At 38.3% G+C, this 142,469-nt stretch overlaps 9 protein-coding genes, 1 long non-coding RNA gene and 4 other non-coding genes across 25 annotated transcripts in view; 10 read left to right on the top strand and 4 right to left on the bottom strand.

Annotated features, from left to right (window-relative positions):
* Positions 1–8,037: 8,037 nt before the first annotated feature.
* ftr83 (finTRIM family, member 83) lies at positions 8,038–14,180 on the top strand. 2 transcript variants are annotated; one of them, XM_017460692.3, is made up of 8 exons: positions 8,038–8,692; positions 9,331–9,426; positions 9,917–10,150; positions 10,302–10,461; positions 11,204–11,260; positions 11,793–11,882; positions 12,889–12,961; positions 13,337–13,475. In XM_017460692.3, the coding sequence occupies exons 1-7, from the start codon at positions 8,117–8,119 to the stop codon at positions 12,948–12,950; spliced, it is 1,275 nt and encodes a 424-aa protein (XP_017316181.1). In that variant the 5' UTR covers positions 8,038–8,116; the 3' UTR covers positions 12,951–12,961; positions 13,337–13,475. The 2 variants fall into 2 exon arrangements, with proteins under 2 accessions (XP_017316181.1, XP_017316180.1); XM_017460691.3 differs by lacking the exon at positions 12,889–12,961 and having other exon boundaries at positions 13,337–14,180.
* Positions 14,181–18,521: 4,341 nt separating this feature from the next.
* On the top strand, positions 18,522–21,576 carry LOC108259729 (uncharacterized). Its single transcript, XR_001810996.3, has 3 exons — positions 18,522–19,162; positions 19,842–19,919; positions 20,764–21,576. It is a non-coding gene; the product is annotated as an uncharacterized LOC108259729 (long non-coding RNA).
* Positions 21,577–38,807: 17,231 nt separating this feature from the next.
* On the bottom strand, positions 38,808–50,851 carry ptges (prostaglandin E synthase). Its single transcript, XM_017459721.3, has 3 exons — positions 50,650–50,851; positions 47,994–48,076; positions 38,808–41,336 (listed from the first exon to the last, which is right to left on the bottom strand). The coding sequence occupies exons 1-3, from the start codon at positions 50,764–50,766 to the stop codon at positions 41,087–41,089; spliced, it is 450 nt and encodes a 149-aa protein (XP_017315210.1). The 5' UTR covers positions 50,767–50,851; the 3' UTR covers positions 38,808–41,086.
* Positions 50,852–62,185: 11,334 nt separating this feature from the next.
* Positions 62,186–88,395, bottom strand: usp20 (ubiquitin specific peptidase 20). 6 transcript variants are annotated; one of them, XM_017459710.3, is made up of 26 exons: positions 88,241–88,385; positions 87,944–88,011; positions 85,191–85,313; positions 83,557–83,610; positions 81,902–81,964; positions 81,655–81,789; positions 80,994–81,096; positions 79,513–79,582; positions 79,229–79,342; positions 78,972–79,050; positions 76,440–76,875; positions 75,724–75,870; positions 75,189–75,301; positions 74,807–74,979; positions 74,173–74,267; positions 73,998–74,031; positions 73,803–73,848; positions 73,516–73,696; positions 72,650–72,776; positions 72,226–72,395; positions 70,386–70,467; positions 68,641–68,749; positions 68,458–68,560; positions 65,906–65,974; positions 65,646–65,804; positions 62,186–64,139 (listed from the first exon to the last, which is right to left on the bottom strand). In XM_017459710.3, the coding sequence occupies exons 3-25, from the start codon at positions 85,269–85,271 to the stop codon at positions 65,650–65,652; spliced, it is 2,739 nt and encodes a 912-aa protein (XP_017315199.1). In that variant the 5' UTR covers positions 85,272–85,313; positions 87,944–88,011; positions 88,241–88,385; the 3' UTR covers positions 62,186–64,139; positions 65,646–65,649. The 6 variants fall into 6 exon arrangements, with proteins under 6 accessions (XP_017315199.1, XP_017315198.1, XP_017315203.1 ...); XM_017459709.2 differs by lacking the exon at positions 87,944–88,011 and having other exon boundaries at positions 88,241–88,395; XM_017459714.2 differs by lacking the exon at positions 87,944–88,011 and having other exon boundaries at positions 65,728–65,804; positions 88,241–88,395.
* Positions 88,396–90,659: 2,264 nt separating this feature from the next.
* c28h9orf78 (chromosome 28 C9orf78 homolog) lies at positions 90,660–102,381 on the top strand. The gene is made up of 9 exons (XM_017459717.3): positions 90,660–90,851; positions 91,060–91,119; positions 94,729–94,780; positions 95,636–95,706; positions 95,833–95,904; positions 98,430–98,627; positions 99,472–99,608; positions 99,815–99,913; positions 101,384–102,381. Exons 1-9 carry the CDS (start codon positions 90,769–90,771, stop codon positions 101,476–101,478), a joined length of 867 nt encoding a protein of 288 aa, XP_017315206.1. The 5' UTR covers positions 90,660–90,768; the 3' UTR covers positions 101,479–102,381.
* On the bottom strand, positions 101,372–110,845 carry med22 (mediator complex subunit 22). 5 transcript variants are annotated; one of them, XM_053677245.1, is made up of 5 exons: positions 110,762–110,844; positions 110,359–110,514; positions 108,235–108,315; positions 107,899–108,107; positions 101,372–102,117 (listed from the first exon to the last, which is right to left on the bottom strand). In XM_053677245.1, exons 2-5 carry the CDS (start codon positions 110,479–110,481, stop codon positions 102,075–102,077), a joined length of 456 nt encoding a protein of 151 aa, XP_053533220.1. In that variant the 5' UTR covers positions 110,482–110,514; positions 110,762–110,844; the 3' UTR covers positions 101,372–102,074. The 5 variants fall into 5 exon arrangements, with proteins under 5 accessions (XP_053533220.1, XP_017315207.2, XP_017315208.2 ...); XM_017459718.3 differs by lacking the exon at positions 101,372–102,117 and adding an exon at positions 102,382–102,957 and having other exon boundaries at positions 110,762–110,845; XM_017459719.2 differs by lacking the exon at positions 101,372–102,117 and adding an exon at positions 102,382–102,957 and having other exon boundaries at positions 110,758–110,837.
* Positions 110,846–110,886: 41 nt separating this feature from the next.
* rpl7a (ribosomal protein L7a) lies at positions 110,887–115,248 on the top strand. The gene is given in 8 exon segments (NM_001200107.1): positions 110,887–110,894; positions 111,788–111,908; positions 112,111–112,260; positions 112,793–112,933; positions 114,076–114,155; positions 114,429–114,559; positions 114,839–114,908; positions 115,089–115,248. Coding segments are annotated over 8 exon segments (801 nt in total). The 5' UTR covers positions 110,887–110,891; the 3' UTR covers positions 115,194–115,248.
* LOC124626504 (small nucleolar RNA SNORD24) lies at positions 111,964–112,033 on the top strand. Its single transcript, XR_006981371.1, has one exon. It is a non-coding gene; the product is annotated as a small nucleolar RNA SNORD24 (small nucleolar RNA).
* LOC124626505 (small nucleolar RNA SNORD24) lies at positions 112,378–112,446 on the top strand. The gene has a single exon (XR_006981372.1). It is a non-coding gene; the product is annotated as a small nucleolar RNA SNORD24 (small nucleolar RNA).
* Positions 114,220–114,296, top strand: LOC124626502 (small nucleolar RNA SNORD36). Its single transcript, XR_006981369.1, has one exon. It is a non-coding gene; the product is annotated as a small nucleolar RNA SNORD36 (small nucleolar RNA).
* Positions 114,609–114,680, top strand: LOC124626503 (small nucleolar RNA SNORD36). Its single transcript, XR_006981370.1, has one exon. It is a non-coding gene; the product is annotated as a small nucleolar RNA SNORD36 (small nucleolar RNA).
* A 1,418-nt stretch (positions 115,249–116,666) lies between the features above and the next one.
* On the bottom strand, positions 116,667–127,392 carry surf1 (surfeit 1). The gene is given in 9 exon segments (NM_001200345.1): positions 116,667–116,825; positions 118,430–118,511; positions 120,184–120,346; positions 120,609–120,681; positions 120,832–121,023; positions 121,121–121,203; positions 121,533–121,660; positions 124,090–124,159; positions 127,231–127,392. Coding segments are annotated over 9 exon segments (921 nt in total). The 5' UTR covers positions 127,294–127,392; the 3' UTR covers positions 116,667–116,758.
* Positions 127,393–127,483: 91 nt separating this feature from the next.
* On the top strand, positions 127,484–133,523 carry surf6 (surfeit 6). The gene is made up of 5 exons (XM_017459716.3): positions 127,484–127,706; positions 127,855–127,962; positions 129,047–129,247; positions 129,338–129,417; positions 132,434–133,523. The coding sequence occupies exons 2-5, from the start codon at positions 127,869–127,871 to the stop codon at positions 133,142–133,144; spliced, it is 1,086 nt and encodes a 361-aa protein (XP_017315205.1). The 5' UTR covers positions 127,484–127,706; positions 127,855–127,868; the 3' UTR covers positions 133,145–133,523.
* A 3,921-nt stretch (positions 133,524–137,444) lies between these two features.
* The window catches only part of LOC108260322 (kynurenine--oxoglutarate transaminase 1), an 11,507-nt gene continuing 6,482 nt past the window's right edge, over positions 137,445–142,469 (top strand). The window contains exons 1-5 of one of the 2 annotated variants that reach the window (XM_017460517.2): positions 137,445–137,644; positions 137,926–138,019; positions 139,075–139,133; positions 141,932–142,079; positions 142,342–142,469. The exon at positions 142,342–142,469 is cut by the window's right edge and continues 22 nt beyond it. In XM_017460517.2, coding sequence (XP_017316006.1) covers positions 137,945–138,019; positions 139,075–139,133; positions 141,932–142,079; positions 142,342–142,469 — 410 coding nt within the window. In that variant the 5' untranslated portion in view covers positions 137,445–137,644; positions 137,926–137,944. Of the gene's footprint in view, positions 137,645–137,925; positions 138,020–139,074; positions 139,134–141,931; positions 142,080–142,341 lie in introns of those variants that run through there. The other variant, XM_047151837.1, reaches the window with a different exon arrangement.

The following is a 142,469-nucleotide window of genomic DNA, read 5'->3' as shown; positions in this document are numbered from 1 at the left end:
ATCCCTATTCGCACTGCATACCCAAATACTGCACGTGAACACCGCCATATTGTAGTTGTGAAATTATTTGTCTGTGTAAATGTTCATGCAATTTTGAGTGACTAGAACTTTTGAGGTTAGTTTCGGCCTTGAAAGCTGCCAACTCAAAAGATGTCGCCCTCGCCCTGCAGTACAAGCCTACTTACTCCACCTGACACTTCCTTTTTAGAGGACAAATGAAACCACTCTGTTTGCTTTTTCAGGGTTTGTGTAAGCCTTCTCTTCTGTGTAACACCTCAGTGCCCATTATTTTCAACGTTTCACCTCTCATTTGCATAACCACAGCAAGTGTGTTGTCATTGAAGAGGGGCAGGGCTTGGGTGCACCTTTCTGTGTGTTTTAACCTGTACTTAAATATACAAACCATGTCTTTCAAATATTGTAAACACATCAAATTTAATCTCTAACTTCTCTTAGAGATTCTGACCTTCTTGAACTGGATTCAGAAAGTGTGTCAAAATCTACAATCCGAGGTGCATTTTTCAAACTGGTTTGGTCCAAATTCCAGGTGCGCACATAGTGACACAGACAGTTACACTTGTTAAACTTTGACTGGCTGTACAAGACCAGGTTCATCAGCCCCACCTCCCATGCCTATCTGACATCACTTCGTAGATGGTTTCGCCTCACTCCTTATTTGGTATGCTTTCTGATAAGCCAGTTTCTCTTTCCTTCCTCTTTTTATTTCCAGAGTTGATCAGATTCCAGGAAAGGCTGTTGCACAGAGCTGTACAGAGCTTTTCCTGTGATTGTCTCTGTGTGACCACTAAATAACTAACACAGTGCTATAGGTGAAACTGTCTCTGGGTGGACGCCCTTCTCTTCTTTCTCTGAGACGTGCACAGTAATATCTTCAGTAATGGAAGCAAAATTTGGCTAGGTGGTTCTCTCTCTCTCTATATATATATATAAAGTTTGGATACAATCCATATAATAAATCAGTACTATGGCAATTAAGATTGCATTAGATTGCATGCTTATAACCCCTATATAACCTCAGACAGTTTGCAGGAGCTTCGGCTCCGCTCCTCTGAGCCACGTTTCAGCCAGGAAGCTTTGTATTTCCTCCTGTACATTACAACTCAGCGATCATGTTTCTGTTGGTTAGTGACTATGAGAAGTGTATAGGAGTGCAGGGGTTCGTACTGAGGTTGCAGGAATGTGTGTGTGTGTGTGTGTGTGTGTGTGTGTGTGTGTGTGTGTGCATCCGTGTGTGTCTCTAACACAGACTGACCAAGTGTAAAAAGAGCGTGGGTTTGCATAACATACATGTTGATAATGTAGAAGTCAAGGGCTTGCCTCTGTCCATTTGTTTCGTCAGTGCATGGAGACGAGGTATTTACAAGTGCTTCCCTTTGAACAATGGTTACCTTTGTCAGTATTAGCCAAGATGCAGGGTGTGTGTTGCTAGCTGTTTGGTAAAAAGCCAAGTTGGAGTGAACAGGTTGCAGAGACTGAAACTGCCATGAGAAACAACCAAACAAATTGGAGAGAAAGAACCTAAAAGACACAGATGTCTATGCTTATTTTATGGAGCACTTCTTCATGTGCTTTGAGGTAATGGAAAGACACGTGCATCCTGAAGCATATCATGGGATAAAAAGCATATAAAAACCGTCACCTGTTAACTACAGATGGTTAACTTTTTTTTTTTTAATTTAATTTGTTGCATGACATAGACAGCACTATGATGACAGTTTCGTGGTGTGCTCAATTTGTAATGACCTAATAAACCATTTTATTTTTAACATTTTGGATCTGTTCAGATTTTTAGACTTTTGTACACATTTACCTAAAAAAATCTACTCACCATGTAGCTATGAGAGAGAGGGACACAGGAATATTTCCTGATCAAAAATGTAGACGTGTGATTAAAAACCTCAGTATCAGCCAGTGGACTCGGTAGTGACAAGAAAATGTCATAAAGTTTCATGATTTACAAAGAAAATATCAAAGAAATATTTTTTTGAACTTCACTTTTAAAAAAAATAAATCAAAAAGATGTTTTTAAAATCAACAATGGAATAAAATGCAAAAATTATTTCAATATCATTTTCATCACTTGAAATTTAGGGGTTAGGGTTCCTGAAAGCCAGCTCCCAATAGAAAGTACCCAATAAATTGTGATTTTTTTTATAGATATTAAGCTTATTGATATTTTAAATATTATTGTGGGTTTCAATAGATTATAGAAGGATCTATTATATATATATATATATATATATATATATATATATATATATATATATATATATATATATATATATATATATATATATATTTCAATATTCTTGAATGGCAAACATACTTGCTAGTATAAAGCATATTAATGAAGTATTCATTTATTTCCTCCTGTTTTGAAAACCCTTTTAATACCTTTCTAGTAATCTATAAAACATATGTCACTACTACGTGACACACAGTCCAGTGGTTCTCACAGCCTCAGTACAGCTGTGTGATAAAACATAAATGGTAGGGTCCATTAGTCTGTTCTCTTGGTGCAGTCATCTCTGCTTTAGTTTGAAGGTGTCACAGTTGAACGAGAAGCAGCTCCAGTTACACTATCAGTAGAGACAAAGGGGGCATTTTAGGAACTCACCCACTTCACTTAGTATACATGCTGAAAATAGACCAATGATATTACACCTACTGTGAAGTGTAAAGTGATTTTTGGCAATGTTTTATTTGCAATGTCTACATTTCATCAAATGAATTACTGTATCTGGAGAAACTCTCTTGTTGCAGATACTAGTGGTGTCTTTATGTCCATGTGATTGTGTTTTATCACAGTAGGACTGCTTTTTATAAATTGCTGCTTCAGATGAAGGTGTAAGCAGCAATAAATCAGACAGCCTATGCAAGCAAGGATAAATATTTGACCAGGGCTATTAAAATCTCTGCTGTCCACATTATTACATTTTATGAGAGAGATATGCGAATGTGAGATATGTGAGAGATATAAACATGGATTGTAAAAGTAATTCTATATTTCTTTTACATTGTCAGTGCTATGGATTATGGAGTTCTACAGTGCAAAAATGACTCAACAGGAATCCCTGCCTCTAAGCCTTGCTAGTATAATTTCCACTGCAGGAATGGAAGTGGAGGGAATGTCGTGCCATGCAGATGTCCAGAAGGTTTGGGTGCTGCTTCACACCTCCCTAAGCTATAAATATTTATTTATTTATTTAAAAGCCATCTCACTTTCAAAGTGGAACCTTTTACCTCTTCAGATCTCTCTTCCCTGGCCCTTTGCTATCTGAGTTATCAGGCTGGGACACATTCTTGCTGACACTTTTTGTGCCCTGCATTGAAACTCAAGAGCAGAAGGCCATCTTTTCTTCTGGGTGAGAGATAACTTTGAGGTACTTTCTGAGAAGAGATACATAACAGCTCCAAAGATTTGCTGTCAACACTAAATTGACATTTGAGACAGGGAAAAAAAAAGAAGGTAATTTCCACTAGTCCAATTTGGAAAGGTTATCTACACTGTTAAACTTCACTCTGGATAGTTAACAATTAACAATGAATGTTAACATTTCAAGCCATTATTGTCATGTTGTTCATGTCATTTAGCCTCTACTAGAACATAATGCTCTTAATATATATATATATATATATATATATATATATATATATATATATATATATATATATATATATATATATATATATTAGTTTTACTCCATGTGATCTTCTTCTTCTTCCTTGTAGATTACTATCTGGGTTTGATATCTTGATGTGTTAAAAGGTCAGACGGTTTCTGGATACTAAGTGCACATCCATCACAGAAACCTCTGAAGTACACTGTAATGCCATGGATTAAGACATCACGCTCATACTGGGGCCCCTTGAGAATGCAGTTCCCAAGAATAGTATGGAGATGAGATCATACCTTTCCCAAAATCTCACCGCACTGTGGTTTTGGGAAAAGGTGGTAATTCATCAACAATGCTAATTAGTCATACTGTTAAAGGTACCATTTTACTCAAACCCTGTGTATTAAGACTGACATAACCATGACATTAAAGTCTCAAAGCAGATATAAGTCCAGGTGTATTTCAGTGTCATGCTATCATTACTGCAAAAAAAAAAAAAAAAAACAAACATGGTGATGAAAATGAAAAATACTTGAATATGGACATCTATAAGTATATCTGATATTTCTTATGATGACATTATTATAAGATTATACATAAATGTTTTAGATACTTTGACATATTTCAAGCTTTACGTTGTTTTATTTAATTGGCAGATCATTTTGCTTCTTTCTCAAAATAAATGCTTAAAATTAGAACATTTTCTGCCAATAGAGCAATACTATTTCAGAAAATCTCAAAAAATGTACTTTAGTGTTTCATGACTCTTTAAACTATTAAAGGGGTTGAAACAGTAACTAAAACAGTAACATACTTTGATGATGGACAGGAAAACAAGGTGTGTAAATGTCTATATCAGTTCCAGTTTATGTGAACATGATATGTTCACAAGATAATGTACTTTGCATGGAACTGTAGCACCTAAACCCATACATTGATAGATTAGCTGTGCCTCCCCTTGGCTAGAGACACCAAACTAGCCTAGTTAGAAAAGTTGTATATTTTATCAGTCTGGTCATCCTACAAAAAGTGACAGCACCCGAGGTAAGTGTTATGATAAATCCAACTTTTTCTGATCATGTCATACATTGACATGCACTAAAATTAGTGCAAGATCTATGAGTTTCACTTTGTATTTTTGTAGGTTTGATAGGTTTTGAAAGTAAAGTAATTAGTACTTTTTAAATGCAATAATCAATAGTAATGTAATCAAATCACAATTTTAAAGTAGTAATTAGTAATCTGTAGGGTTTTTTTTTTAGTAACTTACCCAACACAGTTTAATAGTCATGTAGTTGGTTTATTATAATTTTAGGATTGTTTCCAATCTTATTGTAATAATATAAAAATACTATTTTCTAATACATTTCAATATATTCAAGATATTTTTTACTTACAAAGATGCCTTTTTTTGCAGTGTGATAGCTCCCATAATGCTAGATATGATGATGATTTTACATCACATGTTAGTCACATGGTAAGTGTACCTTCATTATAATGTTTTAGTACAGTGCCCTCCACTAATACTGGCACCCTTGAAAAATAAATAAATAAACAAACATATATATATATATATATATATATATATATATATATATATATATATATATATATATATATTCGACTGGCCAAAAGATCTCCAAGGATCACAGTTGGAGAATTGCAGAAGTTAGTTTCATCTTGGGGTCAGAAAGTCTCCAAAACTACAATCTGAATTTACCTACATCCACACAAGTTGTTTATAAGGGTTTCAAGAAAAAAGCCTGTACTCTCATCCAAAAACAAACTCAAGGTCTTCAGTTTGCCGTACACTACTGGAACTTCAAGTGGGATCGGGTTCCATGGTCAGGTGAAACCAAAATAGAGCTTTTGGCAATAAAAACTAGAAGTGGTTTTGGCACACAGAGAGGTAACCATATGTAAAACTTAATAAACCTGATTGCTTCTACCAAGAGTTTAAGATTTGGCTATAGATGGGTCGATCATCATGACAGTGACCCCACACTTATTCCAAAAGAATGCAGATATAGCTCCAGGACACAAAATCAGTGTTTCTTTGATGACCATCTCAGTCTCTGGATTGTAACCCTTTTAAAATCCTGTGTTATGAATTGAAGAGAGAGGGCCACATGTGCATACACAAACTAATGAACAATAAGGTGCTTTAAATGTTTTGCATGGAGCTAACAAAAGGTGTCTTCAAGGTGTCTTCAACCTTGTTCCACATTACAGGAAAAGGCTCAGTGCTGTTTTCTTGGAGTTAACTGTGGGAGTGCTAATAATTTTGAAAACAGTGTTTTATAGAAAAAATTGCACCACTTAAAAAAGCGGTTTAAAGTAAAACTATACTTTTACTGCTCCCATATATGTAATATTGGATCATTTTCCTCAATAAATAAATGACCAAGTATTATATTTCGTCTCATTTGTTTAATTGGGTTCTCTTTGTCTACTTTTAGGACTTCTAAATGATGTGTGAAAATCTAATGATGTTTTAGGTCATATTTATTAGGGCTGCAGGATTACAGCCAAAATGATAATCCCGATTATTTTGATCAATATTGAGATCTCGATTATTTATCACGATTATTAATTGATTTTAGTGACAACATATTTTTATTGCACTTTCACATTTATTAAGTTTTCTCATGCCACAATATAACACAAGCAGGCATGAGAAAACTTGAACTGGTCAATTGTGACAGAGTTCAGGAAGATAAAACAGGATGCTCACTCACATCTGATTGTCATCCCATTGATTGAAATCACCTGACTCTAATTTCACCTTCAAATTAACTGCTAATCCTAGAGGTTTACATACTTTTGTCACTCATAGATATGTAGTTTTGGATAATTTTCCTTAATAAATAAATGACCAAGTATAATATTTTTGTCTCGTTTGTTTAATTGGGTTCTCTTTGTCTATGTTTAAGACTAGTTTGAAAATCTGATGAAGGTCATATTTTAGGTCATATTTATGCAGATATATAAAAATTTTTTTTAAAAGGTTCACAAACTTTCAAGCACCACTGTATACATATTTTATAATTTTTGATCATTCTCATGAAGGTGTTAGTAATTATACAATGAACAGTTAATAAAAGATCAATTCATTGCCATTTTATTTATATTCTTGCCCCTAACCCCACATAAGTATACACTGCATTACATACTTAGTGTTATGGTTGCATCTTGGAGTTATTTCACCCTTTTCTTGTGAGTCTTAATTTAACCTTCTCCATTAATGTAAGCCTATCCCAGGACCACTGGGTGCAAGCTGGGATTGCACCCCAGAAATGGAAGCCAGTGGAATGGAACCATACACATTCACACACTCATTCACATCCAATTGAGAGACGCCGATCCACCTACTGGGATGTTTTTAGGAGGTGAGCGGAAACTGGGAGGAACATGCAAAACTCCACAGACAGTAAATCAAGCTCAGAATCTATCCAGGAACCATGGAGCTGCACTGCCCTAATTTGTCATTAACTTAGGTTTTTTTTAATGGTGCCTAATACTTCAGCCAATGATAAGTATGTTATGACAGTTGTGAAATAAATTTAATTATGGCTACTATTATGACAATTATAGTACTGGTAAAATGACATGTTAATATTGCAGGGTGTCAACTCATGATGGAACATGGCATCTTGCACTATATATCTGTCATAAATATAAATATGTTTATGGAAGTCTTATGACGCAGGTTCATGACACACTTCAGTTTGTCATTTAGACTGTACAAAACTGGAGGACTGCAAAAACTAGATAGTGCTGCATAACTTAACCCCTCAAACTTCTAGAACCATTGACAGACCCAAACTTACATTTCTCACTCTGCCTTTCCTGTTAATTTTCCTGTAGTTGCTGAGTAACTAATAGTAGTTACTGAACAACTTGTTTTAAGATGAATAACTGAATACTAATCTGGGACTTTAAAGGGTTAAATAAATTATAGTATATTTCATGTTCCTCTTTATTACCTTCAGATGAACAAACATCACGCAGTGTACGTTTAGGTGAAGTATTTTTAATTGCACCAGTGTCACATGATGTGTGTGCTTGTGTGTATGTGTGTGTGTACGCTAATGTTCATTGCTGTTAGCGTAGCTTGATTATAAAGCTGTCACATGCATGATGCAACCCCAGAGCCTAGTACCTATTTGAAAAATACACTGTAATTAGAAACACATACATCACCAAAACTGTGTTTTGAGATCATACATTTTATTCATACTTCCCTTCATAGTATTCTTCTGATTGATTACTGGTCTCTCTCCCTCTCATTCCTAACCTGTGTCTCAGCCACTCCCCTACACATTTAACTAGTTTCTGCTCAACCAGTTTGTCCTCCCTCGCTGCCTGAATGTTGACTGTATATAACACTGTTGTGGTGCCACATACTCACTTTGCCTTTGCCTTCAGACAGACACACACCTATACTAAGGTCACAATCTGCTCCTGTTACTGAGTCCATGTCGCATGATCAGGACATCTGCTACCTCTGCAAAGAGGACCTGAGGGACCCTGTGTCCATTCCTTGTGGTCATCTTTTTTGTGCCATCTGTCTCAGGACCTACTGGGACCATGCTGACCACACGGGCCAGTACTTGTGCCCGCAGTGCCGAGTCAGCTACAGCAAGAGGCCTGCCCCACGCCGCCTGATGTCCTCTCGCAGTGATTCAGGCCAGAAGCTTTCGGAGTCCACCCCTCCAGCTCCTCCAGCTCCAGACTACAACTACGCTGGCCCCAGGGATGTGGCGTGTGACATCTGCATTGGGAAGAAGCTCAAAGCTGTTAAGTCATGCCTGATGTGCCTGGCATCATACTGTGAGAAGCACCTGAAACCTCACTATGAGTCGGGGACCTTCAAGAGGCACAAGTTGGTGGATGAAATTGGGCATCTGGACAGGCAGATCTGCCCACAGCACCAGAAAGGCCTGGAGCTGTACTGCCGCACAGACCAGATGTGTATTTGTGTGCTGTGCACTGTGAAGGAGCACAAGGGCCATGACATGGTATCGGCCGAACAGGAGCGAGGCGAGATGCAGGTGAGAGCAACTGTTCAGGAGGGAGTGAAGGTGTTTGTCTTTCAGTTTCACCACTGATATTAATTAGAATGACATGAATCATAATAAAGTCATCTTGGTGGTTCAATAAAACAGGTCCTATGGATCATATTTGTCAGTCTAGTTTCCTTTACATGAAACTTCTCTTTCCTTCTCACTACTGCACATTCAGTAAGGGAGTAATTTGTTGAATTTAAGACAAATTAGCCTGACATTCAACCTTTTATCATAGAGGATGTGAATGGACAGCGTCTATTGCTTCTTGCCAAACTCCTAAAACAAACATATCGATGTGGGAGTGATCTCCAGCTAGATTAGAATAAAGAAGTTGTCTGTGCAGTATTACTGGTGTGGGAAGGACTGTACTGCTGTTTGTGATGGCAAAAGTCCTCCATTGTTCCTTAACCAAAATAAGGAACTACTCACTTTAGTTACCAACATAACATACCAACATGTCCTTGCTTTTATGTTTAAAGGAATGCATAAAAATGTTTCTGTTAAAAAAGTTGTCATTAAAAAGTGTCCATTTTTATGCATTGTTCAGTGAAAGCAAGAACAACATAATGCAAGACGACATCGTATATGAATCATATTCATAATGTTTGTGTGTGTTACTATAGCAACGTCTGGGTGCCACACAAGCTGAGATCCAGGAGAAGATCCATGACAGAGTGAAGCAGATGGAGGAGTTGAAACAAGCTGTGGATGCACTAAAGGTGACTAAATAATGCTTTTTACATGTATAAATGAGGCATTGATGAAGGTTTTTCAGTCCTAAATAACTGCATTCTGAGGAAACCCTTAAAGAATGCTACAAAAGAGTGTTTCCCCCTGCCAGAATGGTTTTTAAGTAGAAGCCCTTTAGGAACCAAGAGACCTTGGAAAATTATTTTTGTCATTTTAGCCAACAGTATTCATGGCGCATTTAAGTCATTTAGGTCAGTTGCTAGAGTTTCAGGAAACTAAACCACAATGCATATCATTGTATTAACTGATATTTTACTTTGTTGTACGAACTATAGATCTAATAGCTAGAAAAAGTAGATTTACCTTTCAGTCAACACAGTCAATACTAAGTCTAATACTACACTAATAAGTCTTCTTTTAAATACAGAACTTGTGTGCTTATAAATAAGTACAATAGATTAGATAATTATGTTCAATCAAAGGAAACAAAATAAAACGAAACACAATTTTTCTTTCCAGAGCTCGGCTCAGCGGGCATTGCAGGAGAGTGAGAAGCTATTCGGAGACATGCTTCGCACCATCGAAAGGATGCAACAGGAAATGGCCAAGCTGATTTCATCCAATAAGAGAGCGGCGCTAAACACAGCAGAGGGCCACATGGAACGTTTGGGGCAGGAGATCGCTGACCTGAAGAGGAGAGACAATGAGCTGACGCAGCTGTCGCGTACAGAAGACCACATCCACTTCATCCAGGTAGAAGAAAATCCCTGAACAAAGTTAGTGTGATTAGATGTTTCGGCTTTATGTGTTCAAAAAAATCAGTGAGGTTGGTACAGGACCTCAGGTTAATTACTGCAGACAAATCATCTCCTGATTCTTTATCATTTAAACTTTTCTTTTGAAGAGTTTCCACATGCTGATAGCCCAGACAGATGCTGAAGAGCTGCCAACAGTTAGCGTCAACCCTTACTTCTCCTTCGGCTCCGTTACCAAGACTGTCTCGGAGTTGAAACAGCACTTAAATGAGTATGGCAATGAGGAGCTGGTCAAGGTGGCCACTACGGGTGAGTCAAAGCATACATTACATTATGTTGTGAAACTGAAATCATAACAAAATATAGCCTTTCAGAGATTCATATTACATGAGATTTCTTCAATTTATCAAAGTGGGAATGTCACCATTTTCTTTGTATATAATCTACAGACAGGTGACAAATTAAAGGAAAAAACAAAAAGTGGCTTTATTATGCAGTAGTGGTATTTATTTTTCCTGGCATGCACTGGGTTCACTTGGCCCCTTAGAGGAAAACATCACTGCAAGTCAATACAAAGTTCTTCTAATGGATCACCTTTATCTTATGATGAAACATTTCTATCCTGATGGGAGTGGTCTCTCGAAATAAAGAAGCCTCCGCCCTCATCCACAGGCTTACAGGAATGATTTTATGAGTATGAAAGGCTATAGTATGGTACATAAAGCTCTTCAACATTATCGTCAAAATACCAATTAAGGGGAATATCTTTTAAAAGAATGGTCTTCATCCCTCCAGTACAGATCTAGAAACTTGTAAAATCTATACCAAGGTGCAATGAAGCTGTACTTGAGGCTTGTAATGGACTAAACATCCACCTTACTACAGCACTGATGGTTTTTTTGCCTTTAATTTGTCACCTGTCTGTATATTAGGTGTCTTTTGCGCTCCCTTTTCCAACTGTCTTGCCATACAGTTCTGTTCAGTATGTTCTTTTATTTTATGACATATTACTATTTGAATTAATAATTATGACCCAAAAATTCTCTTCCAGTGAACAAAATGCCTTTCTGTCAACTAGAGGACAAAAAGGGGAGGAAGTCTATAAAGGGTGAGTTATGTCAAATGAGACATTTTCGTTGTTCTCTTTATTAACATTGGCTGCAATGTTGAAATAAAGCATTGTCAAAAAAGTAAATAAAAATAAAAATAAAACTTTTTGTCTGCTCAGTAACAAACAGGTTGACATGTGAACTAAATACCATGTGATCAGCTATGTAAATGATGAGTAGATATGCACTGTTAGCAGTTTCACAAATTTCTGGGTGTGGTTTGCATAATCCTAGAGTTCTCTCTGTCAGCCAATTAGGCGTTACATTTATAGGTCAAAGATGGGGTGGGGGGTGGGGGTGGTGGGGGAGGGATAAAGGTCAGTTTAAAAAGTACGTAAATAAGTGATATGAATTAATGTAATATACTTTTATAAATATGCCCCATAAATTAATTTAGAAACTTCATTCTTCATACACATTCATTTTATTAAACATTTGATTTTAGAATTGTTGTCATTATTCTACATAATATGTATTTTGTTCCTGTAAATCTTGTATATGCATAGTGGTCATTTTCTGCTGTGTCTCTAGCTGATGAAGTTGATGTGTATAAGACTCAGAGGACTCTGAGCCAAGCACCTCGCAGCCAGGCTCCACGCTCCAGGGATGAATTTCTCCAATGTAAGTTTGATTTTACTTTTGTGTCTTTTTAATCTACAGCACAGAAACAAGAATATTACTTTTACAGGTCATCTTAGAGGGCTATCTGGTTTCCATTAGGTGTTGGCTCATAGTGTTTTAAGAACTAGACATGTTTACTAAAAACAGTATAGGAAGAAGTTAAGTGTATCATATTTATACAATGCTTCACACATTTCCGTAATGGTATGTGACATAATTTGCTTAATTATACCTTAAACAAAGTTCTGAGAAACAAGACTGGCCGTTGGCCCAGTGCTAGGCGGGTTGTTGAGGGAGTTGTCCTGCAGCATTCCTTAGATATGGGATTTGTGCATGAAAAGACTGAAAGAACTTGCTCGGCCTGTTAGGCGAGTGGGCGTATGGTTTGTTAAAGGAGAGAAGACATTCCAAGAACTAGAGCGCAAAAATTTATGAGCAAGCCTTATTTTGCAAACCTGGCCTGGAACGCTTCTTTACTTTCTGGCTCATGCATACTGGTGCATGCACTTGTTCTAACCCCTTCTAGGTGTTTATTGTGACCTGAAGCAGGAGGGAGGGGAGCATCAAACATTTCACTTGAACGCCTGCATCTGCGTAGATGTTTAGGTGAACTGTTTGTTGTTTTTCTCCAGCTGGAACTGCTTAGCTGAAAGGCTTGTTCCTGTCTAATTGAAAAAACACAATATGGTCAGGGCTACAAAAGGCAAGTCTTTCATCTATTGTGCACAAACTGGGTGACGCCCTGAGTAGCAATGAAGACAGTGAAACCACTTTACTCTCTTCATAGCTTATAATCAAATATTCTGCAAAGTACTGTTAGTTATGGCAACACAAATCCCAAAGATTTGTGGTAAAGGCAAACTTTATTAAGTCAACTTTTTAGTTAGGAGCTTAAACAATGTACTTCAGGTAAGCATAGATATGTAGCAAAACTCATTGAATTCCAATATACAGCAACTGCATGGGTGTGTAGTCAGTCTGAAGTGTGCCACTTTCGGCCCTTTAGATCAGAGACGATCACATGGTTCCTCAGGCAGCCACAACCGCCTAATGTACAACCAGCTCTGAGAGGCGACGAGGTGGGAAGACTCTAGACTTTATTTGCATGTTGGGCCTATACTCCTTGACAGCCAAGCAGTATAGCAGTGCTGACCAAAGATCAACTTTCTCACCATTTCAATCCTCACTGATCTGAAGTCACTGATTATAAAAACTGATACGAGGTCAGCACTCCTATTTTAAAGATAAATGTGCCTGGGCTTCACCTGTAGGATCTGTCACTTTTGGAATACCTTGAAAACTTTTGTTTAATCAGTATTAAATTTCAGTTTAACACTTTGGCCTTGGTGGTTGATTTCATCTGTTTTAACTTTATACTTTACGTAGGCATCTCTAATCTAAAACCTCTAAGAATAATTAACCCTATCTCCGACCTCTTCTGCTCTGTTGAACAGATGCCTGCCAGCTAACTCTAGACCCAAACACAGCATACAGACAGCTCTACCTTTCCCGAGGCAACAGGAAGGCAGCACTGAAAAGAGAACCCCAGTCCTACAGCGACAGCACCCAGAGGTTCGACTGCCTGCCCCAGGTGCTGTGCAAAGAGGCTTTGTCTGGTGGCACCTACTATTGGGAGGTGGAGTGGAGTGGTGAGGGGGCCTCCATCGGCATCACCTACAAGGGAATCAAGAGGACAGGCTACGGTGATTCATCCCGTATTGGCTACAACCGCAAATCCTGGGGCCTTTTCTGCTCTGATTCCAGCTTCTCGGCTCGCCACATGAAAGATCAAGTCGATATCAATGTGCCCTACTCTTCTCGCATTGGGGTTTTCCTGGACTATAATGCAGGCACGCTGTCCTTCTACAGTGTAGCAGAGACTATGACACTTATCCACCAGTTTAAAGCCTCCTTCTCTGAGCCTGTGTATCCTGGTTTCTGGGTGTGGTATGAGTCGGCCATCTCTATTTGTCAACTGTAGTTCTGTGTACTTTGTTTAGGGAGAAAACAAAAATATTTTTTATAATTTTATATACTATATACATATATATATATATATATGCATGAATGTCGTTGTTTTTTCTTTTTTTTTTCTTTTTATTTGCTTTGTGATATTAGTACGAAAAATAATGTGAATAAGCAATATAGTTCAATAAGCAATATTGTTAGTGAACATGGTGTCTCATATATGTGTGTGTGTGTGTGTGTGTGTGTGTGTGTGTGTGTGTGTGTGTGTGTGTTCAAATTCCAATGCTGGTTTGTATATGCAAATAAAAAAACAATAAATGCAATCTAAAATATCTGTCTATATAGAAGGTTTTATAATGTTATGCTCCACATAAATTAAGTACATAGTTGGCTCTTTCAATGAACTCACTGATAGGCTATATAAATAGCTAAATGAATATGAACTACCCAATACAATTTATAAGGCATCCTGAAATTTCATAGCTCTAAAAGTGAACAAACAGCGCCATCTACTGGCTCGATGTATGAAGCTGATTGATGGACTAAGAACTGGTAGCATGTCCAGATTAGATATGTGCTGGTACACAGGGGCAAAAGGGGGAAGGTGCACACTAAGGGTTGGCACCCATTTTTGTACAGGAAAAGATTTTCCACATAGTCACACTACTGTATTTGATTCATAGTTCCTCAATAGTTTTGTCAAAATGCCTACAACACGACAATTAGGCAGATTTAAATCAACAGAGTGACCATTTGGGTACTTAGCATGGTGAAATGTGTAAACACAGGAATAATTTCTTCATTGGTCTTGATCATCTGAGTTGCTATTATATCTGAGTTTTTGATGTTTCAACCACCTGAGCAGTCAACAAGCTGGTATTAACAAGCTAGCAACTTAATGTGTTAGCCTAACACTTCTTACTCTAGATAGTAGTTAGCCACTATCTTTAAAATATCTTTTTCCCCGTGCCAGATAGATACGAATGCTTCATGATTGCTTTGTCTTGGTGATGATCTGATGTTGTTTACACAATTTAGTTACAGTAATTGCAGCTTCTATTCTTTTCAAGAGATGTGTTTGCACAAGTGCTAGAGTGGTCTAGTCGCTAAATAAACAGGACAAAATCAAAACCTAAATAAGTACAAAAACAATAAAAGCTAGTGTAGAGAATTAGCAAATAGCTTTGTAAGAGATTTGGGAGGAGGAGGAGGAATCTCAGATCAGACGATCATAGATCTCTTAGATCACATGCTGTTGAAGTTGTAGCAGGGTCGTTTCTTCCTAGAAGTGCTATAAATGGGCAATGATCACAGGGGGCCTTACGATGCTTAAAAAAGATACACAATAAAAGTTTACTATCAGTATGTTTACATGGACAGCAATAATCTAATTATTGACCTTATTCTGAATAAGACAATACTCTGATTAAGGTGTTTACATGAGTTGCTTTTAGAATATTCCTTTCATGTTCCCGTTTTACATGTTATAGAACATAGACTGCTTAATGGCACACATCATTAGGTCCCCACGCCACATCATCTGACATTCCCTTCATTATGGTACAATATGCAGTTTTGGGTGTTTCATTTTTAATTTTACAAAAGCTTCAAATGCAGTTCATTATTTGTCATGCTATACATGCAAATAGACGAAGGCGGATACAAATTGTCCAGCAACAGGCCTCCTCTGTACTTTCATTCGGCAACATTTCATTCAAGCTACTGCGACAAACATCTGGGTTACGCATGTAACCCTGTTCCCTGAGAAGGGAACGATACATTGCTTTAGCTGAACGCTGTGAGAAGTGGCCTCGTGCATGACTGAAGCTGAAGCTTGTGTAACATCATGCCTATTTATAGGCCAGCTGTGATCAGGTGACGTGGCAATTAAGCTCATAGGAAAACTCTGGAGCCAGACCCACAGTTTCCATAGTTCTGGCCGAGGGTGATAAATCAGCCCTCTGGCTTGAGACAGTAGATCCCTACGGATGGGAATCTACAAAAGGAGTGCCATCTAGCAGGGATATTGTCTGTGATAACCATATTCGAGCTGGCCAATAAGGTGCTATTAGCAGCAGAGACAGTCTTGGCAAACTCTCACTAGAAATTGTGGGAGCAGAGCAAACGGGGGAAAAGCATATAGATGTGACCTCATGTGCACCATGGTGTCCAGCCCTAATGGTTGGGAGAAGAGGTGAACCACAGCAGACAGTGTGTTGTCTCCTCAGAGGTGAACACATCCACTTCTGCTTGGCTAAACCTCCGCCATATAGACTCCACCACTTGTGGATGGAGCCACCAATCCCTGGGCCTCAGTCCCTGCCTCAACAGGATGTCTGCCCCCACATTCCAGTTACCCAGAATGTACATTGCACTCACTGACAAAAACTTTCCCTCTGCTCAGAGAAGAATTATTTGTGCCTGCCTGAACAGGGGTCGCGAACATAATTCTCCCTGGTGGTCGATATATGAGACCACCGCTGTGTTGTCTGTCAACAAATGGTGACCTCTCAATTGAGGAAGAAAGAATTTCAGTACTATAAATATGGCCCGTATTTCTAGGCAATTCATATACCACTCTAGATAAGTTCCACTCCAGAGACCGTGAGCTGGACAGCTGTCTAAGACCACGCAACAGCCCATGAGGGAGATATCTGTCATTACTGTGTTGCGATAAGGAGACACCCCTAGAGTGTGACCAAAGGCTAGAAACCGGGGACACTTCCAAATTCTTAGAGCACATAGGCATCGCCGTGCGACACTGATTACTGTCAGAGGTTTCATCCTCGGACGAAACCCTCAACTTTTCAGCCACCACTGACACAGTCTCCTGTGCAATAGGCCCAATGGTATTACATTGGCTGCTGCTGCCATAAGCTCCAACAGTCTCTCATAAAGACTGAAGGGGAAAGGGGATGCCAAGATCCAGCTTTATCTTGCTCAGTGTTGATAGGATTGACCCTACGAATGTTGGGTATAGAAACGCCCTCATCATAGTGGAATCCTTATACCACTAGAAAAGTTGTCCACTGCACTGGAGAAAGCATATTTTTCTGAGGTTCCACCTGAGCCCCAACCTCATGTGGGTGCGAACATCTCAATGTTGAACCGCCAGTTCACTGGATTGTGTTAGAATTAAACAGTCCTCCAGGTAGTTAAGTACACAGATGCCCTGGAGTCACAATGGAGCCAGGATGACATCCATGCACTTTGTGAAGGTGAGAAGGGACAAAGCTAACAATATTTCTATGCGGAAATATGCACCTTTTAGATCTATCGTCACAAACCAGTCCTCAAACTGAATCTGTGGAATAATAAGTTTGGGCGTCAGCAGCTTGAACCTGTATTTTTGAAGAGTACAGATCAGATGATGCAGATCTAAAATTGTCCGCATACTCCTCTTTTTTTTGCAGACAAGGAAATAACGGCTGTAAAAACCTCCCTCCCTCAGGGAACAGGGTACATGTTCTATGGCCCCTTTGTCCAAGAGGGATCTTACTTCCTGCTCTACCGTCGGGCTCTGGTCTGTGCTGACTACTGTGGTGACCATACCTCTGAACCCAGGGGTCAAGCTCTGAACCCTTTTCTACGGTAGATAGAACCCATGGAGACACATGTGGCAATAGTTTCCACACTGCCAGATGGTCTTTTAGTGACGTTAACTTTTCCACATTCTATTGGAGGGAAAGCATCAGATTTTTGTTGCCCTGTGACAGTTCGCTGAGCAGAGAACACTGAAAACTTGCTACAGCCTTGGCTAGGGGAGGCCCTACAGTAGTACTGGGGGCTAACTGCCCTAACAACCTCATGTCCCATGATATGTCCCTCCACGGCCCCTCAGGTCCTTTGTGTGTTCGGCCCTTTATGACCATTCTCAGATCAGGCCTAGTAGCAGGCCGCGACTGTGGCCGCCCGGTTCCCCTGGCTGTCTGCGGGGGTTGGCCGGCTGCCATATTCACCTTCTGTGCCTCCCTCACCCTAGCACTGGCCCAAGCTCCACTCATAGATGCCGGGTGAACAAGCAAGACCCACTACTGCATAAGCCTTGCCAACCAACGCCACGGTGGCCTTACATGGCTTGGATGGCAAAGCCGGCCTCTCCTAAATTACGTGCTGTCGATGGAGAGAGGTAGCTCGCAAGCGCTTCCTCCACCTTCAGCATAGCTAAAAAGCCATGCCGTTCATTCCCCACAATGGCCGTATAATCTGACATCGCGGGGTTATAAATACGGCTTATGCATGGTTTTCCAAAGAAGCCTGATATTTTGTCATGCACTTCTGGGGAAAAAAGGGAATTTTCTGCAGTGTGAGGGATTTACTTTCACTGGGGAGAAGAAAGCTCATCCAGCCTTAGTAATCACTTCAAGCAGCTCTTTATATGCTGCTCTCAGTTTTTAGCACACCCTTCTGGCTCCTTGGAGTCAGAGAGGAATTGTTATTATTATAATAATTATTATTATTAATTATTATTAGTGTGTGTGGTGGTTTTTTGGCTTTCCATAGCGGAAGGAGGAGTTGCAACGCGAGCTCCAAAAGGAAAATGCTCCAGTTGGGGAAAATGAAAGGTTTGTCCCAGGTGTTGGACATTTACAGTGCATTTCAGGCACTTGATTGACACATAATAGTCAATCAGTAGTAATTGAAATATTTTTCACATTATACTCTCAATGATATTCCGAGAACACATTTCAAGTGAATAACACTCCTATTTGAGTTCATTACGGTCGGGCTTTGTGTACTGATGGGCATGGATATAAAGTGGGGTCAAGGAATAGACGTATCATTTCCATGCTTTTGTAGCCCCCTCCTTTATAGCTCAAAGGAGAACCAGCCTAGTTTACTCAAATCTGTGGTGTATTTTACATACATCCTGGACTGGGAGAGGCACAGTTCGCCCAAGACGAAGCTCATCATGTCTGGACCTCTCCCCACATACAGACATGGAGTTGAAAGGTTCAGTAGACTCTTCGCCTTAAACGAGTGGTTAATATCACGGTGCAACGAAGAGAATCTGCTCTTTGTTAATAACTGGAATCTACGGAGCCCCCCTAGTGTCAGGTAAGAGAAAAAAACACAGCCGTGTGTAATCCGTGCCCTCAGTTTTGCAATCCGTACCTTCGGTTTTGCAATCCGTGCCCTCGGTTTTGCAAACCGTGCCCTCGGTTTTGTAAACCGTACCCTCAGTTTTGCAATCCGTGCCCTCGGTTTTGTAAACCGTGCTCTCGGTTTGTACTCTGTGTGCGCTTCCTTCTTCACTTCTTTCTGCAGCAAACAAGAGACCATAGGACTTTTCGACGGCGTACATCTGCCTGGTAAGTCCAATTTATCGAGGTTTAAGGGTAGATTTAATGCTGTGTTGTGTTTTGAATTGGACGTTTCACAGCTTTCATTGTGTAACGTTGTCTTTATTGTGCTTTGCACTCCAAACCCAACCGTTAGCTTCCCAGGCTTTCTTGTTAGCCAAACTTTGTGTTTGAGACCTCCATTAACCGTGCGAGTGCTTGTCCAGTTATGAAGTTTTGAATTTCCATTTACTCTGTCTGGTAGGTTACCAGATTTTCAAAACCCAAACTGGAACACTATGGCACCATATGTGTTTTCCATGCACACGCGTAGTGTTGTGTCCTGCAACTGTTGGTAATGTAACATGGTGATGACTAATAACGTTAGTGAAGCCTTGGATTAAGTTTGTTTTACTGCTGGTGCAGCATACCTTCACTCTATTCTGGTGCTTATTGCACCTGCAGTGAGTGGACAAGGGAAAGAGTGGAAAGATTAAGGAAAGAGAATAGGAAACTCAAAATAATAGAACTAACACTCAAGGAAAACCAATCCAATTGAATTTAACATAATTGGACCTCATAAAGGGAGAGTTTTGATTAACTAGCCAGTAGGCTAGTTAACACTGGTGACTTGATACATACTGACCCAAAAGTTCGAAGTAATTTAATAATTTTTGCCTGTCAATAATTCATCATATCTCTTTAATAGAATGGACCAGATTTTAGACATGTTCCTTCGAGAACAACCGAGGTTAAGGAGGTTATTGCCACCTTCATCAATGAAAAGGTATATGACACTCCATTCCAACATACCACACAGTTTTAATGTTGAACACATTGGGGTTAAATTGGGCTAGTCTGGAATAGCCCCCATTTCATCCATATACTATCATCCACATAGAACACGCACTCGCCTGTGCACATACAGGCACAGAATTGCACATAGGCTATAGCCAATCTAGAAGTAGTTGAGTTTGGTGTCTGTTTTTGTCATGACCTCCTATTGTGTAAAAATATCTGTCACTTTACAATAGAAATGCATGCATGCAAGCCTGAATTAGTGAGGTTGAAAAATAATGTGTTGAAATATTACCTGATGAATAATGAAGATGGTATTTTAACAACTGAATATTTTGGAACCGTATTTTAGGAAGGTGAATATCTGTGCATTGTATTTTGAATGCTGGAATTTTTGTTTCAGTCAAAATATACAAACCCCAATGAATTGCAGAGGAAACTAATTCAAGCATTGATACTTCTGTGGGGTTTTTTTTTCCGATTTGTGTCAAATTGCTGGGCAGAAAAATTCAAGTACTGTCATAGCGATATGGTTTTTTTTTAATTCAGTTTATTTAATTCAACATGCCATTTTGCCTTGAGGACATTTGGCATTATTATACTTCTATATCTAAACCTCACTCTGTAATCACAGCAGCTTTTGATAGGATCCTCACTTGTTAGAAAACAATCCGTTATAACAACCTATGCGATCTCAGTGAATGGACACTTCTGCATTTGTATCCGCATCAGTACCCCTCGTTGCATCAAAGTCGACTAACATGCAGCAGAGTGAATGAGGCGAATAGATGTTTCATGTGTGTTGTAATTTAATGTTGTTGTTTTTTTTCCAGATTGACTGCCATGCTGTCCATGGTATGACAGATGACCAGCTAATTAAATATGTGCCCAAAATTGGAGATCGGACAGCTATTCGGCAGTACTGCAGAAGAGAAGTGGCTGCATTGGAAGGAACCACCGCAACTATCTCTAAGGCTACAGAAAGCCTGATGGCAAAAAAAAAAAACAAAGACGGGCCTCCAAGAGAAGTCGTGGGGATGATCGTTCAGAAAAATTGTCGGGTAACACTAATGCTCTGAAAACGGAGCATGCTTTTCAAATGGAATTGTTTGAAGAAGTAGGGGACTCTTGTATTCAGGTAAAAGAAAAAAGGGGAGGAGGGATCAGACATTTGAAAGCATTGAAGACTACTACAATGGCACAACTGTTGGAGACTGGCAAAGAACTCTTTTTTCCAAATGTAAAATGTAAAATAGGCAATGCCAATGAATTTGAATTCACCATGTGAGATGTTACTGAAGATCAGCTGGATCCATTGACCACACTAGCTCAGCAATATGAGAAGAGAAAAGTTAAATTGTTGAGACTGTATCTATCTTGCAAAAAGATTGACATTGAAGGAGATGAAACACTGAATGCTGCTACCTCACCTGGTGAATCACAAAATGCATCAGCCCTCACAAGTGAATCATGCTGTGCAGCTGCTGCTTCACATGGAGCTGTTTCCATAATTGGATCTCCCAGTGGAACTGCTTTCACAACTGGAACTCCAAGTACAAGTGAATTTGCCAGTCCAATGTCGAGTGAAACTTTAAATGTCGTAGATTACAGTATCTCTTTGTAAATATTTGATTATATCTTTTCATGTGACAACACTGAAGAAATGACACTTTGCTATAATGTAATGTAGTGAGTGTACAGCTTGTGAAACAGTGTAGATTTGCTGTCCCCTCAAAATAATTCAATACACAGCCATTAATGTCTAAACCGCTGGCAACAAAAGTGAGTACATGTCCAAATTGGGCCCAAAGCTTCAATATTTTGTGTGGCCACCATTATTTTCCAGCACTGCCTTAACCCTCTTGGGCATGGAGTTCACCAGAGCTTCACAGATTGCCACTGGAGTCCTCTTCCACTCCTCCATGATGACATCACGGAGCTGGTGGATGTTAGAGACCTTGTGCTCCTCCACCTTCCATTTGAGGATGCCCCACAGATGCTCAATAGGGTTTAGTCCATCACCTTCACCCTCAGCTTCTTTAGCAAGGCAGTGGTCGTCTTGGAGGTGTGTTTGGGGTCGTTATCATGTTGGAATACTGCCCTGCGTCCCAGTCTCCGAAGGGATGGGATCATGCTCTACTTCAGTATGTCAGACCATGACACTCCCACCACCATGCTTGACTGTAGGCAAGACACACTTGTCTTTGTACTCCTCACCTGGTTGCCGCCACACACGCTTGACACCATCTGAAGCAAATAAGTTTATCTTGGTCTCATCAGACCACAGGACATGGTTCCAGTAATCCATGTCCTTAGTCTGCTTGTCTTCAACAAACTGTTTGCAGGCTTTCTTGTGCATCATCTTTAGAAAAGGCTTCCTTCTGGGACGACAGCCATGCAGACCAATTTGATGCAGTGTGTGGTGTATGATCTGAGCACTGACAGGCTGACCCCCACCCCTTCAACCTGTGCAGCAATGCTGGCAGCACTCATACGTCTATTTCCCAAAGACAACCTCTGGATATGATGCTGAGCATGTGCACTCAACTTGTTTGGTCGACCATGGCGAGGCCTGTTCTGAGTGGAACCTGTCCTGTTAAACCGCTGTATGGTCTTGGCCACCGTGCTGCAGTTCAGTGTCAGGGTCTTGGCAATCTTCTTATAGCCTAGACCTTCTTTATGTAGAGCAACAATTCTTTTTTTCAGACCCTCAGAGAGTTGCCATGCCATGAGGTGCCATGTTGAACTTCCAGTGACCAGTATGAGGGAGTGTGAGAGCGATGACACCAAATTTAACACACCTGCTCCCCATTCACACCTGAGACCTTGTAATACTAACAAGTCACATGACACTCGGAGAGAATATGGCTAATTCGGCCCAATTTGGACATTTTCACTTAGGGATGTACTCACTTTTGTTGCCAACGGTTTAGACATTAATGGCTGTGTGTTGAGTTATTTTGAGGGGACAGCAAATTTACACTGTTACACAAGCTGTACACTCACTACTTTACATTGTAGCAAAGTGTCATTTCTTCAGTGTTGTCACATGAAAAGATATAGCCAAATATTTACAAAAATGTGAGGGGTGTACTCACTTTTGTGAGATACTGTAGGTCTCAACAGAGCATGACATGCTGGATAAGGAGGATTTAATTGTTGTACCAGAGGCATCATTTTTAATTGATGAGGAAATTGTGCTCGGATATGCTTTTCTTGATGATTGCCAGGATGACCTTGATGATACCCTTCCAATGGACCCAGTGCAGGAGGAAAGTTCGTTTACAGGACAGGAACCTTGTCAACCACCAAAGATCACCAGGCTAAGGCTTCACAGGGGAAATGTTTTCAGTGAACTAAATGCTGCTTTTAAAAATGGTTGTGTGTTTGTAGATGAGTCTCTCTTGGAGATTGAGATGGTCTTACCCAATGGTAACACAAAGGAAAGGAGAAGACAATGGTGAAGTTTTGTGTGATGCGCTAAGTGAGTACTGGGAGACCTTTATTATGAAATGCACTGCTGGAAACTTACTTAAAATACCAATGACGAGACATGACATGAAAGATGAGTGGGAACACATAGCTAAAGTCATGGTCCTTGGCTACAACCTGGTCAAGTACTTTCCCATTGTGCTGGCCAAGCCCTTCCTCTCCTACTGTCTTGGACTTGAAATCATGGATCACCTTTTTTCAACATTCTTAGAGATAGTTTCCATTGAAGAAAAAGAAGTTGCTGAGCAAGCGATGAAAGACTTCCAAACCTTCTCTGGAAGAGAGGAATGGTTGGATTTCCTAGAGGCACATGATGTCAAACTTCTCGTCACAGAAGCAAATGTCAGAAAAACTTACTTGAAGTGGCACATAGAGAAATAGTTCAGGAGCCTGCATATATAGCAGAGTGTTGGAGCAGTGTGCTCAAAGGGCTGAAACTGCCCCCAGGAGGATTGGATGAAGTCCTGGCCAGCCTCATTCTTTCACCCAGGAAGGTTGTTGCCATGATACAACATGAGATCCTCAACAAGAGAGAAAATCAGATTCTTGATTTTCTCAAGAAGTTTATAAGGAATTGTGGTGAACTTCGGCTGAGGAAATTTCTCAGGTTTTGCACTGGTAATTGTTTTAATTGATTACAAATATTTGATCATATGGCTTCACATAACAAACATATTTAAGAGCTAAAGAAATACTCTTCACCAATAAAGAATTTTGTTCATTAATCATTCACTGCATTTACATGGACAACAATAATCCACTCTTAACCCGATTAAGACCATACTCTAATTAAGAAACTACCATGTAAACAGCAATTTTTAATTACCTTAATCTAATTAAGGTCATACTCAAAGTAAGCAATAATTGAATTAAGACCGGTGGAGTACTCCTGTTTTAGTCACATTATGGACATGTATTACAGACATGTAAACACCTTAATCACATTATGAACACCATGTGAGAGTTTTCACCGCATTTTGCAACAGGACACGATCACACACGGCAGTTTTACGGCGAACAAGAGAGTTCAGCTGCGTCCCAAACCGCATACTTGCCTACTATAGACCTGTAGTGGGGAAAAATACATGTATCTCGGCTACTATATAGACGGTAAGTACGCGGTTTGGGACGCAGCCCACGGCTTCAAGCAGTTGTCTATTTGCATGTACAGCATGACAAATAATTAATCGCACTTAAAGCGTTCATAAAAAAATTTCATAAAAACACCCAAAACTGTATACGGTACCATAACGACGACGAACTGTATATTGATAAGTGAAATTCTGGAGGGACATCGGATGGCGTGGCGCGGTGACGTAATGATGCGGGCTGTTAATCTAATTATGTTAGATTAACTTAATTAGATTTAAACATGTAAAACAGGAACATGACAGGAGAATTCTAAAAGCGACTCGTAAACCCCTTAATCACATTATTATCTTAATCAGAGTAAGGTCAATAATTAGATTACTGTTGTCCATGTAAACGTAGTCAATGATGTTATCGATCAAACAAATCCAAATTTGTCAGATTATTGTCCTTTTAAAGGGATAGTTTGGATTTTTGTACATTTAAGTGGTAAGAAATACTCACCAGTAATACAGTTGATGTTGTAGTAATGCCAGTAATGTAGTTGATGCATAAGAGTTACTTTGCATAACAAGTCCCCTGGTCGGAGTTCTGTTCGGGTTCTAAGTGAACTGAGGTTGGCACTGGTATCACTAATAACTTTAAACTAAAAAATCTTAGCTGACTGAGACCTTCAGTAAAAAAATAAATAAATAAATAAATCCCTACCATTTAAATAGCCACATTATTTTTGTCATGTCTTCAACAGGTGCAGATCTCCTAGTTGCCCAGAATATCCAGGTCTGATTCATGGAGCCGGAGATTATGTTTACTAGAACACCCCAGGCCCACACATGTGGCTGTGTGTTGGAAGTCCCAAACAACTATGTGTCATACCCAGTTTTGGTTGAAGAGTTCGTTAATGTTCTTGATGCAAACATGCGGGTCATGGACATTATTTAGTGGTAAGTGACTAGTGTCAGTTTAAGTCAAAATTACATTTTGTGAATTTGATTGTGAAACCCATCTGCTTGTGGCCAGCTTGGTAGAGAAATAGAGGGGATATCAGGATAAAACATATTGTCATACATACGGCATATACAGATGACAAGCATGATTCCATGAAACATAAAAGATGGTATGATACATACAAAAGGGAGGTTGGATATAGGGCAGTAATTTGCCAGGTTATAAGGATCAAGGTTGGGTTTTTTGAGAGATGGTTTGATCACTGATATTTGACAATTGTGGTACATATCTGGGATTTTTAAATACTTTAAAGGGCTCATTGTTTGCTTTTCCATCTTTTTCCCTTACCTTTAGTGTGTTATAGATCTTGTTGCATGTAAACGGTCTGCACAGTTATAAAGCCCAAAGTACACTCCAGAGGGCGTAGCTCTCTCCCGCAGAAACTATTTTTCTGTTGCCTGAAAATTCTTTCCTTCCACTTCTTCCATGACATGATGATGCAATCTCATAACACTATTAGGGTGAGCTGACGAATCAGAGCACACTGGGCTCATCAGAGGTGGGGTTTTAAAGACACAGGAGCAAAAGGAGCACTAACAGTGTTTCAGACATAGGGCAGATATGCAGTATGAGGAAACATACTGTGTTTTGGGAACACTGAAGCTTGTAAATCTATTCTAGTAGATGCCCTAAATAAAATTATAAACATTGAAAATGAGCATACAATGGGTTCTTTGTTTCATTTTATAAGGGCAGTGCGTGCATAAGTAGTTTAGTAGGAATGTGGTCTAGTAGGCACATTGATGATCTAGACGAGGATGTCAGGGAAGTAAGTAGTATAACAACTGAGGTTAAGTGAAGTCAGTATAAGTATTGGATTTGTAAGATAAAAGTGTAAAGCAATCAGCAGTGACAGTAGACGCTGTGCGATGTATGGAGAGCCTCTTCAAAACTCCAAATCAGGATGTGCTTACCTATTACTCAGGACACCAGCATAAAGGCCACCTGCCGGAGACACAGGTAGCACGCAGAGAAGAGGAGGGGCTAGGCAGGGCTGTGACAGTCCGTACATCTGTATTTGCATGTGTGTGTCCATATCCAATCTCTGAGGGACAGCATATTTATATTTGTGTTTTTCTATGTTTGTAAATATTAAAAGGGATAAATTAGTTATATTTAGGAGTGATGGTTCTCACTTTGTTCTAGTTCCATGTTTTTTTGCAAAAAATAAATAAAATTTTGCTGTGTTTGCAGATGCTTTTCTTTTTCAAGCTGTCCAGGGATAAAAGACCAGAGGAGTTATTTATTAAAAAAGTTTTAGCAATTGTAATTTTGCGTTTGAATCTTCCTGATTTCAGAGTTAACATTCATGTCTTCATCTGCCACTACATGGCCAGTTAAAAAAAAAAGAAAAAAAAAAAGTCACTTCACACCCGTTTGAAAGCACAAATGGTTTCAGGCAACTATATTACCAGGCAACATTTAATATGCCTTCATTTAAAAAAAACAAAAAACAAAAACAAAAACCACTCCCATCATTTTTGAACATTGTTTATCAGGTTCTTTACACCTTATCCCACAAGTTACTGTAATAAAGACAGACTCTGACATGAACAATGACATTTAAAAATGTCCTGACTGAGAAGGACAGATGGTTGTACAATTTCACAAGCAAGTAATGGTGTGTATTGGAGACACATTTCACAGCAGGAATCACGTTTACTTTCTTCTTGCTAAACAATCATGCAAATTCAGACCCTGTATGTAAAGGCAGTCAATAACATTGCTGCTTTGTATAGGTTTATAAGATAAATTAAATTAAATATGCACACATGACCTACGTACAAGCAAGCAAATGCAGGGAGTATTACCACCTTGTAAAAGCAACTACAGGCATAAGAACTATTGAAACAAACAAGCAATGCAGTGAGTACCAATGTCAGTGTATAGCTTTGAAAAAGCAACTCTAGACATTTAACTGTGTACAAATAGGGAGTGGGTAGGGGCCCTGCTGTTAAGTGTACTCACGAAAGCAAACAGGCAAAGCTATGCGTACTACAGATATTAAACTATGTCTATATTCTGTATTGTGTGTCCATCCTCTGGGAGGATAGGAGGGGGGTGTTTAATAGTGTAGTCAGTTCCTTTCGCAGGGAAAGGTAGATGTCAATGGCAGTGTATGCATCCAAAGGAACACAGAGATTGTTTTGAGCCATTATGTAGGTACAGAGGGTGAATACATCATCATCACAAGCAATGTCATGGCGGTGGATGCAGTCACCTTCACACCTGGTACATATATATATATATATATATATATATATATATATATATATATATATATATATAAATAAACAATAAAAGTAAATAAACAATAAAATATCAAATAAAGAAACCAACAGCCCTAGGTAAGTCATTTCACCACGAGGTACCACAGATGAAAAGTGACCATGACTGTGATCTCTTGTTGCTGAGCGAAACACAACAGACGCTCATCGGAGGAGCAAAGTAGTTGAGAGGTAGTAGTTTGAATAAACTGGTGCTGATCAAGTGGCTGCCCTATATGCAAGAGTGAGGGACTTAAATTTAATTCTAGCAGCCTCAGGGGGCCAGTGGAGGGTTTTTTGGAACAATTTGCACCCCCCCTTCCAATCTCTCCGCACCCCTCTGGTTCAAAACCACTGCTCTAGGGGGTTCGAGATTCAGGCTCAGGGCACTGTAAAGCGCCTTGAGACAATTTAAATTGTTTATGGTACTATATAAATAAAATAGAATTAAATTACATTTGTAGCAAGCACAAAAGTTTTTCTGTCAAATTGTAATGTCTCATCATGTAGCATGTCCTGGAAAACATTTCTGATGTTGGGATGAACTGCTGATTGCAGCAAAAACACAGGCCTATAGGGTAGGCTAGACATGTACATCCAAGAAGTCCCCAACAAAATCAACTTCATCTTTAAGTCGGTGAAAGTGGTTGAGCCAGAAGTCCACAAACTCTTTACGGAGAAAGCCCCACCAGCTCTCCATTCTCTGATTGCTTGTGCTTCTTCCATAAATGAAACTTTTATCACCCCCATAAACATCATCATCATTGCGATGAAGGTACCATTGCATATCTCGCATAGAGCTGTTTTCCGTTCCCATATCTGTCCTGACGATACAGGCACATCCCCCTAGTTCCCCTACTGTCTCTAAGAAATAACCTCCTATAACTTTGGAGTCACTACTGGTACAGTAAGCATTCAACCACAGTATTCTTCTTGAGAACCCTTCAATGGCTCCATTGATGCATATACCGAATGGCTTTAATTTTCATAAGAATCAACATGCCATACAAAATTTGGCCCCTTGGAAAAATTAGGCGGACATCCTCTTTCCATACAGACAGTCCCCTTTCTTTGCACTTAGTGTACATCCACCTGTAGCCATGCAAAGCCCCTGAGCCTTGGAGTTCCTCCCTTATGAAGTGAACAGTTTCTGCTAAATTGTCAAATATTTTCTGGCGAAATAGTCCATTCTTCTTCAGGATTGGGTGTAGGGTTGTCAGACGGAGAACAATTCTGTGCTTAACACTCATATGGAGGATGTCTGTATATGTGAGGCCCAAGTTAAAATAAAGTTCTATTAACTCCAGTCTATCCATGGGAATATGCATGGATTGTGGATCCATCAAGGATGACTACTGCTCACTAACACATTGCCTAGAGAGAGAAACCGACACGGAGAAGGATTATTAATGGCGTCAATAAACTCAGCACCTAATTGTACACATTGTTTTTGTTACAATCTCACCAGGAATACTCTCAGTTCATCCAAAAGCGCTTTCAGCACTTTTAAAGATAGGCAGCAGCAGATTTTACTTGCTTGATTTTAGTTAAAACTGAACTGAACTTTCCCACTGATCAATTCAATTGGATTGATTTTCCTTGAGTGTTAGTTCTATTATTTTGAGTTTCCTATTTTCTTTCCTTACTCTTTCCCTTGTCCACTCACTGCAGGTGCAATAAGCACCAGAATGGACTGAAGGTATGCTGCACCAGCAGTAAAACAAACTTAATCCAAGGCTTCACTAACGTTATTAGTCATCACCATGTTACATTACCAACAGTTGCAGGACACAACACTACGCGTGTGCATGGAAAACACATATGGTCCCATAGTGTTCCAGTTTGGGTTTTGAAAATCTGGTAACCTAACAGACAGAGTAAATGGAAATTCAAAACTTCATAACTGGACAAGCAGTCGCACCGTTAATGGAGGTCTCAAACACAAAGTTTGGCTAACAAGAAAGCCTGGGAAGCTAACGGTTGGGTTTGGAGTGCAAAGCACAATAAAAACAACGTTACACAACGAAAGCTGTGAAACATCCAATTCAAAACACAACACAGCATTAAATCTACCCTTAAACCTCGATAAATTGGACTTACCAGGCAGATGTACGCCGTCGAAAAGTCCTATGGTCTCTTGTTTGCTGCAGAAAGATGTGAAGAAGGAAGGGCGCACAGAGTACAAAACCAAGGGCACGGACTGGAAAAACAGTGCGCACGGTTTACAAATCCGAGGGTACGGATCGCAAAACTGAGGGTACGTTTTACAAAACCAAGGGTACGGATTGCAAAACCGAGGGCACGGTTTACAAAACCAAGGGCACGGATTGCAAAACCGAGGATACGGTTTACAAAACCGGGGGCACGGCCTGCAAAACCGAGGGTACGGATTGCAAAACCGAGAATAAGGTTTACAAAACCGAGGGCACAGAATGCAAAACCGAGGGTACGGTTTACAAAACCGACGGCACGGATTGCAAAACCGAGGGCACGGTTTACAAAACCGACGGCACGGATCGCAAAACCGAGGGCACGGATTACACACGGCTGTTTTTTTTTTCTTCTTGCCTGACATTAGAGGGGCTCCGTAGGAATCTGTTCTGGGAGAGTCCTAGGTTGTTCCATGCTGATGGCCTGCACCCCAGCAGCCTCGGAGCAGAACTCCTGTCAGACAACATCTCCAAGACGCTATACACCATGTGACTACCTACTATAACTACAACTTAGAACATCAACATTTATCAAAATCAATTTTCCAAATAATAAGTCAGCACTTGTAATACATTCTATAGAAACTATGTCTGTTCCCCCGACCAAACAAATACATAGAAAATTCTGCTGATTATTATTTACAGACCCCCCAGGGCCATATACTGAATTCCTTAGTGAATTTGCAGATTTTATCTCAAATCTGGTTGTTTCTCTAGATAAAGCATTAATCGTTGGTGATTTTTAATATTCATTTTGATAACCCAAAAGACTTTCTGAGAACAGTGGTCCATTTTAGATTCAATATGGGTCAATCAGAATGTAGTAGGACCCACTCATAATGGTGGTCACACTCTTGACCTGATATTAACATACGGATTATATATAGAAAATATAGTAACACCTCCACAGTCTGAAGTTGTCTCAGACCATTATCTCATCCCATTTAAATTGTGTATTGTTAATATTTGCACCTCGCCTTGCTATCATGTAAAACGTACATTCACGTCAGCTACTGCACAGTGTTTCATCAATAACCTCCCAGAGACATCAATTATATTTGGATCACCATCTGATCCCATAGAACTTGATAAGGCGACTGAATGCTTAGAGTCAACGCTCCAATACACACTAGATAAGGTAGCTCCACTCAAAAGAAAAATAATTAGAGAGAAAAAGATAGCACCCTGGTATAACGATCAAAGGTGTACCTTAAAACAGACCACTCGACAATTAGAAGGTAGATGGCGTCAAACTGAATTGGTAATATTTCAAACAGCATGGAAGGAGAGCCTCCTGAACTATAGAAAATCTTAGTGCTACTAGATAAGTCTACCTCACACTTGCAGGACAGTACTGGCGACATTTGGGAAGTCGCTAAGGTTTGTTCAAAAAGCCGCTATGCGGGGTCTGAAAAGTCACTAAGTTGGCAACACTGATCTGCACTGACAGTTACATAAAAGGCAAGCTAAGCTCCTCCTCTCCCAAGCAAAAAGAAAATACAGAGGGAGAGGGAACACTAGTTTTTCAATTTATGCACATCCTATTTGAAAACTAATAGAATACGACAAGGACCCAAATGATGCTGTGAAGTTTTTAAAAAAAATTTCGCGCCCTCCTTCCGATCTCTCCATGTCCGATCTCTCCACATCCAAAACTAAAGTCAACAAAACAGACACTAGCACAACGAACAATACTAAACAAAGCAAGACAAAAAATAAAACCATGAAGCAAAACAAGAAACCGATCAAGCAAAACAGATCGGGTAAAACAAAACAGTAAGTAAAGCAAAAACAGCAGCGGCGTCACATGTAGCGTCTTCAGCTAGGGATTTGTCTTAGAGTGGATTTAGATGTTCAACTCCCCACTCTCACCATTGGGTTGAACAAACACCAGACGTGAAGTTGTATGATTACTCACAGGTACCGCGGCTCGACATACATATACATATCATTCAGCCACCGGCTAAATGTTGTGATCACCAGCGCCAACTCTCTACAATGTATGCGCCACCAGCGCTGCTCTAAGACTGAATGGAAATGGGAACCGGAAATGGGAACCGGAAATGGGAACCGGACACGGGAACCGGAAATGGGAACCGGAAATACCAGGACTCTGAATCACCAAGACACCCATGTGCCTACCAAAATAAGTGTCCTTAAATAGTCGGGTAGCTCCCACCCCATTGGGCTGCCGAAGCCATACCCCTAGTAGAGCCAACAGGATAGCCAAATCACTTACACTGCCACACTAAGGTTGCTGGTTCAAAGTGGCATAATCAGTGAGCTATGAGCCATCACCATTCTGGTGTTGAGCTAGATAAATAACCTATAGTTGCTACAATGGGAATGCTCCTCCAGTAAATGTACAATAACTGGTGCTAGATAAAAGCATCTGCTTTTGATTACTTAACGTAAATGATAATGAGCTCTTGGCATCACTGTTGTTAAGGAACAAAAAATTGTTGTGCTACTGTTTGGATCATTTTTAAAGTACAATTGTAGTTTTGGAATTCTTAGACTTTTAGTTTAGCTGTGTGCTACATTCTCCCTTTGCATGCATTAACTATTATCCCTTGTTTTTCTAGGTGTTTTTCTTGTTTCAGATTCAGTGTGAAAGCTGTGAACACTGGTTTCATGACTGTTGCCTGAAATCATCTAGTGTCCCAGACAAACGATCTACATGGTATTCTGTCCTGTGTATTACAATAGTAAATAAAACAGAGAACAGGACAAGAGAAACCATTTTTAAAGGTGCTAATTATTTTTAAATTATTAAAGGACATTAATTTAATAAATGTTCTCCTAAAGTATATTTATTGGAGATTTGGTTTATTATTATGGCTTTTTTTCTATTTAACAAAATATTTATTATATATATATTTTTTAAAAATCTTATATTGTACTTTCAGATTTCAGATTATTTTGCACAACTACTGAAAAAAAGTCCATTTGGATTTGAACAATAATGGTGATGTCTCTTTTTTTGCCAGCCCTCTTCACTATCTTGAACCTTCTTGCAATAATAATGCTCTGCAGTTGGTTTTGAGTGCTCTAGTTCAAACGGTCATTGAGTTGAATAGATTTATAGGGATACAAATATCTGTATAAAAAGTACTGAACATTTACTCCCAAACACAAGTCTTGTGCCATATAAAGAATAATATTCTGAGTGTTGGTTTCAAAGCCAGTCCTTCTCAAGGCACTCCACTCATTGGTGACCATGGAGGCTATAGCACATGATTTACATCATTTTCATATTTAAACCGTTCATTGAGTCCTCTTGAAGATTTGCAGTGACTCTTCCCTTTAAGGGGACAATAGCAAGTGGGTGAGTGCATGTGTGACATACGCCTAGAGAATGGTATAGACTTGAATGATTGACCCTAATTACACTTTTTGTGTGTATATACAATATATAGCTGTTTTCAAAAGGAAAGTACCTCTGTTGAATACAGGTGATTACCCCACTCAACTCAAGCCAGACTCAACTTTTTTCACTTTTTTCTTTTTTTTCTTTTTTTTCTTTTTATTTTGTTTGTTTTTTGTTTGTTTTTTTTTTTGCTTTTTTTTGTTTTTACACTAATTTGGTTATAAGCCAACTCTTTCCTGTCATATAACAGCTACCAACTGGGAGATTTTTTCAAACTGCTATGTCACAGGACAGCTGAACTCTCAAAAGAAAGCACTGACTGCACTCTTCTTAATACAAGAGCTCACAGATGCCTATTACTGGATTATGTCTCTCTGATTGACAGGGAAGTCTTTTGGGTCCATGTCTGTGGTATCATAGGGATTCGAACTCACAAACTCCTGATTATAGAACAAATGCTTTTCTGTTTGCACCTGGGAGCTTGAATGCCATACTTTAAATTCAAAAATACATACGTCTGTATAATGCAAATATAAAACTGCAACTATCAACTCTCTAACAAAGAAAGGATGTGCATGATACATATATCAGGGAATGTCTTATTCCTGTAAGATAAGCGGTTTTGAGCCAAGGGAAAATGCCAGGGTGGAAGTCATGGGATCTACTTCCTGATTCCCAGTCTCATGCCTTACAGATTATGCCAATCTGGACAGGCCTGCAGGCTGGTGCCACTTTTGTAGCCGCATGGTCTTAGAGATACAATAAGTGCACAATTCAAAAACAGAAGCTCCAACATTTTCAGAGTGCTATTTTAAGTGACCCTTTGCCAATTGTTTCTTCACATGTGGCCTGACTCCACTTCTAATATTGGACTTGGTTGGGGAGCATTTCGATGGCATTAATAGTTTTGTTTTTTTATTATCTTATACAATAAATCCTTTATCTTGATATCACATGGTAAAAAACAGTCACCTTTTCAGGATTATTTTTTCAAGGATCTTAGGTGAATGAGTTATGGAAGTCAAGTCCACAATGCCAAAAGATCACCTCTGCCCTAAACATTGGCTGCTATAACAAGAGGTTGGACATTCATAGCATCTACAGTTTTACTTAAATTGTTTGTATAGACGTTTTTTGTTTTGTTTTTGTTAATGAAAATGAAGGGTTGTTAAATTACTTGTGATGGCGTACTGATATATTTTTTATAAACCTCTTATCTTTTTATTTTAACCTCCTAACTTAAAAATGTTGTCAGTTTAAACGCTAGATGGCAGTGTTGCTTGAGCATCGATGATTGCTTGTTTATTTAGATAGAGAGTACTTTATTCATCCCCAAGGGGAAATTTGGTGTCACATCAGCCACAACACAAGAGCAACAGGGAGGACTAAGACTTAACAGTTAACACAACTTTTTTATTTTTATTTATTTATTTATTTTTTTAATGCACAATAAACACAATATACAGCACAAATTATAGGGGATAAAATATACATATAAATAGGTCTCCAATATATTTCTTATAGACTAAGATTCATGTACAGATTAACTGTATGAAATATATTGCAGGTTAGCAGGTTTGAAACTGTACATTAGACATATGTGATGAGCAGTTTTGTTAATGTCTGTATAAAAATGTACAGTAGTCATAAGTAAAGTCATAAGTAAAGTACCAGAGTGCATGTAAGAATTTGCAGTAACCCTATGTAAAAATTGTTGTGCAATATGCAGTGTAGTGGCTGGGTATGCAAACTCAGTAGACATGTCTATACCTGTAAAATGTCTATATGTAAAATGCATTAAATCTGTAGAAAACAGCTGGGAAAAGTCGCCTCTCAGGCGGATGTCTGGTTTATTGTGAGTAAAGACACAGATGTCTGACATATCAATTTCAGACAAAAAGCAGACAAAAAGCTGCCTGCATGGTCTGACCTAATTCAGCTGTTTTGTGTTACATATTTTAGGCTACTCAATTACACAGACTCTCATGATGAACTGGAAATGAACAGGGAATGTTCTTTTAATAATACACAAATACAGACAATCATCCTGTAGACTATTTTTTGACTCAGTTAATGAACATGCATTATTCATTATACATAATATAATGTGTTATATATTTTTTAAACGGGTTTGCGTGGCCAATATTTCTAACTCTTGTGAAAGGAAAACCCTCTGTTGTAGGGTTCACCTTTCACAGGAGTTGTGTAGTAGTGTTCTACATAGAAGATTTAATGGCTCCAGGAGGACAAATCCAAAGAGGGCTAACTTTTACCATTTCCATTTTGAGGGAGGCAAGGCCCTCTAACACCCACACCACTCCCCAAATCTATCCTACCACACAAATACCATTTACACTTTCTCAGGGGTGGACTGGCAACAAAAAGCAGCCCGGGGATTTGCTGTCAAGCGGCCCCAATTTGATACACCAAATTCGAACTGACACATCATGTTCTCGATCAATGAATCATTCATTTAAAACAAAAAAAACACAATCTGTTCATTTGTATTGTTTGTGTTAAGCTAATATGTAAAACGATGAAACCGTCTCACTGCAGCTAAGATGACCTATTGAATATCTGTATATAAGTTATATAATGCCAGGGTTAGGGGGAAAAAAAAAGACTGGTCCTCACAAGACTGGCCCACCGGGAAAATTCCCGAACTTCCCAATGGCCAGTCCACACCTGCACTCTCTTAATAACATGGGTCCTGGAACATTTCACACTTTTTGTCAAATGACACTTTGGCAGTGCATAGCTTGTTAAAACAGTCCAGTCACATTAGACATGTGGTTCTTTTGATAAAGTACAGCTTTCTCAAGTTTTCCGCAAGAAATGATCACATTAAACCATTCAGACCCCACAGCTTTGATCACCTTCACATCAGCATTCACTTGTGCAGAAATCACATAGATCTTAATCAGCAGTAACGCTCATCTCAGTTCCAGGAACATAAATAAACGTGACAAAATGCTTGCATAATTATAAATCTTGATAAGATCAAGCTCAAGATAACATAAGAGCTACAGTGCCAGTCTGAAAGGTTCACCATTGCTTGCATACACACACACACACACACACACACACACACACACACACAGTAGGCTGTGAAAGCAAGTGCTGAGTGCTTCTCAATCTATAATGAAACCACTGTGGTTTCAGTCTTGCCTATGTTATCTCTTTATGTGCAGAATTGCTTTAATTCAGCTGCATTAGAGTTTTTTTCCACATGAACTGCCTGTTTAAGGTGAGGTTCAGGTCACCACTTTAACCCACTCTAAAACCTTCATTTTGTTGAGCCATTCATTGGTGGATTTGCTCTGGTGTGTCAGATCATTGTCTTGCTGCCTAATGCAATTACACTTCAGCTTCAGATCATGGACTGATGACCTGAGAAGGTGAGAACCCTCTCCCAGGGTTCTTTTGGGACTTCTGGATGAGTTGAGGATGTGCTCCATAAGGAATTTTGGTAGGCCAATCATTTCTGGGAAGATTCATCACTGTTTCAGGTTTTCTCCATCTGGAGATTAGCGGCTCTCATTATGGCTTGCAGGAGTCCCAGAGCCTTAGAAATGGCTGTGTAACCCTTTTTAAGATTGGTATATTTCAATCACTTATTTTTCCCCCCTAAAATGTTTGTATTTTTTTTCACTTGAATTTTGTTGATACCATATTATTACTATTACTATATCACACTAAAGGTGGAAAAATACATGACATATTTTATGTTGGTTTTATATCACAAAAAACTTCAAACCACTAAGAGCACGGTGATTTGGTGGTTAGCATGTTTGCCTCACACCTCCAGGGTTGGGGGTTTGATTCCCACTGTGGCCCTGTGGGTGTGGAGTTTGCATGTTAACCACATGCTGTGGGGGTTTCCTCTGCCAGTCCAAAGACGTGCATGGTAGGCTGATTGATCAAGTTGTAGAAACATCTCAAGGATGATCAGTGGAAACAGGATGCACCTGAGCTCAATTTTGAGTGTCATGACAAAGGCTGTAAATACTTATGTACATGTGCTTTTTTATTTTTAATAAATTTGCAAAGATTTCAAACAAACTTCTTTCACGTCTTCATTATGGGGTATTGTTTGTAGAATTTTGAGGAAAATAATGAATTGAATCCATTTTGGAATAAGGCTGTAACATAACAAAGTGTGGAAGTGAAGCACTGTGAATACTTTCCGGATGCACTGTAGAAGATCCTGTCAGGTTTTAATATGTAAATGTAGTGGAAGGAGGTGGAGTGTGTAGGATTTTTTTTTTTTCTAATGAGATAAACTGTGCCATTTTCTGTTGTTTCTAATAACTTTTTCTGTTGACCTTCCACAAAATGTTTGTGTTCTTTAAAACTTTTGGGACTGTGTCTGCAGTCAGAGCGGTATGAGACATAGCCCTGTTCTACCCTTTCTGCTCCATAAAGGTCTATGACCTTTAACCGTCCCAGAGTTGCCTGCAAGGTGCTTCCTTTTGGGTGTGAAGCACCATACTGGACTCTATTCTATTCCAGATTAACTTTTCACAGTATACCGGTATACTAACACACCTCTACCTGAGAACCAGGCCAAAGTGTTTTTCAGTGTCATTCTGAGCATGAAGGAAGGCATTTGTCTGTCTCAGCCTAGCAGGAGCTCTAACAGACTTTGTTTGTGCCTTGTTCCCCTTCATTCTTTGAGAAATCCCTTTCTTTTAAAGTATAAAATGACAATGCTTAAACACTAATGCATATAATTAGAAGTTTAACAAATAGCCTTCAGTTATTTGTGAAATGCCACAAACATGTGCTGACACATTCACGCAGCAGCAGCTCTGAGCTGAGAGGCAGGCTAGTGCATGCTCCATGCCAACGAGTCCTTAATTTTACATGCAACTCTAAATCCACTAAATCTAAATACTTGCTTTAATCCTCATCATTCTATCACTGGTGTGTTGCCTTGGGGTTTTTTTTTTTGTTGTTTTTGTTTTTTTGTTTTGTTTTTGCTTAGTCGTCTATGATGGTGTGATATAAAAGGCAAATTAGGTCAGTCAGTATGAGCTTATAAGGTGAATGAGAGTAGTCATATGAGTGTTGCAATTAGGCTTGCAGAATTTCCTGTTGTGAAATTAGTTCTTGAAGAAATCACACAATTTTCATGGGTGAACAATTATTACAAAAATATTGTACTTTGTAAGCAGTGTATATGAAAATATCAGAAATGCACCAATGTGATTAGTCACCTAGTAATTGAAATTAAAGCAAGTTTAGTGAGTGACACTGTTCATTGAAAGAATGTCATCTCTTTCGCGTCCTCTCTCTCTTCCACTTCTTTTCAGCTCTTGCATAACTGGAATGTTGGCATTCAGGACTTCTCAGCTTGGCTGTTATACACCAAAAAACTATTTTATAACCCCAAGAGGCTGTCACTCCTTCTCTCTTTCCAACACACATACTCACACACAAAGTCTTCTGGATAATAACTTTATTAGATTTCTTTTCATATTTGGCAGCTACATCTTACAGAGATCAAACTATTTGAAAATATTTTAAACATATAAAATATACGCTAGAACATATAGATAATAATTTATTATACAAATACACTGTGAAAAATACAGTACTAAAACCTTACAAGCTTTTAATGTCCATACTAATGTCACACTGCTATTAAATATCAAACATCCTTGACCTAATGCACAAGACACTGTTTAACCAGCACAAGTTAAAGCTGTATTGTGTGATTTAAAATAAAACCCCTATGATTAAACTATTCTGAAAGATCGATGATGCTAAGAGAAATAATCTGGTTCCTGTGGCTGTCCTAGGTTCTATAGTCAAGACAATCATCATTATTATTAGGCCTAATGTGTTAAATAATAGCAGCACATGCACAAAGAAAGTGCAAACATGCTAAAATAATAAAACAGGAGCTAATGTGAAAACAGGCAGCATATAAAAAAGACTGCAAAAATCAGATTAAAACATCAAAAAATCAAAAGATAAAAAAATCAAAAACATAACAGCAAACCAGGAGATGCATTAATTCTAAATGGAAAGGTTAGGTTCCTATTAAACATCACATGCTTGTTACTGATTATCTACAGAGGTTTTACAGCGAATGTTTACAGTTAGAGGAAATACATGCCTACATTAATGTACTCATGCTTTTATCTGTGCTTGTTTTTTATCAAAGGCATTCATATTATGTGATTTTAGATATGCTGCCAACTTTGAATGGCAGAGATGAGTAGGTGAACACTGAAAAGGACGAGTGGTTACTCAGAAGAAAGAAATACTCTTCACTGTAATAACATACAAAACTGAAAGGTGCAGTTTTTCCTTGTGATAGTCATACACCATGTTCAATTAGCAACGAGCATGTGATGTTCATTAAGGAGTCACCCTTTCCATTTTGAGTAAATGTTTCTGAATTTACTGTGTTTTCGTTTTTGCTGTTGTGTTTTCTGATTTGTTGCTGATTTTTTTTTTTAAAAATGTATTTGCGTTTTGCACTTATAGGCCACGGTAGATTATCATCTAAACAAAACCTCAAAAAAGCAGGATATACTGATTAATCACAGGAAGAAAATTGCAAGACGGAAACCTATGTTTTATCTGCTTTTTGCAAAAATCCCCAGGAAAAAATGATGTCTTGTAGCATTGACAGGTTTAGATCTAATTTTATACTCAAGGATGTCTGGACGCAGCAGATGATATAATAGCAAATTAACTGAGACATAATTTAAACATGTCATGATGACATTTGTGCGCTATTGTATCTAGGAAGAGTCACGGAACAACACAATAAACATTGATATGGCTTTCTGATGCTGGAGAGAGCTGAGCGAGCGATGTGGACCTAGTTTTACTTCTGGGGAAGGTTATTATTTTACCTTTCATAGTCTTATTCCTAGCAGAATTAATCATCCAAAGCATTAATTCCCAATAGTTACTGCCCAAGTGTAAGATAGGAAAGTTACCTGTATTAGCTAACATTATTTTGTTGACGTCGATGACATTGCATCCGATTTTGGCTAAATGAGTGAGTCTTTTTGCATGTAGCTAGCTCACCTTAACAACAGCTAAACAAATAGCTGTTCATATATTTTAAAAGGTTAAATCAGATATGTAACCATTATCATAGGCAGTGCACATGCATGTGTTTGATTGAGATCTGAAGGGAGAGGTGGAATTGGTACTGTATCTGTTTGTTTTTAGCAATCACCTAGCACTTGCTCATTTCTATCAGAATCGCACATGGCTGCTTTAAACTCACTGGTTCACTGTTTTCATTCTTTCATTTAATGCTACACTAGCTCTGAAAGGCCCACACTGTGTAAGCCTCTTTGAAAATGATAACCATTTATTTAGTTAAAAAAAACTTGAATAATGGATTTGTTGTTGATGAAATGGCCTTTACTGAGCCTGGACATTTTGTTGAGTGGACACTGCTTTGTAAACTGTCTGGAGAAACTTTCAGGTCCACTAGTTTAAGGACAATAAGCCTTACTCAAACTTTCATTTGATTCCTGACATTGCAGCCTTACCATGAATACAACGAAATGAAATGAAAACAGACCTTTACCATCTTAACAGTTTATCATAAAAGCGTGAACTGTTAATATAATTGTCCCACAAACAATGTACTGTGTGGAAGCATTATATTTAGTCCTCAAGCATTCAATAATTAAACTAGTAACAACTTACTGAAGCGTCCTGCCTAGTAGAGAACTGGGGAACCTCATATGTAAAAGCACACAGTGAGAAGTATCTGTATGACCATGGAGACACAGGGAACTTGAGCAATGGTGTAGGCTAGTGAGCGTGTTGGTGGTTTTAGAGCAAGCAGGTAGGCCACAGTGTGCACAACCCGACCCAGGAAGAAGACCAGGAAGTGACCTTGAGCTATTATCAATGATGGTCCCGTCATGGAGTAGATGGCACCCAGAAACAAGAAGGGAAAGATATTTTCCATGTCGTTCCTATGAGCCCTGAAAAACACACACATACACACAATGTTAGAATATGTTAATGCTTCTGAAATGATCTGGCCCCTGATGAGGCACAGACGGAAAATCCTTGGATTTGTGGTTCCACTGTTACTTGCGTTGATGCATGCGTATACAAGAAAGCCATGACATCTGTTTTAGATCATCTGGCTGAGTTCTATGTGATTCAGTGTCTTGGAAGTATGCCCAGATATTTAGGTGTACCCAAACATCATCCAAAAACTAACAAAACATTTACTCTAAAACTTTTACTCTAAAGTCCAGTCAGATTTCCTTATGTAAAAATTCCTCAAATATAGTAAGTGCTTATTATCAGTGTTTGAATTGGTAATAATATTCCTGCTTGCCCACAAAATGCCCATTATTCAGTTCCAAAGAATAAAATAGATCAGACTCAGACTGATAATATCAGCATAATTTCTTATGTTACCCTTATTTTATAACTAGTGTAATGCCTTGAACACGCTGCAAGATTTATAGAATGTTGAAAATATGAAAGACCTAGATAATGACAACTTTAACTGTCCTGGATTGTCCTTCAGTCTTCATGTGATTTAGAGATAACACTGCTGTAAATCCCTAATTTGTTTCAATCTATTTTAGATGTTCTGGGTGTAAAAGTGATGGGTTGCACTACCTGTGAAGTAATTGTGTATTAATTGGGATTGTGCATAAATTAGGTAACTACAGTACCCTTGGCAATTCTGAGCAAAGAAGGCTGTCTTTATTATTTAACCTTTTGATATTTTGTTTTAAAAATAATCACAAAAATACTCTGCTCTCATGGACATGATATTAAACAATGGCAAACACAATACAGGCTTGAGAAAAATATATTTGAAGTTCCCACTGATATTTAAAATTATTTTAGTACACCTGGGTGACTAGGAACAGTTAATTGTTCATCCGTGACTTCCTGTGTCACAGGGGTATAAATATGAGGTAACATATTGGTCAAATTCCCTTAGTCATTCATAACAATGGGTAAGACCAAGGAATATAGCTGTGATGTGTGGCAAAAGGTTGTTGAGCTTCACAAAATTGGAAGTAGCTATAGGAAAATAGCACAAGCATTGAAAATGCCCATTTCCACCATCAGGGCGATAATTAAGAAGTTCCTGTGAACTTGAAATGTTATGAATCAACCTGGAATTGGACGTATGTCTATATTGTCATAACGCACTGTGAAGAGGATGGTTCGAGTGGCCAAAAAATCTCCAAGGATCACAGCTGGAGAACTGCAGAAGTTAGTTGCATATTGGGGTCAGAAAGTCTCCAAAAGTGCAATCCAAAGTCACCTACATCACCACAAGTTGTTTGGAAGGGTTTCAAGAAAAAAGCCTCTACCCTCATCCAAAAACAAACTTGAGCGTCTTCAGTTTGCCAGACACTACTGGAACTAAATGAAACCAAAATAGAACTTTTTGGCAATAAACACCAGAGGAGGTTTTGGCACACACAGAGAGGTAGCCATATGGAAAAGTACCTCAGGTCCATGGTTAAATATGTTGGTGGCTCTTTAATGTTTTGGGGCTGTTTTTCTGCCAGACGACCTGGACATTTTATTAGGATACATGGCACCAAATATCAAATATCAACAGATATTAAATGAAAACCTGACTGCCTCTGCCAGAAAGCTTAAAATGGGCCGTGGTTGGATCATCTAACAGGACAATGATCCAAAACATTCAACACAAGTAATGGTTTACTGACGACAAAATCAAGGTCCTGCCATGGCCATCCCAGTCCCCTAGAAAACCAGTGGGGTGAACTGAAGAGGAAACTCCACCAGCATGGACCTTGGAAATTGAAGGATCTGGAGAGATTTTGTATGGAGGAATGTTCTCAGATCTCTTGCCATGTATTCCCCAACCTCATCAGGCATTATAGGATTAGACTCAGAGCTGTTATCTTGGCAAAGTATTGACTAAAAGGGTGCCAATAATTGTGGCACACATATATTTACTTCTTTTTTTTTTTTTTTTTTTTTGATAAACCTGTGTTTTGTTTGCAATTTTTTTTATATCCATGATAGCAGAGTATTTTTGTGAATTTTTTTTTTTTAAACAAAAGATCGAAAGGTTAAACAATAAAGGTTAAAACAAAACAAAACAAAAAATTCACAGCCTCCTTTTGCTCATATTTACCAAGAGTGCCAATATCAGTAGAGGGCACGGGATATATAATCATCATTGTCATTAAGTAACTATCACACATTTGCTATGTGGGACACAGAATTTAATATATTGACATCATATTGCATCTAAAAACAATAATGTGGCCTGTGGGACATCTATTACACAGTAAATATCTTTTTGGTGAATGTCATATTTGCTGTTCATGTATGGTCATATTATTCTTTTTGTATGTCTGAAAATGTATTTAAATCATATCAGATATCAGGAAAAGTTTGTTTTGGTAGGCACTTATTTTGTCCCTTGCTTTCATTTTCCATAGAAATTCAGACAAATGTACAAGATGTTCATTGGGGTAATGAAAGAAGACCGTTGAAATATACCTCTACTCCTCCATACGGATATGATTTAAGTCATTTATTAAAGGGTCAGAGGTCATAGTTCATGGGCACCCAAGACTCATTGATGTGCATGGGGAGTGAAGGCTAGCCTGTCTATTCCGATCTCACAGAAGAGCTACTATAGCACAAATTGATGAAAATGTTAATGCTGGTTATGATAGAAAGGTGTCAGAACACCTTGCGGGGCGTATGGGGCTTCATAGCTGCAGACCGGTCCATTACCCTGTCCACTGCTGAAAGCATCTACAAGGGGCATGTGAGCATCAAAACTTGACCATGGAGCAATGGAAGAAGGTGGCCTGGTCTGATGAATCATATTTTCTTTTCTATCATGTGGACGGCCAGGTGTGGGTGCCTCACTTACATGGGAAGAGATAGCATCAGGATGCATTATGGGAAGAACGCAAGTCGGCAGAGGAAGTGTGATGCTCTGGGCAATGTTCAGCTGGGAAAGCCTGGGTCTTGGCATTCATGTGGATGTTACTTTCACACATATCCACTACCTAAATGTTGGTGATGCCCAAGTACACCCCCTCATCTGCCCTGCCACAATGCAAAAAAGTTCAGGAATGGTTTGAGGAACATGATCAAGAGTTCAAGGTGTTGACTTGGCCTCCAAATTCCCCAGATCTCAATCCAATCGCGCATCTGTGGGATGTGCGGGACAAACAAGTCAGTTCCATGGAGACCACACCTCACAATTTACATATCTGCTGCTAACGTCATGGTGCCAGATACCACGGCACACCTTTAGAGGTCTTGTGGAGTCCAACGATTCGACGGGTCAGAGCTGTTTTCATGGCACAATGGGGACCTACACAATATTAGGCAGGAGGTTTTAATGTTATATCTGTAATGTAGGCAGTGATGATGTTCTAGACCATGGTTCTCAACACGGGGGACGTGGAGAGATCGGAAAGGGGAGCTAATTGTTTTCAAGAAACAAAATACAGACAGGGCATCATTTGGGTCCTCTGTGTATTTTATTGCTTTTCAAATAGGATGTGCATAAATGAAAAACCCCACGTTCCCTCTCCCTCTGTATTTTCTTTTTGCTGGGGAGGGGTGGCACTTAGTCTGCCTTTTATCTAGCTGTCAGTGCAGATCAGTGTTGCCAACTTAGCGACTTTTTTTTTTTTTTGCAAAAAAAGCTCCTAACGAAAAATAGTGACTTTTTGGACAAACGTTAATAACTTTCCAAATATCCCCAGTACTGTCCTACAAGCGTGAGGTCTTGCTTTCCCTCTGCACTCACACCTCTCTCTGCATCTGCTCTGTTCAGTGAGGGTCTGAGATACAGAGATTTAACAATGTTAGTAACCGTTAGTTACAAAAGGTTGAGAACCTCTGTTCTTAGGCAAGCCATTATCTTAGCTGTATATAGTGATCCTTCATGCAAACTGAAAGGTTTTCAGAAAGCACTTTTTTTTTTTTTTTTTTAGAGAAAGAATTTAAACTTTCCACCACAGAGTCCAATGGAGCAACAGCTGCAAAAGAACAGGCTTATAATAATGCAGAGCATGATGGGAGTGGAATGTTTGTAAAATAAATAAAAAATACTGTTCTGTGATAATATCTTCAATCTGCTCCTATCCTCTGCTTGTGGAGGAAGGAAAGGGACTGGGTTTGAAATGGACTTAACTTGGAATTTAGTCAAAAGAAACACTGGACTTTGTTTAGACAGGCAGTGCAAACTCATTTTTTTTATCTTTTATTTACCATGTATCTAATATTTCCATTTAAGGTTAAACAGTGTGCAATCACACCTAGCTACATGATCAACAGAAATGATCTTTTCTGCAAATGCCAATCTTTCCTTTGTGTCCTGTTGTCTAAAATAAGTTTTAGGAGGAAAATTCAATAGAAAAGAAAATCTTAGGTTTTCTTTCAGGCTATAACACTTTCATTATGTTATTTTTTAACCCATAAAAACACATGGAAGCAAAACCACTATCCTACCAATAGCTGAGTTTTTAACAAACAAACAAACAAAAAGAGATCGCTGTGGTTTGCTAAATTTTTACATAAAAAAAGAAATGTATGAAAATGGTGATTAAATGACTCTAGTTAAAGTGGCCTTGTTTACTGCTATAAAACTACTCCCAGTTTTTATCTGTCACGATCTGGCAGGAAATGTATTTGTGGCCAGGGAAGGAATATGAATTAGTTATCTGAACTGCATCATGCTCTTATGCTATGTTCACACATACAGTGATTTTATAGCTGCAAGTCGCCAGTCGCTGTACTATGAAGTTGCAGATAGGCGTTCCCACTACTGGTTGCCATAGAAACATGGGTGGTGCAACTAACATTCCACTTTTGACAACAAACCAGTTTTCTTGCTGCTAAAATAAAACATTCTGGAGAGAGAGAGGATCTCATATAAAATTCACATGTGTATATATGCATCACATCCTACAAGATGAAGGAGAAGTGGTGTGTGCTCGACCATCTACCTGCGGCAAAAGCACGAGCACCAGTTAGCTTAGCTTATGGCCTTAGTGAATTAAAGCACAAATAATTATAATAATGAAATTCACTGTTTGTTGCAATCGAGCAAAATCCCAGTGTAGCTCCTATCTCAGTAAGTGAGCGTCACTATCAGGGTGTCATTCACTTTGTGTTTGATGGTGACCGGGATCCGGACTGCAGCTCTTCGCCTGTGGCCTCCGGGTTTCCTGGGTGAAATGTCCGGCTTGGTGCTGCTCATTTCCGGGCACTGAAGCAGCGACAAGCCGGACACTTCACGCAAAGTAGGAGCTACACTGGGATTTTGCTCGATTGCAACAAAAAGTGAATGTTTCTTTATTATTTATTAATTTAATAATATATATTTTTTTGCTTTAAACCCACTAAGCTAAGCTAATTGGCTACTGCCACAATAGCGCTGTCTCTGCTAGTGAGCACGGGTGGCCATGGTTGACGTGCACTCACTCTTCTTCACTCCCATTGGTAGTCACTGCACCAAGTCACTCCAAATTTGCATAAAGTTAAACTTTTCTCAACTTTGTTGCATCGCTTGACACGCCCACACCCAGTCGCATTGTCGCTGCAAGTCACTCTATGTGTGAACGTACCTTTAGTCTAACAGCGACCAATGGTGCCAGACTTGGAAACAGCAGAACTGACAGTGAGGAACAGTGGACAGGTATGTTTAAGGTGGTGATATTTTGACTAGTGAATATCCTGACTGGCTACTTCTGGAGAGGACTCTCAAAAAAACATTAAAGTTAAGTATTTGTTGTAGTCTCACAAAAAATATGTTAATTAGAGAAACAGGCACATCAATAATTGGTGAATAGAGAGGCTGACAGAATGAACTCTCCATCCATGAGAACATTTTAGACTCATGCAGAGTTTTGTTTTTCCTTTCAAAGAGCAAATGTGTCAGGGGACAAAATTGACTAATCAAAGTTGATGCACCCAGCCATAGTTTTCTTTAAAAAAAATTAATAAAATAAAAACCCCTCAATCTTGCAGGGAGAAAAAAATATAGAAATAAAATGAGAATTAGCCCAAAAATGAGCAAAAAAAAACAACTTCTTTTACATCCCACCCACAATTCTGAGAAGGAGGCCCATAGGGTGCAGAATTTAGAGCTGCGTCACTCTGACCTTAAAGGGAGGAAAATATTCAGCCCAGATGATCAGATGCCCAGTGTTGCCAGATTTAGCAGATTACCTTCTGGTGGTGGGGTTTTTAATCACCAAAGGCAGGAAGATAGTCTTGGTCTGATATGTTTCTAGTTAATTGTAAAGCTGTTGAATTAAATTGGAAGGGAAGACTGACCAAGATATGTGTGTGTGTGTGTGTGTGTGTCTGTGTGTGTGTGTGTGTGTCTGTGTGTGTGTGTGTGTGTGTGTGTGTGTGTGTGTGTGTGTGTGTATAACACATATATAACTGGGATAAACACGCACATCATCATCTCTTTTAGCCCAAATGATCAGTAGGCATAAACACGCTTTGGTCAAATTCCTCTGTTTCAAGTGGAGCATTCTCATTTAAAAAAAAATAGGCTATAGGCTTATAGGTTACTGTGCAGCAGAATGTCTGCTGTTGTTTGACATTCCGTGCATATCTGATAACAGTGTTTGCATTCTTACCTTCTGCAGCGCTCCACGTATGGGTCTGTGCGGCAGAATTGTGCTCCTCCATGGCGTTCTGCATCCTCCGGGTTAGCAAAAGCCTGGAGAATAATGTTAGACATCATGCATTATGAAACAGCCTGTAGGTGTATTGATGCAGCCGAGTCTAGTCAGAAGTTACTTTATATATATGTGCCAGTCCATGATTGTGATGCCCTTTAGCCTTGCATTTAGGATTTTTCAATATTGAATATAATAAAACATGCATTTATCCACTCAAAAATAAGTTAGACAACACTATCTTTATTTACATGGTTTATTTTGCTGATAATGGCTGCATTTCACTCTTAAATGAGTAACAAGTTGAGGTTTTTTTTTTTTTTAAATCAGCTAATTAACAAATATATAAAATGTGGCTAACTACAATCCACGTTAATGGCACGAGGAGATTAAGGACATTCTAATAGTTTACTTAAAATCATCTTTTACATTTCATATCCATATGCTCCAGACAATGCCTACTGCAATGTAAGGAACTCGATAGAGCCCATCTAACCAACGCCCAATTGGCAAAATTTTTCCCAGACAGGAGTGATGCTTGCGGTCGCTGCAAGCAGTTTCCTGCGGACCACCTTCAAATATCCTGGCTATGTTTTTGAAACACTTAATAATGCTCTGAACCTAGACCTGGACCCTGACCCCTTTGTGGCCCTCTTCAACATTTCCTTGAGATCTGACTTGCTTTCATTGGCCATTCTGTGATCCACCTCATCACACGATAGGTGGATCCAGGAAATTTTTTCTCTTTCTTCATTCTCTTTCTTATCCATCCCCTGTCTTCATGATAGGGTGTGGGTAATTGGTTCTGTAATTATCTGTGTGTGTGGAGGGGGGTTAAATTGAGACAATCTGCTGTTAACCATTACTTTCCACTGAATGTACCAATATGCACGGTCTTGTTAAATGCTAATTAAAAAAAAAAAATTAGGATTAAAATCATCTTTTAAATACTAATTTGCTTTCGATCTATAATTTAGGTAAAAGGTTTGTACTTTCAAAGTGACCCAAAAAAATCACTGAAAATAAAGAAGATAATAAATAATTTTTCTTCCCATGATCTTTGGGAAATCTGGATGATGTGTTAAACACATCGCTTGTGGAATATTTCAAATATTTCATAGGGGTGAATGTGTTCAGGGAATAGGGTTGAATGAATGTTTTGGGATGCAAATTAAATGTACAACTTTTACATTTACATTTATTTATTTAGCAGACACTTTTATCAAGAGCGACTTACAAATGAGGAAATATAAGCAAAAGCGATATATCAAGCAGAGAACAATACAAGTCATGCAATACAAGATTTATAATTGAGTTCTAAAGAAGCAAAGAGTGCAGAGTAAGAGGTGTCATTTCTATTTATTTATTTATTTATTTTAAATAATGTGGGGTTTGCATTTTAGGGGTTAGTTGAGTCCTCACGGGGGGGGGGGGGGGGGGGGGGGGTCTTTAGCTGTTTTTTGAATCTAGTGATTGAGGTTGGAAGTTCATTCCACCACTGAGGGACAGTTAGTTTGAGGGTTCCATTTTATAACCTATAATGGATGACTCGTGGAAAAAGATGTTTCGTAAGATGTTAAATGGATTCACATGAGAAGAACAGCATTTTAAAGTATTTGAAGTATTTTAATGTGTCACAATTCGGATGGTTGAGCCAGAAGCAGATGCAGACGCAGATGCAGATAAGGACATTTATTTAAAGAAACGTACTAAGAAACAAATACACTATGACAACCTTGAAACACCCTGTGGCAAGAAACAAACATCGAGACATGAACAACGGGAGTCTAAGACAACGACTATTTATACCCATGAGTGCTCATTAACCAAAACGTGAATCAGGTGCAGGTGGTCATGTTACAACTAGTGCAGTGCAGTGGCTGATGGGAAGTAGAGTCCAGAGTTTCCCAATACGTGACATAATGATTATATTTCAAGGTAATGTGTAGTTACAGTGGCCGGGGACAGACAACCATGCTGTTTTCCAAGTGCTCTAGAGTGCTGTTTTATTAACGTTGTTGTGAAGTACACTTTACCTATATTTAAAATACCAGAAGGCTATTGGGAAAATGCCTATACATGTTTGTAAATGGAATATCAGTTGGACACAAATGGCAGCCAATCGTGGAATCAAATATAAGTCTTATTTATGGTATGAAAATATAAAGAGTCAATATCAATATCAGGAACAGTCCTGAAACCGAGATTATTGACGAGGAAGGAATACAGTATAACCATATCAACGTAAGGATGGAAGAAACATCTGTAAACATCTGTAAAATAAATAAATAAATAAATAAATACATAAATAATCTACCTCCTACCTACACATTCATTTTCTTGTTGTTGTTTTGTTGTTTGTTTGATCATTTCAAAGCAAGGGTGTGCAAACTTTTGCACTCAAATATATAACTTAATACAGTAGGATTAGTTGTTAAAGACTTCCCATCACTCTCCAGTGTGAAGAACAAGCATGCAAAGTGAATATTTGTTGTCTACTAAACTTTTGCAGTTACAGTTACAGGCTGCATTCAGAACAACATACTACCCCATAAACAGTATATAAGCATGTGGGGGAAATAGTGATTGTAAGTTGCATTTGGGTCTCTATTACCTTTTTCCGTAGCCTCACTTGTCCAGTGATGACAGCAATGGTGTACATCTTCAGTATTAGCATTGTGCTGTAGAACACAAAACAGGAGAAGACTGGGTTTTCCAGCATGGCGTCCATTCTGTCCACACCGCACTGGAGAGCTGATCCTGAGGTGCACAAGACTCCACCGTGCTTTATACTGTGTGAGCAATCTCAGTTTTGGGAAGCTCTGAGTCATAGAGATCAGAGCAAACTTTCACTGACGAGTTTCCGTCCCCCCCCCCACCCACCCCCCTTCTCTCTCTCTCTCTCTCTCTCTCTCTCTCTCCTTCTGACTTTCCCCCTTTTCTCCCTCTCTGCTTTGCTAACCTTCATGTTACAAGGAATACTCAGTTTCCACATCTTATTCTGCGTCAGTACTTCACACTGCTGGAATCCATGTATTGCACATTAGTGGTTTTCTTGCCTGAACACGCAAGCCTAATTCCTTTCATCTGTCTACCAACAAAAAAGAGAAGAAGAAAAAAAACGACAAAGATTTATAACATATTTGTGTAATTCATTTATTATGCAGTAAAAAAAAGATAAACACCGTATAATGATTGGAGTGAAAACTGGAGTTCTTTTCCTATTCTTCTTCACAGTGATTGTGTGTAAGCGTTTTTCTAGTTAATAAATGACTTAAATCATATCCGTATGGAGGAGTAGAGGTATATTTCAACGGTCTTCTTTCATTACCCCAATGAACATCTTGTACATTTGTCTGAATTTCTATGGAAAAATGAAAGCAAGGGACAAAATAAGTGCCTACCAAAACAAACTTTTCCTGATATCTGATATGATTTAAATACATTTTCAGACATACAAAAAGAAGAATAATATGACCATACATGAACAGCAAATATGACATTCACCAAAAAGATATTTACTGTGTAATTGTACTTTTGTGATTAGATATATATAAGATATGAATACACCCCTAAGTGAAAATGTCCAAATTGGGCCCAAAGTGTCAATACTTTTGTGGCCACCATTATTTTCCAGCACTGCCTTAACCCTCTTGGGCATGGAGTTCACCAGAGCTTCACAGGTTGCCTCTGGAGTCCTCTTCCACTTCTCCATGATGACATCACGGAGCTGGTGGATGTTAGAGACCTTGTGCTCCTCCACCTTCTGTTTGAGGATGCCCCACAGATGCTCAATAGGGTTTACTCCATCACCTTCACCCTCAGCTTCTTTAGCAAGGCAGTGGTCGTCTTGGAGGTGTGTTTGGGGTCGTTATCATGTTGGAATACTGCCCTGCGGCCCAGTCTCCGAAGGGAGGGGATCATGCTCTGCTTCAGTATGTCACAATACATGTTGGCATTCATAGTTCCCTCAGTGAACTGTAGCTCCCCAGTGCCGGCAGCACTCATGCAGCCCCAGACCATGACACTCCCACCACCATGCTTGACTGTAGGTAAGACACACTTGTCTTTGTACTCATCACCTGGTTGCCGTCACACACGCTTGACACCATCTGAACCAAATAAGTTTATCTTGGTCTCATCAGACCACAGGACATGGTTCCAGTAATCCATGTTCTTAATCTGCTTGTCTTCAGCAAACTGTTTGCGGGCTTTCTTGTGCATCATCTTTAGAAGAGGCTTCCTTCTGGGACGACAGCCATGCAGACCAGTTTGATGCAGTGTGCAGCGTATGGTCTGAGCACTGACAGGCTGACCCCCACCCCTTCAACCTCTGCAGCAATGCTGGCAGCACTCATACGTCTATTTCCCAAAGACAACCTCTGGATATGACGCTGAGCATGTGCACTCAACTTCTTTGCTCGACCATGGCGAGGCCTGTTCTGAGTGAAATTTGTCCTGTTAAACCGCTGTATGGTCTTGGCCACCATGCTACAGCTCAGTGTCAGGGTCTTGGCAATCTTCTTATAGCCTAGGCCATCTTTATGTAGAGCAACAATTCTTTTTTTCAGATCCTCAGAGAGTTCTTTGCCATGAGGTGCCATGTTGAACTTCCAGTGACCAGTATGAGGGAGTGTGAGAGAGATGACACCAAATTTAACACACCTGCCCCCCATTCACACCTGAGACCTTGTAATACTAGCAAGTCACGTGACACCAGGCTGGGAAAATGGCTAATTGGGCCCAATTTGGACATTTTCACTTAGGTGTGTACTCACTTTTGTTGCCAGCGGTTTAGACATTAATGGCTGTGTGTTGAGTTATTTTGAGGGGACAGCAAATTTACACTGTTACACAAGCTGTACACTCACTACTTTACATTGTAGCAAAGTGTCATTTCTTCAGTGTTGTCACATGAAGAGATATAATCAAATATTTACAAAAATGGGAGGGGTGTACTCACTTTTGTGAGATACTGTGTGTGGTATACACACACACACACACACACACACACACACACACACACACACACACACACACACACATATATATATATATATATATATATATATATATATATATATATATATATATATATATATATATATATATATATAGACATTGCAAACCTGATTAGGTCTTCTGCTGTTGTAGCCCATCCAGATGGTTTGATGTGTTGTGCATACTGAGTTTCTTTTCTGTTGACCACGATTTAAAAGAAAGAGTGCTTATTTGAGATGTTTTCGCAAAATTCTGTGTAATGTCTAGAGACTGTTGCATGTGAAATTCCCAGGGGATCAGCAATTTCTGAAATACTCAAACCAGCCCATCTGGTACCAAGAACCATGCCACGGTTAGTCACCGAGATCACACTTTTTCTTCATTGTGATGTTTGATATGAACATTGACTGAAGTTGTTGACCTGTATCTGCATGATTTTATGCATTGCACTGCTGCCACATGAGTGGCTGATTAGATGAATGTGAATGTGCAGGTGTTCCTAATAAAGGGGACAGTAAGTATGGATGTAATATATCTATTTATACCACAACACTGATGATTTTATGAATTCTGATTGGTGAGAAGGTGTTGATTAATTTAATAACAGCAGCTCTGACAGTAGTGCTGGCTACAATTCATGTGCCTTCTGATATGATGATATTTGTGGAAATTGCATTAATATTTGCATAACAATTTCTCATGTTATAATCGCCTAGATCCATAAGGTCCAAGGACCTCCAGAAATACACCATAGGGACAAAAGTTTGTGGACACCTGACCATCACACTGATATGTACTTGTTGAACATCCCATTCCAGATTTTGTCCCGCTTTGCTGTTCTGGGAAGGCTTTCCACTAGATTTTGGAGCATGACTGTGTTCATTCAGCCATAAGAGCATAAATGAGGTCAGGCATTGATGTTGGGTGATGAGGCCTGGAGTGCAGTCAGCATTCCAATTCATTTGTTGGGTTTAGGTCAGGGCTCTGTGCAGGCCACGCAAGTTCTTCCACTCCAACCTTGGCAAACTATGAATTCATGGAGCTCTCTTTGTGCACAGGGGTATTGTCATGCTGGAACAGGTTTGGACCACTTCATTTCAGTGAAGGGAAATTGTAACTCTACAGCATACAAAGACATTCCTTACAATTGTGTGCTTCCAACTTTGTGGCAAAAGTTTGGGGAAGAAACACATATAGGTTTGATGGTCAGGTGTCCACAAACATTTGGCCATACAGTGTAGGTGAAGCATAGCTTAGGGGTACAGTGACGGAAATCACAGTTCAAGATTATTAAAGTTATTATATTTACAGTAAATAGTCAGAGACTACTCTTTTGTTTTCAAACAAACAGCCATTCAGTACTTATTGTTCATTATTTGGTGGCAAATTATTTGGCAGGTCAATGTTACAGTTTTACAATATGACCAAAAAATATTTATAGATTTCATACTATTTTCTACTGTTACAGACTTTTGTGTGATTCGTGAACAATAATGAACAATAATGTAGGGACAATAACACAAATGTATCCAACAGAAAATCACACAGAGGTCTTCATTCGTATGAACTCTGTAAATATTTTATTTAAAAGATTAAATTTCCAAACCCCAGAAACTTAATTAATTAGTCCTATAAATAATGTCAAGCTGAATCCAATAAAAACTCTAATAAAGATTCCTTCAGAGGAAAGTTAATAAGAGGAATGCTCTATGGCGCCAATAAATAGTCAAAATATTATTATGTTTCTGGCTACAGAAATTAGATTATGCTACTGCATTGCAGTAGGAATGAATTAATCCCATCAATTAACTGCTGAATTAACATGCGCTATGAATTCTGCATTAACTATTATCTACTGGGTTAATACTTTGTAGTAAATTACTGACTAGTGTTTAATTCATTCTTGCAGAGGTTTAATTATCTGCTGTGTTGTTGTATTAATTGTATCAAACATAAAGTAATATTCATTTGTGTCCAGCCAGACATATGTACAGTGTATGTGTTCATTCAGTACATTCCCTGTAAAGACGTCATTTCCTTCTGAGTGTAATGATGATGTCATTATATTGGATGGAGGAAACAGCAGATGAGAAGCAATGTAAGAACATAAGAACCAGTGTAAGATCATGACATAGGGAACTGGATTAAACTAGTGCAAACATCTTCCTTCCTTTTCGCAACAGAACAGAAAGTCTCCTCACATATGAGAAACATTGCGACATACTTATGTTGTACATACCAGCAAGACAGATCTTGTAAGTGAATGTGTCCCCTTATCACCTAACAGACTTTGAAAGACACACACTTCTGATTTGTTAATGACTTTAGGTCTGATATTTATTTACAAAAACCTTATTTGGAATTCATATACACAATACAAACATAATTCAGTGTAATAGAAAATTGGTTATACAATAGTTCATCATGCTGTATTATTTTTTATTTGTTTCCTTGATTTTATGTTTTACCAGACAGTGTCTGATGAACATAATTAAATGTAATTATGCCTATGAAAGTCATTTTTATCAGGAAAATATTATGGCCTTAAGGCCTGAACAGAATTATTGTACATTATTGCTAGTTAATCTTCTTGATACAACAGGGTGCGAACAAAAAAGTTCACAAAATTGTGTAGTGTAATGTAGTGTGTAGTGTAGTGTGTAATGCAGTGTGTATTGTAGTGTGTAGTGTAATGTCTAGTGTATTGTAGTGTAGTGTTTAGTGTAGTGTGTATTGTAGTGTAGTGTTTAGTGTAGTGTGTACTGTAGTATAGTGTAGTGTGTATTGTAGTGTAGTGTTTAGTGTAGTTTGTATTGTAGTGTGTATTGTAGTGTAGTGTATATTGTAGTATAGTGTAGTGTGTATTGTAGTGTAGTGTATATTGTAGTATAGTGTAGTGTGTATTGTAGTATAGTGTAGTGTGTATTGTAGTGTAGTGTAGTGTATATTGTAGTATAGTGTAGTGTAGTGTGTATTGTAATGTAGTGTGTAGTGTAGTGTAGAGTGTAGTGTAGTGTGTAGTGCAGTGGGTAGTGTTTAGTGTAGTGCAGTATGTATTGTAGTGTAGTGCAGTGTGTAGCCTTTAGTGTAGTGTCTAATGTAGTGTGTTATGTAGTGCGTAGTGTAATGTAGTGTGTATTATAGTGTAGTGTGTAGTGCAGTGTGTAGCGTTTAGTGTAGTGTCTAATGTAGTGTGTGATGTAGTGCGTAGTGTAATGTAGTGTGTATTATAGTGTAGTGTGTAGTGCAGTGGGTAGTGTTTAGTGTAGTGTAGTGAAGTGTGTAGTGCAGTGTGTAGTGTATAGTGTAGTGTCTAATGTAGTGTGTAGTGTAGTGTAGTGTATATGTATTGTTTAGTGTAGTATGCAGTGTGTAGTGTTTAGTGTAGTGTCTAATGTAGTGTTTAGTGTAGTGCAGTATGTATTGTTTAGTGTAGTATGCAGTGCAGTGTGTAGTGTTTAGTGTAGTGTGTAGTGTAGTGCAGTATGTATTGTAGTGTAGTGCAGTGTGTAGTGTCTAATGTAGTGTGAAGTGTAGTGCAGTGGGTAGTGTTTAGTGTAATGTCTAATGTAGTGTGTAGTGTAGTGTGTAATGTAGTGTGTAGAGTTTAGTGCAGTGTGTATTGTAGTGTATTGCAGTGTTTAGTGTAGTGTGTATTGTAATGTAGTGTGTAGTGTAGGGTGTATTGTAGTGTAGTGCAGTGTGTAGTGTTTATTGTAATGTGTGTAGTGTAATGTATTGTAGACAAGTGCATTATAGTGTATTGTAATGTATTATAATGGTGTATTGTATTGTTTTGTAGTGTACTGTTGTGTATAGTGTATCGTAGTGTCTAGTGTAGTGTATTGTAGTGTGTAGTGTAGTGTGTTGTATTATATTGTAGTGTATTATTGTGTAGTGTAGTGTACTGTAGTGTGTAGTGTAGTGTAGGAGAAGAGTTAGAAGTTGTACATGAACAAGACCAGACTTTATTCAAAACTGAAATATTTTAGATATTGTTTCCCTCCACTGGGAATTGATCTGTGGTTTCCATCAAACACATAGGACCTAATGGATTCAATGGTTTCCAAGAGTTTAGTCATTCTTGATTCAGTTATAGATCCAGAATCTAGTCTGTGTTTAATAACTTTGAAATGTTTTGTCTTAATTGAATATTTGCAAGTGCTATGACCACAAGGTCTCCAGCAGTGACTGCCAGATCCCTGTAGGACCTTTAACTCTCATTAGAAAACCATTAAACACATGTAGAATTACTCACCAGTCAGCTGGCAAAGCATTAAGGCCCATTACTTTGTGATATCAACCAATAAAAGCACAAAATATTATTAGTAACCGTAAAATAAACACCAGGAACCTAAATAAACTATATTTGAAAATGAAGTTTTACTATAATTAAAATTTATTATTATTGTTTTGTAATAGCAACTTTTTCTTTTCCTTTTAAGATGTGGATAATATTGTTTGCTGTTCTTGTAGTTTTTTGGAGCTTTGATAATATTTGGACTCAAAATGAATTCAATAACCTCATGCTGGGAGATGTGCTGCACTATTAACATCCATATGTTATATTAAAGAAATGAAAAATGATGTGTGTAAAGTTGGATATTTTCAGCACTTGCTGGTCATAGCCTGCTCTATGTAGCAGAAAGAATCAGATTCAGCTGCTACTCTGTAGATTCAAATTGGTAACAAAAAATTTAGGGCAGTCATTTTAGATTTTAAAACTGGGGGTTGATCTTATGGGGGCTGTTCTGGTGCTGTTCATTGAGGTACTGGGCAGTAATGGCATTTATTTTTAGTGCAAATTTAAGACATTCATGTCCTTAAAGGCCAAGTACATAGTCTAAGGGTGTTAGAATATAGTGCATAGTGTGTGAGACATGGACCAAGAACTTCAAATATTGGTCACACCACAAAGGCATGGGGATTTAAGACCAGGTGCCAAGACACCATAATGCTCTTCAGTGCACTTTCCCTAGGTTGAACAAAGGCTTAACGAAGGCAACTGAACATCAGCAATAAAAACAAATATGCTGTCAATCGTCCATGCCAAGGTAATCTGAGGAAGAGCTTGTACTTGTCGTTTCATCACAGCAGTCCTCTGCATCAGAGAAAGAAGAGGTGTAGTGTAAACCGGACAGTCTGTGGTAGTCCTGCTGAGGGATTTCTGGAAAGCCGGACATTTCCATGGCTCTCGGTCCAGTTTGTGAAGCCGTCATGCCGCATATGTCAATTAACTGGGTGCATATCGCACAACCCATTATTGCATTATGCGTTAAATGATTAATCCCAGCGAACCACACCCAGAGCTATGCACAACGTGGTACCGATCCTCGTATCTCCTCGTCACCCATATAATACAACTACAGCAGCAATTTTCCCTACAATCAGTGAACTACATCCTGCAAACACACCCACAATCTCATCTGTAGAAATGCCTATAGGCTAGTGACACAGACACACTGACTACCAGAGTACTGACTTTCACACGCATACACACAGCTCTTTGTATTTTGTTTTTGCATGATAGGAACTACTTAGCTCATTATCTACTAACTTTGAAATAAATGTCACATTTACAGTCTCACATCTAGAAGCTATCGAATAATAATGTCATAATAATGTCAGACAAATTAGTACATACACATTAAACTTATCTTCTGACACTTCCAACAGTCTAACGTGTTAATATACGAAGAGAGAAATGGCAGCTCACAGCAGAGACACTGAATGATCCTTTCGGAGTGTGAATAACACACACAGAAAGCATTAGCGTGTGTTTAATTTGGCTTCCTGGCGAACCCTTGCCTGTAGGGAATGATGACAATAACATGGGACAAAAGACAGTGAGAAAGATAGAAAGAGGGAAGCTGCGGTTGCGTGTGTTTCAGCGGTGTCTCGTCTAAAGAAGGCAGGTCAGAGGTCACGGGGTCTCAACAAAGCATTTCATTTCATCCTTACGCCACACAAAAGTCAAAAGCAAATATCTTCAGTCATGAATATCCATTTAGAGGACTTTGGTGCACATCCTTTTCACACTTTCAATTGATAAGAGACATAGACTCAGCTTTCAGCTCTCTTCTTATTATACCATGGGAATGGGTATCCTAACAGCCATCTGAGATGCTGGCAATGTCCTCCTTTGTCCCATAATCCTGGGTGTGTTTTGGACCTGTTCGAGTGGCTTCTGCTTGAACATGTTTTGGGGAGCCTAACGGACACTCATGTTTCTGTTCTGCCTGTGAGGAGTAAAATGAGATGCTGAAATGAACCTCTAGTACCCAGGGTACTACAGATAATCTTATTTCAACAGCTACACAAACACATAGATTTTCATACCAGGCACATAATACAGACTACAGCTTTAGTGACGCAATGGCACTTTATACAACATTTTAACCAAGTAGCATTAAAGGATTTGGTCAATTTCAAGGTGTGGTTTATCTCAGACAATTAATGTAAAGCACTGCGCTGTATCAATATATGAAGAATGTCAGTACTTCGAACTTTGCTGCATGAAAACAAATGTTTAGTCTGTATTCAGCCACAAAAACCCCATGTTCTATATATCATATCATGGTTATTTACTCATAGACATTAGTCAGACAGTTATATTACAACACAAGGGTAAATCTCAGCATAACATTAGGCAATTATATTGCCAAGACTTGCTAGTTTATATCGTAGTCATCATTTAGTCTTGCTGCTGGCTAAAGAGTGTGAACAAGTCATAGGGTCAGTGAGCCAAAGTAATCAAACCTGTAAAAGATTCAGTGCAGTTAACAGGCTTAGGGTTTATGCACACACCTCCTCTAACTGCTGCATATCTCATCACTGCTAATTCTGCTGATCACATTGTGGAAAATTTGATATAATTATGTTTATCTTAATCAAGTAGGATCAAGTAGGATCCCAAAATATTTGCCCTGAGCTAAAATATTGCATCTCTGAGCAATCCACCCAAAGAAAGAAAGAAAAAAATCTGTGCTGTGTAATAATTAAGAGTGAACCTAATTTAATGGAAGCCATGCTCTGGGGCATTGAAAATGCAGCATTGAAAATGCAGCATGTACAGATTCAGACAATAGAAAAGCTCAAAAACAACAATGATGTCTGCTGAACAGGTATCAAAAGAGAAGAAAAATATTGATTTCATCTAGGCTATAACCATCTTATCTTATTTGGTGTGTTTATTTGTAAATTACTGACTCTGCTTTGATTATACATATAGTTTAATTCTTCTCTAAATATCCCCCTTTTTTTGCCTGATGGCAAAACCACAGTGTAATTTCTGTAAGCTAGGACCCACCCTTATTGCCAGAACGAGTCTGGAAATATTTCCCTCTACCACATGCCAGTGTTTGTTGCCAGAAGGTGCAGTTATTATTGTCTAAGACAAACATGTGAAAGCATTCTTCTGATGCTGCCAATTCTATGATTCTATAAAAAGAAGAAGAAATATGTGACTACTTACCTAATAAGGAAGCAGCGGATCCTGTGTCCACAGCAGAGCTGATGATGCTGAAGAGCTCTTCTGCAGTGCTGCTTTCTCGTCTCCTGCTCTGTCTCTAAGTGCTTTTCTTCATCTGCCTTCTACTCGAATGGGGATTCAGTGACATCAAGACTAGCATGGTCTCCTACACACCTCCCCTGGGGTAGCCATGGGCTTCCCTTTAGCTCTATTCAATGAAAGGATTAAGATGGATGAGAGGGACAGATGATGGGGCTCAGCTGGACCAGTCAGCATGTAATTAGAGGCAGACACCAGTTTTTATATGCTCCATAAATTACATATATTCAATCTTATTGGTTAGAAGGTGTTATGTTATATATATATATATATATATATATATATATATATATATATATATATATAGGTGGGAGAGAGTCTCCAGTGTCAGCACTTTGGAACAGTCTTCAAGACAGCTTATGTTGCATTTTCTTATGAACAAGCTGCATTATCTTTATGCAGTTATCCAATCAGCCAATCACGTGGCAGTAGCACAATGCATAAAATTATGAAGATACAGGTCAAGAGCTTCAGTTATTGTTCACATCAAACATCAGAATGGGGAAAAATGTGATCTCTGTGACTTTAACCATGGAATGGTTGTTGGTGCCAGATGTCCTGGTTTGATTATTCCAGAAACTGCTGATCTCCTGGGAATTTCACACACAAGTCTCTAGAGTTTACATTGAATGGTACCCCGAAAATGTTTTTGTGGAGGGTCTGTTGATGGAAGAGATCAGAAAAAAATGAACAGACTGGTCCGAGCTGAAAGGAAGTCTATAGTAAATCAAATAATCACTCTTTACAACCCTGGTGAGCAGAAAAGCATCTCAGAACACACAACACATCAAACCTTGAGGTGGATGAGCTACAATAGCAGAAGGCCACATCAGGTTCCACTTCTAGCAGCCAAGAACAAGAATCTGGGCACAGACTCCTCGAAACTGGACAGTTGAAGCCACATGATTGGCTATTTAGATAACGTATCTATCTATCTATCTATCTATCTATCTATCTATCTATCTATCTATCTATCTATCCATCTCTCTCTCTAATTATATATATATATATATATATATATATATATATATATATATATATATATATATATATATATATATATATATTTATATATGTCATTTTCAATTCATAAACATTGAATAGTTGGCAAACTGCTGTGGTATAAAAGGAATAAAGATTTCAGGATGTGCTGAAAATGACCAAGTTCTGGGTGGTAACAGTAACTGTAGGCCACATCACACCACTTTGTTGTTGATCATTTTCCTATAACAGCAAGCACCTTGGGGTTTTATTCCTCACTTAATCCCGGTCTTAATCATTAATCAAAGATCATTCATCAAGACATTACTACACAGTAAGGTTTACAAGTTAAGCAGTAGGTATAATGATTAAATAAGGAATTACAACAATTACAAAAAGTAAGCACTTCATTTCAGGATTATTATTCGTGTCACACATTTACACAATTTATGATTACACAAGGATTACACAAGTTATGATTTAGCTGAATATAGATCAGACATTGTAAGGTACATGAATATTGTGAAGATCAAATATTGTAAGGTACATCATGTTTTAACATCATATTTCAAATGAAGAAAGATACATAACACAGTGATATAAAAACAGGCTTTATTAGTTCACTTGCCAGTGACATCTACACACTCCAGGTCAAAAAGCCATCACACAAGCACTAAGCTTGGCATTTTAAATAATTGCAATTTACATAATCAGAAAAACAGTTGTTCTTAGTTTTCAACAGTTTTCTTTTAATAATCAGATTATCAAGCTGTCTATGATTGTGCTTCATGAAACAATCATCTGATAATTTAACTATGGAGGAAATATAGATCATAAATCTGTTTAAATATGCATGATTTAAATACAGACGGAACCATCAGAAGAATTAAGATGATACAATAACAAAGGATGGCTTGTTTAGGCTACCGCCCATGACTAAGCACAACATGCTGTACATTATAGCCACCATCCTTCCTAGTGAAATCATATGTACTTTAGCATAACAGTAAAACACTGTTCATTGTCAAGGCTCCTCAGACTGACTTCATTGCACAAGCCCTGAATTTACTAATTAACTTAAGTTAAAAATGTTGGTATAACTGTCAACAGTCTACTTTGGTGAATTCCAACTGGAGCTGAACGCAAGGGCACATAAAACAGACAGATATAAATAAAAGACTGTAAAGCACTTTTTCTGTGTAACTCACTCTTTTCATTTCTACATAATAATAAAGTTTTTTTTTTTTACGAAGTGTACATTGATACTTCAATTTACAAAGGAACAGAGACATAACCCATCACTCATATTTGACACACAGTATATGACTTCCAAATCCAGTCATGTCTAAAACAGGGTCTAATACTTTAACCGTAACAGAAAAATGGCTACTGGACCAAACATAAATAATAGCTTATTGACCCAGCAAAGATTGGCTCTCATGACATGACCTCACTTTCTGTGCTGTAATTGTCATGGTTCTCCTTTAACTTTCAATGAAATTAAAGGCCCACTATTAAACTTGAAAACCAGTTTAGTCAAACAGCGTCTGACGTGATAGCATTAGTGTTAAATGAGTCAGTACTGTTTTGATCACATTACATGGAAGTCAAACGTGGCTCTGATGTAAGTGCTAAACAGTTCACTATGACTCAGTCTGAAAGTAGGATAACTTGCCACATATACCTCCTTCAATCACATTAGCAGCCACCAGAAGAACACATTATAAAAATGTGGAGGACTGACCAAAGATCAGGTGTATTGTGGTTTAATCTGCAGTCTGCTTGGGTTTAAGGTTAGTAGTATCACTCTAAAAAGCAGCAACCAGGGTTGGGTTGAAAACAAGGTAGTCAATCAGTTGAAAACATGGAAGAACTACAACAGCTGAATTTGAATTAATTATTATCTGTGTGTGTGTGTGTGTGTGAGAGAGAGAGAGAGAGAAATAGAGAGAGGAGTATGAGTGAGTGAGAGACACAGAGCGAGAGAGAGAGAGAGAGAGAGAGAGAGAGAGAGAGAGAGAGAGAGAGAGAGAGAGAGAGAGAGAGAGGAGTGGACTGGGTTTTCTTTTGCGTATGCACATCTGTGGGAGTGAAGCTTTATGGTACAGTAGCCTTCATTCCTGCTACAGTAAGTTATGCATCAATCCCAGTTAGATCTTTGTTTGCTGGGAGTAAATATTTACAACCTAGAACATTGTGTTCATACCACAAAGTGCATGGAAAGCTTTTTACTGTATATGCTTTATTCAAGAGAACCTGTGCATTAATGCACATGCGTAATCTGAATTCTGGAAGAAATCAAGTTTAAATGTGAGTGTGAGAGATCTGAAGAGAGGAAATGGGCTCAGACTCACAACTGCATGAAATGACTGACTCACTGTACATGACACTCTCCAGAAATGTAGACCTTCTAGTGTACCAACCCTGTGTGACTAGACATCCAAGTCCTATAGAGGTTACAGACCATGGCATTAGGTGCGCTCACAAAGTGCTTACAGGAAAGCAGGCGTAAACATGGTGCAAATAAAGTTCAGCCACATTCAGGATGCCACCTACATGGGAGACAAACAAGAATTAGAAACCATGCTTGGAATATAATCCTGCATTTCACAATGACAGAAGAGAAAGTGACATATCATACATTCCCTGTAGTCAATGTCATTTACATGAACGGCGGTAATCTAATTATGGACCTTATTCTGATTAAGATAATATTGTGATTAAGGTGTTTACATGAGTTGCTTTTAGAATACTCCTTTCATGTTCCCGTTTTACATGTTATAGAACAGAGATCAATTAACAGCACACGTCATTACGTTCCCTCCAGAATTTCACGTATCGACATACAGTTCATCTTCGTTACGGTACAGTTTTGGGTGTTTCATTTTTAATTTTCCGAAAGCCTCAAGTGCAGTTAATTATTTGTCATGCTATATGTGCTAACAAACTACTGCTTGAAGCCGTGGGCTGCGTCCCAAACCGTATACTTAATTACTACATAGCAGCCGAAACACATGTTTTTCACCTACTATATAGTAGGTAAGTACGCGGTTTCGGACGCAGCCGTGCTCTCTGGTTTGGTGTAAAACGCTTGATGCAGTGAAAACTCTCACACAATGTTAATAGTGTGATGAAGGTGTTTACATATCTGTAATACACATCGATAATGCGACTAAAACAGGAGTACTCCATGTATTAATTCGATTTGTGTTTACTTCGTGTATGACTTTAATCGGATTAAGGTCATTAAAAATTGCTGTTCACGTGGTAGTTTCTTAATCAGAGTATTGTCTTAATCGGGTTAATATTGGATTATTGTTGTCCATGTTAACGTACTGGCAGACTGCCTGAAGTCTGGAACCCTTATAAATCACCAGACGCTTGGTATCTTTGCTGATGATGCTCTGCCAGGTCTTTACTGCACCTGACACCAGTTACTGCTTGTTCTTGCAGTGCTATCCTTCAGTTTTCCCTTCAGCAAGTGAAATGCATGCCCAGTTGGATTCACAGAAAATAACACTTCTTTGCTTTTAAAAAGTTTTGGGTTTCTTTCAAAGTATGCTTTGGTTCATTGACCATCTGCACTGTGAAGCACTGTCCAATTAGTTTAGAAACATCTGGCTGATAATGTTCTTTATCTGGTTAACTGTTGTGAAGATTTTGTTTTCCATCATCAGGTAAGGAATTCATCTGTCATTCATCACAGTTGTCTTCCGGGCCTTTTGTGTTTTCTGAGCTCGCCAGTGTGTTCTTTCTTTTTATGAATGTACCAAATAAGTGATTTGACCTCAGCTAAGGATTTTACTATCTCTCTGAAGGGTTTGTTTTGATTTTTTTCAGCAGAATCATGGCTTGCTTCACTGGCAGTGACAGCTCTTTGGCCTTCATATTGAGAGTTAACAACAACAGATTCCAAATGCGAATACCACAGTTTAGATCAACTCTGGAATCTGGGTCACATCAGGGACTTGCACCTTGCTGCTGTGAACGCAGTGCAGTGTAATTGATATCTCTATGGTCAGATCTTGTTTAAATAAAGTGACCGTGTTGAGTCTTACTCGCTCAGAGTGCTCTAGTTTCTGCCTCAATCTTCCTCTCGCCATGTGTGTCTGATTCAAGAGTACTGACGCTCTGCCTCACCGCAATCTCAGGACCGCCACCATAAATTCCCAACAAGTACTGCCATGTCTCCTCTGAGATTTGCCCATAGTCAGCCCCTGTTCATGTACACACACACACACACACACAAAACTGTGTCAGTGGACCTACAATAACAGCATTCAAAGACTTTAAATTTGTGCTCGTCAATTAAACTCACCGTGTTTTAACTGTGCATGTCCCCCCTTCATCACTGCAATCTTGCTGTTGTCAATTGGGCCTGGAGGCTCTAACACAAGTAAAAGAGGGAGAAGATGACTGATAATAAGAGGAATGAGGGTAGGAATGAAACATGAGAAGAACCTTACATTTTACTGTTTACATTTTAAAATGGAGTGTGTAGGTGGTCTTGGCAAACCTTTGGTGGTATCACCAAAGTTTTTGTTTTTTTACACAAAAATGTTTTTATTATAGACAGTGTGTGGCTGACAGAGAGATCTGAAAGGCAAGAGTGTAGACTATTTGGAGCTCGTAAAGTCTGTTTGTTTATAGCTCACTTCAGTGTGTGATCATTCAGGCATGCACTGCTAAACTAGCAGCTAAAAACCTCCCTTACTTGTTAGCTACATTAGCCTCATAGCTTTAGTTTTGACTAATATTTCCAGTGCATATATCCACTTCAAATGTACAGAATGTCTTTTAACTTTGTACTTATAAACTTGGGGGGGGGGTATGTATTCAATCATATGTATTTAAGTATAAACAAATGCATCGTTAAAAAACAAAACTGATAGGGGGAAAAAAAGTCGGACAGCTTTTTGCAACAATGCATTTCAATTTTGGCAATTCATCTTCAATTCCCCAAGGTTATGGGGGTCCTTCTGATATCCTTGGAATTTCTAAATCCTCCCTAAAACTTCAATGGAATTCAAGTCAAGAGGTGCAAGGCTTTCTTGAGGTATTCTGGCTATATGTTCTTCCAAGATTCAGTTTCTTGGCCGATGACGTCAAATTATCCTCAGATATGTCCCAGTACATCGCTCCATTCATGTTTTGTCATTTGTGCTTTTATTGCTTCATTCATGACTTGTAATGCTCCAGCACTGTTTGCAGAGAAGCAGTCCCATATCATGGTACTTCACTGTGGGTGTGGTGTTCTTAGATTCATACATGCATCCCATTTCTCCAAACATGATGAGATGAATTATTATCTAGATTTGTTTTGTCTGAACGGAGCACATTGTTCCAAAAGGGTTCTGATTTGTCTAAATGCTTTTATATGCAAATCTCTGTGCTTCGTTTTTAGCAGAGGAATTCTGTGTGGGGTGTAGGAGCAGAGAAGATTGTGGTGTAGTTCTTTGCGTATTGTTTTCTGTGTAACTGTTGTTATTCAGATGTTTACCTTCCTTATCATTATTAAATGTTTACATATACCAAGTCCACTGTCTCTTTAAACAGTTTGCAAGATTCCAGAAATTTAAATAATGACTTTTAGAAGCTTCTGATTGGCCAGTTGTCTAATATAGCCTAAGTTTGGAGACAGTGCTTTTTTGGTACTGTAGGAAAATCCAAGCAACTCAGCCAAGACCTCAGAAAAAGATTTGTGGACCACATGTGTGGTTACTTCTTAGGAACAAGTACCAAACTAAAGAGACCATGAGTTTTTGTACAAACAACTGTATGCAAATATAAAAATCCTGGGACCACACAGACACTGCATCGTTCAAGAAAGAGGCAAAAAAATAACACCAAGGGATGAACAAACTTTAGTCCAAAAGGTTCAACTGAACCCCAAGACAACAAAAGAACTGGTGAAGGTGTTTGAGGCATCAGGTACCAACGTATGGTATGGTATCCACCACTAAGAGTATCTTACATCGCCATGGCTTGAAAGGTTGTTGTGCAAGTAAGAAGCCCCTGTTCTAAGACCAGCATAAAAATCCAGACTGAGGTTGGATTGAACTGTTTGGCAATAATGATCAGTGCTTTTGACTAATTTCACCAGTGTTTTTGATTTTTATTCCAAAGAACACCATCCCAAATGTGAAGCATGGGGTTGCATCATGATCTGGGTTGTTTTACTCCAGTCTCCTCTTCAGGTGGTGAAATGCATGCTCAATTAGGTTAAAGTCTGGTGATTGACACCTGCCCCCCACAACACTACCATGACACCAAGCCATGACACTACCTCCACCATGTTTCACAGATGAGCAGTGGACTGGGATATGTAGGTTGTTGGTGATGTCTTGACTGTTGTTTTTGGCTTTTTCTTCAGAGCTCTCACAATGTTTCTCTCATCATCTATTGTTGTTTTCCTTGGCCAACCCATTCTATGTCTGTAGCTCAGTATACTAGTGGTTTCTTTCTTTTTCAAAACATTCCAAATGGTAGTATAGGCTTTCTTCTCATAGACAGCTCTCTGATCTTTATGTTGACTTATCCTGAAATTCTTTATTAACTTCTCACATTCATCTTTTGATCTCCAACCCAAATGTCTTCAGTCTACAGCAAAAACAAATTAATTGGCCATTCTAATAGTTTTAGAGGGGACTGTATACTATGAATAGGAATCCTGAGGTGAGCATAGGATAGTGCTTATGTTCACAAAAGCAGCTCTTAGGAAGTATAAGACTCTGTGGTATCTAGCTATATAGTCATTACAAGACTAAGCCAATACAGTTTCACTTATAGAAAGTAAAAGCGACCCTGGTAAAACAATGTAGTACTTATTTTTTTGTTGTAAAAGTCAGATGTATGTTCTTATGTTCTTACCATTGTCTTTACCCTTGACAAAGTTCTCCCACTCTCTGAACCACTGCATGCTGATACACAATATAACTGTTGGAGCCTCCTCAGCCTGGAACTCCTTATTGAGCTATATAGAGAGAAAATTGACAAAGTTGCAATCCAAACAAATAATAGTTACATACTTGTTGTGTATGTTCATGTTCTGACCTTGATGAAGGTGTCAATCTCAGTTTTCCTGCGTTTGGCTAAGGCCTCAATCTCCACTTGGCAGATAGTGCACACATAAAGATGATTTACAGCTGGACCTCCTCCAAACCTGCATTGTGGGATAATGCAAGCATGTTGCACAATTTTACTGCTGTCTGGATTATGAATTGACTAAGAAAGAGGACGTATGTGGGATGATGCTGTACTAACAGTGCTGAGATGAGGTCAGAACCATTCGTCTAGGTTTAGGTTTGTTTTTTTAATCCAACCAACTCTACCGTCTCACTAGATATATCTACTAACTATTCTTCTTGAAATATTCAGATGTTTTTCAAATGAATTTGTCTGTAGAATATGTGTGATTACCACAGACAAAAATTTTAACATGTTTCCTGTACTGAAATTTGCATTGAATAGTACAATTTTACTGTAAAATAAACATATTTTCAAAATAAATTTTTTTAAAAACCTGCTCAGATATTGCATTACACTGATCAGCCATAACATTAAAACCACTGAAAGGTACCGTGAATAACATCGATTAGCTCATCACAATGGCACCTGTCAAGGAGTGGGTTAAGTGAACAGGCAGTTCTTGAAGTTGATGTCTTGGAGGTAGGGATGTGAAGGTGAGGTACCTGTCCAAGCAGTTAATCAACGTGCGACAACACCGGAACTACAGGAAGGGGGGGGGGGGGGGTAGTAGACATCATAGCTTCTACAAAACAGCAGGTCTTGTGGAGTATTAGCAGTATGCAGTGGTTAGTTCCTACCAAAAGTGGTCCAAGTAAGGACAACCGGTGAACCAGCGATGGTCTCGGGTGCCCAAGGCTCACTGATGCGCGTGGAGAGCGAAGGCTAACCCATCTGGTCTGATCCCACGGAAGAGCTACAGTAGCTCAAATTTCTGAAAAGGTTAATGCTGGCTATGATAAAAACAGTGTCTGAAAAAAACATTGGATCACAGCTTGTTGCGTATTAGCTGTGCCCATGCTGACCCCTCTCCACCACCCTTGTCCACCCAAGGAAAGCGCCTACAATGAGCATGTGAGCATCAGAACTGGACCATAGAGCAATGGAAGAAGGTGGTCTGGTCTGATTAATTTTCTTTTACAACATGTGGACGGCCGGGTGTGTGGGCATCACAAGAGATAAGTACCAGGATGCATTATGGGAAGAAGGCAAGCCAGCAGAGGAAGTATAATGCTCTGGGCAATGTTCTGCTGAGAAACCTTGGGTCATTTGGATGTTACTTGAACATGTATCAAATACCTAAACATTGTTGCAGATCAAGTACACCACTTCATGCACCCTGCCACACTGCAAAAATTGTTCAGGAATGGTTTGAGGAACATGACAAAGAGTTGAAGGTTCACTCGTTCTCCAAATTCCCCAGATCTCAATCCGATTGAGCATCTGTAGGATGTGCAGGACAAAAAAGTAAGAATCCATGGAGGCCCCACATCGCAATTTACATGACTTAAAGGATCTTCTGCTAACGTCCTTGTGCCAGATACCACAGCAGACCGTGCCTCGACAGGTCAGAGCTGTTTCGGTGACACAAAGGGGACCTACACAATTTTAGGCAGGTGGTTTAATTGTTATGGCTGATCGGTGTGTACTGTGTCTTTGGTGTAAAATGCAAGGACGTGTTACACATCTGCAACAGATTTAGTGAATTGCGATTAGGATGAAAAATGTGCAAGAGTTCCTTTAATATACTCAGAATTGATTACCATACTCACCTGTTGTAAAGGTATTCCCACACATTCTGAGGCAGAATCACCACCAGATCATCCACATAGTGATATTTGGTAGGAGGGATTCCTGAACAACATGGCAACTCAAGTAAGCATTCGTCCAACTACACAGACATGGACCCTGTTCAGACTTGGTATTAACATGTGTACTGGGTGATTCGATCACAAGTGGACAGCCGTGATAAATAGCTGTTTACGCCTGGTATTTACATGCATCCCCAGGAAACACTTGTACTGTCAGTAGTTTGTATTGGCTCTAGTCTGCATTAACCATCACTGTCAGATCCAAAGAGGTTTCAGCAAGCCCCTCATTGTCTGAGTAAATTAGGAAATAGAGAAATGTGCTGGGATCAATAAAATAGGAAATGTACAATTTAAAATATATTTTAAAAAAAATAAAAATACATTTAAAAAAAAAAAAGAACAGTTTAGGATAAATGGATAAATGGAGATGAAATAACTTTTGTCTTTTGGGGATTTCACATCAAACAGCCTGTATTCATATAGTAATGAGCAGAGCTAATGTTAAGAACAGTAAGAAGAAGCCTGTATATGAGAAGAAACCTTGCATGTTTCGTTAAAAAGATTTTAATTAGTGTAATGTATTCAAAACACACAAGCTGTCTGTGACAAAGAAAACAACCCATTACATGTCTTAACAGTTGGGCTGGGCAGTTCAAAAGTAGACTGACTCCACTAATTTAGCATCACTCAGTGACTAGTTGTTGTTCTTATAATGTCAGGGACATTATAAAATGTAACGGTGCCACATGTGTCCCAGACCTCCACAAGTGGTCACAATACACCATTCACATCTCAATTTAATGTTGTTCACTTGTGATCAGATCACCCAAGATGGAGGTCAATACCAGGTCTAATGTCAGATTCCTCAGCAGTCAAATGTTTCCACCCCAGTTTGATTTGTGGTATATACAGGAATGTAGTTGCTTAGCCAAAAAACAAAAACTATATATATATATATATATATATATATATATATATATATATATATATATATATATATATATATATATATATATATATATATATATATATACACATACATACATACATACACACACACACACACACACACAGTACTGTGCAAAAGTCTTAAACACATGCAAATAAATGCTGTACATTTACTTGCCTTCAAAAATACTGAAATTAAATGTTTATCCATTTAAATGAACACTATAAAGAGCAGTAAACAGTAATAAATTAAACAAAGGCAATATTTAGTGTGACGACCCTTTGCTTTAAATAAAAAAATAAATAAATACAATTTTTTCAGAGAAGTCTCACTTAGAATTTGTGCAGTTTTATAAGGAAATGAGCTATAAGTTTTATTGAGCATCTTGCAGAAGCAGCCACGGTTCTTCTGGAGACTTTGACTATCGCACATGCTTCTTAGTTTTTGCAGCAAAAACCGGCAGCCATCATTGTGGGGTGTTTTTTGTCTGAAAAGTGTCTCTTACCTAATATTCTGCTTTCTTTAGTGACATACAAACATTTTTCTGTAACATTTAATTTTATGCTGGAAAACTAATGTTTGGAAATCTAAAATGTTTTGTACTGACTTGATAATGTAGAAGTCATAAAATAAGAAATCTATAACAAAGGTTATACTAAAAAAAAAAAATGGGTGCCTAAAACCTTTGCATAGTATACATACACATATATTAAATAATAATAGTTTGAATAATTAAACCTTCAAGCAAATGAAAAAATCATTATACTCTTGCCATTTTGTAGTTCAATTAAAATATTTGAAACAAGTATGGTATGCATTGGAGAGTACATGTGTTTATGTGTATTTGTATACCTCCATGCTGACACAGGAAGGTATGATTAGTGATGGGTCCTGGTTCGGTAAATGTGTTGAACTTGTTGAGCCATTCTCTGGAAATGTAAAATTGTAAAAGGCTGGGTTCCTTCAGATTAGCCAGAGCTATGACTTTCTGCCGTTCTCTTACAGATTCCTCACTGCTCTTCCTTGGAAAAGGAAAAAAAACAAAGTCATAAGCAAACATGAGGAAAATGCAGTGCCTTGGTCTTGTTCCAATGGCAAGCCATGGCTATAAAAAATAAAAAATAAAAGGGATTATCAACTCATCTGTAAACAGTCTTAAGTTTACCTTAAAATAAATCTATGATCAAGGGGTTGTAGATTTCCATCACAAACAGGTCTAACTAGTCAACAGAAAAAAGGCAGGAAGGCCGTTTAATGTAAGCCGAACATGTCTCACCTGTAAAAAAGGACATAGGCCTCTGCGTTCTGCACGACCGTCTCATGGACCTCCGTTACATACTGATCATCAAACTCGTACCACTGGCCATTGATAACGTTCTGACAATATGCTATGTAGTGGCCACCTAAGAGAAGGTCAAAGCAAAACATATATTACACACCTGAGTGTTCGAACACAAACACATGTTTATGTAAAGGCATAACGCAGAGCTTCTCAACCTTTTATAACTAAACTCTGAAAAACAGGGTTCACAATTCTCATGGAAAAAAAATCCCCCTCAAACGACTTGCATATTTATCTTTAGAATTAACATGTAATCTTTAATATTGTCATCAAACATTAATTTTAATCTGATTAAATTCTCAATTAATTCTAAAATTCTCCACTTACAAAGAGCAATGCAGCAGCGCTTTAATCCTGTAGTCTGAGATTAGCTGCCTCACCTCATAATCTGTACACTTTGCTCAAACAGATCGGCTTCCAAAGCTTCAACATTCATGCTAACACCACCATCAACACCACTGTGCTTCTCAGCTCTGCTGTTACCCAACTCAACTGTGGCGTACAACTGCACTTCATTCTGAAAGTCCCGCATTTGCTTTCTCCACTACTTACACACTGGATTTCTCATTAATATGACACTGAAGATTGTGAGTGGGAAAAGAATTGAGTGAGAAACAAAGCACTTGTTCTTTTGTTTTTAGGTTCAATCAGCACAACCCAATTGTTATCACTTAATCAACCAACAAATTCATAAGCGCATCTCAAATATTTTAATATAAGCATATTTACTGCATTTGAGATTAGAGGTTTTCAAACGCTGATAGAAGTGTGTAAGTGCCAGTTAGCAATTGTTGACTCACTTCCAGCTGTGCCGTGGTGGCAGATGACAGATAGGAGATCATAAGTAGTAATCTGAGAAGGGCTGTCTTTGGCCAAGAAGGGCTGCAGGTCCAAACCCTCCAGAGGGAAAGACACGTGGCTGCTGATCTTAAAGGAGTACATCACCTCATGCCGGAAACGCTTCAAGTGAATGCACAAAATCTGTGTACAACATATGAGGAAGAAATATATAGAGTTATAGAGATACAAAGGCTTTAAACTTCCTCACGATGCTCGGTTCTTAAAAATCATGAATGCATATGTTTACCTCTGGGAGTTGTAGGACTTTACAATATTTCACACCATTTCTCAACCTATAGTCAGCAAAACAAAATGCATATTTGGTCACATGAACAAACTGGCATAATATTATAGCTTCTTTTTTTTTTAATCGTGTATTTATAGCAGTAGTACAGCAGTAGGCAATATGATCTTAAATATGAACATTTGAGGAGGTGCTTACTTTTTACATCGTTCACAGCTGTACATGTTATCCCCTAAGACAGAAAATGATCATTACAAAAAAGATATACATTTTTGTTGTCACAGAGAATGACAAAAGTTTCAAAAGTAAAGTGGAGATTAAAATCATAAAATAGTCAAATAACACTAGTGGGGGATTTTTCCAGATGTTTTACCTTTCAGCTCATCTGCAGCAAAGAAGGCAGCGAGGCAGTCCTCCAGTGTCACCATGGGACCCCAAAACCAGCTGGGGATACATGACACTACAAACCTGAATACACAACACACACAGACACACACATACATGGATGTGCGACAGTTCAAAAGAAAAAAAAATGGTGGCTGTGTTATTCTGCGAGAAAGTTTTTCTGTCATGGTCACCTGAGAAGAAACTAAAATGACACTAAAAGTCACTAAAAACCGAAGTTCTTCTGAAGTTCACCTTCACCCTATAATGAAACATTACTATTCTGACGAGAGTGGCCTTTTCTAGGATGACCCCGACCCATCCACACGACACTAGGACTTACTGAATAATTTAATGAGTATAAAAATGATGTAAATTATATGCTACAGCCTTCGCGGTCCCTAGTTCTCAAGCCAGTTAAACACCTACTGGAGATTTCAGACCGACATGTTAGTCAGCGCTCTCCACCACCATTATCAAAACACTCAAAGGAATGTAGTGACTACCAAAGGAAGCGAGGTTCTCACCACACTTGTAATTTCCTTTGTGTACAAGCATCTGCTAAATAAAAGCAAACAGACAGGTACGTGGAAATGTGAATTTTTTCTGTCTGGTTTTCACACCTGCGTATCGACTCCATAATGTAGGAGAGCCAGCCCTGGGCAGCATAGGTGTCTGTGCACACACCCATCTTGGCTGGAGTGCCCTGGTGGATGGAGGAGTGGAGTTTAGCCAGGTCTTCTTTACCTGGAATTGGCAGAGACAAATCCTGAAAGGTCTCGACTGTTGTTGACACCTAGAGAAGAAGAAAAAGCACCGTTAATACTTTCACAAAACATTAACACATTAATATAGTTACTGCATTCTAATAATTACTAGATTTATTTTAATTCAAAATATTTTCCAATTAGAGGTCTTGGAGGATTGATGCCCTAATGTATCACCACAATCTCTTATACACATTGCTGGTGCTGCCCTCTTGTGGAAACACATGAGCTCCCTCACCCGGTCACACGTCAAACACTGGACCAGGCTCAGAATGGAGCCGTCAAAGATGTCGGAAATAACGCTCCGGAACCGAGACTGCTTCTTCTTCTTGGTGCCCAGGAGCATCTGAGCTGTAGGTTAAACAAATATGAGTGGTTGTGAATAATTGTGTACATTTTCATTTCTTTTAAAGTCTTGGGAAAGCATACTAAGGCTAAGCAAAATAAATAAAAAATAAATAAATAAAAAGCAAATGATGCAAATAAATACATTAAAAACATTACGAATATTCCAGCATTTGTAACATACTCTTGTAACATCAACTGCCTCTGTATCAACAACTATTACTACAGACAAGAATTGGCACAAGTACTGAGAATAGAAAAAAAAAGTTGTTTTTAGTAAACAGTATCTCTGTCACATAAACATACTGTAATTATTTTCAGATACACAATAGATAAATTAGATAACAATTAGCAGTATATAAAGATTTGATTACAAAAATGCTGCAACAATATATATTACAAACAATCATATTTGTTCAATATCAGACCTTTCTTGAAGGCATAGGCGGGGCTGGCCCGTAGAGGGCTGGACCTGGATGGGCTGCTTGACAGTTTTGAATGAAATTCCTGCACGCTGTGAGTGGGGCTACAGGGACGAGAGCACGGGTGATGCATGGACACCTCGTTGTCTGGTTCTGAGAAGGAAAAAATGTGAAGAGGATAAAAAAAATGTAAAATCAACTTATAAATGACTGTGATGGATTAATACAAGATTCTCCTAAGAAGAGGATAATGAGCCCAGTGTTAAGAGGACCCCATAATAAATCACAATGTAGCTACTAAAATATTATAAATCTATTGTAGGACTCATTCTACATTTATTATTTAAAAGGTTGTCCTAGTGACAATGGTGCTATGGTAGAAAGTCTAGAGCCATGGTTCTCAAAGATTAGCCAGGTTGTCCGTGATTTTATAATTCTGTTAAAGTTGGGGAAATCATAGCTCATCATTATCAAAGTTATCACGCCTGTGTGTGGATTTCCCTCTAGGATTAATAAAGTAATCTATTTATCTATAAATAACATGAAGTGGAATCTAAAGACAATTTCAATAAGTGGAAAGCTCAATGAAAAACTCTTAGCGGACAACGTATTATTGTACATATTTAAATATTGTGCCTATTCTTTTTTTTATCATCAATTATTATTTATACAACTTAGTACAAAAGTATACCGTATTATATACAGTCGGTTTTTGTGTGTACCTGTATTTCCCTGAGCTCTGCTGGTCCCCATCTGCTCTCCACCTCTTTCGTTCTGCTCCTCCTGCACTGCCGTGTCCACATCAGCATCCTCATCCATCTCTGGTGTTCTCTCCTCTCCTTGGTCCTCCCTTCGTCTCTCCTTCAGCTTCTCTTTCTCAGAGATCCCGCCGCTCTCCCTTGCTCCTGAGCACTCATCCTGAATAAGAAGCTCGGTTTCACCTCCTGCTCTATCTCCGTCACCTCTCTCACTCCCCGAACCCGAGTCACATGACAGGAAGTCATCCTCGGAGGGGCTACGGTCTCCGTCGGCATGGTTCTGATTGTCGTGGTTGCTCTCTGAGTCATTATCAGTGATGGAGTTGCTGCAGTCAATGAAAGGCTCCTTCAGTTCCTCATGCAGCTGATCCATCAGACAGCGCAGGAACTCCTGAGTATCCTGAAGGGCACAGAGCACGCTGAGAAAGCTAAGTTTAAACTGTTTGCAAAAGATTCAAATGCATTGCTTTGCATTGAATAATATTGGTTGCTATAAACTGAACTGTTTTTCACATATTACAGGGATGGATAAATCATAAACATAAGCTAGTGAATGACATTAATATAGGTTAAGGAACACAAACAAGTTTATGATCATCATTCCCTTTTAATAAACAACACATTTTTTCTCTTAACAAAAAGTCAGCAAGTCGTTAGAACAAGGTTTAAGCTATGAGATGTGGTGTTCTATCCTTAAATCACATGTACAAGTGAGTTAGTGTTCTTATTTTCTCTCTCTCTCATCTGTCATCCATTCAGACTATTTAATCTGTCTAGTAAATAAACAGTTACTACTATCTGATCACGCCTTGGGCAACATGTAGTGCAGTAGGCAGTGGAACGCAAGACAAGTAGCTGGAGAGAGGTGCACTGTACCACCGTGAAGTACTCTGAAGATGAAAAGTTTTATTTTGCAAAGGTCAGTAAGACATTTTGTTGTTCTCCTTGGCCACATACAACAAGCAATTCAAATTGGTGTCAGCATGATGTGTGATTTCTGCTTCTGATAATTCCTCAACCTCAGCTACATCACTTGAGTTCATAATTGACTGACAAATTCAGTTGACTCTAATTCACATTAAGGATGCTATAAAGGCACAAGTAACTCAGCAGCCTTATTTAGACTACTGTGACCCTGATCAGGCATTTACTAAGGATGGTGATGGTGATAAATGTATCATGCAGTTTTGCACACTCTTGTAAACAACGTGATCTGACAGTTTCACTGTGTATCTCCTATTTGTATCTGTTTAGAACACATTATCTGTTCATTCAGAATAGTGTATTTGGTAGCATCTCTAGTACCAAACTGTAGAGTTTTCCCTAGGTTTTCGGAGGGCTTAGGTGCTGGATGGCTTCCGAGGGGTGATGGTGGTTTGAAATTATTTGAAGGAAATTTGAAGTTTTTTCCTGTTTTTTCAAGTCCTTACCATATTTGTGAAAGAAAGCTGCCAACTCTTATTATACTTACAGACAAAAGTCTATTAATTTCCTCAAATACCATGTTTGAGATTTAATGCAAATAAAATGCCTTTTTACGTTCACGCGGCATAAGGTGCTCAGCCAAAACACACGGGTTTCTATTAGAGATGCACCGATACTAAATTTCTCAGCTGTTACTGGTAACCGATTATTCAGAGTGATATCGGGCGATAACGATAGTTCTGCCTTTTATGCCTTCTTTTAAGGTAATAATAATTAATTCCACAATTCTGAAAGAAATGCAAATTTGTCCATTTCAACAAGTTGTTTCACAGTAACTGGCCTCAAACAGAAAACACATAACTCTACTTAACATTAACACATGAACTAAATTCTGAAGATTAAAGTAAGATTTCTTAACTTATTGACTGTTATTAATTCATATTAACAGAATTAATTGACTGAATTCTAAAAATCTCCTGATAGACTCACATTCACTCAACTAACAAAAGCATTTCTACTTCATCATTGACATCAAACTGGTATTTTATAATATCAACTTTTTTATACAGTAACATTAACTGGATATGAAGTATACTACTCTACAAATATATTTTTCTGTGCAATATATACTTTTTTGTCAACTCATCTTCATTTACATCTTTCCACGGTGTACTGGCGTGTTAAATCAAAGTGAGCAGCACAACAAAAATAATAATAATTAGACTCGATGCCGAAACTCCCGCTTCAATGCTGCTATGTCCGGTGAAAAATGTTGGCAGTGCAGACCTTACGGAGCTTACAAACTGCAGTTTTGTCATCATTCTACACAAGAGACATCTTCTTTACACACAGCATGAAATCAATGTGTTTTCCCGCCCTCTTTTGATTGACAGCATATAATCGGCCCTGATCATCGGATGTTTTAGCGTGAAAAATAGCTTTTAATTGGTATTGGTACATCGTTGCATCTCTGTGTGTGAGACAAAGAAAATCCACATTGCTCATTGCTTATGAGACTAAACCGCTGTGAGTTAGTGCATGAGTGTGTATTGAAAAGTATTCTTTACAAACCTGTTGCGCATAGCCTCGAAACATAGGATTCACCAGTTTAATGCCATGAAACAGACTAGTGGGGACCACGTAACTGGGTCTAAACGGGAAGAAAGAAACAGGAGATGGAAAGCAACATAAGTAACAATTTTAATGCAGATAAAAAAGAAGACAGAATGAATTATGACTGAATCCATTAGACTAGCCCTAAAAATAGAAAAGCCCTTTTTCAACCTAGGCATATTACATTACATACAGCAATGGGTGTGTGTGTGTACCTTTTTTTATGCCAGAGCTCAGAGATGAGTTTCTGATAGCTTTTGCACAGTGCAGGTTTCTTGTCTGTGCGCACCAGCCCACTGCAGTCCAGGAAAAACTGAGTCAAAGGAGGACTGGTAAAGAGACAGAATTGAAAAGAAATATGAGAATGAGAGAATTTTGTTTTATAAACACACAACAAACAAACAAACAAAAATAAAAGGGTTCCGTTCCATCATTTTGAACAAAACTCCATCCACTCTCCTCATATCACTAATTAGGATAAAACGAATGTTTAACACACCAGTTTGAGAGGGCCTGCAATGCTGCGTTCATGTAACACGAATTTCCAATGTTCTTCATCCCCGTGAGGCCTGCAGAAAAGGGGGAAGAAGTTATAAATACACAAACATGGATACCCTAAAGAGTTGCACTTCTCAAAAGCAATTTATGCCCAAGTCCCAACCTTCCTTCAGTGGATGTCCTTCTCACATGCATATCTGCCGATTTTTATCCCAGGACTCTTATTAACAGTGGGCATACTGAACATCTTTTGTACAGTAATGATTTTGGGTAGTAGAGGATGGGCTCCCTTTTGAGTCTGGTTCCTTTTAATGGTTCAACCTCATGTCGCCTGGGGGAAGGTTTTCCTGGTCACTGGCTTGCTCATTATGAATGTAAATCGATATCCAGATTTCCGTAAAACTGCTTTGCGACAATGTCTATAGTTAAAAGTGTCAGAAAATTGGACTGAAAAAGGGGGCCAAAAAAAAAGTTCTCTCTCATATATCAGTTACCCAAATCTTCAGCTAACATTTTGCTAACTCTGCTAAAATCACAACAGGAGTGACGTTGTGACAAATTAGCTGGAAGGTATCAATTTTTCAACCACTGGCAAAGCAAAGTGGGGGCAGGGGGAGGAGCGATGAGACTGACCAACGTTTAGCCTGATGTAAATGAGAAGCAAAACAATGTGGCGACTACCTAGGAGTTGAGGATGATGAGACTCAGAACACCATATTTTTCCCCACTGTGAAATATCAGATATTCCTTCCTAGATGAGATGGAGGAGAAATTGATTGATGCAATATATTGCTTCAATTGTATTATGATGTATAGCTCCAGAATCGGTACTATTACACAGGCTGTAACGCTTTGCTTAAATCACTGCTAATTTATTCAGCTTGTCACTAAACTGTTTTGATTGTGTATGGATTAAAACTGAGTGAGGCTAAGTAAATAACATACACTATATGGCCAAACGTTTGTGGACACCTGACCATAACACCCATATGTGGTTCTTTCCCAAACCATTGCCACAATGTTGAAAGCATACAACTGTATAGGATGTTTTTGTATGCTGTAGTATTACAGTTTCCCTTCACTGGGACCAAGAGGCCCAAACCTGTTCCAGCATGACATTACCCCTGAGCACAAAGCGAAGTCCATGAAGACATGGTTTGCCAAGGATGCAGTGGAAGAACTTGAATACACAGATCCCTGACCTCAACCTCACTGAAACACCTTCGGGATGAACTGGAATACCGAACGTGCCCCAGGCCTTCTCAACCAACATCAGTGCCTGACCTCACTCATGCTCTTGTGGCTGAATGAGCAAATCCCCACAGCCACGCTCCGAAACCTGGTGGAAAGCCTTCCCGTGAAGTGTAGCAGTTATTATAACAGCAAATTTGGAATAAGATGTTCACACAGCACATATGGGTGTGACGGTCAGGTGTCCACAAACCTTCGGCCATCTCAGAACTGCCAGTTGTGTTTATTTACCTCTGGGCTTAAACTCATCTTCCTCAGACTCCGAACCTTCATCATCCGCCACAGCAATCGGCACTGCCTTTAACGGGTGACGTGCATTCTGGGGAGAAGAATCCTGGGAACAACAAAGATTTTTTGGGGTATAAGCACAGTGTAATTTCACTTGCAAATGTATTCGGTAAAAAAAAATATATATATTATATATATATATATATATATATATATATATATATATATATATATATATATATATATATATATATATATATATATATACACATACACACACACATATAAATAAAAGATATGCCTTCCATCCTTTACACTAAAGTTATAAAGTTAATTTAATACAGTTTAAAAAATACAGACTAGAATAAGGTCACAAAAATGGCCAACGGTGAAAAACAAAAATTCACATTCACGTTACTGGCCTTCCCTGTTAAACACTGATCTTTCTTGACACACTTCTTTTTTTTTTTTTTTTTCCCTTATAAAATTTTTAAAAAAGTGTTGACAACAATGCTTTCAAACATGAAAAGTGGTCACACATCAGTCTGGAAAAATGCCACCTGGCTGAAAAACTTCCCTGTTATCAAATGAGTAATGTTATGCACAACATCTTCAAGTTCAGGATTCAAGTAAGTTCAGCTGAGGATAGGAGATATGAGACTACCTGTTCGAGAGGTTTGTAGCGTTGAGTTGCTGCCACTGGGCTTACAGGCCTCTGTTCCAGAAACACCTCTCTCTCGCATACATAACACCATACCCTGAACGTAGTCAGATTCACTGTCAGATTGTGTTTCTTCGCCTGGAGACAAAAGGGAAGTTACACGGACGAATGAATAAGCAGAATACACACTGAAAGATGATACTGAAAGACGATGGAGAGAGGCGTGGACGTATGTGAGGTTCAAAGTTACCTGTGCATGTGTGGTGCTGTGGTCCGAGTACGACTCTCCGCAGCCCACATAGGGACAGTCCCACTGAGGAAGCAAGCACTATATATTAATCTCAATTGTGCTTAAGGTAAGATTAATAAGCTTGATAAGAAACACAATTATATAATCATTTCAAATATAATATAATAATTTCAAAATACAGCCTTTGTTCATAGACTACAGACTCTTTTTAGTAGTCCAGCCCATCTATCAATCATTCCTTTTTGAATACTACTACTACTACTACTAATAATAATAATAATAATAATAATATCCCCTATTTTATATAAACAAGGCAGCCAATATTTGTGGAATATTAGAAGTCATTATATTTACATCTTAAATGCATTTATGAGCACTTAAAAACACTGCGGTCATTTCTATGTTATCTCATTTGGAATGCTATTAAACTCATTAAACAAGCAAACACCCTGCCTACCTCTACATCTGTGACATAATATACTATCGGGGGAAAAACAAGAGAACATCAGCGACGCATTAGTAAAATTTAATTCAAAAATAACATTCAGTGAGTTCTGTTGGCTAAATTTCCCATAGTTTTATTATGTCTTTCAAACATTTCAACCTTTGTTCACTGTCCTCTGCGCAGTGTGTGTGTGTGTGTGTGTGTCTCAGACAATCTGACAGCCAGTTGATTACGTCCATTTCACATGTAGCAATCCAACAATTTCATCAAAACAGTGACATTCATTGTGTGAGGAAGTCACACTTATTTACCAACGTTTTAGACATTTTTAGGCAGACTGACTGCAAGTCTAGTCCTTCGTTTTATTCATTTGTAGGCTATAAATACCCTTAAAAAAATACTTCAAGGTGCGCCGGAGTTGTGCGACAGAAAAGCGCATAGGAGATCATGAGTTCGAATCCCGATGATGCCACAGCCATCCGTGACCGAGAGACCAAGAGAACAAAATCGGCACCTCTCTCAGGGTAGAAAGAATGGCAATACTCTCTCTCCCATGTGAATCACAGTGACACTACCGTGTGAGCTCATGCATGCAGAAGGGGCGGAGTGTGTTACATCGTCCCATGATGCAGCATGAGCAGCAGTTCAAAAGCCATCCCAGGTTGATAGCTGTCGTATGAGGGGACACCAGGCTGGTGGGTGAGAATTGGCCAAGATTACATTAGGGACAAAGTTCCGCTGCTGGGAACCTATTGAAAAAAAATCCCTATTTCAGACAATTGATCCTGTTAGGATCATTACCAAAATCTAATCAATTCATCTGCTGGTTACAGCGATAATCCCAAAAAAATCCTATAACCATTCCACCACACCGTGAGAAATCACGCTAGAGAGATTCTCGGAAAGACAGAGGGGGACAACCTAAAAACATAATGCCTCCACCAGCAGTACCATAAAGGACAAGAAAAAAACAATCTCTCAAACAATCCAAACTTTAGGAAATAATAAATATTTGCTAGAATTCAATCAGAGCAATATCCAATCAATTTTCCCAGACTGCCACGTAATCATGATAATATCATACATTTGGTGGACTACACAATCATGCTGATTCAGAATGCAGGAACAGTGTAGCAAATGCAAGCAGAACATTTTCATTCACCAAGTAAAGGGGGGGGGGGGGGGGTAATCCCTTAATTTTCCTTCTCACCTGAAGACATGCCCAGAGGTTGGGACCACCTACCCCACATGATTGACAGGTGCCCTATAAGTAAAGGAAAATCGAATGTTGAAATGCCTTTCACAAATACAGTTGCAATCAAAATTATTCAACCCCCATTGCAAATCAGGTTTATTGTCAATATTTATAGACTTTCAGTTTGCAATGAACACATCAAAGAAAAGCAATTGAAATAGTTCAACAAAACAAACGCTTCAAGTGGTTTCTCCAAATTCAACTGAAAATGCAACTTAATAATAATAATAATAATAATAATAATAATAATAATAATAATAATAATTTCACCAGTTTCAAAATGATTCAACCCCCTGAATAGAATCCCTCACAACAGCACAAATATACAAAACAGGTGTTGTCTCAAGCACACCTGATACAACTAATCAAGGGCTTCATTAGTTGCACCAGGTGTGCTTGAGCTGGAACACATGAAATACCTGAACTGTCTAGGGGTAGAAAATGCATAAAATACCTGGACAGGGCAGAAAAAGGAAGCTATCAATGGCTGCAACCAGATTTCTGAGAAGGCAGGTTGTGAAAAACCCTCGAGTGACTACAAAAGACCTACAGCAAGACTTGGTGGCAACAGGCACTGAGGTTTCAGTGAGCACAGTAAGGTGTGTACTAAACGCAGGCTTCCATGCCAGAACTCCATGACGTACACCACAACTGACCCAAAAGCACAGGAAAAGTCGATCAAAACCAAATAAATAAGCCACAGAAGTTTTGGGATTCTGTTCTGTGGAGCGATGAAACAGAACTGGAACTTTTTGGCATGATGGATCAGTGGTATGTCTGGAGGAAGAGGAATGAAGAAAGAACACACTGTCCAAAGTCAAGCATGGTGGTGGCTCGGTGATGCTCTGGGGCTGCTTTGGAAACCTGCAGCGTGTGGAAGGCAAGATGGATTCAGTGAAGTGTCAGGAAATCCTAGGAGAAAACTTCATGCTGTCTGAGAGGAAACTGAAGCTTGGGCATCATTAGACCTTCCAACAGGACAAGGATCACAAACATACCTCAAAATCCACCAAGGCTTGGTTGTAGAAGAAGTCCTGGAAGATTCTACAGGGCCATCACAGTCACCTGACTTAGAAAATCTCTGATGGGATTTGAAGAAGGCAGTTGCAGCACGCAAACCCAAGAATATTACTGAACTGGAGGCCATTGCTCATGAGGAATGGACTAAGATTCTTCAGGAACGCTGCCAGAAGCTATGCATCTTGCTCACAGCAGGTCCTAGCAGCAAAAGGGTGCACTACTAAGCACTAAAAATGCAATCCCATGAAGGGGTTGAATAATATTGAAACTGGAGAAATCATTATAAGTTGCAATTTCAGTTGAATTTTGGGAAACCACTTGAAGCATTCATTGTCTTGAACTATTTCAATTGCTTTTGTTTGATTTGTTCACTGCAAACAGATAAAAGTCTGTAAATTTTGAAAATATTCCTGATTTGCAATGGGGGTTGAATAATTTTGATTACAACTGTATGTCATGTAAAATTCAGCTTGTACATACTGACATTTCTACAGCGTAGTGAGTCAACCATTACAAATAAGTAGAAGTGACCAGATTTAATATTAGTTGTATTGACATTCAAGCTATACCTTTGATTTGTGCAGAAGTTCCTCCTTGGTCACTTCACCTATGGAGTCCAGGTGAGGACAAACGTCTCCACAGTCTGTCATGTTTTGGCTCGAATGTTGCAAACCGAAAAATGAGGCGTCAAGCTAAAGAGAAGAACCACAACTAATTACACATTGTATTTACCAATGCTGTAAACAACAAGCTGTCACATATGACAAAGATCACATGGTGTCGGGTGAATTCAGGTAATAAACAAACAAATAAAACGTTTCTTTACTTCATTGTCAGAACCATATCTCTAAGTGTTGTATATACACCTCTTGACCAATAAAACATGACTTCAAGATGGTTCGAGAGGGGCGGGGCACACATCCAAGCACAGAGACCTCATGTAAACAAAATGAGTTCAGGTAAAAAGGGACACGTCTTAGTATAGAAAAAACACTTTTGGATGTAACCTATTACTTAGCATTTAATTTGTACTAAATATTATTTTACATGAAAAATTGTAAAAAGTATAAATAGGCTCGCAGGCCAAATTATTTATTTTGTAACATTCAGACAGACAGATTGCAAGCTGCAGGAAAAAAAACAGTGGCTCTGTAGAGACACTGCAAATCAATACATCTCCTCCATCGAGCTTGAATAATTAGGCATGTTAGACAGTGCTCTTTTTTGGAAGAACGGTGCTCATCCCTCGAGTACAGTTCCAGAGACCTGTAGAAACCTATGACAAGGCACGTTGAAGCTGTTCCGACAGCTCGTAGAGGAAACGTACTAAAACTTTTACCTGCTTCATCGCGTGGTCTCGGGTAACCTGTGCTAAACATCCTGCTGGATTGGCAGAATTATAATTAGAAAGAGTTTGTATGTTATTTATTCACTGTTTCTACTTCATCCTGGTCAGGGTCCAGTAACATTGGAGGACCCACACACACTCATTTACACCTAGGGGCAATCTAGAATATCAGTTCCACCTACTGACATGTTTTTGGGAGGTGGAAGGAAACCGGAGAACCCAGAGTAAAGGCCCGTTCACACCAAGGACGATAACTATAATGATAAAGTTCTAAAAATCTCTCTAAATATAAAAGTATAGCAGAGTCCACACCACAACCATAACAGCACAGAGAAACAATATCGTTGGAATTTTTTTCCAGCTGATGAAAGATAAAAACGTTGACAGCCAATCAGAATCCATCCTGCTTTAAAGAGCTCGAGGACTGAAAGCAGCAGGCGACATAACTGCAGCGCGTGGACGCTAATATAGTTATCGTTATTGTTATTGGTGTGAACGGGCCTTAACCCAGGATTGAAACCCAGAGCCCTGGAACTGCAAGGCAGCAATGCCTGGTTGCATATTATGTTTGCAACAAGTGCTTGAAATTCACTTTGAAATGCATGTTAACACAGGGATTATGTTTATGAGACTTCCAGCACGATCATGTTCCCATTTTCTATCTCTCACCATTAAACAGTCTTGAAGCTTTCTGCCGATAATTTTCTAAATTTCTACCCAATGTTATTTGATCCACATGATGATAGGGAAAGTCAACCACTTTCCATTTATCTAATGAATATTTCGCAAAAACCCAGCAAGCGTTTTTCAAAGTTCGTTCTTATCCCTAAATAACGTTATATTACAGAGGAAATTCTCCAAACATTCATTATTCTTGGATTTCTGTTCGATTTTATTCTGAATGGCATAATTTTTTTAAGCACACCTATTATAGTTTTGAAACATGCCTAGTTTTGTTTTAAAGCTCTCATACAATAGATTTACATGCATCCAAGGTCAAAAAACACTTTACTTTGCTCATAATTTAAACTGCAGCAATTATCCCCCCCCCCCTCTTCCTCCCTCCCTCCCTCCCTCCTATACTCTGCTCTGATTGGTCAGATGTCCCAGTCTGTTGTGATTGCTCTAGCGCTGTCAGTATGTGTAGAAAAGGAAACGCCCTCTACCACAACGAGTTTCAGCTCAACCTATGAAGACCAGGTCCAGGGATTTTTGTAACAAACCTAAATAGGTTAGCACAGGACGTAAATCTGGAATTACTAACGAATCGTTTCAGCTGATCAGAATCGGTTCCTTCTTTTGGGCGTCAATAACTCAGTTTGTTGTGTGCTTTGATTTTGGAAACTTTGCAGACTTTTTACATTCACAAACAGCTCTATTAACACGAGGTAATATTTGAAAAAGCATAATAGGTGCGTGGTGGTTTCTTGGTTCAACAACAAATAAATGATTTCCCATCAAACTTTTGCGTCTTGAGTGTCTTCACAGACAAATAAATATTTCATTAAAAAAAAAAAAACATTTATGAAGTATGTATAAATGTATGACGTATAAATAAATGTCAGTTTAATGTCAGAGTCTAATAGAAAACATACTTGCATGAACATCAGCAATAAAGTGCTGAAGATGAACTGCTCTATCTTATATTTAAATAATAATAATAAATGCCCCAATTCAACTGTAGAGTCTTGCATTAAATGAAAATCTCACTGATATAACATTACACAATGTTTTCAGAAATGTACACTGTGTATGTTCACCAAAACCAAAACAAACATATCTAAGTGTTACATCAGACAGGAGTTAAAACATGCTGGACAAGCAATACTTCGGCTTTTTTATATATATATATATATATATATATATATACACACATGTCATAATCCTCTTTTGATTGTAACAGTAATGATACAAGACAGCTTCATGTCTGTGACACATCATACACAATGCTCCTGTGGTGTTTTTGTGTGTTACCTATAAGGAAAAACATGTTCCTTCGACATCATTGCTGCTGTTTCATGACAACGACAGCACACAGACCTCTGCCAGGAACATAATTAGCTAGTTATAATATTATCTGCTGCATATAAACACACAATAACAATTTTATTAACTGACACTCTGAGGAACTGTTAGCAGCAAAAGCCCTCAAAAATTCATTTAAACGTCTATAATAGCGGAGGCCACTGCCCAGAGAAAACCGCTCGACATGAACAAAAATAACACACAACGACTTTTCTGTTCAGTTAAATAAACAGTAAACAAACGCACCTCACCAGCAAATCCAAAAGAAATGTTCAAAAACGTTCATTTTAGGCCAAAATGAAATGCGCAAATTCCCTCTATCCTCCTGCAGCACTAGCAGGCTAAGCTAACCAACACAAACACAGACTAGCAGTCAAACCGCTGATGATGCGCAGGGTTGCCAGGTCTTCACCAAAACAACGCCTTGTGCAGTAAAACAAATACAAAAACTCGATATATAGAGACGATATATCTTATATTGTTGTGTCTGGAAAGCATTCCTAGAAGAGTGGAACTTATAACAGCAATGGGGAATAAATATGGAATAGGATGTTTAAAAAGCACAGTTATGAGTTATGAGAGTTATGAGAGTTATGGGCAGGTGTCCACAAACTTTTGGCCATATAGAGTATTAATGTATAGTACTGTGTAACCTAGGCATTTACTGTTTGCTACTTTTTTTTCCTTTTCTTTCTTTCTTTCTTTCTTTTTTTTTTTTTTTTTAGCTCAGCCTACCTATTTGACTTAATCTGACGTATGCAAAATTCCCAACCGTCAGACAAATTCTCAGACACAAAACAAACAGTATAACAAGGGAAGTATACAAAGGGACCTGGCAACACAAAGAAAAAGTGGCTAGGTGCAGGATGTGGATGAATCTTATTTTTATCTTTTTAAAGTGTAGTGACTGACTGTACTGGAACTAAAAATAATAATAATAATAATAATAATAATAATAGTGTCTGCTGCTCTGTTGTTGGAGTGTTAATGACAGTACAGTTTTAATAATAATGATGGCATATCAATTATGGGAAATGACCTTCATGAAATGAAAATCTCACTGATATAATATTACACAATGTTTTCAGAAATGTACACTGTGTATGTTCACCAAAACCAAAACAAACATATCTAAGTGTTACATCAGACAGGAGTTTAACATGCTGGTCAAGCAACACTTGTGGGTAAAATAACAGAAAAGTAATAAAATGTCGAAACCTCCTGAAGCATAGAAAGATGAGACTGCTTATGGAATGTATGATAATGTATAACAAAGAAACCCCTTAGGGAAACTAAGCATGGCTTTATTATGGTAGTGACACCAAGGTTAGTGTGGTTGTTTGTTAAAACATGGCTTTCGACCGTGACATCAGGGAATCAGAGTGCAAAGCATGTAGCTAAATGAGTAATCATCCACGGTAGAGCTGGTATTGAAACACCAATAAGTAAAGCAGAAATGAAAAAGGTTATATGAAATATAATTATTAAGAAATTAGAGCAGAGTTGTGAAAGTGAGAAAAATGGAAGGCGTTCACTATATTGTGAATTAAATCCATCCACCCATCCATCCATCCATCCATTTTCTGTACCACTTATCTTACACAGGGTCACAGAGGAACCTGGGCCTATCCTAGGGAACTTGGGGCACAAAGCAGGGACACCCTGGATGGGATATCAACCCATCGCAGGGCACAATCCCACACACCAATCCCAATCAGCCTACAGTGCATGTCTTTGGACTGAGAGAGGAAACTGGAGTGCCCAGGGGAAACCCCTGAAGCACAGAGGGAGCATGCAAACTCTGCACACACAGGGTGGAGATGGTGTGTGGTGAACATGCTAACCATTAGCCACCATGCCCCCTGTGGATTAAATTAGACTTTTAAAATGATTGGGATGCATAATCCAGGCAGGTGAAATAGATGCCAGGCAGAAGAGTCAGTGTAGAAAAACAAACTGAAATGTATGCTAAGAGAGAAATGAGTCCAAGCTAAAAATTCTACCACAGGATGAATCGAAGTAGGTTAGCACAGTACTATTTACATTTTAAGGAACATGGGGTTAGTGAATAGGACATAGATCCTGTGATGCTTGACTGTTGATTTATTTGTTTGTTGTTGTTGAGTTCATTGTTACATTGATGGAAACCCACCATTATGAATGTATGTATGTATGTATGTGTATATATATATATATATATATATATATATATATATATATATATATTCATAATGGTGGGTTTCCAGCGATGTAACAATGAACTCAACAATATATATGCTATTGAGTTCTTATAGTTATAAGCTTGTTTGACCAGTCACTTGAATTGCAAGGGATTCATCCAAACCTCAATAACTCAAACACAAGTTGGCCTAAAAACAATGTCAGTTTAAATCTAATGTTTGTTGTTAATCTGTTGATGGAAAGTTCTGAAACAAAAGCTCTCTGGCTCAAATAAATAGACATATTTTTGCACACATTTGAATAATGCCCCTAATATTTGAATAGATGGATTCAAACAAATGCATGAAATTTGTATTATATTACAGTTAAAGTTTATTTGTTTTGTCTTGTTTTTTTTGAGAACCCTGGTTTAAACAAACAAAAAACGAACAAAAAGTACACATCAAGTCCAGCAGGTGGCGGTAATCAATCACAACGTCGGATGTCTCCCTCGTCAGTTAGGAGAAGAAGTGAACATTGTTCCCCCCTGACGCTTACGGTCAGGAGCAGGAGAGATTTACCTTTCATAACAATACTTAGTGGAATATCAGATCATGCCAGCGGGTAAACATTTCAGGAAAAGGAAAGAGGAATCTTCTGATGAAGAGGAATCTGACGAAGTGACTGCTGAAGTCAGGTTAATAATTCGGCCGCCGCATTAGCTAATTGCTAATCGATCTTGTAACGTTAGCTAGCTAACTGTCTTTCTGTTTTGCTAATAAACCGAACCAGTGTTTGTTTGTAGGCTACTTTAAAACTTTTTCACTCTTGTTCTGATACTGGCCCAATATGAAGACAATGTGCTGTTTTAACTAATGTAATGTTTTAAAAAACTACGTCCACAGGACTAAACTTCATGAAGTAAAGGAGCTGCAAAGTTTACGGAGGATACAGAAAGGTGTGAGGTAAGCAATATTCTGACAAAAAAAAAAAAAGACAGAAGAGATGTTATCCAGTCACATGCTGTTTTTGTAGGTTTATACCACTGCACGGTTGAATTCTTGATTCTGAAGGCGTTGATTAGTTTTATATAACAGTACTTCCGGCTGCATGGCGAATCATAGCTTTATATTAATGCGCGCGTTATAATACGTTCATATATTATCATGTGGCACGCCGCCCCATATTGGAGGAGACCAGGTATAATTATTAACTATTGTATATTTTATAGCTTTTATGACTTTTATAAAACTATACAACGCACAGGTATTGAACATGAATGATCAGAAATGTTTCTGAACACTATAACCACTTTGAACAAGAGAACTAGGCTGTAATATTGTGGACTATTTTACATGTAAAACATGTTGCACTCAATTCATCTTGCATTCTAAAAAACATTCACATAAGAATGATGTAAATTGGGACGAAGTGCGCGTCTCGTTATCCATGACATTGTTAAATCTCCGGCTCTCAGCCCCTCACTGAACAGTGCAGATGCAGCGAGAGGTGAGAGTGCAGCCGGAGAGCAAGACCTCACGCTTGCAGGACAGTACTGGGGATATTTGGAAAGTTGCTAAGGTTTGGCTAAAAAGTCGCTGGATTTGTCATTAGACACTTTTTTTTAGTGAAAAAAAAAAAAGTCGCTAAAGGGGTCTGAAAAGTCGCTAAGTTGGCAACACTGGTCTGCACTGACAGCTAGATAAAAGGCAGACTAAGCTCCGCCTCTCCACAGCAAAAAGAAAATACAGGGAGAGGGAATGTGGGGTTTTTCATTTATGCACATCCTATTTGAAAAGCAATAAAATACACAGAGAACCCCAATAATGCCCTGTCTGTATTTTTTTCTTGTGAACAATTTGCGTCCCGCTTCCGCCTGCTTTGAGAACCACTGCGTTAGCAGATTGGATTATGGGCATTGCTCAAGGGCGCAACAGTGGTAGCTTGGCAGTGCTGGGTGCTTGAACCCCGACCTCCTGATCACTGATCAGATCCTTAACCGTTGAGGCACCACTGCCATTCAGAGTTGGGTGTAACACGTTACTGTATTCTAATTACTTTTACTGATAATGCAGTAATGTAATGCATTACATTTTAAATTTATGTAATTTGATTAGTTACTGATTAAAATTGCTTGCGTTACAAAGTTATTGTTAAGAAAACAGTATTAAAGTAAAATGCATTTTTAAAAGAAATCAAATTTTCCTCTGACGATTTTTGCTTTAGCCCTGAATAATTCTCCACGTGGAGCAGTTTGTCACCACGTACAATATCTGAACGTCAGTAAAAGAAGACCGACTGTAATTTTATATCTTCAGTGAGTGGAGGCGAGACAGGGTTTACAGGAAAATACATGGAAACACTCGTGTATTATTGGCTGACAGCTCACGATTCTGCCAACGCTAGCTCACACAGTTAATGTGAGGAAAAATGGATATACGCTGATTTATTTTTATTTTTTTAAACCAGTAAATGAGTTGAAACTGAAACCGTAACATCCTCTGACTCTGAGCAGGAAAACAAGGTGTGTAAATATCTATGCGTTCCAGTTCATGTGAACATGATATGAAAAGAGCATAAGGCATTGTAGCAGCTAAACCCATACAGTGATAGCTTGGCTGTGCCTCCCCTTGGCTAGTGACTCCAAACTAGCCTAGTTAGAACAGTTTTATATTTTATCGGTCTGGTAGTTCTACAAACAGTGACAGCACCCAAGACAAGTTTTATGATAAATCCGACTTTTTCTGATCATGTGATACATTAACATGCGCTAAAATTGCTGAAAGAACTGAGTTTCACTTTGTAGTGTATTTTTGTAGGTTTGATAGGTTTTGAAAGTAAAGTAATTAGTGATCTGATTACTTTGTACATGCCGTAATCAGATTACAATTTTAAAGTAGTAATTAGTAACCTGTAGTGGATAAAATTTTTTGAGTAACTTAACTTTTTTGAGTACTTTCACTGCTGGTCATGGCATCTCTTAAAGGAAACCTCCAGCCTAAAACACAGTATGTTTATATTGTAATATTTGTGATGTGCTTAGAAACTGTTTTTTTTTTTGTTGGTGTTGTATTCTCATTATTCCCATGAGAAGTTACATCACAGGGGAAAGGGACCTACATGTACTTGAACAGTATTGCTATCTTGCCTGGAAGATCTTTGCTTTATTTATTTATTTATTTAAAATGGATTAATTAGGTTGTGTATCTCATTTCAAGTTTGATTAATCCACATATCTATGGAGCTGTGAGGGTGAATGAGTTAAACAGTGCGTAATGTTTCATTTTACCATAATGAACCTTAATCTGGGTGAGGTGCTGTAAGTCAGTAGTAGAATCAGTAGTTCAGAATTCACCATGTAAATTCGTATTTAACAACATTTTACCTTGCCGTGAGGTTTTACCCTATATTTTACCAAATATTGAGAAAGAACTGACTGTTTCTCCTCGGTTGCGATATCATACGATTAACTGCAGCCTTCTGCTTTTCTTCAGATAATATCGAGGCACTGGTTTATAATTATAATGTTCAGAACCTTGAAAAATCTTAACTTGTTTTGTGGTGGTCAATTGGTTCATCCGAGCGGTCGGTCTTTGCACAGGTGTTTGTGAAGGGAATCAAAATGGTGGACAGCAAAGTACACACGTTTTGTCATGTCGTATGTTGGGATGTACAGTGGCTTGGTGGTTAGCATGCTCGCCTCACACCTTCAGGGTTGGGGGTTCGATTCCTCTCCCCGTGCTGCGGGGGTTTCCTCCGGGTACTCCTGTTTCTCCCCCAGTCCAAAGACATGCATGGTAGGCGGATTGGCGTGTCCAAAGTGTCTGTAGTATATGAATGGGTGTGTGTATGTGTGTGCATGGAAGGAGCCTCCCCTGGCGCACCCTGGGCAATGTTCAGTATCATACTGCTGAGCGGCTAATCATTCCACCCCGATGGTTCCACTATGAAGTGGAACCTCGACACGAAAAGATGATGTCGCATGAAAACAAATGTAACTGACCTCAAATAAATATGATCACAGTCCAGCTTTGTTGTTAACTTCTAAAACAAAAGAATCCATACTGCTGAGCGGCTAATCATTCCACCCCGATGGTTCCACTATGAAGTGGAACCTCGACACGAAAAGATGATGTCGCATGAAAACAAATGTAACTGACCTCAAATAAATATGATCACAGTCCAGCTTTGTTGTTAACTTCTAAAACAAAAGAGCAAGCGCTTTTTTTCTTTTCTCATTAAGTGTTTTCCAGCAACGTTCAGTATTAGTTAATGAGGAAACCAATGCAGAAGTAGTGCAGCACTTTCTTTTTCTGTTTTAGGACTTCCCACAGGTCTTATTTTGACTGCTAGTGTCAAAAGGGATAAAAAACTTTTGTCAATAAGCATAAATGCTGAATTAGACAAAATTGTTAGAATTTTTGATTGTGTTGTAACAGTCGTCGATAGGAAAAATATGATTAAATGAACACTAATGTCAGTTTTCCCTCTGTTATTTGTGTTCCATGTTGTATAGTAATGGTACTACAAGGGTAACATTTTAAGATTTTCTATTTTTTGCTTTTTCTCCCCAGTTTAGCATCATTACTTGTGGGAGAGAAGTTACCATTGGAAGCAGAGATAGAGGTATGTGCTTGTCTCATGATTGATGATGTTCGATCTATGTCATCATCATCATCACAGTTTGTTGTAAATGTAAGCATAGTGTTAGGTGTTTAAATAATATATTGACACTGACTACGTTTACATGGACAGCAGTAATGTAATAATTGACCTTATTCTGAATAAGACAATACTCTGATTAAGTTGTTTACATGAGTCGCTTTTAGAATACTCCTTTCATGTTCCCGTTTGAAATGTTTTAGACCATATACAGCACATGTCATTACATCACCGCGCCATGCCGTCCGACGTTCCCTCCAGAAATTCACGTATCAACATACAGTTCGTCTTCGTTATGATACCGTATACAGTTTTGTGTGTTTCATTTTAAATTTTTACGAAAGCTTCAAGTGCAGTTAATTATTTGTCCTTATTTTTCACGACTGCTTGAAGCCACGGGCTGCATCCCAAACCGCGTACTTGCATACTATATAGTAGCCGAAATACATGCATATCTCCTACTATATAGTAGGTAAGTATGCGGTTCGGGACGCAGCCGTGCTCTCTTGTTTGCCGTGTGTGTGTCCTGTGGCAAAATGCGGTGAAAACTCCCACATGACGTTAATAGTGTGATTAAGGTGTGTACATGTCTGTAATGCACTTCCATAATGTGACTAAAACAGGAATACTCCACATGTCTTAATTCGATTTGTGTTTACTTCGAGTATGACTTTATACAGATTAAGGTACTCGGAAATTGCTGCTAACATGGTAGTTTCTTAATCAGAGTATTGTCTTAATCGGATTAGTGTTGTCCATGTAAACATACTGATTGATGCAACAGAGTTCTGTGTGAGGTTTTTGCTTCCTACATTTCAGGATGATCCATTTAAGCTCAAGACAGGTGGCATCGTGGACATGAAGAAAGTGAAGGACAGAGCTGCAGATAAGTAAGTGTCCCAGTGACTAAATGTAAAGGCCAGTGTTTGGCCAGGTTTTATCATAGTGGGTGTGTGTGAGTGTAATTGTAACCAAGGCTGCATTTTTTTTTTTTAATGTTTTTTTCCTCATTCCAGTACAGAGGATGATCTGAACCTGGGAACTGCTTTCTCTGCTGAAACAAACAGAAGAGATGAAGATGCAGACATGTATGTATACAAAGTTATATAGAAACAGGGCTCTACGGTAACAATTTTTTAGGAGCACTTGTGCTCCTAATTTCAAAAATTTAGGAGCACAGTTGAAGTTTAGTTTTTTGTTTGTTTTTTTTTATTTTAGAGATGATGATGTTAATGTGCCACAGTATAAAGCACAAGTAGGCATGAGAAAACTGGAGCTTGTCAATTATGACAGAATTTAGGAACATAGTGTGAGCCATGACACATTAATTTACCTTCTGATAAACTACATGTAATTTTTTCAGTTAAATTTACAGACTGTATGCAAAAATAAAACATTAACCTGTTCCACCTTGTAAACAAATACAATAAACATCAATGTTCAGTGTTTGAAGTCTGCTCCTCTTAAATATATTTAAATCTACACTATTAGACATGTCCACTGTCATGGTTCTGGGCTGGAGTCAGTTCTCGAACCGCTCTGTGTATATTGTGTATATATCTGAATAATCTCAAATAGGATGTGATTGAGTGAGGACTCTCTTAAACAAAGAGTCCTAATTAAAAGTAGACTAACACAAAAATGATCCATATTAAGAAAAAGAAGGCTAATAGCCTTCTAAGGAAATAGCGATCTAAGCTTAATGTCAAATTGATATTAAATGCAACCCATAGTAATTAGACATTATTTCTAGAGCTGCAACAACTGATCGATAAAATCGATTATGAAAAGCATTGTCAACGAATCTCATTATCAATTAGTTGGTCTGCGCGCGGCACGGGGTGTGTTTACTCATTACGTTACTTCTGTTCCGAAAACACGCTTCGGAGAGTAAATACTAAAGTTGTGTCCCAAATAAAGTACTGTACACTTACACTATGCACTCTGCACTACCGTCTAGTGTGTGGATTTTAGAAAGGTAATATCATCTCAAATATAACACTAGCGGAGGTTTTTTTTACTAACCGGAAGTATAAACCGCTTCCTAGGCGACGGCACATGATGTCATACGCACGCTAGCATTAGCACACACCCGAGTCACCGACAATGACTTTCTTCAGTTTACTTTGTGCCAGCGTTACTTTTTATTCCCAACATGACCTCAGTCACCAACAGACGAAGGCGAAATCGGAAGACACTGTGTAACCTCCAAGTCCTCTGAGGCAGGGGTGCATTTTAAACACCGTAGAAATCAAACTGATGCACGAGGACAAACTTTTATATTTTTATCCAAAATGCTCCACTGTGTGCAAGGAGCAGGGGAAACTGGTACAAGCCTCTTAAAAGGTTTAGTTTAATTTAAGTTTATTGTCATTATATGGTGTATTTGCACGCTTGCAGTGTAACTTCTGTCGTTTATTATAACAGAAGTGATGTGTTAGTGACGCGTTAGTAACGAAGCCGCATTGCTGATCACGGGCAGTGCAGATGCGCTGATAGAGCGCGAGTAAGGTCTATAATGTCTAATTAAAACATTATGATCAAAAGTAAAATAATGTTTAAAGACAGTGAGTAACAGAAACCAAAAGGTGCAGTGAAAGTGAGTTTTTATTATTAATTTAGGACTGTAGTTTAACTACAGTCCTAAATTAAAAATATATATTGTGGTGTGTGTGTGTGTATTGGGGTCTTTTCTGTTTTAGACAAACAGTTGTGTAAAGTTTTAGTCTGAAGTAACACTCAGTTTGTCGATTTTATTTTAAATAAACAAAAGGAAATGGTACTGAAAGTTGGCCCCGCCCATCCAATTAATCAAAAAAATAATCGGCCAACTTATCGATTATGAAAATAATCGTTAGTTGCAGCCCTAATTATTTCATTTCTCATTTTATTTATATTTTATTAATTGATTATTATATATATTTTTTATATTAAATGATTTATTTAGTTTTTTTGTGCTTGTTTATCAGTTGTTCAGATGGGTTCCCCTAGTACAGTGTTGCCATGTCTGCTGATAATATTGCGGTTTTTTTTGGGATTAAATCAAACCATGAAAACTGGAGTTGACTTTTCTGGTGATATCTGTGGAGCCGCTGTGTCTACAGGAGCAGGTCACAGTCGCGGGTTCAGGTCATTTTGCGTGAGCAATAAAAGATGGCGGTTTGTGAGATCGGGAAGTTGAGAGAAACAGATGATGTACAGTGTTACTCTTGTCATCATAATCAAATTTGCAGTATTTGCACACTTGACTGAGGTGATGAAAAGCAGTGTGAAAGTAACTGTTGCGCATTTTGGACTTCCTGTAATTTTTATTCAGATTGTATTATACAACTTTGAACAGGTCACTCGAACCGCGCCTAAATATTTTTTCACAGTTGCACAAAGTACTTTTTAGTCACAAATGTGAGTGAAATGGTCGCACTGTAGAGCCCTGAGAGATATTAATGTTAGATATGGGCTAAATAGACACTTGAGATGCATTGATAATAAATTAAAAAACTATTTTTTGTGTGTTTAATATAAACTGTTTAATAAGGAAAAATAAGGGAGGGATGAAAATATACATGATGATTTTTGTATCTTCTCATCATTGATCTATTTTTACTCGTTTCAGGATGAAGTACATTGAAACTGAGCTGAAAAAGAAGAACGGCTTATTGGAGGCAGAGGAGCAGAAGGTGAAGATTAAGAATCCTGAGGATCACCTGTACGAACTGCCCGAGAACATCCGTGTCAATTCTGCCAAAAAGACCGAAGAGATGTTGTCCAATCAGATGCTTAGCGGCATCCCAGAAGTGGACCTGGGAATCGAGTAAGTGCAAGTGCAGCTTTTCCTCATACATTGAATCTGATAAATAATTAGGAATATGCACAGCTGCTGAATGGGAAGATCGTGAGCTGAGGCCTATGAAATGAAGGAATCTTGATGCACTCAGGGTTCAGGTAGCCAGCTTCTTGTAATCAAATCTCCACAAGCTGGGTTAATTGAGGTCACAACGGGGCTATGACGTCACCAAGAGAATTCTGAGATCCCTTAACAGCACATTGTGACATGTTTTATTGACACGCTTATACTACAGTAATTAAATGGTCTGCACTTGTATAGCTCATTTATTCAAAGCACTTTACACTGTGTCTCATTCACCCATTCACACACACCAGTGGTAGCAGAGCTGCCATGCAAGGCGCTAACTTGTCATCGTGAGCAACTTGGGGTTCAGTTTCTTGCCCAAGGACACTTCGGCATGTGGAGTCATGTTGGCCGGGAATCGAACCTCCAACCCTACGATTAGTGGACAACCCGCTCTACCACCTGATCCACAGCCGCCCAAATTATTATTAAAGAACGACACACACATAGTTCATTCAGCATACATGCATGCATCCAGGATACCCATGCAGATTGCATTTCTACTGCACAACATAGAGGGTCATTTCTGTAATGCGTATAATCCTGGGAGACGCATTAGCTCACTAAACATAAACGCTAGCATCATGGTACACTCGTAGGAAGAGATTAAGAATGTTTGGGAAGAAATGTACGAATAGTCACTGCTTTTTCTGTAATCTGTTCATTGATCTTTTCTGCAGTGTAGAAGTGTCTGTGTGTGTGTGTGTGTGTGTGTCTTAAACTGTTTTGTGTGTATCCTGTGCAGTGCAAAGATAAAGAACATAATCAGTACAGAGGAAGCCAAAGCGAAGCTGATTGCTGAGCAGAGGAATAAGAAGAAAGACAACGGTACTTCATTTGTTCCCACCAACATCGCTGTGAACTACGTCCAGCATAATCGCTGTGAGTACTATCCATCCGTGCTTACATACACTCATCCTACTTCTATATATCTGTTCACATCTGTCCATTTCAGCATTCACAGCATGTACACTATGAGCTTATTCAAAGCTTTTTGTCATTCGCGGCTGTTAAAAAGATGAGCATTTTGCTGAATGTCATTTGAATATATGAGACAGTGCAGCAGTTGACGGTTACTCACTTTTCAGTCTACCATGAAGACGTGAACGCGCCTCACCGACGCCACCGAGAAGAGCCTAAAGCACGACCACTGCGTGTTGGAGACACCGAGAAACCAGCACCGGAAAGTAAGTGCAAAACATCACTCACGTGAAAGACTTGCAGAGTCAAATCCGTGTTTGTCCTCTTATGCATATAGGTGTCAATGTTTATCACAAATACACGACCGGTCGAAAGTTTAGACACACTCTCTTTATATTTATTATAAAGATAGAATAATAATAAAGTCATCAAACTCTGGAGTAACACAAATGGAATTATGTTGTGATAAAAAATCCAAAATAAATAAGTAGACCCCCTTTTTGCCTAGAATTTCTAGAAATGTTTTCTTGGTATTGTCTCGACTGATTTCTTGAGGAATCCCCCCCCCGAGATGCTTTTCAAACAGTAGTAAAGGAGTTCCCACCTACGCTGGACACTTATCGGCTGCTTTCAGGAATATTTCCCTCCAAGTCGTCCATTTAAAAATAATAATAATTTTTTGTAAAGAAAATGTTAGTTTTATAATGAAAGAAATGAATATGTTGGCACAGCTATATTTTTTTATCAACAACACTGATTTCAAACATTTAATCATACACCTTCAGATCAAAAGGTTTTTAAGTTCATGAACATTTCAGTCGAGTGTCTCCAAACTTTTGACTAGTAGTGTATGTGGTAATCAATCTGGGCACCCAGGCTTAGGCCCACCTGTTAAAGAAGACTGTTTAGTGAGCCAGAGAGAGAGAGAGATTTTCTTTATCAGTATTATGGTGCAGGCATTGTGTGGAACACTGTATATTTAATGAAGCTGGAACACTGCGATTGAAAACAGAAATGCGTAACAACAAAAAAATGTCTTGATATTTTAAAAAAAGTAAATACAGAAATACTAACTGAAATAATTATAATGTAAATCTAACTTTATCTGAAATGTGAACAATGCAAATAAAAAGAAACATCTTTAAGGGGTATTATCAGTTCCAGGAGTCCAACAGGCAGGTGAGTTAGAGAGAGCTGAGGAAGTGTGTGTGTGTGCGTGTGTGTGTGTGTGTGGGCATGCATGCATGCATCGGACCCCATGTAAAGTTGAGCTGCTGCAGGTGAAACAGTACCGCGACTCTTAAACAGAGCTGCATTAAGTACAAGCGTGTAAGACCAGAATAAAAGCAGCACAATATAATAAATACACAGGACAGTATGGAAAAGAACACAGTGTACATTAGCTATATTCCGATGGTACTAATGTTGAACAGCAGCTTGTTACTCTTTTTAATTGCATTAACTGTAGATCAGTGGTGTTCTGGTAAAGTTGCAAGGTCTAAGCAGATGTAAGTTTTTAGTAAAAAGAGAAACACACATGGTTCTTTGCTATTGTTCACATCATAAAAAATGAATTCAAAACAATTCTTCACCAGTGACTATAGATTCTGTTCACATAATGCAGAGTGTACATTTTGGTCCATCTTGCCCATTTTTATTAATTTGCTATTTAACAGTATATTACATTTAATAGTTCCTGGTTTTACTGTGATGGTCTTTTTTCCCCTTTCTCTAAGAATCACCACCCAACTACCGTAAGAGACCAAACAACGAGAAGGCCACAGATGACTATCATTATGAGAAATTCAAGAAGATGAACCGAAGATACTGATCCCTCATGACCTTTGCAAAAAAAAATCAGCTCTGATGCTGAAATTGTGCCTCTATTACATACCATTTTACCATCTAGATAAATGATTTAGGAATCCTCAAGTGCTAGTGGGATAATTAGCACATTTCTTATTGAAGATCTGGCAAGGAAAGGTCATTTTGAAAATAATTACATTTGTACAGATAAAAGAAAAATTTTACCTGTAAATATAATGATGTGGGATACTTACTGTTATTTTATTTTGATTGAATGTGAATTACTTCATGTTAATGTTGCATTGTGTATGACTTCATTAAAAGCAGTCAATCAAAATTATTTGATTATCTTAATCAAATAATGACTTGTCTCACAAAGGAAGATTTGTGATAACACTGCCCAGAGAGCAGCATTGCTGCTCTACAGCTCCAAGGTTTTATCCTGAGCTCGGGTTACTGTCTGTATGGTGTTGCGCACGTTCTTCCAGTTTCCGTGTTTTCTGGCTTCCTCCCTTCTCCCAAAAACATGCCAGTAGGTGTACTCTATGCTGAATTGCCCCAAGGTGTGTGCGCGTGATGCCCTGAGATGGACTGGCGTCCCATCCAAGGAGTATTCCTGGCTTACACCCAGAGTTCCTGGGATTCCTCTGGATCCACCATGACCCTGGTCAGGATAAAGGACAATGAATGAATATGAACATGATGTATCTCTCTTCATGAGTTCCTGGATTTCTTGCTTAATGCTACATACAGCATCCTTAAATGCTATTTCTATTAATTATGGATGATGCGTACATATTTAGTTGAACAATTTCAATGTGTGTGTTTTTATACAATATCTTTGCATTGCAAATACAATTAGCGAGAACTGTGAACACTTAATATACCTACATTGTCTTTCCGAGCAAATAAAACTTCAGAAACTTCATACTTTTCAAGCCATTTTATTCATAGTGGATATACCTAAAGGGAAATGTGCTTTCAAATGGCATCACAATGAAAATTACACAAATAACAGATTATATGTGCTAAAGTATCAAGTAAAGAACTAGGAAAAAAAAAAACAGTGTAAACAGATATCTAACTGGGCCTTCAGGACCCAAGAGTGATAAGTCATGTATGGTAAACATACACACTATAATACTTTGAGGTAAGAGAGAGGAATGTACAGTAGTCAGACATAGAAAAAAAAGAATCCAGTATTTGTTCTACTGCAGATATGTAGATGAGTGTACGTTTCATTTTTTTTATTGGCTCAGGAATTACTGTATAGGGGAGAGATTAAGTAGCTTATGTGATCGAACAGATCTATTTTCAAGACTGTTCATTTGTGCTGCTTCCATGGCCATTGAGGTGATGTGACATTGTTTCTGTAGCGACAGGCCTTTCCGAATCATCTGTAATGGGGTTTGAAGGGTCAAGGGCCATATTCGGTGACCCCCAACTGTCTCGCTGACGAAACGCCTCACAAAGTGGCAACTCGACACCGTCCCATTGTCCACAGCTAGAAGTGTCACATATAAACACATTACAACCACGCACACCAAACTTTCCTCTTCAGAAATGTTCATGTCTTACAACAAACACAGGTTCCCAACCCTGGTCCTGGAGTTCCCCCATGTCCTCCACATTTGAGTGTTTTCCCTGCTCTAAAAAAGCTGAGCTGAAGTGGTTGTTTTAAAACAACGAAAACGCTAAGCTGTGCAGGGGGTATTCCTTGACCAGGGTTGGGAACCTGTTCAGTAAAGGAAAACTCTTTGTTCATCTTCCACCTCACCTCTGTAGCCTGTGTGTAATTACCACAAACAAGAACTGATATTTCCCTGTATTGAGGAAAGAACAGAAAAACTGTATACTGGAAGTATAAATAAGTAAACCAACATTCAGAAACCAGGTGGGAAAAAATATGTACAGCCTTCCTACTGCTGCAATCATTAAGAGAGTAATTAGCAACCAGGTTTTATTAATGGTTTTAATCATCAAAAGTGTGACTACTTTTGGCAGTTTGGTGTTCTGGAGCACTCAGGTGTGTGTCTACATCATCTCAAGAAGAAAGGACACCAGCCAAGACCTCAGAGAAGCAACTGTTGCAGCTCATCAATCTGGGGAGGGGTTATAAGGCCATATCCAAACAATTTAAAATTTCACCATTCTACAGTGAGAAGGATCGTTTACAAATGGAGAGCCTTCAGGACAGTTGCCAACCTTCCCAGGAGTGGGGATCCCAGCAAATTCAGACCAAGATCAGATTGTCTAATGCTTAGGGATTTAAGGAAAAAAAAAAAACTCTACAAAAAAAAACATAGTAGTATGACTTAGGTTTGCAAAATTGCATCTGGACAGACCACAAAAGTTCTGGAACAATATCCTTTGGACTGATGAGATCAAGGTGGAGATGTCTTGTAATCATGCACAGTGCCATGTTTGGCAAAAACCAAACAATGGGCATCAGCACAAACACCTCACACCAACAATCAAGCATGGTGCTGGAGGGGTGATGATTTTGGTTTGTTTTGCAGCCACAATATCTGAGAAACTTGCATCATTAAGACATCAATGAACTTTATACCAGAATACAAATCTTGGTATAAATGTGAGACCATTTGTCCAGCAGCTTAAAATGGGCCAAAATTGAGTCATGCAACAGGACAATGATCCCAAGCACACCAGCTAATTGTCATCAGAATGGATAAAGAAATAAAAATAATCAAGGTGCTGGAATGGCCAAGTCAAAGTCCAGACCTCAATCCCATTGAGATGCTGTGGTGGGATCTTAAAGTAGCTGTGCATAAACAAACACCTTCAAACATCAATGAAGTGAAACACTGTTGTAATGAACGGTAGGCCAAAATTTCTCCACAACGATGTGAGAGACTGATAAACTCCTTCAGAAAATGTTTACTTTGTTATTAGTAAGTAAGTTAGTGTTGCTAAAGGTGGTTCTACATATTCCTGTATTGTAGGGTGTACTTACTTTTCACACCTGATTTCTGAAAGTTGGTTTACCTTTTGGAGAAAATGACTACATATTGAAATCTTTTTTTTTTTTTTTTTTTTTTTTACCTCTACCTGAGGTTATGTTAGTTTATAGAAGTTAGTGGGGACCACACAATTGTTATTTAGGCCCCGATGAATAAAAACTTAGAATTGAGGGAGGGTGTACTTTCTTTTTCCCCATGAATGTATATTGGCAAAACATAATCCCAGATTCCTCCCTCTGAATAGTAGTGCTGCATTTTAAAAGCTTTTTTTTTTTTTTTTTAAAGAATTTATGAAAAAGTGTTTTACCAAAATATGTGCTTTGCATAAACATGTAATGCGAGTACATTTTTTTGCTCTTGTCTCAATACAAAAAAACCCTCATTCATGGTAAATGCATATCCACTACAGATGTTGTAGACAATGATTAGCTTGAAAACTGCTGGAGCATTCTTTCAAAAATCTGAAAGCAAGTAAAGCAAAAACACACAAAACACAAGCAGAAGGTACTGAAAGTACTTTTAAAAGCATGCAGGCAGATAAAAGCTGAAAGAAGTCCTATATAGACCAAGTGAGATTAAGCCTGGTTATGATTGTAAAAACATTTCAGTGTTACATATTACAACTCTGCTCAGTAACATCACTCAGTAACTTTTCTAATCGCAAAGATACTATTATTTGTGATGCCACTTCGTAGCTGAAAGAAGAAAAAGGTTAGAGTAGTAAAGACTTTTCAGAAGACTGAAGCAGAGGCAGAAAATACCATTTGGAAGAAACCAATAAATACTAAACACATCAAAGTTGCTCTCTTTCCTTTCTGATTTATTTGTTAAGTTTAAAATGGCCTATCAGGCCCAGTGGAGGGAAAATGGTAACATTACAACACTCTGAACAGTAATGTTATTTATCCTTAGCTGATATCTTACACTGTGTTTAAGCTACTCGTTTCTAGTTCAACGAAGAACTGCTAATGGAGGAAAAAAAAAAAAAAAAAAAAAAAAAAAAAATCAACTCTGCTTTAAAAATATGATCAGTGTAAACATTATAGATTTTATCACTGAAAGCTAAATATATACTTGTATAAAATCATACAACTTTTCGTTAACATTTTAACAGGACACTGATAATCTCTTTTAATCGAATACAATAAAAGAAATCTAAAAATACAGGCCATAAAAGTACAAGAATTGCTCAACGTTATTAAAACTCCCAGAGTGCTCCTCATTTCAGAGGTACAGAGTCTACATAAATACCTACTTTAGTACATTAGAACATCGGTTCAACCAATTCAACAGCACAGGATATAATAAAAAAGCCAAATCACCGGTGTTACAAAATTTTAGCATCCTAAGACATACAACTCATTCTGATGTGCAAATTCTCTGTAGATACCGGTGTAAAGTTAAAGCTTAAGCACCACTTACAATTAGGCACCAGCAGCTCAATGTCCTCCAGCTTTATTATTAAAGTTTAACTAAACTTAATTAACATTTCTCTTACACAAAACCAATGGCCAAAACAATAGCCTTGGGCACTATACTGGAAATATTATAATATAATAGTATTTGACCATATTCATGGTAAATTTCTAAGAATCTTTTGATATTTTTTGATAGGAGAGTAAAAAAGAAACATATTTTCACTGCTCACAGTGTATAAAAATGACCTCACAACCACCCACAAATAAATGAAATACACAACCTAATGACCAGACCTAACCTGGCATTTATGTATACCTTAAATCAGGAGTCATCAACTGGTGGACGGTGGTCGAGATGCAGACCCGGCAAAGTATCTCACCAGACTGAAATGAGTACTTGGGGAAAAAAAATACTGTAGCAGAAATGATAACAGTACGGAAAAACCGTCTGAGTTTTCTAAACAACCAGCTCGGCTTCTGCGGCAGATCCTCTGTTGTGGCTTATGCCATCACGTACGTTTGTGTAAATTATTTAGCTAAAGGCAGCTCATCAGACCAGAGACTAGCTACTGGGCTAGAGGCATTTGGGCAGAAAGCAGAGAGTTTTCAGAGACTTTCATTTCAATTTTTTATCCTCTCTAGTCTGATTAGTGGCATGTTTAAAATAGCCCCAGAAAACCTAAATCTGTAATTGTTTTATTATCGGGTTAATGTTGGTCTTTTCAGAGCATACTATAATGTGTACAGAGCATGTCTATATTTTACCACAATTTCTGCCCTTTATGATATACAGTGGATGGCTGTAATCTTGACTAAAGCTTGTAGAAGCTTCACTCTGGTTGATATTGATCACCCGGTAGACCTAGCTTTGATGAAATATTCACTGAATCTGAGCAAGCAAAGCAAACTCGCTCTTCGTTTATAGCACGGGTCTTTAATCTTATCCTCCAGAGGGCCGGTGTGGCTGCAGGCTTTCATTCCGACCAAGTGGCTCCTGTGTTGCTGGAATGAAAGCCTGCAGCCACACCGACCCTTTGCAGATAAGATTAAAGACCCCTGATTTATAGCAAATTCAAAATATGCCTAGGCTACGTAAAACAAATATGGCATGTCCTAGCAGTGGAACAGTAACATGACATCTGGTTTGAACGACCTTACAAGAAGAGAAAACTAAACTAATTATGAGAAAAATACTGGCCACAACTGTTTTTCCTAAGATATTTGTAGCCACTGTGTTTAATTACTCTCAGTGCATTTATTAGTATTTTAGTGACAGAGATCATAAACTGCGATTAGTCATGAACCTGTGCCACTCTAAGGGAATCAACTGCGCTTCTTAGACTGTTAAGCCACATGCAGTTTGGCCAGTTCAAACATGAGTCTAATCAGTGAGCTCAGCTGCTTTCTAAGCAGTGCTTTATTTTTTATATTATTATTTATTTATTTATTTAATACATTTTCCTATTTAAAATGCTGCATGTTTAACACAACACTGAGCTTTGAAATCACATAAACATTTCAATATTTGACATTATGTTCCTAGGATCATTAAGAGGACTATAATGTATATTTAACATTACCATATGTGTAATAAGGCTCACCTTTTCTAGTATCCTTTTTTAACCTTACGTTCTATGATGTGTACTGTATGCATGTTTTCTTTTATTTGACTTTTAGTAGTAGTACACTCATTTTCACAAAATGTATAACATGAATTTTTCCTTTATAGCATCCAAGCACACTTTCACGTACTTTTTTTACTTTGGTAAAAAAAAATTTTGGTGTTCACAAGATCCTTTTGACTATCCTGTTATGAAAATATGATAACAAATGTTTAAATTACAAGTTTAACCTGTCTTTATCTTCTTGTTCCATTTTAAAGGCAATACAGGTTGTGTCCTTATGCATGAATTTGGACACTCACAGACACACACAAGTTGTGGTCTAAGGCACAAGGGTATGAGTTATAGGGTATGTGCGTATAAGAGAGTGTGCATATGATACTCGACTACAGGATTGCAGGGTCTCTGGAGGATCTATTTGTACCTGGAGGAGTAATACTCTTCCTCGAGCTCGTATAGGTCAACGGCGATCTCATCGCGCAGGGAGATGAGCTTCTTGTCGCATTCCTCCTGCAGGGCACGCAGCTGCTGGTTGCGCAGGCTAATGGCCTCGTTTACAGAAGGGAAATCGTTCAGAATCAGGAACTGCTTCAGGTCTGACACCAGCTTCATCAGAGACTCACCAGCTCGCACCTTTTTTTAATCATATGTACAGTTTAACAACCAATAAAAAGACAAAGAAATAATAAGATATTTATGTATTTAGTCAAATTTAGGCTTTAAAGAATCAAGCTCTGACGGAACATAAAAGACTTCTTACAATGTTGGCAGCTCTGACGTGCATTTCGTAGTGGTCCTGCTCCGCTTGTGTTGCTCTAGACACCTGCGTTTCATCTTCTACCTGAGAAATCATTCAACATTTGTTTCTTACACAGAATCCCAGTGACTCAATGCAGGAGCCCCTGACTGGTGGGTTTTGTTTGGTCAATTTGGTGATTTTACTGTTTGAACACACCTCATTTTCCTGTCCACTTAATCACAAGCAGCCAGGTACACTAGTTAATCTGCTATTTGATCGAGTGTCAATGTAGAAGTTTGCATATTCCATATACAGAAAAAAAAGAGATGTGGACCACCAATACTCAAAAAAAAAGGAACAAGGAGGTGTCTTTAATCCCCTGTTTATTCAGAAACTTGCCTTTCTTACATTAGTGTTCAAGCATTCTAGCCTCTCTAGCATGTGACTTTGGAGGAAATACTTAAGTCAAGGCTATATCAGCAAACCTTAAGTCCCTGTTTAATTGTTGAGCACAAACTAAATATATAATACTGCAGGGTACAGCATGGCAAGATCATGGCTGCAGTGTTTTCTGTTTATGATGGATCATGTTAGTTACTGGACGTAGACTGTGAAAGGAAGCACTCTGTGACAGTTTTAATCCATGACCACGTTACGATGCATCTTAATGTGCTATACATAGAGTGCTATTCATTTGTTGACAAGATTTCATATTATGAAAATGGGTAGACAAAAATCGGATCAAAAGATCATCGGTTTACACATGTATGGCATAATTATTGTAATAAAATTTTTAGAATCCAAAAATGTCCACCAAAATTACTCTAATAGTTTAGTTAGTGCTTTGGGATGAGGATGCAGACGATGTCGTAAAGACAGGATTCTTCCGGACCTGATGGGCGCAGCAAATACGCACAAATGTTTTAGTCGGTCCACAAGTGGTGAAGAAGAAGAAGAACGCCGACAAACACACGGGAAAAACTACAGAAGATTAGCTAAGCTTAACAAGTTTAGCTCCACCCCGACTCGTTGAGAGGAAAAGAGAGGAAAGCTAGTATCGGTTTCTGGTGTGCAACCGATGCTATCGTTCATTTCAAACAAAGCGAGGAAACACCTGGAATTTGGCAAAGCACCTGAAAGACTGATATTATGTATGTTTGAGGCAGCTGCATTGTGGCCGTGAAACCAGCTAATGTTATGCTCCATGTAATGTTTGCTATAGTCAGTTATTTGTTAACGATGCTAACGAATTGCAGTGTTATAAACTACCTCCTAATGGACCACCATGCATCGCCATTCAGCCCGTGTCCTGTCAGCTAATGTAGCCTCATGTCACTAATAATTATTCAAATGTTCATGCTTTTAATAAATCTTTTTGGCCTGCCACCATATCAGTGAAGTTAAACTAATGCTTGCATTCAGAGTATAAGAGGTCTGTGTGTGTGTGCACGTTTAGGAGTGCACCTCCACTCATTGTCAGCCAGTGTTTGATAACTAAAATTGCCCCCCTCTCCCTCTCTTTTTGCCAGTATCAGCCAGAGGAGAATGTCCTCCAGGAGAGCTTTTTAAATTTTCTTTTTATACCACACTGTGGTATCGACTTTGGTATCGAGTACTTTTGGTGGTATCGGTACCGACTACTAGATTTTTGGTATTGTGACATCCCTAGTATGTATGCATGTATGCATGTATGCATGTATGCATGCATGCATGCATGCATGCATGCGTGTATGTGTGTATATATATATATATATATAGTTTTCAGCAAGGCTGGTGCCATTTATTCTTACAAAGCTACAACTAAACGAAGGTTTGGGGTTTACTGAAAATTCTAGATAACACTAAACTATCGTGTTTAGTTTACGAAAATCCTAAAACTGAGTACCAGCACATATCCGGTATAGTTTCAGTTACGACTCATATTTGCAATTAGACATGCTCACTTGTCTGACGCTTTTATCCAAAGGGACGTACAGTTGAGACCTGACACAACTGATCAGTGTCTTGGTTGAAGTCCTAACAGTGGCAGTTTGGGTGTGCTGGAATTTAAACTCCACAACCTTCTGATCAGGAGCCCAAAGCGTTAACCCCTGAACCACAACTCCCCAAGATATTATTAAACTGTCATGTCTCACATAGACCCACCTTGGCAGTTTTGATGATCTCAGTGAAGTTATCCAGTATGGATCTGATGTCATCTTTCAGTCTCTTGTTGTAGTTCTGCAGAAGAGTCTCTTTACTTTGCGGGAGCACCCGTTGTGTAGCCATTTTATTTTTAATTCGCACTGCTCAGCTGTCGCACTGGAAAGAAATGAAAACAACATGAATCTTACTGTTTTGAAAGTTGGCACTTCACTGCCCCCAAATCCGCAGCTCAAATTCACGTTCATACATCTGACTTTTAGTTTCTACAACACGGCTGCATATGAGTCTGAACTAAAGCTAATAAACCACCCCAGCTCCACATGAACCAGTGAACTCCACTCAGCCAATGAAACGACAATGAAAACAAACATTACTTCATTAAAAAAACAACTCGTTTACGTGCATTCTGTAAACAATTCTCCCAGACAACTGCTCCGTGTTCTTCTGTCGCTTGATAATGACGTCACTTCCCAACGTCGTGCCGCTTAAAATTACCCACAAGCCCCTTCTTCTTCCTTTTTGTCTGAACCAACATGGTGAGTGTCGAGCTGTTTGTTCAATTGGAAAACAAGCTTCTTAAAATCGTCAAACATCCGTTATATATCATCGCTCAGGTTCAAAGCAATGAAGTGTATGCATTTTAGACGGTTATTGAATCATTTATCGACATGTATTGCGAAGAAATGAAAGGTAATTTAATAGTTATTTCGGTCTTGGCTCAGTGAGATGGTTTCCAACTCCGCAGGGTTTTAACGCATCGGTGTGTTTTTGCAGGCGGTTTTCGGAAGATTTGCGTGTTGGGAAATTTGCTGTATTTGTTAATTTCTCCTGTAGCTTTTGAGTTTGTTGTCAGATGTTAGCTGTGATGTAGCTTGCTAGACCAAGGACGGCCTCTCGTTTAGCCGGTTAGCTTGCTGGCTAATGAGGGAAATCGCACGTTTAGTTGTTTGACTGCAGTTCCGATCCGAAACAAACTCTTTAACATGGGACAATTTCAGCTGCAGGATGAAACACTTCTTATTCAGGGTTCTCGTTGTTGTTTGGAAAGGTATGGATGTAAAGGCCCTCGTTTACAGATTGTAACAACTGATTAATTGAGGCAACATGCTGAGAACGTATTGATCTTCAGAGTAATCCAGACCTGTCACTGTAAACATTTATTTCTGGAACAAATGCTGCTATCAATTCCTCACATTTCAGGATGATTTATTAAACTACTCATAAAACACAGCATAACCCTGGATTTTTATTCGTCTGTAAAGGCAAAGTTAAGAAGCGTGTTACACTGATGTGGGCTGTAGAGATGGACACATGGGTTGAAGTTGTTCACCTATAATAAGTCAAATATAATATTATTTTTATTATCTGAACATAATAGCAACTGTTTCTTTGATCATGGGTTTATCTGAAAGACATTTGTGTTTTCCAGCCTAAAGGAAAGAAGGCCAAGGGGAAGAAGGTGGCACCTGCTCCTTCTGTGGCTAAGAAGCATGAGGTTAAGAAGGTTGTGAACCCCCTGTTCGAGAAAAGGCCGAAGAACTTTGGCATTGGTGGGTAACACTTCAGTCCTGTAATAACCATTTTACCTTACTTTTTCACAAGTGGTGCAGATGATGTTAAAGAATATTTGCTATCTTAACCGCAATGCAGACATCCCACCAAGATCGCTGATGCACACTGGTGTTAAGCTCTGATCTGATTTGTGCGAAAAGCATTTTCATTTTCCCTCAAGTTCTTCCTTCATTCCACCAGGTCAGGACATCCAGCCCAAACGGGATCTGACCCGGTTTGTGAAATGGCCCCGGTATGTTCGGTTGCAGCGTCAGCGGGCTATCCTGTACAAGCGTCTGAAGGTCCCGCCTGCGATCAACCAGTTCAACCAGGCTCTGGACCGCCAGACCGGTATGTCACCTAACATCAAGCGGGGTTGATGGTCCTGCGGGAGGGTGGGTCCAGTTTTAGCTGTGGAGTTCTGCTTTTGTTGCACTACACTCCATTACAAATGTCTTTGAAAAGCCGTGCAAATGATGTGAAGAGAAACTGATTATTCGGTGCTGACACTTTTCCCCCACCAAGATCACTGATGCACTATGATTGATTGATCTTTAGCAGAGGTATTTGACTAAAATTTGAACTGCATAAAACTCCTTGCTTATAAAGGTCTGGATAAGCAACTAAACTAATGTAACTTAATGACAACAATTATCTTAAGTGATTAGGCCATATAGTCCTTTTTCCACAACAAAGGATTTGCTGCAGAAGCCATGATGGCATGTGTACACACACACACACATATATATATATATATATATATATATATATATATATATATATATATATATAAATAAATAAATAAATAAATTTGGGGTTGTTGAATGGCATTGCCATAGATGGCTTACTTGTCTGAATGAAACTTGTCTTGTTTGTTCTCCAGCTACCCAGCTGTTCAAGTTGGCTCACAAGTACAGGCCTGAGACCAAGCAGGAGAAGAAGCGCAGGCTGCTGGCTCGTGCTGAACAGAAGGCTGCAGGGAAGGGAGATGTCCCAACTAAAAGGCCACCCGTCGTTCGTGCAGGTGAGCAGATTTCTGTCTGTGTTACAACTTGTGTTTGACGAAAAAGGAGCTAGAAGCAGCAGGAGACTTGATGTACGGAATTGTGCAGAAGGAGTGAATTTCCAAAAAGCCTTTTTTATTAGAATAAATTTACTTGTTCAATATTAGTTCAGCTGATACCTTTTCAGTTGTGCTGTCTACATGCTGCTGTCCCATCTGCTGACACACTAGGACTTTTCTCTCCTTACACTGCATGTTGTTGAGATTACTCGGATAGGTTGTTTTTTTGTTTAACCGAAAGGCTATTTCTTGTGCTAGCAAGAAAATTATATGGCCATTTTCTGCAACAGTTTATTTTGCTTGGTTTCATCAATTTTTCCACCTCGTTGTATGCTCCTGATTCTGCGAATCTATGAATATAAACTGATCCCAGACCTGTAATCTGTTTGGGTTTGTGATTTACTCAGCTGTGATGAGATTAACCTAAATCACCCACAATAATTTTTATTATTTATCAGGGTGCTGAGAGTTCTGGAGTTGCTCATTTAGTGTCTAGTTAGAAATACATGAAGATCCATCCATTTTCTATACTGCTTATGCTACTGGGTCCCAGGGAACCTGGAGCCTATCCCAGGGAGCATGGGGCACAAGGTGGGGTACACCCTGGACCCCTGCAGCACAGGGAGAACATGCAAACTCCACACACACAGGGCCATGGCGGGAATCAAAACCTCAACCCTAGAGGTATGAGGCAAACGTGCTAGAGAATGTGCTCGATTCCTTGAGATCTACCTTCCTGTAGGTTTAATCTCAAACCACAATCTAACACTTGTTTTAGTTGCTCCAGAACTTCTAAAGGCGATGATTAGATGGTCAAGTGGGCACTATTATGGTTCGTGCTAAAGTTCCTAGAGTTGGTGACCCTTTTGATTGACTGTGCCAGTGTTGGCTTTTTCCCCCTGGACTCAGTACATCACTGTTGGAGGTAACTGGGGTGGTACAAGGTGCTTTTGAGGTACCACAGTATAGGTTTTTGATCATACTGCAGCGCAGTAGGGAAATGTATCTGCTTCAGTTGACCGTGGACAAAGCCTACAACTTATATTTTTTTTGAAAGTTTGCAGTGTTTAACGTTCTGTTCTTTCTCATTTTTCTTCACCCAGGTGTGAACACAGTCACGTCACTTGTAGAGAGCAAAAAGGCCCAGCTGGTTGTGATCGCTCATGATGTCGACCCAATCGAGGTCAGTGTTCTTTCTCTGTGAGACATCAGAATTAACGATTAGTTGTAAAATCCTGTTGTGGTTGCTGCAATGATGTTTTGAATTTCTTCACCTGAATGCACCATGAAGATCAAAATAACGAGCTTTTTAACCCTGAGCAACAACCACAGCAGTTCCATTCATGTGTGTTGCATATTGTTAAACTATTTGAGTTGATGTGCACTTGGTGGTTTGGGTAGTATCTAGTTTCGTTTATGATGAACAGTATACAGACTCTTTGCTTGTCTTGTTTAGCTGGTGTTGTTCCTGCCTGCTCTGTGCCGTAAGATGGGTGTCCCATACTGCATCGTTAAAGGAAAAGCCAGACTGGGCCGACTTGTGCACAGGAAGACCTGCACCTCTGTCTGCTTCACACAGACCAACCCGTAAGTAACAGATTTTTTCCCCTTCACATGTATGCATACTCAGCCTCTTTGGCAATGATGTCTGAATTTCTTCACCTGAACAACCATGTGGTTTCAAATGAGCTTTTTAACCCTGAGCCAAAGAGAGGTGTTTTTTTTTTTTTATTATATATATATATATATATATATATATATATATATATATATATATATATATATATATATATATACTTTTTTGCTTTAATGTGCTGATGCATGTCACTAAAGGATTTATGATTAACGAGTTTCCCAACCTTGTAGTGAGGACAGAGCGGCTCTTGCCAAGCTAGTGGAGGCCATCAAGACCAACTACAATGACAGATATGAGGAGGTCAGTGCAGTGCTTTTTAGTGGCTTTAGTTATTTTGGATTATTGCTTTTAAAACTAATGTCATACTTTGCTATAAGGCATGGTGGTGATCATGATTTTACGTCTCTAGAATTGTGCTAGAGATACAAGGTTAATACAAATATGTAGATGCCCTAATGTATTCTTCTTGTTCTCTCTCAGATCCGTCGTCACTGGGGAGGTAACATCATGGGTCCCAAGTCGACTGCTCGCATTGCCAAACTTGAAAAGGCAAAGGCCAAGGAGCTGGCTACCAAACTTGGCTAAACTCCTAGCATATGTGTGTTTATTAGTAAAACAATAAACAAAAAAACCCCAAAGAAAACAAATGTTATGGCTCTTTTATTTAGTGACCTAAAACTGTCATCTGGCAAAAGCAATGTAGATGCACTCTATTTATTAGTGGGTGTAACAGCTGGACAATTTCGATCAATGTTTAAAAGGCAATGAATGAAATTAATCAAGGCACCAATCATAGCTTAGCCTGACTATAAATCATAAAAAGGATAAACCACTGGTGTGTTTTATAAAGTAACTTTAAAAAAAAAAAAAACGGTGGATGTGCAAAATTTAATGGGCTAGTAAGGTGATTTGCCTGTAACTCAGTTATAAAATGATCATTCTCTTAACTTTCAGATTAATAGTGGACCTACCCCAGATTCTGAACAAAGTATGTTAATCTATTGTTGCAGATTCAGTGGTATCAAACATTGAATCATTACCTTACAAACTGAAATCGTATTGTGTTGAAGCCTGAGGTTTACACCTATAGTACAGTCTCAAAGATGGTTAGTATCCATAATGCCACTGATCAGTTGTGCCTTTGTTTCATTTATATTTAAATTATAATTTACCATAGTCCTTAACTCCTGCATTAGGACATTCTGCCTTAAGTTTAATTTCCCTGATATACATATTAACATGAGAAGAGTAGAATTCATATTTGTGGAATCACTTCTGTAACATGAACAGCCTTTGGCCACAAAACATGGACAACAGTTTTTTTTGTTTTTGTTTTTTTTTTAAACAAGGAAAAGGTGAAGAATCTCAACAAAACCTCACATTTAGTTGGTACCACAAAGAAGTGTTCTTGAACAGTGTTTCTAACCCTGGTCATGGAGTACTGCTGCCCTGCATCGTATTGTCTTTGTTAGATGAAATATTCTGTCTCTCAATCTGACAAAGAAACCCACTTGGGAACAACCCTGAGGATAGAATTTAAGATCTGTAAAGCTCAGTTATTGACTGGATTTTTATCAATAAACATGCGTTTATGGCATTTTGTCATTTGTCACTATTCGAGAAAGTTCCAACTTTCTCCAACAAGCTTGATGGGGAATATTGTTTTTCATTAGTGAAGTCCATGCCTCAAAGAATTCAAACTGTCATAAAAGCCTGAGGAGGAGCAACAAAGTGCCAATTGTGATTTTTTTTTTTTTTTTTTTTTGATGATTACATAATCTTTCCTTACGATTGAGTGATTCCAAAATTGTTTCTCTACTAGGGTGAACATCCTCTACGTGTGGTGATTCTATAATTTGTGCCAGGGATTGTAAGATGAAGACCTTTTGAATTTGGTGTGTTAGAGCAGGAGAAATGGATGACGAGCAGGGCAGGGTTATTGCAGTACTAAGAACTACTATTTCTGAAGTACTGTGAATACACAACTGTGAACTCCAAAAGGTGTTGGAACTGTGTTGTACAGAATAAACAAACAAAAAAAGGATGGTTACAGCCAGGCGCTTCAACTTTTGGTTCATTCTGATACTTGACCAACAATACAAAAAATACATTTCAATGTATTTACACCATGGTTTACCAACATTGGTTAGTTATAAGCTAAGGCGTTTGATGAATTTTGCATACCACATGTAGGAAGTAACAGCACATAGTCCATACCTAGAAGGAAAAAAAAAAACTCCCATCAGATTGAAATCTCATCTCCAAGTGATGGTTTACTTCCTATACTGATTCATGCTCAGTTGTAGATCACATTTATTAATTATTCTTAAACTGCTTTTATTGTGGTGAGGCGTTACTTTTTTCAGTGTGATGCACCATGCAAGATTATAATGAGATCATAGCTGCTTTTTGGAGTTGAAATAAAGCAAAATGTAGAATATTAAGGGTTTTATTCTTCTATTAATTTTTTTTAATCCTTGACTATTCAAGACTTAAGACGGTCTCAGTAAAGCATGACCAAGCAAGATAGATCTAGGTCATTGATTGAGTGCATGTGTTCAGCGTCATATCCAGAGTTTGTGTTTGGGACATGGACGTATGAGTGCTGCCAGCATTGCTGCAGAGGTTGAAGGGGTGGGGGTCAGCCTGTCAGTGCTCAGAGCATACGCCGCACACTGCACCAAATTGGTCTGCATGGCTGTTGTCCCGGAAGGAAGCCTCTTCTAAAGATGATGCACAAGAAAGCCCGCAAACAGTTTGCTGAAGACAAGCAGACTAAGGACATGGATTACTGGAACCATGTCCTGTGGTCTGATGAGACCGAGATAAACTTACTTTGTTCAGATGGTGTCAAGCGTGTGTGGTGGCAACCAGGTGAGGAGTACAAAGACAAGTGTGTCTTGCCTACAGTCAAGCATGGTGGTGGGAGTGTCATGGTCTGGGGCTGCATGAGTGCTGCCGGCACTGGGGAGCTACAGTTCACTGAGGGAACTATGAATGCCAACATGTATTGTGACATACTGAAGCAGAGCATGATCCCCTCCCTTTGGAGACGGCCGCAGGGCAGTATTCCAGCATGATAACGACCCCAAACACACCTCCAAGACGACCACTGCCTTGCTAAAGAAGCTAAGGCTGAAGGTGATGGACTAAACATTATTGAGCATCTGTGGGGCATCCTCAAACAGAAGGTGGAGGAGCACAAGGTCTGTAACATCCACCAGCTCCGTGATGTCATCATGGAGGAGTGGAAGAGGACTCCAGAGGCAACCTGTGAAGCTCTGGTGAACTCTATGCCCAAGAGGGTTAAGGCAGCGCTGGAAAATAATGGTGGCCACAAAAGTATTGACACTTTCGGCCCAATTTGGACATTTTCACTTAGGGGTGTACTCACTTTTGTTGCCAGCAGTTTAGACATTAATGGCTGTGTGTTGAGTTATTTTGAGGGGACAGCAGATTTACACTGTTACACAAGCTGTACACTCACTACTTTACATTGTAGCAAAGTGTCATTTCTTCAGTGTTGTCACATGAAAAGATATAATCAAATATTTACAAAAATGTGAGGGGTGTACTCACTTTTGTGAGATACTGTACATTATAACCTTGGGTACATAGGCATGTGTTTTTAATTACAGACAGGCATTTATGGAAAGTTCTGTAATTCAAACTGAAATAATTACATCTTGTGTGTATGTGGGAAGCTCTAATAAAGGATGTTTTTCCAGGTCTTTGTGCCTGCCCGCATCTCATTTCCAAAGCTGTAAAAACCAGAGGAGAAGCAGAATCTTACAAATACGTGATGGAAGATGCTGACTCACCATGTAATGATGTACTGCATGTGTTCGTTGCGCAGTGTTACTCTTGTCTGGCCTCCTACCGGTCCTCCTGGTATTGTACTCTCTGTATGGGAAGTTAGGATTTACATTTGGTTCCAACATCAGTTACTTTATTCATTATCCAGTAGATTTGTGCAAAGGTAATTGAATATTCATTTAACCATTCCATGTGTGACTATTAAGAAATTAAAACACTGTCAGTATATTCCTGCATCACAGGAAGTCAGATTAAATATGATGGAAATTAAGGGGGGGAAAGTGACTAGCTATATTTTGAGATCTGTGGTGTGCAGATTATTAAATATCCAACATAAACATTTGAACTAATAGCAATAATAAAAGCAGGGTGCTCGAAGCAGCATGCTGCCTGAACTTTCTCAAGTAAGTGATAAAACTACATTTTTGTCAAAAAAGTTTAAGCTATAGGGCACCAATTCACTGAAACACTAGCTTCTTTTTTTTTTTACCAACAAAACTTTTTTCCCCCCACTGTACATTTCAGTTATTTCTCTGTATTACTTATACACATACAGTCTTAGATAACTGATAATATCATTACAATGGGAAAATAATCATTGAACTACATCAATATCAATTAAATGCCTACAAAATATTTCCAACCGGTTACTACATATCCAACAAATATCAGAATTAGGATGCATATTCCTAATAATGAATATCATTAATAATGACTCATTTGGCTGATTGTTCAAAGCTGAAAAGAAACTCTCTGGAAATCCAGGGATTAACCATCTTACCCCGTATGGCCGAAAAAAAGGCTTGCCAGCCTTTGATCTATTCCCCTAAGGACGACATACCGGCTTGGTCGTCTGTGCCAAATCCCCGTAAGGCCGATATAGCGGATTTACAGTGTAAACGTTATCCCCGTAAGGCCGGTGTACCGGCATTACTCTGCTATGATTCCTTACTTATTTAATGATTATTTTTTGACCCGGAAGGTTGATGACGTCATGACGTCAGGACGTGATTATGACATTACGCCGGCATTACGACGAAGCTGATCCAAGCGTGAATATTGGTGTACTAGTAGAAGTGAACTAATGCCAAAGGGAAAAGCTAATCGTGTTCCAGCTAAAGTTACACCTACAGTGAACACAGGTACATCTAAAACAGTGAAAAAAAAGAAAACATACACAGTTACACAGGCTGTGTAACTGATCGGTCCACCTGATCCGTCTTCATCTTCAGCATCAACCAGTGCGACTGACACTGCAGGGGTCTGGAGTCATAACGGGACCATCTCTGTGCATTCGTGAAAACACTACCTGCTGGTCTGATTATCACCAGAAACTTGACTTTAGGCGCTAAAATGCATTTATTTATTTATTATTTACTTGAATTTATTCAAAGGCATTGACCACGCTGATGCTCGTATGGTACTTCTAAATGAGTAGAAGGATTTTAGCAAGCATTTTTTCGTAATTTCTCTAGTTAAGAATTGTGCTCTAAGTTCAGTAAAAACACTGAACTGCTTCATTTTCAAAGTAATATTACACAAATACATTATTATAAGTTGTTTCAAGGCCTAAAAATGTTCAAATTAAAATGTTGATTTGGGCCCAGGAACTCAGGGTTGGTGTGCTGTTTCTCTGGGGAATACAGGGTTATAGCACATAATACTGTGGGAACTTAGGGGTAAGAGGTTTAAAACCTCTTGGTTACTTGTGCAGAACCAGTGTATGAGTGGATTAGTACGATTAAAAAGGAACTCTGACCCAACACGGCATCAATGAAGATCTCCTCGGCATCAGTTTCTTTCGCCATGGCCTCCAAATCACGATAGTGCCACCGATTCGCCTCAACGTTGTTCTGAGGGACAAACGGTTTGCGCTGCTCTGTCAAACGCACCACACCCACCAGGTCCACTTCATCTGCCACCTTCAAATGAAACAGCAAAACAAGGTCTATATATATATATATATATGCACCTTCAGTAAAATCTCACCTTGCATATGAGCACTTCTTCAGATTAACACTTCTCTTTCCAGTTTACACGACATAGACAGTAACCAGAGCTCGGGTTACATATGAGCTGTATACAAATGTTTTGGCTATGATCTGACAACCGCTAACACCTTGTTAATCAAGCACTGAGTGAGTGAACACAATTAATAAAGTAAAAAAAAAAAAGTTTTTTTACCTGCCCCTTTATCCTTGTTTCTGGTCTAATTTTATTTTTGGGTACATAACCTCGGTTCACCAAGATGGTAATCCTGAGGGATCGAGAATGGTGACATAACTAAAAATACTTCAGATTTCTCAAAGTTGTTCCTTAGCAAAGGAGTCTAATGAATATTTTTTTTTAGTAAGAATGTACAGTATATGAAATAGAGAAGTCAGGTGTAGTGTGTGTTGATACACACCCTAGATCAGTACAGTGGAATGGCGTGATAACGTTAGCTCCACTTTCTGCACTGGATGACAGTCTGCCTGCTTCTCGAGCTTCTCTCTCAGGATCCACTAGCGAACGTGGCAGGATGTACAACTCCCGAGAGTGATCAAACCGGCCACGGACCTTCACACGCCGGTACTCCAGATCCTTCAACTCTCCAGGACTGCAGCATATAAAATTTCACATACAAATTATATTAATAAGGCAACTGACTTTCCTAGCAGTTTTTATGGTGTAGGACAGAAATTGCCCGAACTCACTCTGTGGGCAGCGGGATTGGATCTGCTGTCGTCAATATATGAAGGTCTTTGATCAGCTTCAGCTTCCACTGCCTCCGTTTTACCTTTAAATGTATAAATGCTATTACCACAAACTATTCAATCACAACCATTCACTCATCTTCAGTAACCTGAAGTCCAGCTCGATCTAGTCAGATTGCACTGGGTCAAGAGTGTTGTGTGGGAATACACACCGGATGGGACTCCAGTCAGTCACAGGGCACCATTCACACACTCATTCACACCTAGAGGCAATTTAGAGAAGCCAATCCACTTATCAGAATGCTTAGAGAGGTAGGAGGAAACCGGAGAACCTAGAGGGAACCCACATGAAATGCACCAACCTATTCATGATCAATAAGATTTATTAGGGTGAACACAATGAAGGAAGTACCTGCCATGTTCCAAGGCCAAATGTGGTGATAGGGATCAACAGCAGAAACCATTTCAGTATGGAATCCTCACTCTTTTCTTCCTGGACAACAGTGGATTTGAACTGTTGACGCTTGACTGCAAATTTAACTGTAAAACAGATTGAAACTGAACTCATAAAGAGCAAATATTTCCTTTTATTACTGGGAACTTACAGAAATAACTATGGATGTTACGATACATCGTGATGCACAAATGTGATGCTGTGCATCATAGAAATGTGTGATATCAGCATTCTATTAAATATGCATTTAATGGAATTGCACTGTTTGAACACCAGAGGTCACATTATACATTTAAAAAAAAGAGCTCTTTAGTACCTTTCAAACAACACCATCCCTGTGCCTCTATGATCAACGGAGCCTGAGAAAGCTGGCATTTTAGTCGATTTTGGAGCTCTATTTGTGTGTGTGTGTGTGTGTGTGTGTGTGTGTGTGTGTGTGTGTGTGTGTGTGTGTATATATATATATATATATATATATATATATATATATATATATATATATATATACATACACACATACATATACATATTACAGGTAAACACGTGGAAATACTTGCGTCCTATTGGCTGACAATTCTCAATTCAGCCAAACTCTAGCTCACACAGTCAGTCAATGTGAGAGGAAAATGGATATAAAGGGCTGAAACTGAAACACTGAAACACTAACATCCTCTCAGTCTGAGGAAAACAAGGTGTGTAAATGTTTATTTGAGTTTCAGTTTACGTGAACATGACATGAGCAGAGCATAAGAACAGCTAACGTACTTTGCATGGCACTGTAGCAGCTAAACCCATACAATGATAGCTTAGTTGTGTCTCCCCTTGGCTAGTGACACCAACGTTTGTAGTTTAGATTTCATTTATTTGGAAAATCACATTTTTATTTTTATTTCAGCTAACGAAAATGTTTTTTCACTGACAGCTTTAGTTTCCGTTAAGTTTTATATATATATATATATATATATATATATATATATATATATATATATATATATATATATAAGTTGCAATTCAATACTGCATTACTTGCATGACTAAAATGATTATTGTTTATTGGATCATATGAATGTCATGATTCATCAAAAACCTACTTTTGGTGTGTCTGAGATTTGATTCTCAAGGATGCGCACAGCTCACAAAATTGACAAAAGTTTATTGACAATTTACTAAAGGGACCCTTTTAATACTGTGAACGTGCGCCATTGCCCCTGTAGTTCTCTCAAAACTTCAATAGTCCTGAGTGAACATAATGGCTTTGATTTAGAAAATCCCAATTCCCTATGGTTTTTCTTTGTCTTTTTCATTTTGTCTTAAATGTATGCAAGGTTTGCAGTTTCTGAAATACTCAAATCTATGTTGTCCTGCTGCCTGATCCTGTCCTCCCAGATCCTGACACACTTCACACCTGACTTGCCTGATTTCTAAGCCTTAGCAAGTAAAAATCTTGAATGTAGTCCAATTCATCTAGTATTTCCTATTATAAGACTGCAAGAAATACAAAATTATTTAACCTATTTCTAGACAGTGTTTCTAATTTCAAGCTTGAAATGATCTTGTTCTACTATCTATAGATAATTCAGTAAAGTTTAAGCATTTTTTTTCTAGAAAGAAGCAAAAATCTACCTGCCAATGGAATAAGAAGCTTTAAATCTTGAACTGAATATAAATGTCTAAAAATCAGTTTAATACTTTTTTAGTTGGTTTAGTTAATTTCATAATAGGAAATACTAGATCAATTTTTTTTGCAAAGATTTTTTCCCCATTTTGTGCAGTGTTAAAGATTTGCAATTATTCCCAAAAACAGTTTATGCGCAAACATCGCCCTCATCTCAGCTGGATACTGTAAACTTGTACCTAAAAACTAATGCTGTAATCATAAAGCCTGTCCTGTGCTCTTTCCAGGACATTTATTCACAATATGCTCATAATGAACATCCTTTCAACACACTTAGTACTGTTTGACTTTATAATTTACAGTTGTACATTTACATTTATTCATTTAGCAGACGCTTTTATCCAAAGCGACTTACAAATGAGGAAATAGCGATATATCAAGCCGAGAACAATACAAGTAGTGCTACCATACAGGATTTATAATTGTAGAAGAGTATGATTTATAATGTTACTCTCTGATGTCACCCAGAGGAAGACAGGTTGCCTTTCGATTCTGGTTCCTTTTAAAGTCTCAGGGACTTTGTCCTTGCCGCTGTCGCCTCTGATTTGCTCATTGTGGATGTAAATCTACGTTCGGATTTCTGAAAAGCTGATTTGTGACAATGTCTATTGTTAAAAGCACTCTTCAAATAAAATGTAATTGCACTGGATATTGTGCCGCCTTAGTGAACAGACCATTTACTGTCACACACAAACTTTTAGATCTGGACCTACAGTGTTACAAAAACACTTCTTATGCCTCTCTAAACAGATAGTAACAGTAAGACAACCTGAAGAAGAAGAAAAAAAAAAACAATCACAAGGCAAAGAACAGGACCATTGTCCAGATAGCTATTCTTACCATGCTCATGTTTAAGGAGATCCTGTCGTGACCTGTGGAAAAGATTCCTTGTGGGAGTGAGTGTTTGAGCCTAGAAAAACAAAAATATGGACTGTGAAGAAATGTAAACAAATTTAAAAAAAAATTACAATAGATTTTATAAAACGGATGCAATGGACATTCCATAGGCTAAATATAAAATAAAATTAAAAAAACACCTATTTTCATAGTTTTATTTTCAGGCAACATTTGTACAATGTCAAGGTACAATGCCCAACAATTATGTGGAAATATAGATTCTATGACAAAAAGCGATACATATAAAAACAAACAAGCAAAGATACACCATCGTACAGGTTTTAAATTAACTTGAAGCTTAAGCTGAGCAATTGCATTTATAAAATTTCTTATCTTGTTGAAAGTGTTGATGTGGATATAGCTAATATTATACAACCAAATGTGTTGATTGAAGTATTAATCAGGTCTAAACAAAGGCTTGTCAAAGAGAAATACACAGACACACACACACACACACACACACACACACACACACACACACACACACACACACATGTACATATCATATATGTATATGTATACAAAGTGCCCTCCACTAATATTGGCACCCTTGGTAAACCAAAAAGAAGGCTGTGACCAAAGAAGGCTGTGAAAATTTTTTGTCTTTATTGTTTAACCTTTTGATCTTTTGTTAATAAAATTCACAAAAATACTCTGCTCTCATGGATACCAAACAATTTCAAACAAAACACAGGTTTATCAAAAAAAAATCTTTGTTAAATATAGGTTTGCAACAATTATTGGCACCCTTTTAGTCAATACTTTGTGCTACCTCCCTTTGCCAAGATAACAGCTCTGAGTCTTCTACTATAATGACTGATGAGGTTGGAGAATACATGGCAAGGGATCTGAGACCATTCCTTCTTATAGAATCTCTCCAGATCCTTCAAACACTGGTGGACTCTCCTCTTCAGTTCAGCCTACAGGTTTTCTATGGGTTTCAAGTTAGGGGACTGGGGTGGCCATGGCAGGACCTTGATTTTTTGGTCAGCAAACCATTTCTGTGTTGATTTTGATGTATGTTTTGGATCATTGTCCTGCTGGAAGATCCAACCACGGCCCATTTTAAGCTTTCTGGCAGAGGCAGTCAGGTTTTCATTTAATATGTGTTGATATTTGATTTTGAGTCCATGATGCCTTGTATCCTAACAAAATGTCCAGGTCCTCTCGCAGAAAAACAGCCCCAAAACATTAAAGAGCCACCACCATATTTAACCGTGGACATGAGGTACTTTTCCATATGGCTACCTCTCTGTGTGTACCAAAACCACCTCTGGTGTTTATGGAAAAAAAATTTTATTTTGGTTTTGGCTGTGGTTGTTTTGTTGGGGTTGTTGGGCGTGGTGTTACAATGTGTAAAATACAAATTTCCAATAAAAATTCTATGATTAAAAAAAAAAAAAAAAGCTGTATATTGGTTTCATCTGACCATAGAACCCGATCCCATTTGAAGTTCCAGTAGTGTCTGGCAAACTGAAAACACTTGGGTTTGTTTTTGGATGAAAGTAGAGTTTTTTTTCTTGAAACCCTTCCAAACAACTTGTGGTGATGTAGGTGAATTCAGATTGTAGTTTTGGAGACTTTCTGACCCCAAGATGCAACTAACTTCTGCAATTCTCCAGCTGTGATCCTTGGACATTTTTCAGCCACTCAAACCATTCTCTTCACAGTGCGTCGAGACAATATAGACACATGTTCTCTTCCAGGTTGATTCATAACATTTCCAGTTGACTGGAACTTAATTATTATCTTAATTATTGCCCTGATGGTGGAAACAGGCATTTTCAATGCTTTTGCTATATTCTTATAGCCACTTCCTATTTTGCGAAGCTCAACAACCTTTTGCTGCACATCACAGCTATCGATGTGTCTGGGTTTCTTTGGGAGGATGCCAAAAACTTCCAGTAGCACTTGCTCTCAAATCAAGCACAAGTAGGCAGGTGCTACCTCATGCATAATTGTGCACGCATTTGTTAATAATTTTGAGACTAATTTCATCCCATATTATTTGCCCTCAACCGGGAAGCAGCATATAGTTCTGGTTAGTACAATAACGAAAGTGTGCCATTTAAGACAATACTACCCTTACAAAATTCATGCACTAGATGGCAGAGTGTATACGACATAGAATTGTAGTGTATATTATAGAGTGTATAGAAGTGTATAGTGCATAGAATAAGTGTATAGTGTACAGTATATGTGTATAGTGTATAGTATAAGTGTATAGTGCACAGTATAAATGTATAGTGTACAGTATAATTGTTTAGTGTATAATGCATAGAATAAGTGTATAATATATAGTATGAGTGTATAGTGCATAGAATAAATATATAGTGTACAGTATAAGTGTATAGTGCATAGAATAAATATATAGTGTACAGTATAAGTGTATAGTGTACAGTATAAATGTATAGTGCATAGAATAAGTGTAGTGTACAGTATAAATGTACAGTGCATAGAATAAGTGTATAGTGTACAGTATAAACATACAGTGTATAGTATAAGTGTACAGTGCATAGAATAAATGTATAGTGTACAGTATAAGTGTATAGTGTACAGTATAAATGTACAGTGTATAGTATAAGTGTATAGTGTACACTATAAATGTATAATGTACAGTGTACAGTATAAGTGTATAGTGTACAGTATAAATGTATAATGTACAGTGTATAGTATAAGTGTATGTGTATAGTGCATAGAATAAATGTATAGTGTACAGTATAAGTGTATAGTGTACAGTATAAATGTACAGTGTATAGTATAAGTGTATAGTGTACAGTATAAATGTATAATGTACAGTGTACAGTATAAGTGTATAGTGTACAGTATAAATGTATAATGTACAGTGTATAGTATAAGTGTATAGTGCATAGAATAAGTGTATAGTGTACAGTATAAGCGTATAGTATGTCATTTGGGACACAACTTATGGCTCCACTTTAAGTAAAAACAGAACACAGGGGTTAAAGGTTCCTACGGGAAAAGTTTGAATGATTAATAGCCGCCCAAAGTTTTCATAGCTAGAGTATGTTTATCAAAATATTGACAGTTGCTCAGTGTCATAACTAATGAAAAGAGACTTACATTATTCCGAATGATCCTGCGGCTGTAATTGCACAGCGTCAGCATAAATTTGAAACTGCTCATGATTACACACTAAATATTTTAACGTGAAATCTTCAACGGGTTCTTATGGATCTGTTTAAACTTAATTTAATAAGCAGTAGGTCAACAAACACCCATATTAGCCTCAAAAGCGTGTGTGTTAAAGGGACTGTTTTCAGTGTAACTATTTCCGGGACGTCAGGAAATTTGCGCATGCGCGGTGTAAACACACGTGTCTGAGCTGAAAGTTGCTGCAGAGGCACGTTGTTTTATTTTATGTTATGTTTTGCATCCCATAATGTTTATGGTTTGCTCTAAGTTTCACAATTTGCTACGATTTAAATGTTTGATCTAAAGGGATAAGTAATGTAACTACAGACTGCTCACTCTTCCAATACGGAACATATAGAAGTACATTTACAGTTACTGGAGGATCTTTCTAAACTTCAAAGCAGGTAAGTAACCATACATTTAATTTTAAGATCATTTTATTGTTGCATTTTCGGTAAATAACAATGTTTGTGAATATCAGATGCATGTCGGCTTGTATCTCTAAAGTAAGGCCAAACGTACATTATGTGTTACGTGTAATTTTATTTACAGTTCAGTCTCCAAAGATGTCCAGCCTCGTTGCCAAATATGAATACCTGGAGAAGTTTACCCGCAAAAGATGGCATTCTGAGGATCAGAAGCCCAAGAAGAGAGGCTATGGTATGGAATCACTTAATGCTTAAATGTTTCATACAACCCCAGTTCCAAAAAAGTTGGGACGCTGTGTAACATGTAAATAAAAACAGAATGCAATGATTTGCAAATCTCCTAAACCCATATGTTATTCAGAATAGAACAAAGAAAACATATCAATTGTTTAAACTGAGTAAATGTACCATTTTAAGAAAAAAAGAAAAGGTCATATTGAATTTGATGGCCGCAAAACGTATTTAAAAAGTTGGGACGGGGCAACAAAAGGCTGGAAAAGTGAGTGTTACTGAAAAGAAACAGCTGGAGGTTCATTGGCAACAGGTCAGTAACACGATTGGGTTTAAAGAGTATTTTAGAGAGGCAGAGTCTTTCAGTAGTAAAGATGGGCAGAGATTCACCAATCTGCGAAAATCTGCGTCTACAATTTGTGGAACAATTTCAGAATAATGTTCAACGTAATGTCAAAAGTAGCAGTCAGTATGTGCTGGCTTCCAGCTGCTTTAAGTACTACAGTGCATCTCATCCTCATGGACTGCACCAGATTTGTCAGTTCTTGCTGTGAGATGTTACTCCACTCTTCCACCAAGGCATTTGCAAGTTCTCAATCACGTCTGAGGGGACGAGACATGGTTACATGTAATTTTCCACTATAAGGACGATCAGCTGTCCTTCCTGTCTCCCTGTAGCACTGTCTTAGGCATCTTACATTACAGACATTGCAGTTTATTGCTCTGGCCATATATGCAGTCCTCATGCCTCCCTGCAGCAGGACTATGGCATGTTAACACAGGTGAGCAGGAACCATAGGCATCTTTCTTCTGGTGTTTTTCAGAGTCAGTAGAAAAGTCTCTTTAGTGTCCTAAGTTATTGTAACTGTGACCTTAATTGCCCACCACCTGTAAACTGTTGGTGTCTTAAGGACTGTTCCACAGGTGCATCTGCAATAATTGTTTATGGTTCATTGAACAAGTATGAAAAACATTGTTTAAACCCTTTCCAATAAAGATATGAATTTGGAGAGTACAGACAGTACTATTGGCTAGGAATGAACACTGTATAGGTCCACAGGAAAATTAAAATTTTTATTTTTCAGTTCCATTTCAAGGCAGAAGTGACTGTGAAGCTGGTCCACACAAGAAGAAGCAAAAGAACAACTGGGAGCCTGGAAAAGGACGTAATATGAACACAAGTTACAGGAAGCCAACTCCACCAAGTATTCATAAACCAGCACAGAATGCTGTCCAGGTCAAAGTTCAGCGTGGGAAACGAGTAAAGATGCAACAGAAGACTGAAGGTAAACCACAAGCGCAAATCTGAATGAATCAGAAAAATTCCTTGTAAATTATGTGCTTTCGTATATTTATTAACATGTTTCACTTCGAAGGTACAAAGTCAGAGGAGTTTAATGCGGTGGATATTTTAAAGAAAAGACTTCATGAGAAGATTGAGGCGTCTCGCGCACAGGTATGTAAACCAAGAGGAAGTCTCAAACTGGAAAACCATTGTTTTACAATTAAGGAATGAAAATTAAAGGAACAATCCTCCATAAACGACTTCCATATTAATCTTTATAATTAACATGATCTTGAATGGTGCACAAGTAGAATAGTGTATAATGAAAAAAGCTGTTATCCCTTATGTTTAACAGCTGCAGCAAAACTGTTATCCCTCTCACAGGAATAATACAGCCCCAACCAACAAATTAGTACCAAAAATACTAAGCACATAACAAATATTTCAATGGAATATGTTTTAAGGTGAAGGTTTCCTTTAAGCTTTGATATTCTGGAATTATTATATACAGCCCCCTCCAAAAGTATTGGAACGGTAAGGCCACTTTTTGGAGTTTTGCTATACATAAGACGTTTGTGTTTGAAATCAACAGGTGAATATGAGATGATAGATCAGAATCACAGCTTTCATTTCCTGGTATTTAGATCTAGATGGATTAAACAGCTTAGAAACTGGCACCTTTTATTTGAACTCACCCATTTGTCAAATGATCAAAAATATTGGAATATCTGACTTACAGGTGTGCCCTTTTAGATTGTTTAAACAATTAATAGCTCTCAATGTCTACTCTTGGTTTGAGCGCTGAGTGGAAGGTTTTAGACTGGTCACTAGACCTTAACCAAATTGAGCAGCATTTTAGCCCCCAACCCCCAGTTTGGTGATGTCACTGGGTCAATGGCTGGCTTGATGCAGTCATTGCAAGCAAGGAATATGCATCCAAATAGTATTGCTTACTTTAAGACTCTCTGTTCCAATACTTTCGCTCACCTAAAAGTTGGGTGGTCAGCCACCACAGATGCCATGTTCGAAGTTGTTTAACACATCATAGATATAAATATCAGGAAATGAAAGCTGAAATTCTGATCTATCGTGTCATACGTCTTTTGATCTCAAACCCAAATGTATTCAGTGTAGAAAAAAAACAAAACAATTGCCTTGCTGGTGTGTATGTATATATATATATGTGTGTGTGTGTGTGTGTATGTATGTATGTATGTATGTATGTATGTATGTGTATATGTATATATAATCTGAGTGTATGTTAGCCGGTAAATACTGGTTTTTGACCGTAATAAATTAAAAATTTCCGATAAAATAAAAAATTGTCAGACTCGATGTCCGGTAAAAATATTAACACGAAGCAGACATTAGACAAGGTACGTTCGCAATTGCACACCTAAGTAAGGTATCTGTCAGTGCTAAATGAGTCTTTTCACATTTCTCTCCATTATTACTTTTGCATTTTAGCGGACCAATTCAACAACACACACACACACACACACACACACAAACACGTCTCTGTACTGGTCGGCTCTGAAAGCACAAACAGACCCACACAAGTAAATTCAGGCTAACAGCTGACGCTCGACCACGCCACTGCTGCAACAATTGCATATATTATGCATAGTCCAAAACATGGTACTAAATGTTAAGAAACACCAAAATGAGATGACCGGATTTTTTCCAGTTTGTCCGGTAAACTTAATCGTTCCCAGACATGTTTGCCGGCACCAAAATGTCTTAGCGGAAATTGTGAGAGACATTTTATTTTTATTTTTTGTATATATATTTCTTCTGTTTTTGTGTACATCTCCTACTAAATAGTTTTAGATCTTCAAACGAAATACAAAATAAAACAAAGGCAACCTGAATAAACACACGATACACTTACACTGGTCACCAATGTGAAAAACTAATTAAAGTCTGGTTGTGCCACCATTAGCAGCAATAACTGCACCCAAACGCTTCCGATAACTGGTGATCAGTCTTTCACTTACTTCTAGGACTAGGATTTACTCCTATGCTTTGGATCATTTGTCTTGCTGCATGATCCAGTTGCGCTTGACTTTCAACTTATGGACTGAAGACCGGACATTCTCCTTTAGGATTTTCTGGTAGGGAGCAGAATTCATGTTTCCCAGGTTGCCCAGGCCCTCAAGCAACAAAGCATCCACACACCATCACACTGCCACCACCATGCTTGACCATAGGTATGATGTTCTTTTTGTGGAATTCTGCATTTGGTTTACGCCATATGTAACGGGAACCCTGCCTTTCAGACTGTTCCACTTTCGCCTCATCAGTCTACAGAACATTCTCCCAAAAGGTTTGAGGATCACAAGGTGTGTTTTGGCAAAATTCAGATGAGTCTTAATGTTCTTCTGGGTTAGCAGTGGTTTTCACCTCACCACTTTTCCATGCATACCATTTTTGCCCAGTGTCTTTCTGATAGTGGAGTCAAGAACAGTGACCTTTATTGATGCAAGAGAGGTCTGTAGGTCCTTTTGATTTTGTCCTTGACACTTTTGTGACTTCCTGGATGAGTAGTTGCTGTGCTCTTCGAGGAATTTTGGAAGGTTGGCCACTTCTGAGAAGGTTCACTAATGTGCAGAGTTTTTCCATTTGGAGATGATGGCTCTCACAGTGGTTCTTTGGCATCCCAGAGCCTTTGAAATACTAACTTTGTAACCCTTCCCAGACTGATGTATTTCAATCACCTTCATCCTCATCATTTCTGGAATTTCTTTCAACTTTGGCATAGTGTGTTACTCAGTAAGACCTTTTAACCAACTTCATGTTGTTGAAAAAGTTCTATTTAAGTGTTGATTTGATTGAACAGGGTTTGCAGTAATCAGGTCTGGTTGTGTCTAGTCCAGCTGAACCCCATTATGAATGCAGCTTCATATACATGGGGAAATAATAACTACAGGCGCAAATTGCATTTTCAAACAGTCCCTATTGGTATTGGATAACTTTTTTGCTTCAATTACTTTATCATGTTTTTGTTTGTTTTTTGCTTTAATATCTGAAATAATTTCACAGCACAGTATGTATGTGTGTGTGTGTGTATATATATGTATGTGTGTATATGTAGTGTGTGTGTGTGTGTATGTATAATTAGTGTGTCTTAAGCCTTGAATCATTGTATTTATTTATTTATTTATTTATTTATTTATTTATTACATAGGGCACTCCAAAAGATCCCTCCTCAGAGGAAGTGCAGAAACGTCGAGCAAAACGAAAACAGGAGAGGGAGCGAAAGAAGAGGAAACGGAAAGAATTCCGCATGAAGAAGTTAGCAGAGAGTGCTTCCATAGAGGTCAAAGTAGAAAATGAAACAGAACCGGCACCCGTGCCTCTGAGTGATTCTACAGGAAGCAAACCTGCCAAAATGGACACAAACACCATCGTCTTCAACAAGGTAGAAGTAGGGGAGGAGTATGTGGACAAAGCAACACAGTTAAAGGAGAAGAAGAAAAGGAAGGCAAAAAGAGGGCTCACTCCCCTTACAGGCAGGAACGTCAAACAGCTTTTGTCCCGAGTGGAAGCTAGGAAGGCCCGTCTTGAGGAGCTGAGAGAGAAGGATGAAAAGAAAGCCAAGAAGGAAGAAGAGAAAATGCGGTGGACTAACGTCCTCTACAAGGCCGAGGGCTTGAAGATCAAAGACAATGAAGACCTTCTGCGTGCTTCCTTGAAGAGGAAGGAGAAAATGAAGACACGGAGGAAGAAGAAATGGGCTGAAAGGAGTCAGCAAGTGCTGGAGAAGATGCAGCAGAGGCAAGATAAAAGACGCAAAAATATACAGAAATTCAAGCAGAACAAGATGGAGAAGCGTAAACAGAGAATCAGGAAGAAAGGCAGGGTGCTGCCTGAGGATCTAAAGAAGGCTGCTGTGTAAGGAGAGGTAAATAAATGAACTAAGAGAAATGATCGGGTTTAGGTGAAATGTAAGAAAAAGACGAACTCTAAACTGGGTTTCCAATTTGTGAAGTTATGCCCTGATTCAATGTAAATATGAATATTGGCTACATTAAGCCAAACTCTTATTTGTAATAGTGGTATCGATACCTCACTGAATAACTTGATCATTATCTGTTAAGTAGGAAAAATACAAAAATATGCAAATATATGGTGTTTTGGAAATAATGATGGAATTGATTGTATGCATTTGTCTTACCACCTATCTTTCTGTCATTAAATTTTCTGTTTGTGAGAGAGTTGGTCCATCAGCTTTTTCTATAGCTTTGTAGTTCAATAAATACTGTTTTGTTGTTTACTTTTCAATGTTTATCTTTTGGTGTGAATCTACTTTGATTCGAAATGTGGTATAATTTTGGAATCAATTTCACTATGAAGGCACTTTACGAGGCACAAAACATGACTTAAAATGTATAGGGCAATCAGCTCATACTGCAGAAAAGCTGTTGCATTGGTTTATGGGTGACATTTTCCTCTCTATTTTGATGGCCTTGCCTTGATTAATATTAACAGCAGATTCATTAATGTTGCACCGTAATAAAGGGATGTCGGGCCTAGTAGGAGGTCAGTAGGAGTGTCAAAATCAGTTATATAATATTAGATTGACAATTACACTATACAGGCAGTGCCTTATACCAAGTCTCATCAATAGCATAATAAAAATAATGTTGTGTAAACTATTACACACTTAAAGGAATGATTTCTAATGGACTGTTTAAAGTCTATAATGCTCTACTGGTTCATGCTGTGTTTCTAGGTTTAACTTTGTGTCATTTGTACATTGATTGGCTAATGTGTGCTTTGTGTTTCTCCTCCAAAGGAATTTTGAGTTTAAAAAGGATTAAGTACAGGTGCATATATATATATATCTCTGAATATCGTGGAAAAGTTCATTTTTCCCCTGTAATTGAATTCAAAAAGTGGAACTTGCATATATTCTAGCTTCATTACACATAATGTGAAATATTTCAAGCCTTTTTTGTTTTAATCTTGATGATTATGGCCTACAGCTCACGGAAATCAAACATCCAGTATATAAAAATATTAGAATAAAGAATATATCATACAGAAAATTCGCAGTGTCGTATTCCTAGTGTCGAGTCGCTCCTGAACCAGAGACAATGTCAGAAGCGTCTTATTCATTATAAATGCAGAGAAAATGCATGGCACCTTTTATCACTTTAGACTGTAAATATATGTGACATTTCGTTCTTATTTCTGAGTAACTTGTACATATTTTGTAGATTTTGTTGTGAAGGAACAGTTGACCTAAAAACAAAATCGAGCAATAAAAAATTGTTGTTTATTTTTATGTTTGTACACATTCACCTCATTAAGTGCAGTTATATCTCGCTTTAAGTTTGTTTCCGTCTTGATACTGTTGAATTTTAAAATTAATATTTAATATGAGACAGCTATTATATAAACTTAAGTCTACCTTCAAATAGAATGGCATTGGACTTGAATACAATAACGACAAAGCTGTAAGAAATTAAATTAAAAGCACTATAAAGAGTGTTAATATTTAGTTTTAAATTGGTGTTCTTCACTAGTGTCCCTACTTCCGGTCATCATTTCTCACCGAGCACCTCGGCGCGATTAGGGATTTCCGCATACTTGCCGTCACGTCCGGATTTCACCTAAATCCCGCCCATTTGTGAAACCCCGCCTACTTGTAGCATAAGTACTTGGCGGTAAGTACCTCCCACTTTGAGGTAAGTACCTCCCACTTGAAGGTCTCCGGGCTGCAGGGATACATACAAACGGTCACAATAAGCTCCTCCTACCTTGCACAAGGAGTTGTGGGTAATATATAATATGTCACTTGGGAGTCAGGGTGACTCTTGGAATCAGGATTAAATGCTTTAGATTTTAACACTATTAATAATATATTTAAATTAACTGGATCAAGCACTGTCTTTATGAGAACAATTTCCCATGGTTCTTTAATCCCATCTTTAAAAAAAGTGGTGGTCTTAATTTTTTACGGACCTGTGATTTTAAATGCACCAAACTCCCAATTAAGTTGTCTAACTTTCACAAACAAGCTTTAATGTGTAGAAATTAGTCTACAAAGACAATTTTCTCCCGACTCCTGTGTTATTTGGAATAATCAATATATATTATTCAAAAATAAGACTGAAGACTGATTTTCTTAAGCAGTTGGTTTAACAAAGGTTTAATTTTGCTTACAGGTTTAATAAATCATTCAGGTAACCTATATAATTACACTGAATTTGTTAATAATTTTGGGATAAATGTATCCTCAAAAGAATACTTACAACTCATTCGTTGTATTTCCCCCAAAATACTTCACCTTGTTAAAAATGATCAGATGTATAATCCTGTAATTGGTTCTCCACCAGATCTCACTGCCTTTCAATCAGGGATAAAAAATAATAATAATAACCTTTATATAAGAAAAACCTTAAGCAAAGAAAAAAGCATTTCACTTAAAGCAATGATGGAGTGGAAACAGGATTATCTTTCCTTTTCTTTTCAAAATCTAAATAAACATGTAATTCCTAATAAAGTCAAAGAAACTCACTTTAAAATAATAAATAGATATTATCCATGTAATGATTTTATTATTAAGTTTAAAGAAAGGTTTTCACCATTATGCTGTTTTTGTAAGAAGACTCAGAAACAATCTTACATTTATTTTCAGTTGTTATTATACCAAACTAACCCTGTCCAGGGTGTACCCCACCTTGTGCCCGATGCTCCCTGGGATTGGCTCCAGGTTCCGCCGCAACCCTGAAGAAGGAGTAAGCGGTAGAAGATGGATGGATGGATGGATGGATGGATTATACCAAACTATTCTGGTCCCAAATTTCTTTGTTTCTTTTTGAATTGTTTAACAAGTTTGTCACTATAACTGATATGATGGTTTTGTTTATGTAGTGTGATACTGGTTTATTGGAAATGAGCAATATAATTAAAATTCTTTCTTTATTTGGGAAATATCATATACATAAAGCAAAGTATATGTTAACTGTACCAAATGGTAGACTATTTTCCACTGACGTAAAGATTTTCTACAATTCACTAATGTCAATACAGAACAATCATAAAGCTGTTAAGACAACTCGGCTGTTGATCAGAGGTTCTAAACCTTTTGCAACTAAAGACCCCCCAAGCCTTCCCTATCTTGTGGCACGCTGCCCCCCCCCCCCCCACATCCCCCGCATAGTGGAGGAGACCAGGCATAATGATTACCCGTTCTAAAATCTATCTATCTATCTATCTATCTATCTATCTATCTATATATATATATATATATATATATATATATATATATATATATATATATATATATATATAAAATCTGTTTTTGATAGATAGATAGTTTTTTTGCTTTTGTGTTTTTGTACTTTTTTAATAATAATTTCATAACTTGTGATTTTTTAAAATAACTTTTATAAAACTATATAACGGACAGGTATGGAACATGAATGATCAAAAATGTTTCTGAACACTATAACTACTTTGAACAAGAGAACTAGGTTGTAATAACGAGGACTATTTTGCATCTAAAAACATTCCCATACGAATTATGTAAATTGGGACGAAGGGCGTGTCTCGTTATCCAGGACATTGTTAAATCTCTGGCTCTCAGACCACTGAACAGACTCACTGAACAGAGCAGATGTAGTGAGAGGTGTGAGTGCAGTGGGAGAGCAAGACCTCGCACTTGCAGGACAGTACTGGGGATATTTGGAAAGTCACTAAGGTTTTTCCAAAAAGTCGCTAGGCATTTTTATTTATTTATTTATTTATTTATTTTTTAAACATAGCCGCTAAAGGGGTTTAAAAAGTCGCTAAGTTGGCATCACTGATTTGCACTGACAGCTAGATAAAAGTCAGCTAAGCTCTCCACAGCAAAAAGAAAATACAGGGAGAGGGAACGTGGGGTTTTTCATTTATGCACATCCTATTTGAAAAGCAATCAAATACACAGAGAACCCAAATAATGCCCTGTCTGTGAATTCTAAAAAAAAATTTTCGCGCCCCGCAGGAGGGCTGGTTGAGAACCACTGATGTATGACTGATTTTTAATGAGATGCAGAATTTTGATTTTGTTATTTTATAAATTCAAGTATTTTTGTATGACTTTGTATTCCTTTCTGTTATTTCATTAATAAATAATAATAATAATAAAAAAGTAATAATAAAAGCTAAAAATGACAGACTCCGCCTACACCGGTTCAAAGGTCAGGGTTCAACGTGTGAATCTAAACGTCTTCTGGATTCTTATTAGTCCCATAGTGCATTACACGGTGTAAAAATACCACTTACTACATGTAGTGCCCTCAATAAAGGGAGAAAGGAGGCGTTTGGGATTGAGCCAGCTCCAGCAGCTGACTGAAGGAATGAAAGTCAGCAACAGTGTAATGCGGAAAAGCGATTAACTGCATCGGTAACTGTCTCGTCATACTGGCTATATTAAATCTTAATTATAACTTTTAAAAACAGCGTTATTATCAGATTTTGTATTAGCATTCATTAGCAGTCAGGCTAAAAGTCTGTATCAGAAACTATCCGGTTAATGTGTAGTGCACTGAGAGGTTTTTTAAGGATATAAAGAATGTAATATAAGCTTATATGAAACGGCTATTTTGGTCGTTGGTGAGAACTTGAATGTTATATAATTAAAAAGTGTTGTATTCCTGTTATACGTATTCATTTCTTTCTTTGAAGGTGTAAATGGCATCCTGGGATGTTTAGGAGAGTGCTGGTAAACAGTGCCGCAGTTTGGAAATCACCGGACATTCCTACGATCTGGCAGAACAAGGTTAGTTATAGCGGAGAAAATGTCTACTCCCAGACTTTTATTATATAAAATCACATAAAATGGTGTGTACAGTGTCTGTATCAATATCAGAGTCACTGCTGTCAACAATGCTGTCCTTTTTTCTTCTTTTTTTTTCAGCTGCACTTTATTTTGCTGAAGAAATCAAATATTTTGTTAAGCAAAAATGTTTGTGCTCTAATCCAGGGCTTTTCTTTAACTGTAAATTAAATGACATACTTATTATTTAAATGTGAACAATACTATTTGGTCTGTTTTGATCCAGCACTCATAACTATATTGTAATTTATTATTATTATTATTATTATTATTATTATTATTATTATTATTATTTTACTTCAAGTTGCCATTATTTAATTACCCGTTAGTCCTGCAAGCTGATTTTGTTGGGGAGTCTGGTACTTTGCACTAGTAAAATGTGACCAAATCCATTTCTACAGAAAGCGGCGATTCGCATGAATGCAAACAACCTACACAGACAATTAAATACCTTTAATGAGTTATCAAACCTGCAAGACTTCAAGTGACTTTAAGCTTGAGTACATGATTGCGATGCTGTTTAGCCTTTGTTGCTCTTAAACACGAAATGTTATAACGTTATCATTTTCAAAACTGAATATAAGAAACATGCATTTAACCATTCAGAAATGTGTTTCAGGCACACACAAAAAACTCCTGTCAGGTGACAATGTTTGTTGGTAAATAAGACCTTTTAAGCTGTACTCATGTTTGACTCCTGTGAATTGAAGGGGGCTTTGGCTGAATGTGTGTTGTGATCACGTCACATGATGCATCTTGGCCCAAATCTGTGGACACTCTGCGGTCATTTTCAAAAATTTCAAAGCACCTCTGAATATTTTGGAGTTTCCTTGATTTTGCGCTAGTTTCTGTGTAAATAATGTAGTTTACTAGTGCTAAGTGCTAAATTAAATTGGGCTTAAGCATCAAAGATGTAACTTCATAATGTATGATTCTTAAACAGCTATAATTTTTTTTTTTTAAGGCCGTAACCTCTCATGTGCCATTTTTTCCCCCAGACAAACATGTCCCGGCAGTTGCATGCACGAAGGCTTGAGAACGTGGACAAGAATGTGTGGTAAATATTTACTAGCAGTTTTTTTTCAGGTTTGCTGAAGATGTTCCAGTATGTCCAAAGTGTGCATTTGGTTTTGGATTAAGTACTCGATGTTCTTGATCCTGACCCTGCCTTCAGTTAACCTATAATAAGCCTGTTTTTTGGATCACTGTTTCCTTTACCTCTCATGCACATTTCTAGCTCTCATCATGTTGATTTGCTCCAATTGCACACCAACACATTTATCCTACATGCTCAAAAACCTTTTTTTTCAGCACACCTTTTTTGTTCAGCACACGGTTATGCAGTTACTTAAATTATCCTCGGTTTTATCCTTAGTATGTCCATATAGTACTTTTCACTGGTCAATTACCAGGAGGTCAGTAGGTACTATGGTGGTGTATTTGGGAATCAGCATTGTATAACACAAACAGATCAACTAGAATAACAGTTTTTGACCACTGACATTGTACTTGCTGGCCTACAAGATAAAAACAAACCTGTGTTACAATGGGGAGTTATGTTGTAGTATCTGTATGGGTGTAAACATTTGAATGGGGTTACAGGTCAGAAGAAGTGAAATGTTTTCTCCTATGTTATCATCAGTTGAAGAAACTGTATGTCTAAAGGGATGGCAGATGCCTCCTGCTTTGCTATTTAGAGTGGTGTAAGTTAGCAGGTAATTTTCCATCCAAATGTTCAGAAGGGTTTAAGCACATTTTCATAAAGGAGGCTAAAAGAAAATTACAATTTATAAGCTACTGTTGTGCCGTTTTTATAAATAGGGCATTTAATATTGTCTAGGGTTTCCATTACACTCAGCTCTCTAATTTAAAAAAATACCCTCGGTAAATTATATTTAAAAAGGCCATAATTTTCACCTAAATAACTATCCTCCTCACTGCACATATACACTTGCGTCCTTTTCAAGCAGGTTTATTACAGTTCTGATTGTTAAACTTCTTAATTATTGTCCTAACAGTGAATATGGACGTTTTCAGACATGTAGATATTTTTCAGAACGACTGCCTGATTAATGCGGGCAAATACATTTTTGTGTATTTAGTGTGAGATTAATTAACCACAGACATTTTTCATAACCTCCTTTATCTAGCTTAACCAAGGGTGCCAATAAATCTGTAGCTGACTGTAGGGTTTCTTATGTACAAATGTCAATGTTAGTTAAAGCTTTAGTTAACTGAATACTCAGATTTCTCCCATATACATACAGTGGGGGAAATAAGTATTGAGTGCGTCAACATTTTTCAGTAAATATATTTCCAATGAGGTTATTCACATGAAATGTTTCACCAGACTTTGGTATTGACTCAAGAAATCCACACATATAAAGAAATCCAAACATTAAAGTCCAAAAATGAAGTTATGTGTGATAAAGAGGAATGACACAGGAAAAAAGTATTGAACACGCTAACTGAAATGTGTTTAATATTTAGTGGAGGAGTCTTTGTTTGTAATGACAGCTTCAAGGCACTTCCTGTATGAAGAAATTAATGGGATGCAGTATTCAGGTGTGATTTTGGCCCATTCTTCTAAACATATTGTTTTTTTTAATCTTGTTCATTTGGATTCAAGTCAGGTGATTGACGGGGCCATTCTAACACCTTGATTTTTTTTTCTTCTCTGAACCCAATTGAGAGTTTCCTTTGCTGTATGCTTTGGATCGTTGTCCTGCTGGAAGGTCCGCCCAAGTCTCATGTTCATCATCATGGTGGATGGCAGCAGATTCTTCTCAAGAATCTCCCAGTAAAGGGCTCCATTCATCGTTCCTTCAATTATATGAAGTCTGCCAGTACCATGTGATGAAAATCAGCCCCACACCATGATGCTTTGACCTCCAGACTTCACTGTTGGTATAGTGTTTTAAGGGTGATGTGCAGTGCCTTTTCTTCTCCAAACATAGCGTGTAATATAAGAGCCAAAAAGTTCAATTTTGCTCTCGTCTGACCAGACCACACTCTCCCTGTATTTCATAAGCTTGTCCAAATCAGTTGTAGTAAACTTTAAACAAGCTTCGACATGCCTTTTCTTTAGTAATGGAGTCTTGTGTGGTGAGCGTTAGCAGTGGAGTGCATTGCCTATTGTTTTCTCTGCTGCCTCTGAGTGTTTCTGGAGCTCTTTCTGAGTGGTCCTTGGCTCTTGGGCTACTCTTCTGACTATTCTTCTGACTCCCTGGTCAGAAATCTTGTGAGGAGCTCCTGTGCGTGGCCGGTTGATGATGAAGTGATGTTGCTTCCACTTGCGGATAATGGCCCCAGTGGTGCTTACTGGAGGATTCAGAAGTTTTGAAATACGTCTGTATTGGATTCCATCAATATGTTTTTCAACAATAAGGTTGCGAAGGTCTTGGGTGAGCTCTTTGCTTTTACCCATCATGAGATGTTTCTTGTGTGATACCTTGGTAACGAAAAGCCTTTTTATTTACTAACCCAGCTGATATTAATTTGCAAAGATAGGGGGTATAATTACTTACAGATTTCAGCTGGTTCCTTGCCTTACCTTGGCTTGGAGAACTGCGTGTTCAATACTTTTTTCCTGTGTCATTCCACTTTATTACATATAACTTTATTTATGGACTTTAATGTTGTGAATTCTTTATACTTCTGTATTTCTTGAGTTAATACTGATGTTTGGTGAAAATTACATGTGAATAACCTCATTGGAAATATGTTTGCTGAAAAAAATGTTGATGTGTCCAATACTTATTTCCCCCACTGTAGATAGCCCAAATGAACCATACTGAAAGCAGTGGCATGTTGTGAATTATTTATCTCTTGTAATTATTTGTGTTTATCTGCTAGGGTGGAATTTACAAAGCTAGCTGCTGAGTATAATGTAGTGAACTTGGGTCAGGGATTCCCCGACTTCTCTCCTCCCAGCTTCCTCTTGGAGTCTCTCTGCAATGCCATCAAAGGAGGATTCTCCATGCACCAGTACACGCGCGCCTTTGTAAAGCATTTTTACATTTTCTTTCTTTGTGCATTCATAATCTTTTTTACTATCTTGCTTTTAGGGTTTGTGAAGTAATAATTAAATAAAATCTGTAAATATTCTAAAAAAGGTTTAGTAACTATATACTAGTAAAAGTGTAAAAACAGGCACCTAGAAATGCACACTAATCTTTCAGATGCACATAAAAACCAGGCTTAATTGTATTATTCATGGATAATCTGATTATATTGAGTAAATCTAATTGCAATCTGATTCACAGGGCCATCCGCGTCTTGTCAAGGCCCTTGCCAAATTCTTTGGGAGAATCTTGGCCCGTGAAATCGACCCCATGCAGGAGATACTGGTTTCTGTGGGAGCCTATGGGACACTTTTCTGTGCCTTTCAGGC

This window comes from Ictalurus punctatus, chromosome 28 (assembly GCF_001660625.3).
Source record: "Ictalurus punctatus breed USDA103 chromosome 28, Coco_2.0, whole genome shotgun sequence".
Lineage (NCBI taxonomy): Eukaryota > Metazoa > Chordata > Actinopteri > Siluriformes > Ictaluridae > Ictalurus > Ictalurus punctatus.
The sequence above is the reverse complement of the archived record's forward strand: the minus strand, read 5'-3'. Positions and strand labels throughout refer to the sequence as shown.

Bases quoted from the DNA above. Each gene is read 5' to 3' on its own strand.
- surf6 (XM_017459716.3), top strand. From the start codon at position 127,869: ATGTCCAGCCTCGTTGCCAAATATGAATACCTGGAGAAGTTTACCCGC. The intron at 127,963-129,046 runs GTATGGAATCAC...TTTATTTTTCAG, and splicing joins GCCCAAGAAGAGAGGCTATG to TTCCATTTCAAGGCAGAAGT. The intron at 129,248-129,337 runs GTAAACCACAAG...TTCACTTCGAAG, and splicing joins GATGCAACAGAAGACTGAAG to GTACAAAGTCAGAGGAGTTT.
- usp20 (XM_017459709.2), bottom strand. From the start codon at position 85,271: ATGACAGACTGTGGAGACGTTTGTCCTCACCTGGACTCCATAGGTGAA. The intron at 81,965-83,556 runs GTGAGAAGGAAA...TTGCTTCCTCAG, and splicing joins ACCTCTGGGCATGTCTTCAG to TGGGACTGTCCCTATGTGGG. The intron at 68,561-68,640 runs GTCAGAACATGA...CTCTCTATATAG, and splicing joins AGATTGACACCTTCATCAAG to CTCAATAAGGAGTTCCAGGC.
- c28h9orf78 (XM_017459717.3), top strand. From the start codon at position 90,769: ATGCCAGCGGGTAAACATTTCAGGAAAAGGAAAGAGGAATCTTCTGAT. The intron at 94,781-95,635 runs GTATGTGCTTGT...CCTACATTTCAG, and splicing joins CATTGGAAGCAGAGATAGAG to GATGATCCATTTAAGCTCAA. The intron at 99,914-101,383 runs GTAAGTGCAAAA...CCTTTCTCTAAG, and splicing joins CGAGAAACCAGCACCGGAAA to AATCACCACCCAACTACCGT.
- med22 (XM_017459718.3), bottom strand. From the start codon at position 110,481: ATGGCTACACAACGGGTGCTCCCGCAAAGTAAAGAGACTCTTCTGCAG. The intron at 108,108-108,234 runs GTAAGAAGTCTT...GATTAAAAAAAG, and splicing joins ACGTCAGAGCTGCCAACATT to GTGCGAGCTGGTGAGTCTCT. The intron at 102,958-107,898 runs GTACAAATAGAT...TGACACTTCTAG, and splicing joins GAAGAGTATTACTCCTCCAG to CTGTGGACAATGGGACGGTG.
- ptges (XM_017459721.3), bottom strand. From the start codon at position 50,766: ATGGACGCCATGCTGGAAAACCCAGTCTTCTCCTGTTTTGTGTTCTAC. The intron at 48,077-50,649 runs GTAATAGAGACC...ATTATTCTCCAG, and splicing joins AAGTGAGGCTACGGAAAAAG to GCTTTTGCTAACCCGGAGGA. The intron at 41,337-47,993 runs GTAAGAATGCAA...TGTGTTTTTCAG, and splicing joins TACGTGGAGCGCTGCAGAAG to GGCTCATAGGAACGACATGG.
- ftr83 (XM_017460691.3), top strand. From the start codon at position 8,117: ATGTCGCATGATCAGGACATCTGCTACCTCTGCAAAGAGGACCTGAGG. The intron at 9,427-9,916 runs GTGACTAAATAA...TTTTCTTTCCAG, and splicing joins AAGCTGTGGATGCACTAAAG to AGCTCGGCTCAGCGGGCATT. The intron at 11,883-13,336 runs GTAAGTTTGATT...TCTGTTGAACAG, and splicing joins CAGGGATGAATTTCTCCAAT to ATGCCTGCCAGCTAACTCTA.